This window comes from Thermobia domestica, chromosome 16, assembly GCF_964235325.1.
Source record: "Thermobia domestica chromosome 16, izTheDome1.hap1.1, whole genome shotgun sequence".
In the NCBI taxonomy this organism is placed as follows: domain Eukaryota; kingdom Metazoa; phylum Arthropoda; class Insecta; order Zygentoma; family Lepismatidae; genus Thermobia; species Thermobia domestica.
The window spans coordinates 24,411,231-24,555,409 of record NC_137469.1 but is presented as its reverse complement, the minus strand read 5'-3'; the positions used below and the strand labels follow the sequence as shown (position 1 = coordinate 24,555,409).

Sequence of the window (144,179 nt, the reverse complement as noted above, 5' to 3'; positions counted from 1 at the left end):
TAAAATTTTGAAGTCTGTGTGTTGAAAGTTGTAAGAGAAATCGTGAATTTTTTTGAAAGGTAAAAAATACATATTATATGAAGACTGTACTGCCATCTATCGGCAAAGCTTGTCCCTTTAAACCAACCTTAAGTGACGTTAAATGAAGTAAATAACGTTACACTTTTAGGCTTTGGAAAGTGACGCCATTCGCTACGCCACTGTTTCTCTTATAGTCTCGCTCCTGAAAAGGAAAGTGAATATATGCTTTAGAGAATCAAACTGTAGGCCATATTGAAGTTTATATAAAAGCAATCATAATTTACTTAAAATTATTACACAAGAAATGTTAAAATGCAATAAATTCTAGTAAAGTATATTGAACCATGCAGATAATTTTTTATTAAATAATTTATTATGCCGTTCGCAAAACAAATATATTTAAGCTCAAAATGTTTGGAGTACAAGTTACATCATGAATACTAAAAGACTTCCGCGTTATTAGTTATGGTATTTTATTATACAGCATGTATATATAAATGTACAAATGTGAGTCATAAGCAACTTGCAATTGAAAAATTACTTAATATTCAACGATCATAGCCTATATTGCACTTTGTAATTCTACTCATAAGTAATATATTTTTGTGACGTCACAAGTCACGGAGAACTATACTCAGGGCCGGCTCTGGCATATGAGCAACACGTGCATTTACACGGGGCGGTAAAATCTGTCATAATTAGTATATATTATTTAAAATAAATATTTCTTGTTAGAAACAGACTTCATGATGATCGTAGTTAAATTTACTAAGCTGATCTTCTATTTGGATACTACATTTATAAATCATCTTTAGGAAATCATAGTATTAGTCTAAGTTCGCATGGACAGTGCTAAAGCAAATGGTCAGCATGAATTACTTGATTGTCATCAAATACAAGAACTCTATTCTAGAACAATAGCTAATACATGTTCCATTTACTTAGTTCTCAGAGTTTTGATATGAAAACTAGTCTTGTCTTCGTTACAAACAAGTTCTTTTTATCAATGAAGGTGGAAACAAGTTTTTTTTTTTTAATTTAACGGATGAAGAAGGAAAATCAAGAAACAAAAATAAAAAAGCAGGTTGCACTGGAATTGCAAACTGATATATTGAGATGGAAGCTCGACGTTGAATTCTATAAAAAGGATTATCATCTTTTCTCTGCAGGTGTGTTTGCTTTATCTTTCACTAACATTAATAGATTATTATTTGAAGGGAAGAAAACAGACACAACGAGATTGTAGTGTTTAGGTCTTTCTGAGTGTGAGTACTCTTTCTCTCCCCTTCGTTGTTCATTATGGGGTAGCATACTTAAAATCATGGCTTTTAAGATTAGTTCTTTCTGGGGAAAGGGTGTGGCATTTTTTGGAATTGCACGGGGCGGCAAAATGCCTAGAACCGGCCCTGATGATACTCAAGTACATTGTTTCTTCGCATGAGTAGTCCAATATATGGTAAGTCAGAACATAATTTCGAACACCCTCGTTGCTAATTGATTAGTACACACGCCTTTGTCTTGGGAGACCTGGGTTCAATACCCGGTGGGAGCCCATATGGTTCGGATTCTGTGTTAAGCTGTAAATCCACATCTCAGCCTCACTGCTGAAAGGGACGATAAACTAAATATCAAATCAAATCAAATCAAAAACATAGTTTCCAATTTTCATCTTCACGATCTCTTGGGGGATGCCGTGACGCAATAGTAGATATCTCATATCTAGTGCTGGAGGGGGATTATGGTTCGATTTCAAGTGGTGAGTTTGTGGTGGAGAACATCGTATAGTTGAGTTTTCGTAGGTTCCCTTGTTTCCTCCCACATTCACATTCTATAAGTTACTTCACAATCAATCACTTTCACTAATTATACTTCTTCATTAGCTTAAAGATCATAGTTAACTAGATTAGAATTTAGTGTTCCCTTCAGCACCGAGGTTATATAAGACGTGGACATACAGCTGAACATGAGATTCAAACAACATAAGCCCCAACTGGAAATGGAAACAGGGTCTCTCACACTGAAGGCGCATACTCCAATCATATAGCTATAATTATAGCTATACCTAAGACGTTCCTATTCTATCTCCTTGCTGCACTGAGCAGGAGGCATTACCTACCTTCGCGCTGCACTAGGCAGGAGACATCTCACTTCCACGCTGCACTGGGCAAGAAGTTCCTTTCCCATCTTCGCGCTGGACTAGATAGGAGATTCCTAACCGTCAACCTCAAGATCTCCGCGGTGCTTCGGGCAGGAGCTCGAACCTCATAAAAAGAAACAATTGTTTAAAAATACCTACTTATTTGTAGCATAGTATACAAAAAAAAAAGTATAAAACTTTTAATAATAAAGGCTAACAAAATAAAATGTGTAACGTCTCTACCATACATTACAAGAGAGAGAGAACCTGTTTTTGGAAAACTAAATTGATTCCAAAAAAGTGCTTCTCGCTATTTCTTATCATGTTTGCTTTATGTTAATCAATACTGAAACCGGATGTTGGAGTAGATTTCTACCACTTCCGGTTTTAGTTCATAGTTAAGAATGGAGATGAGAAATGTATTCTTGGAAAGCTAAATCCTTTGTAGGAAACCGCTTTTTGCTACCGATTAAAAGTTTTTACTCCATAGTGATTAACGTTAAAACCGGAAATGGTTAATTTTTTACCACTTCCGGTCTGAAAACTACCTCCAACAACGAACTGGATTCCCAACGTTTGATCCTCTATGTTCTGACAATTGTTGATAATGATCCATCAAGAATTTCTTCCTAATGGACTGACACAAGCAGGCCCGTGTCCACGGGGGATCTATAGGGGGCTTGGCCCCCTAAACTTTTACTGTCCCCCTTAAATGTTCACGATAGGCTTGCAAATAAAGTATAATATACTGATGAACTATAATATAATTGAATCGGGCCCCCCTAACTTCTACAGGCCTCCCTACGTTTTTGGTCTGGCTACCGGCCTGGACACAAGGACAGATAGGATTTGTTTCGTGATGGGACGGATATAGGAGCAGATAAGATTTTTTTTCTTGTCGGACGGATATACGAACAAATAGAATTTGTCTCCTGGTCGAACGGATATACGGACAGAGGATTTGTGTCCTGATCGGATGGACAATCGAACAGATAAAATTTGTCTCCTGGTCAGACGGACACACGGACAGATAGAATTTGTCTCTGGGTTGGACTGATACACGGAGAGATGGGATTTGCTCCTTGTCGGACGGATACATGGACAAATAGAATTTGTCTCCTGGGCGGACAGATGGGACTTGTTTCCTGCTCGGACGGGCAAACGGACAGATAAAATTTGTCTCCTGGTCAGACGGACACACGGACAGATAGAATTTGTCTCTGGGTTGGACTGATACACGGAGAGATAGGATTTGCTCCTTGTCGGACGGATACATGGACAAATAGAATTTGTCTCCTGGTCAGACGGACACACTGACAGATAGGATTTGTCCCCTGATCGGACTTATATATGGACGGACAAGACAAATATACGGTGGATTTGTGGTAAACCAGAATAGGTACCAATGGCACTAGCCGCTAGACCTACCATGAGAACTAATTGTAATGTAACTTAAGGTATATATACAACACAATAACCCAGAGAGAATTAGCAATTACAACACACCCTGTATATAATTACAACTTGTGTGTGTGTGTTCGGAAAGGAATAAGATATGTAAAAATAATTTAATCCATCATTATTACGCTTTCACTGTAACAGTTAATATTTTTAAGTTTTTCAATATTCAGTGAAGAAAAATTGCCAAAAAGAAGTTCCTTCAGGAGTACTGCATAATTATTATAAAACAATAAATTATTACTTATGTTTAATTACTGACGAACTTTGTTATAATCTGTACAAGATATACTGCAATTAAATAGTAAACAAACAAGCTAGATTATATTTAGTGCAGTAGTTTTTCTTCTTCTTTTTTTATTAAATATATTTTTTTCTAATATATAACATTTTCACTTTCTGTACCGTTACACAAGCAGTTTGGTTGCGTAAGTGTAAAAATAGAAGAACAGAACTTTGGTTTTTAAAGCTAAAACAGGTGGAACAACTTGTGCACTACTTTGATGAATGAACTTCAGCAAAAATGTAACTGAAGTTTTTAGTGCTAAAGTTCTCAGTAGAACAAAATAATTTTATCTTGAAAATTTTATATTTTCCTAATATTTTTGGTCGATACATGCAAACAGTAAGAGAAATTACATTTTCTTGGCACAGAATAGTGACAATCATATGTGTCATATAGGACACATTGGAAGTCCACCAATAAAAAGTGAGAAGTGATGTTCTGGTAGTGATCTGTTCCCTTGCCGCTCAACTACGTACGTCAATGTGTATTACACACTTAATACATCTATGCTATACAAGAACAATATCTAATACCAAAAACATGGTCATATGTTAATGAAGCCCAAGTAAAGAGATTGAAAACATGAGATATCTTTAGATTATAAATATAATCATCTTTTGTAGCGATTGCTTTCATAGTGTCGTATACAACACATGATAAAACAAAAGGTCTGCATTTACCCCCCTCCCCACAATAGAAGATCAAAATAATCAGCTGCGTATTTATCCCTAAGGCTTTAATAAGATAAATCAACATGTCTTACAAAAAATAAAGCACGAAAGAAAGAGAATTAGAATAATTACGTAATCTTGTCATTTTTCGGATTCTGCGATATTTTCTTCCCTCCAAAAACACTACCTACAGCCAATGGAAAGCGTTATTCAAACGTCAAGTTTCTATCAAACGCAGGGCCCACTCTGGAGAAGGAAGAGAAGCAAACTTTGCGTGTTGTATGCAAGGGCGCCGATTTCTCTGTAAATTTGAGGGGGGAGGGGCATTCAGATGCAGAAGGTATATTTATGAAGATTTTAAGAAAAATTGCACTCAGATTATGCCAAATATTGTGAGTAAATTGGATTATGCAGTTATTATTTGGAATCCATATTATAAAGAACATATACATGATATAGAACATAAGGGGGCGCGGTGGCTCAGCGGTAGAGCGTTCACCTCCGGTGCTTGGGGTCCCTGGTTCGATCCCAGCTCGCGCTGTGTAGACCTTGTGGTGGACAAACACCGTGCTCGTGGGTTTTCTCGGGGTTCTCCCGTTTCCTCCCACCTTCTTCATTCCACCATTTCACTCATTTCTTATTATCACCGTCTCCATTAGCCTAACCGGCATAATCGTTGGACGTTAAACTTAAAAATTTCATTTCCTTTCATATAGAACATATAAAAAATAAATTTTTAAGGTTTCTGTACTACAAGGTTAATAATAGATATTGTCCATATTATTTATCCAATACTATACTCAAAGAATACTTTAGACTAACTTCACTCAGAGTTCGCCGATCAGTACTGTCCTTGATTTTTCTGAAAAAAAAAAAAAAATATTCAACTTCTTTACTCTCTCAGGTTTCTTCTATATGTACCAGGCCTTAGGCCTAGATACGATCTCTTCTTTTGTGTTTCATTTTCAAGTACTACTCAGCACAGAAATTCATCGATTGTTAGAACTTTAAAACTGTATAATTTAGTGTCGAAATATTGTGATATATTTTTTGATACTGAATCACATTTTCATGCAAAAATTAAACAATTATGTATGGATTTGGAGCTCTCTGGCTTAATGTTTGGAAAGGAATTTTGCTCGTAATGTATACACTCAAAAAATAATAACATTAACTAAAACACTATTGGCATGTCCTTTTATTGAATTGAAATTAATATTTGTGAATTGAAACTGAAATAATGAATTCAAATTAATATTTGTAGTGCATTTCTAATACATGTACAAGTTGCAGGAAAGTGCTTATACTTACACTAGCAGCGTTCACCCCGCTTCGCTGCGGTCACCCCGGAACGCAATAAACTTTGTTACTTAGATAATTTTTACTTTTTCGCTTTCAAGTGATATGATAAAAACCATAGAAGATTGCAGTAAATCTTAACATTATATCGCCTGTCATTTATGTTAACCCGCCCCGCTTCGCTGCGGTCATCCCGGTGCTGGCATATTGTAAAAGTGTCTGTAAAAATAAGCAAATCAATTAAAAAATTTTAAACAGAAGATTCAAGCTATTTTCCGCTGTATATCGCCTGTCATTTATGTTAACCCGCCGAGTGACACGGTCATGCGGGTTGCATATAAATACGTTTATTTTTACCTATGATGAACTAATAACAAAGGATTTGTACGTTATGGACACTTGAATGGTCAATTATCTCAAGACACTGGTAATTAAAAATTAAAGTGATATGATAAAAACCATCTAGGGTCCAAATCCTAATAACCCCCCAAAAATGAAAGAAATTGGTTCAGCCGTATTAGCGTGATGAGCGGACAAAGGATTTTGTACGTTCTCTTTTATATATATAGATTTATTTTTTGTTTGTTTTATCTTTATTTTATTTTTATTTTGTATTTATTTATCTTGTCTCGTTTTGTCTGTAGCTTGCTTATTTTTTTACTTTACTTTCTTTTCTATTTTATTTTAGAATGATAATATGGTATTAAAATATTATGTTAATAAGGCTATTGTAGGATTGTAATCCTGTATGCCTTTTACAAATAAATAAATAAATAATAGGGGGCCTACGTGAGCTTTGGGGGGGCGGGCCCCCTTAGCCTCCCAAGATCGACGCCCTTGCTGCCATGTTGTTGCTCTATCAAGACAAATAATGCCAATTTTATACAACACACGGCGTCCGAAGAAGATAAGTGTGTTTATACTGGCGTGAGATTAGCAAGTTTGGGGCCGCGGGTGGCTCAGTGGTAGAGTTCTCACCTCTAAAAGGAGGGGATTCTTGTTTGATCTCAGGTCATGTGAGTTTGTGGCGTACAACTGATATTCGTGATTTTGTTTAAAGGGATTTTATAATTTCGTCCTTCATTCTCATTCCACCAATTCTTTCAAAATCATTTACTTCCATTCAGGGGCACACCCAGAAATTTTTTGTTGTGAGGGTTCCAATAGTACATAAGTCATTTCGTCTATATAGTATTAAACTGAACAGAACTATATATATATATATATATATATATATATATATATATATATATATATATATATATATATATATATATATAGATAGATAGATAGATAGATAGATAGAGAGAGAGAGAGAGAGAGAGAGAGAGAGAGATACAGGGTGGTAGGTAACTCCACCGACAAACTTTGGGAGGTGATTCCTTATATGAAACGAAAGAAAAAGTTTTGATAAACATAGGTCGAAAAACGTCTCCTTTCAGAGTTATGAACTGCCGAAAATTCGAAAAATCATGTTTCGAAACGCCCTGCCTTAGAAACTATAGGACCTATCCCAAGCGGTTTAAGAAATTACACAGAAACTAGTATGCGATCTATCTAAATATCTATATTTTAACATCCTCCGTTATCGGCGAAACGAACGCGCCATTAGTACTTAAAGTAGTATCCCTATACCTCAATTTCCTTTTTACACTTCGTTTCGCCGATAACGGACCACGGTAGAACATGGATATTTAGATAGAGCGCATATTAGTTCCTTTGTAATTCCTTAAACCGCTTCGGATCGGTCCTGTAGTTTCTAAGGCAGAGCGTTTCAAAACGTGAATTTTCGCCGGCTCATAACTCTGAAAGGAGACGTTTTTCGTCCCATGTTTATTAGAACTTTTTTCTTTCATTTCATATAAGGAATTACCTCCCAAAGTTTGTCGGTGGAGTTACCTACCACCCTGTATATATATATATATATATATATATATATATATATATATATATATATATATATATATATATATATATATATATATTAGAAAGAGTACAAATGAAGTGTAAGATCAAATTTTCATACTATATCCATCAGAGCTTGTTGGGTTCCAATGATGTGAACAGACTTTGGGGGAAATGGCTGAAATTCAACTCAAATGTAGAAGAGACTATGTACACTCATGTCCAAAATTATTGTCGCATGTCTATAAATATGTTGTTGTAGGAATATCATTTGATAACGAATTCGCCCTGTATTTCTTATAATGTTAGTATGTGTACAATCAGCAAATACATACTGTATATGTGGCAAATTTCATGTCAAAAGAGCAGTAAATAAGAATAACAAAACGAAAATAAAACTTTCTTGTCCATTTAGCAACATTTTGTTTTACTCGTTCTAATTTTCGTATTTATATTTCTTTTCCTATGAAATTTACCACAAATATACATTTCCCTATTATACATATAGTATCAGTATTAAAAGTACCCTACAAAATCATTATCAAATTATATTCTTACAAGAAGACAGTTATAAATATGCGACAATAATTTTTGACATCAGTGTACAATCTATATTACAAAAGCTAATTGTCCTAAAATAGATGGAGCATAGTCAAAAAAAAAAAGAAGAAGAAGAAGAAGAAGAAGGAAACATTAAGATTAATGTCAACGGAAAATCAATGGAAAACAAATAATTCCTCCACTTATCTCAAAAACCAAAAGAAGAGAGATGGCTGAAATTTAAATATAGAGCTTAAATATATATATATATATATATATATATATATATACACATATACGTATATATATATATATATATATACGTAGATTCAGGGTTGCAAATAAGCAACAAAATTTTACTAGCCCAAGAAAAAAAACTACTAGCCCACATCCTACAATAGAAATCATTTACTTACCTTCGGCATAATATTAAATATTCGCCCGCAACGATGAAGCATTCGCCCTGGGCGAGTGGGCAAGTGGTTATTTGCATCCCTGGTCTAAAAGCACGAAATATTAACATTAACGTCAATGCAAAATCAATCAAAAAATGAAGTCGTCCACATAGACTATATCAGAACTATAATAAGGAGATGGCTAATTGAAATCTTATTGTAAAGACATAATGAAGAGCTTACAAACGACGTATACTAGTATGTAAGGCAAATATGGGCAGAGCATTGTCAAAAGTCAAGTTGTTTGAGTAAAATCAATAATAATGATAAAGTATATACATTACCCAGGGCAGACCCCACGCAGAGTTTACGTGCTTGAAATATCTCACGCCTGAATTTGGAATCTCCAGACTCGGTTTAGCACGTGACTTGACTTTTGACCTGATCACGTGACACAATCTGATCACGTACACTGATAGGTCGTTTCCCTGTTATACAATTATAGTTTTGTTGACAAACTGTACAAATGTATGGTGGGTTAGGAAGTTTTTGGGGGGTGGGCACCAAGTGGATCACCTGTGGGTGTGACCCCTCCTTCCATTACTAAATCGTCTCCTTCAGATTGAAGGGCATAACTGAGAGACGTTAAACTTAAATAATTAATTTTAATTTTATCACTAATACTCAGTGGTGGCTGGTACTATATGTTGCATGGTTGTGCAACCGGATATTTTTTTAATACTAAAGATATTTTTAAGTATTAAAGTAGTGTATCAGTAAAAAAATAAATCTTTGCTCTTGAGCGCAAAACAGTATTGATGCATTTCTAAAAAAAAATAATTTAAAAAAAAATTGAAGAAAGAGAGTGATTTACATTTCCAGTGGCAGTGAGCGTTGCCACTGGAAGCAGTAACATCGAGCATATGGTAACGAGCTCCTATCTCTTAAGATGAGGAAGTGGATTTATTCCTGTGTCGTTGCTATTCTCCCGTATTGTTCGCTTCCAGTTGCACCTTTTTCTGCCACTGGTATATAGTCAGCTTCTGTAATAGTTACGAATTCCTCCGCTTGGCAGCGCTTGACTTAATTGATAGGTTGAGTGAGATATAGACGCTTGGAAGAAAGAAGTTAGTCACCAAACAGAAACTCGCAAAGAACAAATACGCGTCTGGTGGTAGCAGGGGCGGATCCAAGCTGAATATTTGGGGGAGGGCAGTCGTTCGAAGTCAATAGATTTTATTTTACATTTGTAAAACAAAGGTAAACTTTATTTTTTATTCTTGGGGTAGATTTTATTTTTAAAATAAAAAAATATCCTATTCTGGTGGGAAGGAGGACGATCGAGACTCGAAGAAGAGAATGTCTTACCACTGGTCTAATTCCAGGCTGTGAGTCACTCGTGCACATGATCCCGTGTTCAATTTCCGGCGAAGAGCATAAAAAATTAATCTCAAATTATTCACTTTCAATAGTCATCTGTCTTCTTTAGCCTAAATTGCTGGAATGTTAAACTATTATTTTTTTTTTCATTTTCGAAGGAAAAAATCTTATATTTTATGCTTCTTTATAATAGAACAGCAGACAAAAACACGTAGTTACTGAAAATGAACTCTTTGTTCCTTATATTCATACAAAGAAATGCTAACAAAATGCATATTGTCGGAGGAGAGAGGTGTTTATGTACTTTAAAGAAAATAAAGCGGAAAATATTTGCAGTAGCGATGCTTTCTATTCAGAAAAACTTGTCGAGCAGCATTTCAAATTTCAATGAAGTCATAGAAGAATTTGAAGCTCGAAAAGAACGAAGAAAGACCTTCCATTCTAAAATAATGCATAGTTTACTTAATTAAATAATTTTGTTTAATTGTGTGCATGCATATATGAAATTTTCTTGCTTTTTTCCTTCTTTTTGGGTTAACGATATCATTCATGGCTTACAGCACATGCTATATATTCGATTTATCTCTTGTTCAATAACATAACGTAGAAATTTTTGTGTATAAATAGTGTATAAACGTACACTGATAGTGGTTGTTTGAAAAAAAAGGAAATAACTTATATATTAAATCAATACTAGAGAATACACTTTAATCAATAAATATACAAATAGAGCTTATAAGGACTTTCCTCTTCATATTTCCTGAATATTTTTTGGATAAGACTCAAGAATTCTGGGGGAGGGGAACACTTGCGCGTAACTACATACCTTTGATATTGCAACATTGCAACCGGTACTTCTACACACCACGAACTGCTACTACTAATACTATGTATAGAATAAAGAGTCTCTAAAAAAAAATAATAATAATAAGTTGAGGAATTATACTCTTACAATAAGCTTTTGCAGCTCCAAACACACACACACAGACAGATACTACGTTTTAAGAAAAACGGAAGTAATTTACCATTAATTTTTCTCAGTGCTTTTTTCTGAGGGAGGGGGAGTACTTTTGCATGCATTTGTTATTAACTTGTAGAAATCTTCCATACTTTTAACGTATTCTCCGATATGCTCTTGTAATCTCTATTAGTATTGTTCACGAGACAAAAAATGATATTTCCTTGTCTCAAATCGTAAATTTTCTACAAGTCTCGTCTCATTCTTCCCCCCCCCCAAGAAAAAAGGTTTTCCCTTCTTGTTTTTGACACGTTTCCCAATTTCCCTTGTAATACATTCTTTGAAACGTTCAGATATCAAATTTTCGGAGGAAAAAACAACTGTAATTTTTATTTCTCTCATACTTCAAAACCGATTGTCTGAGATCTGGTGAATTTGAAGGCCATACAGTACTATATCTATCAGCCAACACGTAAATAAAACATAAGATTCAGAAATGACTCTCACATCCAACTAATTGTGAGAAAATAAGATAGACTTTCGGGTTAAAGCTAGAGAGAACATTAATTATTCCTGTGTGCATGCACACTAAGAACGAAAGTGTATTTTAGTAAACTAACTAACTCTGTGGCCTATGGAACCCGGAGGTTCAGTGCCGCGTTCACAAAAGCTCTCCACTGACTTCTATCCTTAGCTAATTGGATCCAGTTTCTACTTTGTATTCCTATCTCTGCGAGATCCATCTTAATATTATCCTCCCATCTGCGCCTAGGTCTTCCTAATGGTCGTTTTCCTATGGGTCTACCAGTCAAGACTTTGAAAGCGTTTCTACTTTCTTCCATTCTAGCTACATGACCTGCCCACCTAAGCCTCCTAGACTTGACGACCCTAACAATGTTGGGTAAACCGTATAAACTATGTAGTTCCTCGTTATGAAGCTTCCGCCATTCCCCATTCTCGTTCCTCTTGGGTCCGAATATTCTTCTCAGGATCCTGTTCTCAAATACTTTCAGTCTATGTTCTTCCCTCAGAGTAAGCGACCATGTTTCGCAACCATACAGAACAACAGGCATGATTATCGTTTTATATATTTTAAGCTTCAAATTCTTCGACAGAATTCGCGACGACAAGAGATTTTGAACCGAATAGTAACACGAATTCCCTGCTTTTACTCGACATTTAATTTCTTCGTGAATATGATTTTCGTCTGTTAATATTGATCCTAAATATTTGAAAGTATCCACTTTATCAAAAGTATTATTTAATATTTTAACGCATCCACAATTTGCCGTATTACGGTCCCGACGCACTTCCATGTATTTAGTTTTCTCTGCATTTACTTGTAAACCCATGTCCCTGCAAGCGTTTAATAATATCTCTGCATTTATTTCTACTGTTCTCCTATCATCCCCTATTAAATTTACATCATCAGCATATGCCATAACCTGGTGAATGCCGTTCAACTCTAGGCCCTGGTTGCTATCTTTGATTTTCCTTATGGCGTATTCCAGCACAAAGTTAAATAATAATGGCGACAACGCATCTCCTTGTTTCAGGCCATTTTCGACGTGGAAGCTCGTGGACAAAAATTTTCCTACCCGGACTTTACTTTGGGATTCACTTAAACATATCTTAATTAATCTAATTAGCTTTCTCGGTATTCCAAGCTCTGTAAGAACGTTGTATAATGTTTCTCTCCTAACCGAGTCGTAAGCCTTTCTAAAATCAATAAATAGTTGATGTACCGGGGTATTGTATTCCCACTTCTTTTCGAGTATTTGGCGAATGGTAAATATTTGGTCGATAGTTGATCGATTTCGTCTAAATCCGCATTGATAATCTCCAATAATTTCATCTGCGTATGGGGTCAATCTTGCTAACAGAATATTTGAAAGGATTTTATAGGATGTTGACAGAAGAGAAATGCCTCGATAATTATTACAGTCAGTTTTGTCGCCTTTCTTGTGAATTGGAACAATGATTGACTCTTTCCACTCTTGTGGCAATTCTTCCTTGTTCCAGATAAGGAGAATGAGTTTGTGTATCTTGTTCCACAATTTTTCGCCTCCAGCTAAAATTAACTCAGCCGGAATTTCACCTACACCCGGAGATTTGTGTTTCTTTAATTTCTTTATAGCGGCTTCCACTTCTATTCGATTGGGTTCTGGAATATACGGTTCTGCGGTGTGTATCTCCTTTTCTCCACGCACATTAGTTTTTGGCTGCGTGTTCAGCAAATCGTCAAAGAAATCTTTCCATCTATTTAAGAGGCTATCCGTATCAGTGAGAACTGTTCCGTCAGATTTCTTTAATATATAAGCGCGAGGTTGATAGCCTTTCTTAAATTCGCTGATCCCCTTATACATGTCTCGAATATTTTTATTTTTACTATTATCTTCAAGTTCCTTAATTTTAGCTTTCAAAAAATCCCGTTTCTTTGTTCTAAAAGTTTTGGAAGTTTCCCGCCTGATATCTGCGAAATTTTGTGTAGTTGTTTCATTCGGATTTTGTAGCCACCGTAATTTTGCCTGTTTTCTCTTCTCTACTAGTTTAATGCATTCTTGGTCGAACCATGGTTTGTTCCTACGTATTTCTGCGTGTCCCAATTTTTCTATTGCTGAACTTTTAATGCTATCTCTAATTTCAATCCAGGTATCCTCAACACTAGTGCACTCCGAGTCTTCTAAAACCGAGAATCTATTCGAAACTTCAATCTGGTATTCCTCTCTTACCTTGCTCTCTTCTAATTTCTTTAAATTAAATCTCTCCGTTTTCGGATTACATTTATTCAACGATAATCTCTCCCGTATTATCGCTGCTACCAGGTAGTGATCAGTGTCACAATCAGCCCCTCTAAACGACCGGACGTCAATTATGCTAGATTGTCTTCTTCTATCTACTAAAACGTGATCAATTTGATTATGTGTTTTTCCGTCTGGTGATGTCCAAGTGTATTTATGAACGTCGCGATGTGGGAATTTTGTACTCTTCACGATTAGGTTTTTGGATGTTGCAAAGTTCACGAGTCTAACACCGTTGTCATTACTTTCCTTATGCAAACTTTCGTTCCCTATAATCGGTTTGAAAATATCCTCTCGTCCTACCTTCGCATTGAAATCCCCTAATAGAATCTTCATGTGGTATCGCGGGAGTTGGTCAAATATCCGTTCAACTTCTTCGTAAAAACTATCTTTTATATCGTCACCCTTATCTTCAGTTGGAGCATGTACATTTAAAACAATAATATCACACCACTGTCCCTTAAGAGTAATAAAAGAAAGTCTGTCAGTAACAAATTCAACCCGTTTAATTGCTGGTAATATTCGTTTGTGAACGAAAAACCCTGTTCCTAACTGGTGATTTTTATTTCCTTCCCCGTAAAAGAACGTAAAATTTCCGGAATTCTCAGATCCATTTCCTTCCCACCTAACTTCCTGAACTCCTACTAAGTCCATCCTGTATTTCTCTAACTCACTAGTTACAGATTTTAACGCGCCTGCCCTATAAAGACTTCTAATATTCCATGTTCCAAATCTCATGTCCATTTTCTTTTGCTGATGTCGTGCCAAGTTATCAGTCCTTGTCCGAGGCTTTTGTGAATGTTTCTGAACAAGTACCTTTTTTTTACAGGATGAGGGTGTTAGCCTTACCCAAACCCCCAAGCTGGAGGACCACTCCTAGTCGTCTGTCCGCGACTGCTTATTCAGTATATTCGCAGCTAACCTCTATATCTAGAGGCCTTCTCCTCGATCCGCAACCTGAGGACGCGCCATGCCGTGGTGACAGGAACCCACGTTACGTATTTTAGTAATTATATTAAATACCAGTACTGCCAATGTTCCACATGTGTAGTTACCTATAAAATTCAATTAAATCAGTAGTTTTGAAAAGGTCATGAGGCAAAAAATGACAATTTTGCTTCAGGCCAACTTTTTTATTTATTTATTTATTTTTATAACACCAATTCCTCACAACAGGTTGATCATTTCGTACAATGACAAGACAACTCTACATTCTCAAACAGAGGCCGATCATTTCATATCTATGAGAATTTTCAATAATTCCGCGGTGACTCAGTGGTAGAGCGTTCACCTCTGGTGCTTGGGGTCTCGGGTTCAAACCCTGCTCCCGCCAAGTGAACTTTGTGGTGGACAAACACCGTGTGCGTGGGTTTTCTAGGGGTTCTCCCGTTTCCTCCCACTTTCTTCATTCCACCATTTCATTCATCTCTCATAATCACCGTCTCCTTTAGCCTAACCGGCATAACCGTGGGACGTAAAACTTAAAGATTTCATTTCATTTCCCTTAGATCGGCCATGAACTTTGTGTAGTATGCTTGTCATTTAACTGTAGGTCTACGTCTTCTAAAACTGCAGTGACTAAAACTGATGTTAAAGTTTGTACCAATCAATCAATCTTTGATCCAGATTTCACAATCCTTAGTTCGAACCAGAGACTCTTTGCATCAGAAGTGAGCATTGTATAGTAAACTATCGTATTCTTATTTCCTACTATTGAACATTGTATCTTGAAAATGATTTCTCGTAATATTCAGCCTACAAGATTTTTTCTTTTCTTTAGATTAAAGAAATTTGTATCAGGAGAGGTAAGGGCACAAGAGATGCAATTAAATTATTAAGGGTGATCGTGAAAGGTTTATAGAAAAAGGGAAAGAAGTGTATGTGGTATTTATAGGTCTTAAAAGGCATTTGACAGCATGAATTGGGAATTGTTGTTGGAAGTTCTTAAGAAGGTTGGGCTTGAATGGGAAGATCGAAGACTCATAAGAAACTTATATATGAACCAACAAGTAAGTATTAGAATAAGAAAGTATATAATAGAGGAAAGTGCAATTGGAAGGAGAGTTACAGGGATGCTGCCTCTCGCCTACATCATTTAATATCTATCTAGAGGAAATAGTAAAAAAAAATAAAAGCCTACAAAATGAAGACGACATTTCAGTAGGAGGTAGAATAATTAGGTGCATACGGTTCGCAGATGATATGGCGCTTGTTGCAGAATCTGAAGAGAAAATCAATAAGATGTTTGGAAACTTGAGGAAGGACTTCATCAGGCGGGCTTCCCAACTTACCAAACCAAACTCATACAGAGTTACCTAACCGGGAGAAGATTCAGAGTCTCACACCTGGGACACACATCTGACTCCAGATCGATTGGAGCAGGGGTGCCGCAGGGGTCGTGCTTATCGCCACTGTTGTACTCACTCTACACAGCTGATATACCAACCACACACTCCACAATGGTGGCCACCTATGCGGATGACACGGCGATTTTTGCTAGCAATCACAACCATCGCTACGCAGAAGTCGCCATGCAACGTCACATCAATCAGCTGGAGGAGTGGACACGCCGCTGTAAAACTAAGATAAACCCCACAAAGACAACACTTGTGAATTTCACGAGGAAAACAAAGAAGAAGACCTACAGGCTCACCTGGTCAGGCACACCGCTTACTCTCCAGAATGAAGCAAAAGACCTGGGAGTAACCCTGGACTACAAACTTACGTTCGCCAGACACATCTCCAACACCGCCGACAGAGCAGCTCAAAAAGTCCGATGGCTACTACCAATTCTCCTGAGCCCGCAGTTCGAACTCAACACCAGAAGGAACATCTACTCCACCTTCATCAGACCGACGCTACTGTATGCACACCCCGCATGGGAGCATGCGGCTGCAATTCACCATCGAACTCTCCAGACAATCCAAAACCGAGCAGCAAGGGCTATTACGGGTCACTCACGAGACACACGTATAGCCCAAATCCACGAAGACCTGGAGCTACCACTACTCAGTGAAACAAGAGGCATTCTATCCAGATGAGTCTGGCAAGCAGTAGAACAGCACGACAACCAGCTAGTGGCAAACATAGGCACTAGAGACCTGCGACGACGAGTCTACAGAATGCCGCGCCCGCCGTAAAACAACAAAACTAATAAGAAAAGAGAGCCAGCGACAGTTGCGGTTCTTCAAAGATAATACGAGTGAAATTAAAAGTCAATAAAAACAATTCAAAACAGATGGAAGGCAAGGGCATATGCCCGGAACTTCGTTCACTCAAAACCGCCACTACAAACGAAACGAAACGGAAGGACTGTGAAGAATATGGGTTGAAAATAAATGTAAGAAAGACGAAAACCATGGTGATTGGAACGAAGCTGTCGGTGTCTAATATAGAAGCAGAAGGGAAGAAAATAGTACAGCTGACTAGTTTTCGATATTTAGGAAATATTATTAGCAATATGAAGTGTGAACGTGAAATAATAGCAAGGATAGGAATGGCGAAAGAAGCGTTTAGGAGGAAGAAAATACTATTTTGAGGGATCTTGGATAAACAGTTGAGAAAAAAACTCACAAAATGCTTCGTGTAGAATATTGTTCTGTATAGGTCGGAAACATGGACATTAGGCAAAATGATGAAAAACAACTCGAAGCTTTCGAAACGTGGGTGTGAACAAGAATGGCGAGAATTAGCTGAGTCGAGCGGAAAACAAACGAGAGGGTCTTAGAAGTGGTGGGGGAGAAAATAATGAATTTAGACATTTTTAAGTAAAGGTGGAGAAAGTGGTTAGGACATTGGTTTAGAAGGAACTGCATCATGAGAGACGTGGTAGAGAATATGGTAGCAGGAAAGAGAGGGAGAGGGAGAAGGAGATTACAAGTTATGTAGGATATCAAAACAGAAAATGGTACGCGAAAACGTAGCGATTACCGAAAGACCGGGGAGCATGGGAGCTTATCAGTTGCAGAAACTGACATATCAATACTAACATAATATCTGTGATGACGGTGATTACAAATAACAGGTTGTAAAGTCAAAGTATTTCTGTAATATAAAACAATCCGACATAAAGGATAGTTTGGAAGGATTTTAGTGTCCTTTTCAGTAGCAAGGCTATATCAGACCTGAACTTATAGCTAAAAGTAGGATCCGAACTACATGAGCTCCGCCGGGAATCGAACGCGAGACTTCCATGCCAAAGGTGTGTACGCTAAACGCTTAGCCACAAGGAAGCTCTTCATATCAAGGAATCTGAGATAACATCGCATTTGCAATTACAAATTGCTGTTAACATAAAAGCGTCTTTAGAAGCAGAAACTAGTTAGGAAAGTTTTAGGAAAAAGGAATTGTTGTACAACTTCTGGTATTGCCTCACTCTTAGAAGTATTTTGAACCTTGTTTTGTTTGTTCGGAGGCTTTCAAAACACTTCTTCCTTTCACATCATATGTCCTTAGCCTTCATTCGGTTTCGAAATGTAATGATATCTCATAAATGTAGGGCGGGAAATAACCGTGTCGTACGCAGATAATATAAGATACACACATACAAATAGATAGGTCAGTAATTCAGGACATTGTACGCATAAAAAAGTGTATTGGAATAAACAATTTGATATTTATTCTTCATTTCCTTAATGATGAAGATTCAAATGGTGTGTTTCGATCGTTTTGGGAAGTCAGTATCAAAAATTTTGAACACATTTAAAAAAAATAATCAAGAAACGACAATGAATCAATGCGTTAAAATGTCACTGAGTACTTTGCTAATGCGTCATGCGGTTACTTATTCTTACGTTTCACAACGTGAGAGAAAGTAAGTAGTTTGTCTTTAATTAATTCTTCAGCTGGGACTACTAGTTTGTGTAATGATTCATTTATTAATGACCTGAGTTGCTGCTTTGACCGTTTTTTAATTACTGGTTACTGAATAACTTTAAGATCAGGATCTCTGAGAACAAGATGAGGAAAAAAGTAATATTCAAATCATGAAGGAGGAAAGATCCCGGTTATCAACATGCATTTATGTCAACAAACACCACTGACACGTTCAAAAGCAAACGTTAAGGTCCCGATCAGGACGAAATTAAATACCGCTAATTTTACAGTAATTATGTGATATCTTCAAATAGATAAAAGATAATCGAAAAGTGGAACAAGAGCTTGCTAGACAATATTATTTTAAATGAGATACCGTTATCACGACTCACTTATCTGCTTTCGATTTCCAGCTATTTAGAAAATCGGCATTTATTTTCGTGTTTCTAAATAGATACAAACGGAAAGTAAACTATGTGACTCGTGATAACGGTACTTCATGCAAAATAATATTGCCTACCGCGCTCTTGTTCCATATTTCGATTATCTTTTATCTATTTCAAGATATCACATAATTACTGTAAAATTAGCGGTATTTTAGTTTCACAGTGATTAGGCCTCTTAAGATGAGACAAAAAGAAATTTAACCTACGCCCGCCAAGGTTTTGAAAGAAATCGTAGTTTCTTACGTTGGGGACACTAGTGACATCCCTAATTATCACAGAGTCATGATTGATACATTGTTGGAAAGCTATAGAACACAAATTCCAACAAAATAACATTTTTGCAATTCTCGCCCTTTACGTAGAAGAGTAATAAACAAAAGTTCTAAAAATATGAAAAAAAAAAAATAGAATTTCGGGGGCCCTGGCAACCCTTGCAGTCACCCTGCCGACAAAATGATGCTAACGTGTAGGCGACACATTTTTGACAATAATGAGAAAAACGCTAGTCATTGTTGCAATACAAAGCAAGGTAAAAATTCAGTTCGAAATTCTTACAAAAACGCCCTGTATATCATTTGCAAAGAGCTCTTGTAGACCTGGTGATCACCCTAATTATCACATCTTATTATATGCACATTATTTTTGCTGCACACATCATGTACTGCAACAAGAATTATGCTTCTAGACCAATTCATGAAAAATATCTTGTCTTATATGGAACCGTCTTAAAAATGAATGTAATTTTCGTTAAAAAAAAAAAAAAAAAAAAGACTCAAAAGATTGGCCAACTTTGCCCCCATTCCTACATCCCTTATAAGCAACAAGTATACACATACAGAGTATTATCATGTAGTAGACTACGTCATTGTTTCACGGAGCGACTCAAAAACAGATGCAAAAAAACAAGAAAACACGAACTTTACCCTCCCCCTCCGCCATGGTACCGTCCGCAAATATAAAATACATATAGTTAGGAAGCTTCATCCTTCAGGAATACATTCATACCAAAAGTATCTTTCTAGCTTAATTAGCAGCTGAGCTATTGAGGTTTAAACCTTTAACGTAGCAGTTGCGTCAATGGGAGTTTAAAAGTTAGTAGTACAATCTTGTCGTTTCCTCTAGTACTTGAAAATTTTTTTTTAAGAACTAGAAGAAAAAGTGGGGACTTTGTCCTTCTAGGCTCCACTTCTCGTAGAATTGACTTGACTTGACTTGATTTTGAGTTTAACGTCCCGTTCAGCAACGAGGCTATATGAGACGTGGACCTACTGATTAACATGGACTCCGAACCACTTGAGCTCCCGCCGGGAATCGAACCCCACATGTCTCCCGCGCCAAGCCACGAAGGAGCTCTCTCGCAGAATTGAAAATTCCTACTTTTGTAGGTTTCAAAGAGAGCTACCCTCACGAGATAACATGAAATCTAATACATTAAACTGATTGTGTTGGTGATGGAATCATATCGGTTCGGCTCATCCGTTTGAAATGAGTTTTGGAAAATAATATGCATAATCTACTTGGAACTGGGTTTTTAATCGTGTCAGTTTGATTAAAATGCGTGATGCAAACCCTTCCGGCTTCGCTACATGATCAGAAAGGCGTAGCAACTTTTTCAGGCCAGCTATCCTGAGTAGTGGTGGACACAAAAAACGGTTGTTCGGTATTCGGTTTTTAGGAAAACCGAAACCGGTTTTTGAAAATTTTCAAAAATCCGGTTCCAAGTTTTTCCAAAGTTCGTTCTATTTCTGACCAGAATAGTGTTTCGTTTTTCTCGGGAAACCGAATCCGTTTCCACAGAAATAGTTTTATTGTGTTTTCCTAAGGTTTTCACCGAAACCAGTTTTGGTGAAAACCGATTCAGTTTTGAAGAAAACCAAAACAGATTTCGATAAAAAACGAACCGGTTTGTGGAGAAAACCGAAATGACGTTTTTTCGGGTTTCGTTTTTTCTAGAAACCGGTTTCCGGTTTTTATTTAAAAACCGGTTTTGCCCATCAATATTCCTGAGTAAGGATTCCCTAATTTTCCTCATTTACACCAGGTAAATGCCAGGATGATACCTAACAATTGTCCCAGGCCGCTTCCTTCTTTTCACATTCCTTTCTTGTTCTCCAATCTCCCCAGGGATTGTGACCGCCGAGAGACGTCATACTTCATATGTGTGACGGGCTAACATGGCCAATGGCCATAAATGCCGCAAGCCCAGAAATTTAATTCTTAATCCTAATCCTAGTGACGGGCTAATATGGCCATAAATGCCGCAAGCCCAGAAATTTAATTCTTAATCCTAATCCTAGTGACGGGCTAATATGGCCATAAATGCCGCAAGCCCAGAAATATAATTCTTAATCCTAATCCTAGTGACGGGCTAACATGGCCATAAATGCCGAAAGCCCAGAAATTTAATTCTTAATCCTAATCTTATTGACGGGCTAACATGGCCATAAATGCCGAAAGCCCAGAAATTTAATTCTTAATCCTAATCTTATTGACGGGCTAACATGGCCATAAATGCCGAAAGCCCAGAGATTTAATTCTTAATCCTAATCTTAGTGACGGGCTAACATGGCCATAAATGCCGAAATCCCAGAAATATAATTCTTAATCCTACTAATTCTTGATTAAAATGCGTATCTAAAGATGGGGAGCGTAAGGGGTTCATAGCCTGTGGAAACCACGGTTTCCGCTTATGTCCCGGAAACTCAGACATCCTGTGGGATATTTCTGGGCTGTTTGCTGAATAATCACAGGATGATATTTAGGAATCCAAATATTTTTCCGTGACAAGCACATCCCATTGAAATCCAAGGAAAATTTAGTGGATATTTTCATACTCTTTTTGTTCGTCAAGCTTCGCTTTTGTAAAGTCTGCTTTCACAGCACCTTAGTCCCATTCTAGGACGAGGAGACCATTAGGGTGGCCAGAACAAGTCATGGAAAATGCTCTTTTTACACTTCCACGTAGTGACAAGGAAATATGCCGATCATCTCGATAGAGCTAAGCCTGTCGCCGCATGGGGCTAGCTAGCACATTTCTATGCCATGGATTGAAAATTGCATAGGTCTGAGTATGCATACCGGGGATTCTTTCCCGTATATTTTCGTACCCATCAGAGGGAGGATGATGGCCTGCTCTTACTTTTTGGAGGAGGAAATTGGTCCAGCAGAACCAATAGCCTATAGATGCGATCTCTTGTTCGGAGCTGGGATGCGTAGTTATGCAGAATACAGCTCTTTGTTGGATTTTCCCTTGAGGGTTCACCTGAACGCGAAGATAAGTTAGTTACTGGATTCCTTGATAAATCCCAAGTTGGTCTCCCTGGAGCTTACATCATCTTGTCCTTAGATGGATCTAGAGGCTGTATATTTGATGAGCGGTCCAGGATGAGTTCTGTGCCAGGGGCCTCTCTTAGACTGCCGCTCTTGTTCAATAGAGCAGCTGAGAATGGTCATCGGCGCGGCTGAGAATGGACGCTCTTTGGACAAGATTTATCTCATGCGGGCTGGGAACCAGCTGACTTGTCAGGTAACTCAACTATCTACATGCTGTCTCACTTTCCCTTCCCGCCCACCGACAGATGTCCATTCTCAGAGAGACTCTCAGATACGTGTACTCTGTATTACCATGGTGCGCTGGCTGCCCCTTGCGGCGTTGGATGGTGTCCATCGATGTTTTTTCGGGGAACTAATGTACGAGGGCTTGGGAGTAGGAGTTAGAACCACTTACACCAGACAAAGAGTATGCAGAACAGCAACTTCCAGTATGTGTATTTGCAATCAGTTTGGATCGTTTGTACAGTGAAATCCTCTGTATGTGCCTTACAACTTCGTCTGGTTTATACATCAAGAAAAAACAGATCATCTGTCCAACCATCGACCGCTGCCGGAGAGAGTTGGTGTTTCAACAGAATCCTCCATCTTCTACTACGAATGAAACTTCTGAATATTGCTGTGCTGTATCTGAATGCACGAGAGCCTTTTGTCCATTAAGACTGGTCTGGATGTACACGTTCGTTGTGCGTTCCAGGAAGAGGCTAATAGGATAATCCAGAGACATCAGATATGGAGCGGCTGATGGCCCATGAGGAGGTTCGCCTAATCTGGGATCGATGTTGATTCCTTAACCAAGATTTGGTGGAAGTCATCACGACAGGTTGTTCGATTTCATCAAGAGCTATCGCCAGTCACATGCCTACTAGGGCAATGTACGCGAGATGCTCTCTATGGTCCCCGAGGGAGCCTGTACTAAGTTGGATGCGGAGTCCCCCTTCTCGGTTTCCTGGTACGAGAGTATTTTTGAAGTTGTAGAGGAACCTATTTGGAGCTTCGGAATTGCGAGAGCGCGGCATACGATAATTCTACAATTAAGAATAAAGTGAAAACATAAAGAGAGGAAACGATGAGGTATAAGATGATACTAGTTACACACTTTTAATTTTACAGAATTTATTTCAAGATTATCGAGATGAGACCGAGACGAGAACGAGAGAAGCAACTGTTGATCCACACAAGAGCAAGACGACGATTTTCTACTCAAGACGAGATCAAGACTGAGACTACTATTTTTGTCAGCTGAGACGGGACCTCTCGTACGAAATCTCGTCTTGTCTCAGTTCCATCCTCTTTCTTCTTTAAGAAAGGAATTTTCAATAAAGTAAAAACATTATTTTAATTGGAAGTTTAAGTGTTGAGTTTTACTGATATAAGTATCGAATCCAATAGTTTTCCGGGTCGCTGAGATGAACAGTGACACTTCCGATCCCATTCAAATCCAAATTCAGCCCCACAACTTAAGGGAGTGGATGGGAGATTTATAAAAATAATCAAAAATGACCAATATTAGTGCATAATCCATAGTTTTCGGGGTCGCTAAGATGAATAGTGACACTTCCGATCCTATTCAAATCCAAATTCAGCCCCACAACTTAAGGGAGTGGATGGGAGATTTATAAAAATAATCAAAAATGGCCAATATTAGTGCATAATCCATAGTTTTCGGGGTCGCTAAGATGAATAGTGACACTTCCAAATTCAGCCCCGCAACTTGAGTGGAAAGGCGAGGGGTGGAGATATTAAAAAAATAATTGAAAATAAAAAATATCGGATAGCGCTTCAGTAATAATAAAAAGGAACTGACTAACGGAACATATTTAACCCAGCGAAGTGGTAATTTACACTAGTAATAGTTAAAAGAAACAGGATATGTATTTCCAAAAATCCTTATCCCTTAGTTTTGTGGCAAAATGATTTTTCTGTTAAAAATTCACATTTTTACCCTTAGTAGTATGGCTTTTGTGAAGACAATATATAATGCTATAAATATAGATAAAGAAGTTACAACAATGTAAAATCATTTGTACTTTATTCTTTCTTTTTCTTTTCTTTTCTTTTTTTCTTTTTTTAGAGTACAGTCCTAAAGTTTAAACATATTTATTAAGGAAATGACAAAGATTTCAGAAAATGAAAAAAAAAAAAATAGTACAAATTATAAACACAGAAAAGAGTTCATGCTCATGTGGTAAAAAATTAAAGAAACAATAAAATTGGATAATACAGTGATATATATTTGCAGTAATTTAACTGAAAATGTCTGTAGAGAGCGATCGGATTGGTGAAGAAACGAATTAAATGCCTTTCACAAAAGAAGAAGATGTTGAAAGTAGTAGTACAAAAGAGGAAGAGAAAGTGTTGGCTGATGATTAAGTTGAAAAGAATAGCTTAAAGAAGGGAAACAAAATGTTTGGAAAAATAAGGGTAGGAAGAAAGAACTTGGAGGAAGCGAAAGTATTAACATAACAAAATAGTATGAATAGGAGCAATTTTTAAATATAAGAATCGTTTCTGAGAACCATATACATGTTTCATAAGTATTTCCTTTCATAGTTCTTTCTCATATTCTTCTTTCCTTATTACCTAAGGTTATACGCAAGGTGGAACCTTACAAGAAGCATCTATTTGATTAGCTGTTTCAAAAAAAAAAAAAAAAAAAAAAAAAAGCTGCATTTTGAGACATTATGGCTAACGCACATGCAGCGGTGTATTTAGGGGACTATCGGGCTCAATCCCCCACCCAAAAAATGTTAGTTTTTCGTATTTTACGTACAACAATAATCCTTACCATTTCTAAGAATTTCATTGACTTTCCATTTTCTTATGCTCTTTGTTCAGAAATAATACTGTATATATTTTTTTTTTTTTTTAATTTCGTTGCATGTAAGAGCTGTGTTATTTTTTCTTTCTTTCGTCCATTCTGCTCTTCTGTTTCTTTTTCTTAGCTGTTACTTTGTCGATCTCCAACAGCCGCTGTCTGCAATAGTTACGATTGGCCCCGGCTTAGTGGTTTCTATTTACATTATATAATATGAGACTTTTTATGCACAGTGGTTCTAATCACACTGAAGACTCATTTGATTCAATGCAATTAGAAACACGCGGCATTTGAGCAACAGCCATGGGCGGAGTTAATGGGACGCATGAGGAAGCATTGCCCCCCAACTTTTTGACAAAAAATAAAAATGCTACCTATAAGATGACCACCTACCAAGACCTCCGAGACCGACCAAAAGATCTGCCCCCCAGCAGACAATTCCTAGCTCCGCCTTCGGCAACAGATGACTCAACTGCGTAGAAAAAATGAAATGAAATCTTTTAAGTTTTACGTCCCACCATTGTGTCAGCTAGGCTAAAGGAGATAGTGTTGATAAAAAATGAAGAAAATGGTGGAATTAAGTAAGTGGGAGGAAACGGGAGAACTCCGAGAAAACCCATGCGCACGTTTTTCTTTCAAACAGAAAGTTCACTAGGCGCGAACTGGGGTCGAACCAAGGACAACTGAATAGATAGAAGAGGCGACAAAGGCACTAGCAGATCCGGGGCGGTCAAGCAACCGCAATCGCAACCGGAAGGATAAATGGACCCTGCAGGAGCCTTTGGATTCGATTTACTTTATAATGGTTCGAAATCCCACGTTAAATATAGCTCTAGTCTTCATCCGATTGAGAGAATCCAACAAGAGAAGTAATAAATTAATATCGTATGATGATTTCCGAATGATGCGATGTTGATTATGTCAACTCATTTCATCCACATTGACTGATTGATGTCTTTTTGATATCTAGTTAAATGTTCCTGCTATCTCAAAATGAATTTACATTAGATTTAAAATTAACATTAATTTATCTATATCAAATTTGGATTATTGAATATACAATGAGCACCCATACATTAAGCGAAATTAAAAAAAAAAAACTTCCAATTCCGTGATTAAGAGTCTTCATCCCGGCGAAATTAAAATACCGCTAATTTTACAGTAATTATGTGATATCTTCAAATAGATAAAAGATAATTGAAATGTGGAACAAGACCGCCCTAGACAATAATATTTTACATGAGAAACCGTTATCACGACTCACTTATCTGCTTTCGATTTCGAGCCATTTTGAAAATCGGCATTTATTTTCGCGTTTCTAAACAGCTGAAAACGGAAAGCCACTAGGTGACTTGTGATAACGGTACCTCACGCAAAATAATATTGTCTACGGCGCTCTTGTTCCATATTTCAATTATCTTTTATCTATTTGAACATATCACATAATTACTGTAAAATTAGCGGTATTTAAATTTCACCGGGATGAACACTTAACATTAGCGTAGTATGACAACACATAAAAAAATGTATAAGTGTCTTATTAGTGCCTGTTTGAACCGATTAGATGCACTTTCTATCCGGCTAACTGACGGATGACAAGTACATGAAGTGTGAAATCTTGGTACGAAACTATTGATTACCCGCCATGATAATGTACTTCAGGAGATTGTTGTCTCATACTGCAGTAGCAACCAAATTCTCACAGTAATCTTTGCTCTTGATGTTTTGTTGTTTTGCTAAAAGCAAATGCGAGACATTTGGCAAAATAAACACACAACTCCCTCATTTTCAGGTCCTTGGTTCAAATTCTCTGTTTATCTGAAAGTGATTGCGTACCCTGTAGGTTACGAACGAACTCTCTCCCAAATTGAATATTCTGTACTTCGAATTTGCCATTATCAATCAAATTTACCCAACTTCCCGTTCACTTTTACCATTCCCTTCCAAATTTACTATTGTGCACTTCAAATTTATCATTTTCTCCCTAAAATTTATCTTTCTCTGTCCCCAAATTTACTATTCTCCAGTTTCATTCTACGTACCATTTTCAATGAAAAATTATGATCTAGGAAATAATTTTATGGGCGCAAGTTGCGCCCTAAAACTCGTCTGTGAACCCTCCTGCGTTGGGGTTTACATTGGTAATTGAGTTGTTCGGCAAAGCGGCCAATTACAGCGTAAGGCCAACTTTGACAACTGATTTGATTGGCAAATGATCGGCAAAGTGGACAATAACAACATAAGGCCAACGTTAGCAATTAAGATGATTGGCAAATGCTCGGCAAACCGGCCAATTATAACGTAAGGTTAACGTTGGCAACTAAGTTGGTTGGCAAATGATCGGCAAAGCGGGCAATATTAACGTAGGGCCAACGTTGGCAACTGAGTTGTTTGGCAAATGATTGGCAAAGCGGGCAACATTAACGTAGGGCCAACGTTGGCAACTGAGTTGGTTGGCAAATGATCAGCAAAGTGTTCAATTACAACGTATGGTCAATCTTAGCAGTTAATTAGTTTAACGTTTCCCACCATTGATCCTACTGTCTTTCTTGTTACAAAAGACAATTCACACAGAGATGACATTGACAAAAAGGTAAATAGAAAAAACAAAAATTTTTCGACACATGATAATTTGTTTGTTTGTGTATGAGTAATCACACGCAACAAATATTTACGTAGTATATGTTAAGCGACACATTCAGCATTGTCATCGTACTTATATCGTTAACTAAACAATAAGAGGGGCATCTACATATGATCTTTTGAGCTTAAAACGTTACATAACGTAAAGAAATGATGCCTTTGAAACGAAAAAGAAAAAAAAAGACAGTCAGAAGAAACCAATGTTTTAAGAAGCTTAGTAAGAAAAGAGAAAGTAAGTATATAGCCTATAAGATGTGTTATCGTAACAAGTGAGTTTTTTCTTATATAAAACTAAACCTACACACACACAAACACACACATACACGAGGCCAAAACAAGGCTAAATGAAAACATACCATATATTCAAAATGGAATCACGTGTGCAAAACTTACCCTAAGGGTCTGTGTGTCACTTTGCACCTTGGTCATGTATCTAAAAAGGTCTGGAGGGAAAGAGTATTTTAGTTCGTTGAGAGCTGTTAAGTTAGTATCTACTAGTAAACGCGTAGAATACAGATTCAATTACAGTTAGTTCTCTAAATAGATCAACAGTTCACATTCACAATGAGATACTCTTGGATATTTGTTGTTGTTTCTACAATAGTGTTGGTTCAATCCGATCTATTTGTGTCAGCTTTAAACCATGAAGGACACTCTGGTAAGTATTGACGCCTTTTTATAGTAACTTCACAGTAATTTTGCCACAAAACTTAAATTTATTACAAACAGTTTTGTATTTTCTTTCTTTAGAATTACATAGCAACTAAATTCATGTTGATAACTACGGAAAAATTAGACACTGTATAAATTGCTTAATGACATTCTGGTATCTGGAATATATAGGGTAAATAATAAATACATCTTACTTTCAACCCTTTCTCGGGTTTTAAATATTATTAGGAGGCAGCCATATTAGCTAAGTCCTTTATTTCATTATTTTTTGTGATATGATGGAATTACTCTAAGACCCTTCTTGTGTTATTTCGTTATATTATTTGTAATTTCTTATGTTCAAAAATAATCCTTGAAAGCAAGAATAAATCAGATAACACTCAAATTCTTCAGGTAACAATAGTAACTTCGTTATTATCTAGGACGACATTGTTATTATACTATGTTTTCAATCAGCACTAAGATTTTACTTTTGTATGGAGAAAGTGCTCAGTTACTAAGTAAAACAAGAGGCCGTTAGAGTTACATAATATCGGACACTGGGCATTATGTCATGAATAGTTACATACATTTTAATTAGGACGCTAGACTCTATTGCAATTGAAGTTAAATATTAACGCTAATTTTAAGAACATTACCCGCTTTTACGTCGTGTACGAAGTCCAGACTCCGATTCCAGATTTGGGCTGAAGAAGATTTTTCCCCCATCAACCGATCGTATAGTGAAAAAATAATAACCAATTAATTGATCTGTATTTTATAAGTTCAGTCAACAACTATACTCACTATATATACAAGGAAGGAGCTCATCTGTGGTTAAACGGTTAGCGTACGCGCCTTTGGCGTGGAAGACGCGAGTTCGATTCCCGGCGGGAGCTCAAGTGGTTCGGATTCCACGTTAATCAGTAAGTCTGCTGCTGAAAGGCACATTAAACTAAAAAACAACTCACCTAAACTCTATACGAGGACGGGACTTACAAAAAGAAGTGGAATTTGAACCACTACGTAGTATTTTCGATACTCTCTCACCGGGCCAGCGTCCAGTGCACAAAAAGACACGCACACTAAACAATAGAGCCAGAAAGAAATCTGCTTGAATCAAGAATAATGAACTTCAAGATAAAAAAAAAAATCTGAAATTCTGTACAGATCACACTGATTACCTAAGTATCTTAGGATCTAGGCCAGGGTTTCTCAACCCTGGGGATCACGAAGATAGGTGGAAGGGATAAATATAGTTAGAATATAATACCGGAAAATATTTTTATATATTATTTTGAATTTTGATCTGATAGGCATATCTTTATTTTTATTCATACTGTTAAGAACAACAAAAACAAAAATAAAATCTACTAAACATTTTCAACAGGTGCAGAGTTGTTTAAAATTCAACTTAAATGAAAGATGTACGATATGAAACTAACGAGAACTGCATATTGAAATACCAGAATATTACAAATTCAACATATTGAAATACAATTAAAATTGAAAGCTAATGAGATACCTGAACATGTTATGATTACACTAGTGCAGCAATGTCCGGTTCAATCTTCGTGATGCACATTATCAAGTAATTTGAACGATAACCAATTTCTTGTCATTGTTTTAATGGTTACCATGCAAGAAAAACCACTCAGGTCAATGGTATTCATTTCGAAACAATATGACGGATAGGTTTCAATATTTGTAATATGAATGAATTGACCATAATTGGTTTAAATCTATTCGCTTTTATGGAAGTCACTGTATCCACTATATACAAGAAATGGATTCTACCATTATAGAAATAGATGCATATCGTTAGATCTCCGCAATAGACATATTAAAAATTCCACACAAGCTTATTACAAACCAGCAATTATAAGGGGGTAGCTGGCAAGAGGATGTGATAAAAGGGGGTCGTGATAAGAATAAGATTGAGGAACACTGATCTAGGCAATCGAAACCAATCACGATATTGCTTTGGGCTATCAAGATTTTTTCCCCACTTCATGACGTATGCTTATCTAAGATGTTGAATTATGTATCGTGTAGGTGATTCAAAATCAGTGACAACGTTAGAGTAGGCAAGGGGTAGACGAACCCCAGGAAGTATCGTCTGGCCCTCAACTGCTCCGGCAGATATGCTGTATTCCAATGTAGGTCGAGTAATATAAAACTATTATTTTGGATACAATAAAAATAGTTGCCCGTCAAAAATGTTTCTAGCCTCCGATTGCTCCTGTCGTTAAAGAGTCTTCAACCCGGCGAAATTAAAATACCGCTAATTTTACAGCTATTATGTGATATCTTCAAATAGATAAAAGATAATCGAAATGTGGAACAAGAGCGCCCTAGACAATATTATTTTACATGAGATACCGTTATCACGACTCACTTATCTGCTTTCGATTTCGAGCCATTTTGAAAATCGGCATTTATTTTCGCGTTTCTAAACAGCTGAAAACGGAAAGCCACTAGGTGACTTGTGATAACGGTACCTCACGCAAAATAATATTGTCTAGGGCGCTTTTGTTCCATATTTCAATTATGTTTTATCTATTTGAAGATACTGTAAAATTAGCGGTATTTTAATTTCGCCGGGATGAAGACTTAAGAAATTAATGCTGGCGGTGTCCTTGTTCAAAATTGCAAAACATTTTCTATCTCTCATGCACCAGACCCGTGGCAAGAACTCTTAAAGACAGAAAGACACGGACGAAATAACTTTTGGGGAGGCAAACTTGAGTATCAGTAGCGATTTCTCCATGGAACACTCGGAGCAGGCTGTTTCCTTCCTTTAGTGTATCTCCAAGGAAAAGAAGTCCAATCATTGTTTGTTCTGCAAGAGTGCAACGCCGTTCAACATTCAGTTGCTGTCGGTAGTACGAGGTATGTTTTCTTCAAATAAACCCGAGCAGACACGAATATAGCGAGGAAACCAGAGGAAGCTGTGCGTTTGACCAATTCCATTCGGCATGGTGTTCATATATTTCAGTTGATTTATGTAATTTTAATTTGCTAAGGAATGAAGGAATTTATTTGATCATTCTTTTGTATAACGTTGTATGTGATATAGTATCACTTTTAGATTTTAAAGAAGCTGGAAGGCTTAGATGTTATCAACTTGTCCATATTTATTGATGAAATATGAACAAATTCGGATGAACTGTTGACAAAATATTCTGAATAAAATTTACTCCCAGAGTAAACTACAGTTTGTGCCAAGAGAAAACTACTTTATCAGAAAATACGAAAATACTAAATTATAGTGTTAATGAAATATATGAAGTATGAAGTAAATCGTCGTTTTTTTTTTTTTTTCTTCCGAATATCGTACAGAAAAAAATCACATTCTAGAATAAATTATATCTTGTAGATATCTTATAGATTTTGGATCATTTTGGACTACATATTTTCGATTTTTTTGTCGACGTAGATGGTTTATATCACATTAGAGGGTAATTAATTAAATTTTTATTTCTGAAATATGAACAAAACCACCTTCGATATATTCAGACAATCTTTCTGAAATACACTCACTCACAAGAGTAAAATTATGCGTTGTGGGTCTTTGAATGACAAAGATCTTACACCACACTCTGGTTTTATTTATAAAATTTTATTTTTGGTGATTTACTTAGGTAACGCCAATGAAAATGTATAAGCATACCGAATTTCAAGTTTTTCTTCTAATTCCAAGTACCTAGAACATAAGATTATAGATCTAAAATAACGTCCATTTAAATAACATGGGGAATTTGTTCAAATCCCATTTAGACCACCCAAAAAATTAAAAATATTCACTTTTTGGCAATTTTCCTGCGGGTCAGTCCAAGAAGGCTACAATCATACCAAATTTAATCCTTGTAGCCCTACAGGAAGTGCCTAAACATTTTGGAGTGTTGAAGATGTCTCATATAAATAGCATAGGAAAGATTTTTTTTAGTTCGCCATAAAACCACTCTAAAGTTGGAAACTTAATTTTTGGAGAATCACTTAGGTAATGTTAACGAAAACATTTACGCGTAAGCATACAGAATTTCAAATTTTTATTCGAATTAGAAGTACCTAAAACATGATGTTATAGATTTAAAAAAAAAGCCCATTTAAATAACATAGGAAATATCTTCATCCCCCCTTTAGACACCCTAAAAATTAAAAATATTCGCTTTTGGAAATTTTTCTGTGGGTTACTCCCAAAAAAGGTTCAATCATCCCAAATTTCAACTTTCTACGTCAACCGAAAGTTCCCGTTATTTTATGTCAGTGGGTTTATGAGTTCATGTAATTTTATATATAGTTGAGATATATATTTATGAAATATGAATAAAATGGCCTTAGATAATTGTGAAAACTAATTTTAAAAATACTCCAAGAGTAACGTACCCGTTGTGAATTTTTCAGAAGAAATTACTTTTGCCGTGTTGTAGGCCTGTTAAAGAAATATTTATATATGAAATACACACGAAATCGCCTGAGTCGTTTTAGAGACAATTGTCCTCAAAGAACCTACCCCCAAAGTAAAGAATCCGTTTTGTGTTTCACCTAGGAAAACTACTTTTACAGTTGGACCTCGATAACTCGAACACCTTGACAACTCCAATTTTTTCACTTTCCCTTGAACTTTCCATACCATTGAATGTTAAAATAACCTCTGTAACTCGAATGTTTAAAAATTATAACCTCGATAAGTCGACTTTTAAGGGTTGCATAATCATACTTAAAAACCTCTTTAACTCGAACTTTCATATGTGCAAACCTCTAAGAGTCGAAGTTTATATTTGTAAGTCGAATTTTTCTTGATACGACTTCGATAATTCGAAGCTTTTACGTAATTATCATTGTTGCTAATGTTTACTGTAATTGTGTTTTACGCATGTCTAGCATTTTCATTTTATTAATCATCTTATTTAATTTAAAGAACTTTCGCAACTTAGAGTTCTAGAAGTTGAATGAATAAAACTTCGAGTTATAGAGGTTGAAAGGATAAAATTTCGAGATATAGAAGTTGAACGAATAGAACTTGGATTTATAAAAATTGAACGAATAAAAATTCGAGTTATAGAGGTTGAAAGAATAAAAATTCGAGATATAGAGGTTGAACAAATAACACTTCGAGCTATAGAGTTATATAGAAAATATAGTCACTTTTCATGAGGAACGCGGTATCTCGAATTTTTGTTGTGGCCATCTTGATTACTCGAAAAACTCGATAACTAGAATTTTTAATTTATTCGTTCAATTTCGAATTATCAAAGTTCAACTATACCATATTATAGGGATGATAGTGGTATATTCATTCTTTTTAAATATAAACAAAATCGCTGGAGTCATTTTTGAGAAAATATAAAATTTCGATTTCCAGTCTGTAGTAAATTACCCTTATTTTGGGCGGTAGAAAGACATTTCAGGGGAAAAATCGCTTACGAGTAAAATCGAAAGTTTAAGATTCGATCTGCACTCGTCGAACGGTATGGCTTCTAGGCGCGTGTAGATACATCGAGATGAACGAATGAATAGATCGACCCACACATATCTCCAAAAATAACTTTACGGCATGGAATGACCATGAAGCGTTTAAATTCGTTAAAGCTCGAATTCGATTATTTCCAATCATCTTTTCTATAGTTGCTTGAAAGTAAAAAATACACGGAAATAAAATCTATATACATAAAAATGAAAGTGACTATGCTTGTGACTTCATAATTCCTGAACCACCCGACCGATCTCGATCAAATTTTCGATGTAGTTGAGATTCGGGCCTGGAATGTTTTTTTATGATTTCATTTTGATGGTACAACGTAGGAAGGGGAAGGGGAGAGATTTTTAAAAATAGTCGAAAATGACCAATATTAGTGTCGAATCCATAGTTTTCGGGGTCGCTGAGATGAACAGTGACACTTCTGATGTCGTTTGAATCCAAATTCACCCGTTTTTGTCCAAAATGAACGTATTCTCCCCAAGTGCCCAAGTTTCATCCCAGATTACAACAAGTGGACATCGTGAAATACAAAACACCGTGTGCGTGGGTTTTATCGGGATTTTCCCGTTTTCCCATTTTCTTCCTTCCGCTATTATCATAAACTAATAATCACCGTCTCCCCTGGTCTCGTGGGACGTTAGGCTACAAAACAACAACAACGCTATGTTGGAAAAAATATAGAATCTATTGTATTTGAGTTATTAATCCCATTTTTAACTGCTATTTCCTAAACGTTTATCCAGACACTCAAAAGAACATCCTGTATGGGGCACAGTGGCTCATTGGTAAAGCGCTTACCTCTTGCACGTGGGGTTCCTGATTCAATCCCCGGCCGAGTAACTTTGTAGTAGAGAACATCGTGTCTGTGGGTTTTATCAGGATATTCCCGTTTCCTCCCACTTTCTCATTCCACCAATTTTTCCATCTTCATTCGTTTGCCTTAATCATCCGTCTCCCATAGACTAAAGACTCCTATCTTCAGGCGGAATTCGTGTGTTTCGGCACTTGTTTTTAAATCCTTTCTCACATCGATCGTTTCTAAATCCGTGTGTGTTTCGCTCCGTTCCGCATACTACGATTACCGTTATTGAATTCCACTCGCTACATCGTATCTATGATATTATTAAAAGATTACCAAGAAACTTGTGTAAAAATTTTGCTGAGAAAACGTGTAATTCACTCTTATCTATAACTCTGTTTTCTCCATTTCCTTATTTCGTATTTTCTTAAAGTGATTAATCATTATCATCATCACCATCACCATAGGTATTCTGCCATTGGACTATTTAAGATTTTCTAATTTCCCTCGCTGTAACATGGTACGTACATTCCATGTCTGTGCCTTAAGCCTTTTGGTCCTGTTTGTCTTGCCTTTTCTACCTATCTTCCGGCTGGTACGGTGGTTCAGTAGTTGAGCGGTTGTCTCTGGTGCGTGTGTCCGTGGTTCCATCCTCGGCTAAGTTAGTTTCTGGTGGACAATGTCATATCCGTGAGTTCCCTCGGTGTACTCCCGTTTCCTCCCACTTTCTCATTCCATCATCATTCACTTGCCGTAATCATCGTCTCAGTTTGCCTAACGAGTATAATCGTGGGACGTTAAACCGAAAGATGTAAGATATATCTATCTATCTTCCCCGCATTATTATATTCTCGTAATTCCAAAGATATCTCTCTTCCGGAGATCCGAATCGTGGGATATTTTACCTCCGGAACTACATTTTGACCTGCGAAAGACATTGTTCATATGTCCTCTTTCTGCTATCAGCATACTAGGTAAAAATAGAGTGGTGGTTTCCCGTTGACTTCCATCCTGCAATATCCCAGCTATGAAAGTCACTCTAACCACGTCTGAAACTAAAGTCCAAGTTACCGTACCAATCACTATGAGGGCCACGGTGGCTCTGTGGTCCTTGGCTGGATCTACCTCTGGTGCACCGGGTCCTTGGTTGGATCGCAGCTCGCACCAAGTGAACTTTGTGGTGGACAAACACCGTGTGCGTAGGTTTTCTCGGGGTTCTCCAGTTTCCTCCCACTTTCTTCATATCACCATTTAATTTATTTCTCATCATTACCGTCTCCTTCAGCTTAGGCGGTATAACGTGGGACGAAAAACTTGAGATGCCATTTTTCTGCAATCACTATGATTTCCACCAACTTGGTTACTGGAGAACTGCTGCCTTCTCCCAGAACACTATTCGTGTGGCTACTCCATTTAGACCACCAATTCGGTAGGGGTGACAATTTTGGTGGTGAAGTATCGCCGACATAGCTCTAAATTTTACTGTAATCCTCCTCACCTGACACGTCTTGGTAAAGGTGGTATTTATCAGAAAACATTAAAATGAATATAAGATAAAGCATCTCCTACAAATGTCTAAATTTTACTTTTTGTATTATGAAACACATAATGGCACATTGTGGTCTGGGGGATTAGCAACGAAAATCTAGAGAGAGCAGGTTCCCTTTGGCTGCGAGCTTGCAATATAATGTCACGAAGTTTAAAAATAAAGAGAAATTGTGCTGCAGGAATGCTATAATACAACATTGTTTACAGTTTTTGATGACATATTTCAGTCTCCTACATTCAACAACTTTGCGAGAAGAAAGCTTTCAATGAATGGGCCGAGGAAAAGCAACGTAGCTCCTGGTTCTGTCTCTTTTGCCGAATGAAATCTTTAAGTTTTACGTCCCACGGCTATGCCGATCAGGCTAAAGAAGACGGTGAAGATGAGAAATGAATGAAATGGTGGAATGAAGAAAGTGGGAGGAAACGGGAGAACCCCAAGAAAACCCACAAGCACGGTGTTTGTCCACCACAAAGTCCACACGGCGAGAGCTGGGATCGAACCAGGGACCCCAATCACCGGAGGTGAACGCTCTACCACCGAGCCACCGCGCTACCCTCTTTCGCCGAATGACCTGAGTTACGAAATTATTATACACGTAGGCAGTCGGGCAAATAAGGCGAAACCGGAATTCCAGTTTCGCCGAATCCTGTTTGACCGAAAACTAGTTAAAAAGCAATTTGCATACAGAAAGAGATTTTCCCCACCTAAGTCTTCATTTTCTTATGGTTAATTTGTGCAATGTTGCCAATTTTCATGGAAAGCAATGTATATTGTTTTCGACCTTTCACTCCACTTAGATGTTGTTAAGTACTTTTTTTTTTTTTTTGTTTCAAGAAATTTCTAAATTAAGTGTGCTACTTTACGATTCTAACCTCTTATTAGACTAACTTTCAAATAGAAGCATATAAATAAAATTTTAAGTTTGTTTTTCATTTTCTTGACATCCCCATCCTCAAGAATATGCAAACTTATTGCAAACATTTGAGTGATGAAATCAACAAATAGTTGGCCGCGTTTGGCGAAAAAGAATATGTTGTTTCATGAAGACAATGCATCAGCTCACATATCAGCTCACATGCTCAGTTATTGCGATGGCCAAAATCAATTAGTTAAAGTTCGGATTTCTTCCTTACGCACTCTATTCGCCGTATTTAGCTCCATTGGATTATTTTATTTACTTGAGAAAATGGCTCGGTGGTAAAAGATTTGTCAACAATGAAGAAATGGACTCTACGGTTAATAGTTATTTTGAGGAGCTTGACGAAACGGAGTATCGAAGCTATTGAACATCGAGGAAAATGTATTAAGTTAAAAAAAGGTCATGTTGAAAAATAAAGGTAGTTTTTGTTTTCCCAAATTCTTTGTGTTTTATTTGTTACGTCGGGAACTTTTCTGACTTCACACGTATCATCTGTTAGTGTTTGTATAGGAAAAAACACACATTCAGTTTGTTTCTGGTAATACTGCTACATTTGTTGTACTAGTTTCGAATATATATATATATATATATATATATATATATATATATATATATATATATATATATATATATTTGTTATCTTCATTATGCTAATCGTATTTCAATGAAACTTTGCACAAGCATTTAGCCCAGGATACGTCATATTTTCCGAGACACATCTCGCTTAAGTAAATGAACTAGGGACTTTTGGGAGAACAAAATCTTTTTTGGGAAAAACGCCAGGTATATTCCCCGAACTTCCCCGCAATTTATACGAGGTGCATCCGGAAAGTAACTTCTGAGTGGTCACTATGCGTGAAGTAGTGGGGGTCAGCGTTACCATCTTTGCACAGACGTGCACAGCTGTGGAAGAATGAAGGTTTCCTAATCACTAGTTCCACTTTTATAGCGTGTCAAAATTTATGTTCTAATAGAAAACTCCGCCAAGTGCGAGGTGCGAGCTGTTATATGTTTTCTTACGGCAAAACAATATTCGGCAGCAGCTATTCGTCGCGAAGTTTGCGTCGTGTATGTATTTCTCAAACACAACGCAGAACATTTCTGAAACACAATGCAGAACATTTCTCAAACACAATGCAGAACATTTCTCAAACACAATGCAGAACATTTCTCAAACACAATGCAGAACATTTCTCAAACACAATGCAGAACATTTCTCAAACACAATGCAGAACATTTCTCAAACACAATGCAGAACATTTCTCAAACACAACGCAGAACATTTCTGAAACACAATGCAGAACATTTCTCAAACACAATGCAGAACATTTCTCAAACACAATGCAGAACATTTCTCAAACACAATGCAGAACATTTCTCAAACACAATGCAGAACATTTCTCAAAGTTTAAAGGTACACAAGTCATTTAATAATATATACTCTAATAATGATTTCATGTTAAATGTTGTTAATATCATATCTTTCGTGACGCGGAAGGATTCTGATAGCTTCTAGATGATAATGATGATAATGATCATCATCATCATAGGTATTCTGCCATTATTGGGAGGACACTTGCCTCAGCTGAGGAGGTTGCATGCTCCACGGTCTTCAGGTACGAGCCTCTTCGTCTTCACGTAGCCTTTTCTGTTTTAATATCGTTCATTAATTGTAGTCTCCTTTGCCCTCTCTCTCTTTCCTGCCACTATACCCTCTAGCACGTCTCTCACTATACTGTCCATTCTTAGCCATTGTCCCAACCAGTTATTCTTCCTCTTCTTTATATTTAAAACTTTTTTCCTCCCCACCATTTCTACCACCTTCTCATTCGTTTTCCGCTCAACCCACTAATTCTCTCCATTCTTCTCCACACCTACATTTCCAAGCTTCCAGTAGTTTTTCATCATTTCTGCGTAATGTCCATGTTTCTGCCCAATACAGTACAATAGCCTACTCTACACTAAGCATTTCATGAGTCATTTTCTGAACTTTTTATGCAAGGTTCCACAAAATAGTTTTTTCTTCCTCCTAAATGTTTCTTTCGCCATTCCTATCCTTGCTTTTATTTCACTTCATACTTCATATCATCACTAATAATACTACCTAGGTGTCGAAAACTAGTCATCTGTTCTATTTTGTGCACTCTCACTTATACAATTGACCTTCTAGAAGATATTAAGAAAAAAACAGGGTATACGACACGAGACTTGCACATAATTTACGAGACGAGACAAAAAGTTTATTTCTCGTCTCGTCTCGTCTCATAAACAACACTGAAACTAATTATAGTAAGAGCTGCAGTTTCCTAAGTGAAAGTCTACAAAGGGGCCGCGGTGATTCAGTGGTAGAGCGTTCACCTCTGGTGCTTGGGGACCCGCGTTCGACCCCAGCCCCCACCGACCCCAGGACAAACACTGTGTGTGGGGTTTCTCGGGGTTCTCCTGTTTCCTCCCACTTTCTTCATTCCACAATTTTATTCATTTCTCATCACCACCGTCTCCTTTAGCCTGGCCGGCATAACCGTGGGACGTAAAACTCAAAGATTTCATTTCATTTGAAAGTCTACAATGTCCTTTAAAAATACAATTATTTCACAAAGGTTAACCCACCATAATTGCAAACACTGGGATTTTTTAAAGAGAAGATACAGCTTCCTATGTCTCTTCCCGGGACTGAGGGACTACAGTTGATATAAAAGAACTTCAGAGGAAAGTCTTGTTGGTAGTCACATGGTTGAAAATAACAATTGTATTCCTGCTGGCTAAGGAAAGAAAACATGTGTAATTTTCTAATACATGTTTACAAGAACTAGAACTGTACAATACATTCTTGTTTTAGTGTGAGGGGGCCGCGGTGGCTCAATGGTAGAGCGTTCACCTCTGGTGCTTGGGGTTCCGGGTTCGATCCCAGCCCTCGCCAAGTGAACTTTGTGGTGGACAAACACCGTGTGCGTGGGTTTTCTCGGGGTTCTCCCGTTTCCTCCCACTTTCTTCATTCCACCATTTCATTCATTTCTCATAATCACCGTCTCCTTTAGCCTAACCGGCATAACCGTGGGACGTAAAACTCAAAGATTTCATTTCATTTCAGTTCATTTGTTTTGGTGTGTAGCGACATGGCTTCCCTTAAAGAGTATCCACTCGTCCTTTTGATATAGATATATCATGTACCATTCATACATTCGAACAGATGTTGTGCTCACTAATATATAACCATACTCTCAGTTCTTTCATAAGTGACGTAATTAGTTACTTACAAAATGAATACAAAAAAAGAAATAATGTATTGGGTTGATTACCTAAGAATCACTTACAAAAGGAAAAACAACATAACCCGTTTAAATAATAAGAAGAATTATTTAGGAAAAAAAGGTAAGAAACTAGTCACATGTTGGCCTTGACGAAACACGACGCATGAGTATCATTTGAAGCGACCGAGAGGTCACGAAAAGAAACTTGACCATTACCAAATACTTTTAACAACACGTCCTACTTTCTCCCACGTGAAGAAATTGCAAATACTTCCAAGAAAGAAACGCGTGACAGATGTGGATTGAATTTGCTTTTAAATTTTTATATAGTGCACGTTTGTTGAAAAGCAAATGTTCTTTCTACAATAAATGTGAATCCTTCCACAATTACTACATACAACCTGCTAGGAGAACGGAATATGAAAGAAATACGTATGTGTAGCATAGCAAAAGATATCTACTGTACGTAATTTCGATGCCTCACTGGTTCCACTCTCATCTCGAGACATACAGTCTCATAGTATAAAGTTTAAGGACAATGAAAATATTCACGGGATTTTCCTTGAATTTCAATGGGATGTGTCTGTCACAGTATAAACTTAAAGGATAATGGACAAATCCACGGGATTTCCGTTCAATTTCAAATGGGATGTGCCTATCATAGTATAAACTTTAAGGATAATGGGAAAATATACGGAATTTTCCTTGAATTTCAATGGGATGTGTTTGTCACAGTATAAACCTTAAGGAAAATGGACATATTTACGGGATTTCCGTTCAATTTCAAATGGGATGTGCCTATCATAGTATAAACTTTAAGGATAATGGGAAAATATTCACGGGATTTTCCTTGAATTTCAATGGGATGTGTCTGTCACAGTATAAACTTAAAGGATAATGGACAAATCCACGGGATTTCCGTTCAATTTCAAATGGGATGTGTCTATCATAGTATAAACTTTAAGGATAATGGAAAAATATACGGAATTTTCCTTGAATTTCAATGGGATGTGTTTGTCACAGTATAAACCTTAAGGAAAATGGACATATTTACGGGATTTCCGTTCAATTTCAAATGGGATGTGCCTATCATAGTATAAACTTTAAGGATAATGGGAAAATATACGGAATTTTCCTTGAATTTCAATGGGATGTGTTTGTCACAGTATAAACCTTAAGGATAATGGACATGTTTACGGGATTTCCGTTCAATTTCAAATGGGATGTGTCTATCATAGTATAAACTTTAAGGATAATGGAAAAATATACGGAATTTTCCTTGAATTTCAATGGGATGTGTTTGTCACAGTATAAACCTTAAGGAAAATGGACATATTTACGGGATTTCCGTTCAATTTCAAATGGAATGTGCCTATCATAGTATAAACTTTAAGGATAATGGGAAAATATACGGAATTTTCCTTGAATTTCAATGGGATGTGTTTGTCACAGTATAAACCTTAAGGATAATGGACATATTTATGGGATTTCCTTTGAATTTCAATGGGATGTGTTTGTCACAATATAACCTTTATACATAATAGAAATGTTCACGGGATTTACTTTGAATTTCAAATGAATATGCCAGTCACAGTATAAACTTTAAGGATAATGGAAATACCCACGGGATTTCCGTTCAATTTCAAATGGGATGTGCCTATCATAGTATAAACTTTAAGGATAATGGAAATATATACGGAATTTTCCTTGAATTTCAATGGGATGTGTTTGTCACAGTATAAACCTTAAGGAAAATGGACATATTTACGGGATTTCCGTTCAATTTCAAATGGGATGTGCCTATCATAGTATAAACTTTAAGGATAATGGGAAAATATACGGAATTTTCCTTGAATTTCAATGAGATGTGTCTGTCACAGTATAAACTTAAAGGATAATGGACAAATCCACGGGATTTCCGTTCAATTTCAAATGGGATGTGTCTATCATAGTATAAACTTTAAGGATAATGGAAAAATATACGGAATTTTCCTTGAATTTCAATGGGATGTGTTTGTCACAGTATAAACCTTAAGGAAAATGGACATATTTACGGGATTTCCGTTCAATTTCAAATGGGATGTGCCTATCATAGTATAAACTTTAAGGATAATGGGAAAATATACGGAATTTTCCTTGAATTTCAATGGGATGTGTTTGTCACAGTATAAACCTTAAGGATAATGGACATGTTTACGGGATTTCCGTTCAATTTCAAATGGGATGTGCCTATCATAGTATAAACTTTAAGGATAATGGAAAAATATACGGAATTTTCCTTGAATTTCAATGGGATGTGTTTGTCACAGTATAAACCTTAAGGAAAATGGACATATTTACGGGATTTCCGTTCAATTTCAAATGGGATGTGCCTATCATAGTATAAACTTTAAGGATAATGGGAAAATATACGGAATTTTCCTTGAATTTCAATGGGATGTGTTTGTCACAGTATAAACCTTAAGGATAATGGACATATTTATGGGATTTCCTTTGAATTTCAATGGGATGTGTTTGTCACAATATAACCTTTATACATAATAGAAATGTTCACGGGATTTACTTTGAATTTCAAATGAATATGCCAGTCACAGTATAAACTTTAAGGATAATGGAAATACCCACGGGATTTCCGTTCAATTTCAAATGGGATGTGCCTATCATAGTATAAACTTTAAGGATAATGGAAATATATACGGAATTTTCCTTGAATTTCAATGGGATGTGTTTGTCACAGTATAAACCTTAAGGATAATGGACATATTTACGGGATTTCCGTTCAATTTCAAATGGGATGTGCCTATCACAGTATAAACTTTAAGGATAATGGAAATATATACGGGATTTTCCTTGAATTTCAATGTGATGTGTTTGTCGCAGTACAAACCTTAAGGATAATGGACATATTTACGGGATTTCCTTTGAATTTCAATGAGATGTGTTTGTCACAATATAACCTTTATGCATAATAGAAATGTTCACGGGATTTACTTTGAATTTCAAATGAATATGCCAGTCACAGTATAAACTTTAAGGATAATGGAAATACCCACGGCATTTCTCTTAAATTTCAACGGAATTTGGCAAGTATATAGCGCAGGATATGTAGTACTTTCCGAGATATGTCTCACTTTCAATTTTAAAGAAATGTGCCAGTCACAGTATAAACTTTAAGGATAATGGAAATATATACGGGATTTTCCTTGAATTTCAATTGGATGTGTTTGTCACAGTATAAACTTTATGGGTAATGCAAATATCTACGCGATTGTTTTTTTTTTTATTGAATTTCAATTTGATGTGCTTGTTAGCATAAGTTTTAAGAATAATAGAAATATTCACGGGATTTCCGTTGAATTTAAGTGGGATGTACCTGTCACAGTATAAACTTTAAGGATAATAGAGATATTTACGGGATTCTCCTTGAATTTGAATGAGATGTGCCTGTCACAGTGTAAACTTTAATTATAATAGAAATATCCACGAAATTTCCTTTGGGGGTAAACATTCAGTCAATCATCGAAGATCAACCTTCTCATTTTAGGCCGTTGTTCGCCAGATTTATCTTGCATGTTACTTTTTGATCATAAAGAAAGATTACCGTGTTCAAAAGAATGATGGAGTGATTTAATCTTTCTGCTGAATCGGGACCGGATATGCTATGATTACATGAGACTGTAGAACATTTCTATTCAACGAGAAAATATGAATCATGATTCTCATGCACGAGTTACGAAGGATACAAACCAAGTGACAAATTCCACGAGTTCAGAGATACGGTGAAAAATTCTTTGTGTATTTGGGTAGACATTACGAGCAAGTAAGTGAAAGTGAGATTAAAAACTGAATGCGAAGAAACATTATTTTTTTTTAAAGAGCGCTAATATATAAAAATTTTTGGTTTTCAATTGCTAGCGAATAGGAAAATACGTACTAATAAGTTTAATTTAATTAGGGGTTAAGTGCTGTATTGTCGGATCAATTTTCGCAAAATTTACCAGATGATTGAATTTATTTTGGATTATGAGAAAGAGTGAGTGAAAGTGAGGTGAGGGGAATAGCTGAAGGTGGTTGTTGTTGTAGGCTGCTTTTGATGTTGTAAGCGGCACTATATGTGGAGGCCGAAGGAACTATTTGGCGGAGAGGTTCACTTGTTATGATTTAGTGGTGAGAAAAGCAGTGTTGACATGTAGCATATATGTCAAGATTGTGACATATCGTGCTTGAGTTTTATGAAATTCTACAAAAATAACGAAATGAAATGAAATCTTTAACTTTTACGTCCACGGATATGCCGGTTAGACTAAAGGAGACGGTGATGATGAGAGATGAGTGAAAATGGTGGAATGAAGAAAGTGGGAGGAAACGGGAGAATCCCGAGAAAACCCACGAGCACGGTGCTTGTCCACCACAAAGTTCACACGGCGCGAGCTGGGATCAAATCAGGGATCACAAGCACCGGAGGTGAACGCTCTACCACTGAGCTACCGCGCTCCCCTACAATAATAACGAACCTTAGTTGTTGAAATTATGTGGAAGACACGGTATACTTTTTTCAGTTGTGTTATTAGTATGAAACCAGCCAAAACTCACCTGTTTTCAATACCCTCGCTCACGAGCATACCCACCTGCTCCCACCTTCTCCCTTCGAGACCGCGTGGGCTCTCCAGCTTCGCCCCGTCCTGTTTCGGTTAGATAGCATTCGTGGTCTTAGTGGCCACCTAGCACAGGGTGGTTTGTTTTTTGCACTGTAGTTTTAATGCCTTACAATTGGGCACCGTATTTATACGCAAGTAGTCCAAATTGTAAAATTTTATATTCCAAATTGTAAAATTTTACATGCCTTTGTTTTGAAGGTAACTGACTTGTAGGCATAACTAAACCTAACCTAGCCTATTGTAACGCCACCCAACGTAATGTAATATAATTTAACTAAATGTAAGCAAATGGCAGTACACTTCGGTACATTTTTCAAATTATTTTCGTGTGCTCCGGTTATATTGTTAAATACAGGCCCACAAATTTTCAAACTTAAAAAAAAAAATATATTACTTTATTGGGGAATAGTGCTACTACACTATGGTAACTAAGAACATGATTTCGGGAAGTTTGTATCTATCAGGGGCGGATTCAGGGGTCCGATCGGAGCGATAGCCCCCACAGAAAGGGAGACTTTCTTATTTTATATAGAAATAAAACCCATCCCAGAGTTTGGAGCTCTTACAAGTAGCTCTAGGTAGCAGTATTACAACCCACCGCCCACCCCAAACGTTCGTCCTGGATCCGCCCCCTGATATCTATACAATAGTACCACGACCTTTCGGTCAGTAGGGCAATTGCACTGGCAGCCCCAGGTAGCACAAGTTCATGGAGCTCCATATTATAGGAGGAAAGAGTTATGCTCTTCAGGATCTAACTCAATCTTGTATTCAAAATACTTGGCTTTACCGGTAATTTACATATTGGTAGGCCTTCATATACCGGAATTCAATCATACACCACTATAACGCTCGGGCACAAAATTTGTTTTAGTTTCTTTAGATGTAACTGGAAATGAATGTGGGCATATGCTAAACAAATTAGATCAAGTACTGCTTCTGTGACACATGTTACGCACCCCGGCCACCATCTTAGATTCGCCATATTTTATTCAACTTTCGATGATTCAAATGAGAATAAATGCAAGTGATACATCAAATTCATGTACAATTTTGTCGGAAATCCGTTGGTGTAGTGAGTTTCACCGTAGCTTGTACCGTCTGCAAGGTATTGCATGTTAAATGTCAGCTACTTCTATGAAAGTAATGCCGGTCCTAGGTTCGATACTTAATCGTTCCTGTTCGGGAAAGCCATTTATGATTGGAGTTTGTTTACGTAACGAAAGCCAGATATAATGATATTGGGATTCGAACCTTGGATCCCTCTTGAAGTCTTCCTTAACATCATTCATTTGTCAAAGACTGATAGATCCAATAAGGAACTGGTAAGTAAACAAATATTCTCACTCCTACGGTCCTAGGATTCGAGCGTTAAACATCAGAGGCATAAACCGTTTACCCACCATCGCTGTTGCGTCAGCTCCAAGATATGCTGATCGCTGCCTGTAAGAGAATACAAAGTGGGACAGCAATGCATGATCTACGCCAGATGGATAGTGAGAGACGAAAGTAATGTTTGAACTTCTCTGTTAATGGGTACCTTACCTTCTGATAAACACTTTATGCCGCATACACTTTAACTTATACACATTGAAGTTCTAAAAGGAAATATGACTTATTAAACACATTTGGTTAGCACTATCATCATTTCATGAATAATAACAAGAATTTTAAAGTAGCACTATATTATCACTCATTTTCACTGTATTGATTACATATAAATCAAAAATAATAACATTTGCAAATTGTGGATAATATTTTACTCAATGATGTATTGGCCCAAAGAATTCGGAACGACACGAACCGCGCACGACAATTTCGGCAGACGTAACGGTGAACACCCATACACGTTCATAATAAAATTTCGTTTGCATTGCTACTTGAAGATAACAGCTCGATGGTTTCGGCGACTATGCCGTATACAATTCACTGGTCCACTATTTCATAAGGATGAGTTTTGCATCATCTTCTATAAGTTTCCTCATACAAAGAAGTCAACTACAACTGGTGAAGAAGACGATGCTCTCCTTGACATTGCGACTTGTGAATTAGAGTAGTTAGACACTGAAACTTTACGTATGTCTATACTTTAAGTGGTCAAAGACTAGGTACCCTGTGCTTCACATGGTGGCTAGGAAAACACACACACTTCTCTTCACGCCTCACATAGTTGCCAGTTCACAGCGCAAGAATACACTGACTAAGTTAAAATATAGTTCGTAGAAAATATCAAGTTTTTACTTCATAATATTGCTAATAACGTATAATGAATGGTTCATAGGTTAATAGAAATCACATTGAAAACACTGATTGTTCGAATAAGTTGTATAATCGACGATTATTGATAGACTTCACATTGTCACGTAAAACTCTGTCATCGTCATGAGAGTTCACTGCGTGGGCGTTTCTTTCGAGGGTAGCAAAATTTTTCTTCTTAATATGGACTGACGGGAGGAAGTAAGACTGTCTGGAAAAGTGAGGTACCTTTTGGGAGAGAAATTCCTGAGCTTTGTTCTCCTTCAACTGTTGATTAGTCGCATTTCATTTCCAAGAATTGATGTTGGAATAATACGAGGGTTGGTTTAAAAATTCATGCCAATCCATACCGTTACACTTCATAAATATTGAACCAAATAGAAAGTTATGCAAGAACCCGTGTGTGTACGTAATCTTTTACGTGATTTGTCGTTGACGAAATATTCTCTGAACGTTCATACATACAGACACTCAGACATCAATATGGAAATGATAGATCTTCACCCAAACCTGGTAGTATCTGGATTTACATTAGGTGTTTTGACCGTATTACAACACTTTCTTGTTATAGTATAACATGGAAGTAATAACAATCATTTACAGAAATGTAATAAGATTATGACACCAATGTTGTAAAGATTTTTTTTATACCTACAGTATTTTTCCAATTAGAAATTATTTTGATTTGTCAACATCAAAAACGTAAGCGTAACTGATATTTCTCTGCAATGTCTATTCGCGAAGTGCCTGGAGGGATTTAACATGCAGTACTTTCCAAACTATACAAGCTACGGCAAAATTCACTGCACCAGTAAATTTTCGAGAAAATAGTACATGAATTTCATGTATCACTTGCACCTATTCCCATTTGAATAACCGAAAATGGAATCCAATATGGCAAATCCAAGATGGCGGCCAGGGTGGGTAATATGTGTCACAGAAGCAGTACTGACCCAATTTGTTTTGCATATGCCCACATTCATATCCAGTTACATATAAAAAAACTAAAACAAATTTTATGCCCGAGTGTTATAGTAGTGTATCATTTAGTTCTGGGTATATGAAGGTCCATAAATATGCAAATTACCGGTATGGGTCGCTAAAATTAGTACAATACACATTGGGCCGCGGAGAACTTCGCATTTGAATCAATTTTACACGAATCCAGGGGACACTTCGCGAATGTGCCTTGTTAGATAACGCTAACAAAAACATACAAACATTCCGAATTTCAAGTTTTTATTCTAATTCCAAGTACCTAAAGTATGAGATTATAAGTTTAAAAAAATTACCAATTTAAATTACATAGGAAATTTCTCCATCGCCTCTATAGACTTTCTAAAAATTAAAAATATTAACTTTCGGCAATTTTTCTGTTGGTTAGTTCCAGAAAACTACAATCACGTCAAATTTTAACTTTCCACTTCAATCAGAAGTAAACTTTTATGTTATGTCAGTTCATTTAGTTTTATACATGGTTAGATTGATTAATATGTATTTCTCAAACACAGAGGGAGTGAAACTTCACCCCTTGCCTCCCGAAATGACACCCTCATAGTGGGATATTGCTATCACTGATACGAAATCAAAGTTGGTGCAAAATATTTATGCTGGCTATGGAATTCTCATGTCATTGGCCTAGCAATTTACTTTCGTTCCAGGCGGCGAAAATAGATGGCGTACCTCATTTCCTTTAAAAACAATATACTTAATAGTTTATACGTTAGGTTAAGTTAATTTGACGTTAAAGTAATGAATATTTGTTTTATTGTTCAAATAAAGCAATTTAAAATAAATATATTGCCATTGCATTTCAAGTTTTTGTCTAATAGGCTATATAAAATAATAATCACACCTGAACATTACGTAAATTTTCTGTAAAGAGAATGTGTTAAGTTTTGTCTACATATTTTTGTAAACAGCACTGGAGTTTTCACACTGGGCTATTTGTACTGTATATTCTATATTATTTTAGATGCTGTTATATTTGTAAGGAAGCATAGTTGCTGACGACGGAAATATCCGAGTGATCGCCCTCCCCCAGGCATGTAGCCAAGGGGTGGGTCCGGGGGGTCCGGACCCCCCTTCCCCTTCGAATCAACAAATGAAAAATATTAAGGAAGGATGACACAAAAAGAAGCGAGAAAAAGATGAATCAGCGTCAAAAATATAAAGCTACAGCAAGCGTTTGGTTAGCCTTACGCTTTCTTAGGAGGAGTTTTGTGTGCAGGGAGCGAAATCAAGTTGAAAATGGATATTAGTGTAACGAAGCATTCCGAATTCCGTCTATCTCCATGCTAATCTTATGGACTACAAATGACAATCGATAAACATGTTCGATCAGATAGATTCTCAGGTAGAACTTAAAAAATGCCCAATATCACCAATAATGTGAACCATTTTGAATTTCACGGCAACACTAATCCATTTTATAGGACATCTTTACTGTCAAAAGAGATCTCGTTGCTGTCCTTGACGGCATTAAACAAAGATAAGAAAAAGTAGAAAGAAGACAAGAAGAACCGAGTTCGAATGACCTCCGAAGACTATATCTTTTTCAATACTTCTTTATATTCTTTTACTCAATATTTTTTCATAGTTTTAAAAATTAAAATACTTACTAATAAATCCTCATTTTATTGTTCTAACAAACCAATAAGGGTATGTTGCCAGTAAAATAGTTTAGATTGATCGATCCCCTGGTGTGATAACTACAGTATTTTTTCACGGACCCCCTCTATCATGAAATCCTGCTAAGTGCCTGTCTCCCCGCTGGTCTTACTGGCTAGCACGTACGCCTCTGGTGTATGGGGTTCCGGATTCGATTCCCGGCTTTGTGATTTTAACTGTCCTCAATGTTTTTGTGTTCGTGTCCCTGTCGTTCTAGGAGATTGGAAAAGTCAGTTAAACGAAAAAATGAAAATGAAATGAAATCTTTTAAGTTTTACGTCCAACGGTTTTGCCGGCTAGGCTAAAGGAGACGGTGATGATGAGAAATGAATGTAAAATGAAAAAAGTAGGAGGAAACGGGAAAACCCCGAGAAAACCCACGCATGTGGTGTTTGTTTACCACAAGGTTCACTTGGCGGGGGATGGGATCGAACCCGGGACCCCAAGCACCAGAGGTGAACGCTCTACTACTGAGCCACCGCGGCCCCCTCAGTTAAACGAGTAAAGCAAGTAAAATAGTAATAAGTAGTTCAAGTAAGTTACTGAGACACGTTCGGTGAGTCATTTAACTTTTTTTTAAAAAAAAGCGTTCGACTTCGAATCACGAGACGTATCATCCGTGGGTTCGAATCCCACTGAAGGTCATGAGAGTTTTTTTAACTATCTTCGATATTCTGTGTTTATGTTCCTGTATAATCTGATAGTCATAAAAATATTGATTTGATTTTAAAATCCCCTGCAGCAGCGAAGCTATATGAGATGTGGACCTACAGTTTAATGTGGAATCCAAACCACATGTACTCCCGCCGGGAGTCTTCTACCGCCACGCTGATCACTTAACCACGAGAGAGATCTCAGAAAAATATCTAGAAACTACTAGTCTAGGCATAACTTGACAAAAGTTCTCTCCTCTTCGTGTTTATGGGCAAATCATGTAACAATTTGGCATCCAATATTTTTGGAATATATACCCATCACTGATCACAAAAATGCCGGATGCCAGAAAAAATATCTCACGGGAGGGAAGTAGGGAGGAGAAAGCCGAAAATTTATCCGTTTCTATTATTCACTATATCTCCGTAACCGTTGGAGCTAAAGCATCCGAACTTCTTTTATTTTGTTTGCCTAATTGTTTTCTATAATTTGGTTTCAGTGCATTTTTGAGCTAGATATAATTGTTTTCTTGTTATTTTCATTTTTACTCAGTATTGGTTGCGCGTGAGGTCAGTTTTTTAGCCACAGATTCTTTACAAGATCAATTTCGAAAAAATTGTTTCCTCTGAAAGTTTTTCGTCATTTTATGCTCTTTAAAAAATGTGTGCTTATATTAGTGTAGATCTAATAGTGTCTGAGTTATAAGCGACTTTATTGTGTCGCGTACGAAACTGATCACGGCTAGCGATCCAAGAGTTACCTTCCCAGAAACGGTAGATATTAGTAGCTGATATATAAAAAATCTTATCTGCCAGCAAGTATATAATCCTGATGCTTAACTCTGTCTTTAATCTAATTAAAAATATCCATTTGTAATATCAATTGAGGTTCTTTTCGGAAAATAATCCTTGTCAAAACTCAAAATTTCTCTGGAAAATGAAAAGAGAGCTTTCTCAAGTACACACTATGTGAAACTCTGCAAATCTGTCTCTTTATACGTGTCTCTGATACCTTCTAAGACATGCACAAACATGCAGCTTCCAAGTTATTTTTCTGAAAAAATATTGTTTTCACAAGGGCTGTTTTACTACAAGTCCTTCGATTATACACTACATTGGTACCGAACGAAATAGAGCAGGAACCAAATTTCAAAATTGCCTTCAAGAGAGAATCATGAATAATTTGCCATCAACCTTTTATATATACATTTCCATCTTTCCCTCTTAATACTTACTGTAAAGGCACTAAAAAAGGCATAAAATAAGATATGCCTAACATATTTTATAAATGATCAGTTTTTAAACTGTTAAATCTTATTTTCAGAAGAAGCGTTTGCCTATTATAAATATTGTGTACAGTTGCTATAATACAATAAATCTATGATAAGAAGCGTAATAGAAGGAAACCATATGCTTAAGAAATTTCTACAAAAGAGAACAAATTATTTGATTTTTAGAGTTAGTTCTCAATAATGTTATGCTACTGATATCTCGAAAAAGAAAGAAATTTGTAATGTCTTTAATTCATCTGGGACAATTACACATTGGGGTGCATAAGAAACTGCAATTCTTACGTTTGCATTTTAAACTCACACACTCAAGTTTCTGACAGCTACACATGGTAATCTCTTATCAAGCCTTGGGAATATCTTCGAATGTTTTCAAAACTGGCTTCAGAATTTGGTCCTCTAAGTACCATCCGGAGTCTTCTGGCCTTGGTAGATCGATCTCACACTTATCAGCGTTACCGAAATTTCTGTTTGGTAATGGGAAATCTTTATATGTTGTTTCAGAGCATCACTAATTGGAGGTGATCTCTCCAGGCTGCATTTTCTTAAAAGTAGGAGAAAAATAAAATGAAATTTTTGAGTTTTACGTCCCACGGTTATGCCGGCTAGGCTAAAGGAGACGGTGATGATGAGTAATGAATGAAATGGTGGAATGAAGAAAGTGGGAGGAAACGGGAGAACCCCGAGAAAACCGACGCACACGGTGTTTGTCCACCACAAAGTTCACTTGGCGGGAGCAGGGTTTGAACCCGAGGTGAACGCTCTACCACTGAGCCACCGCGGCCCCTGTTAAAAGTAGGAGAATTCTATGTTCTTGTTTGATATAATGTTTCATCACAGCTGACTTCTCGATGTAACCCTATTTATACACTCTTATATGATTTCTTTTATCGTTCCTTGAATGTTTCGCCAAGTTTATTCCGTAAAAAAAAAAAAAAAAAAAATCATAGTAGTGATCTATTTTTAATTTTATGACCTCTAAATATTTTATATCTTAAGGAGTGTAGTAATTATCATGTTTGGACGGTAATAAGCCTATATGCAAACAACTGGATGAAAGAAATTTACAAGTTTCGGAGGAAATACCTTTATTGGTTGTTGAAGATTGAATAGCAATCTTCCAGGTTGACTGGCCAACATTTATTAGCGGAACTACGGGCTGCTTTGGGAGACTAAACCACCTTCAATCTTATCCAAGCTGAGATGAATTACTTTATATCCCCAAATGCAATGTGCAGGACATTCCGAACAGTACGCCTATCGACCCTACAGAGTGTCGATCGCACGCAGTTTCGGTCCTATGCCGTTTCCTTTGTATGATGGTTTTTTCTATATATCTTCTAGAAAATGATTTTTACTTAATATTTCGTGATTATAAGATTATCATTACCATAGGTATTGGCAGGTCACTTGCCGCAACTGACAAGTTTCCATGCTCCACGGTCCTCCGCTAACTTCTTCGTCTTCAAGTACGATTTTCCTCCATTAATTGTAGAATCCTTCGCCTCCTTCTTCTCTTTCCTGTCACCATACCCTCTACACTTCCCTCATGATACAGTTTCTGCTCAGCCAATGTCCCATAAGATAATGTTTTTTTATTATTGCTATTATTTCGATCGTATGCAGGCAACTGCTTTTGATCTTATGCCGTTTTCGTTTTACGCTGTTTCGACGCTGTTTAGGTTCTACAGTGTTTCAGTCATCCCGTTTCGGTCATATGCATGTAACCCTTTAGAAATTACTTAATGCAGGCTAAACACGGGTGAAGATCGTTCCTTTTCTTTCCTTGATTCACATAAAGTATCACGTGTCATAATCCATCACACTTCAATTATTATTATAGCTCATTATAAGTGACTATGTTTGTGACTTGATAACTCTTGAATCACCCAACCGATCTCGATTAAATTTTCAACATAATGAGCTTCGGGCCAGGGAATGTTTTCATTTCACTTTGGCGATACAACGTAAGGGAGGGGGGATTTAAAAATGACTGAAGATAGTAGATTATAAGCAAGATGTTGACTGTCAAAATTTTGATGGATGAACAAAGAAACCGGATGTTTTGAGAGGTGTAAACAAAAGAGAACAAAAGAGAATGGTTGTAGTAGGGGGAGGGGGATACAATATGAGACGATAGAAAAACATATGGTTTGGAGGTGGGGTGGTGATGAGAAGGTGTATAGAATTCTTTGACGGCATGTAAACAAAAGGATAAAAGAGAAATGAAGCATACAACATGTTTAAAGAATACAAAAAGGATAATAGAGGATAAAAAGAAATCAAGCATACAACGCTATGCAGGTGTATGTTTTTAAAAAGAATAATTGGTGAGAAGGATAAAAGAGAAATGAAGCATACAACATGTTTAAAGAAATACAAAAAGGATAATAGAGGATAAAAGAAATCAAGCATACAACGCTATGCAGGTGTATGTTTTTAAAAAGAATAATTGGTGAGAAGGATAAAAGAGAAATGAACCATACAATGCTATACACTTGTTTGTGTTTAAAAGATTTTGTAGGGTTGGTGTGGGAAAAGGCTTGTTGCGAAAGATGAATTGTAAATAAGAAAGAAAGAAAGAATAGTACCAGATGTTGATACCGTTGGAAGATAATATGTAAACGATGGTTTTGCAGTTGGGATGTTTTTGAAAAAATAATAATAATTTAAAGAAAAAATGTTAGAACCTTGCAGCCGATGGCGGAAACGCGGCGCGGCGCGGCGCGGGGCGGGCGCGGGAAGGTGCGCGGAGGCGTGCGCGACCGGAAAACACCCGCGTGTGCGGACGCGACAACGACTAAAGATGAAATGAGAGTATATTGAAAAAAAAAGAAAAAAGTATTAACATTGAGTTTATTCATGTGAACATATGAATAAAAGAAAATAAATGATGATGTTTATCCACACATTGAATTTTCGAAGAAAAGAAAACGTGAGGAACATATGAAAAGAATTTTTTTGGGGGGGGGGAGAATTTTTTTGTAAAGATTTGTTTTCTTTCTTGTAAATGGGTAGTATGATTTGTTTTGGTGGTGGTTGGTATGAAAAAAAAATATTAATTTTGTCCTTGAACGGGATATGAGAGTTGTGGTATGGTTAGAATCCCATTTTTGTTTGACGTATTCGTTTAAATACTGAGTGTTAGTAAATTGTTGTATGTATTAGCTGCTATGGCTCACGTACGTCAGCTAGTTTTTGAGGAGGACGAAGACACTTTACTGTGTCCACCATCACAAGCGAGAAAGAGGATGAAGTCAGGACATAGCGATTTACCGAGGAAACAGTTAAAGCACAGACCGGATTCCCCGGACTGTGTTGAAGTTGTGTATTTATCGTCATCTTCGGATGATGATGAAACCCATTTGGAAGAAGAGCGCCAAACTCCATCTCCATCGTTATTAATGAGTATAAGTATGCAGTTAAAGCAGAGACCAAACTCCACGGATGATGTTGAAGTTGTGTATTTGTCGTCATCTTCGGATGATGAAACTGATTTGGAAGAAGAGTGCCAAACTCCAACACCAACACTTTCGCCGTCACCAGTTTTTTCCCCAGCGTTATTATCGAGAACACGAAGATTTTGTAGAACGGATTGCACATGTGAAAACGTGAAAGTGGACCCAAAGTGTATTTTAAAATCAATTAAAGACTGGGAAACAAGTAAAATTTTAATCTGTGAGGCTTGTTCTGAAGGGGTTGACAACCAAAATGGAGACGAGTGTTTATTCATGTCCGAAGATGAACTGGTTGAAAGGGCAGTGCGCAATTTAATTGAAATAGACATTGATGAACTATTTTATACATATGCAAATTCACACATTATCGGAATATGTACTCAAGAGATTTTTTATGATACATATTACGAACTAATTGAAGAACGGGACAATCAATTTTTAACCGAAGTGGTTGAAATTTTTCAAAATAAGGACAGACAGAAAGCATATTCCAAGTAAGTGTTTAGTTTTTACCAATGTTAAAATAAAGTAAACTAAACATTCATGAATTGTGTATATAGTTTTAACAGAAAGTAAGATGTGATTGTGTAATTACTTTGAACTACAGGAAGAAGAAAAAAAGTGATTATGATTAATCATGAACTTGTGTTTTAGTTAAGATATTAGTGAAGTTTATACTTTTGTTTAAACAATATTTCTTGTGAACATTGCGTGTTGAAAACTTTATACGAAAAGGGTATGAATATTGAATTTGTTGATCCATGTTTTTATTGGAATGTAATCGTGAAATTCCAACATGTGATATTGAATTTATTATTTGTGAATTTTGTTTAACTTTATACACTACATTTGCATTGTTTAATTATTTCATTTGTAGAACACAATTTATTTGGGTTAAAAACAAATTGAATTAAATATATTTTTTTCAATAACTAATATTATTAATTTGCAAAATAAAGAACGTGTAGTATGAACAAAGATCATGTTTCATAACAATAACTATTACAATGTGTTTGTTGTAATTGCAATTGTTGTAAATGTATAATAAATTGAAAAAAAAAATAGAATCAAATAAACTTTTCATAATACTAAAAAAAAAAGTGTTGTGTTTTCTTTCATAAAAAATAACAATGAAATAAATAGAAAAAAAAACTTTACGAAGGAAAATGTTGGAAAGTGATACTTGTATTATAGTTATATTCTTTTGCATTTATTATTTGATGAATAGTATTATTTTACATGCTTGCGTTATGTTAATTTTTCGTTATACACTTTAAGAAACTATTTTAAACTTGAATAAAAATAATCTTGAAGAGAAAATCAACTAAGTATTACAACTTGAAATATAAAATTTTTTGTGCTTTAGAGAATATAACATGAAATGGTAACACATGTAGGGAAAACAAACAAACCTTCGGTATTATTTGTTACTTGTTGAGTTTATTTTGTTGTTAGAAGATACGTTTTTTTTTGCATTAGCAAAAGTATGAATTGCGTATGCAAGAAATCGCTTAACATTAATTGTATTACGTTCGCTTTAATTAATTAATTAATTGGATACCAAACAATTTTTTTCTCTGCAATAACGGTTTGAAAGATAATAATATACATAACTGTATCTTAAAAAAAAAGTAAACATGTGTCGGACTTGGAAGCTTTTAGTATTTTATCAGAATACGCTACGTACAAGGAAATTTTGAAAATATATATGAAATCACATAATATTCATAGTAAGAAGAATTATATTCTTATTCAACATATTTTTAACAAACATTATGAAAACGTTCTATTTCATTTGATATTATCCAATTCTGATTTTCCAAAACAGATATTTTTTACATGGCATGAATATGATTGGAGAAAAAATATTGCTAACTTTTGTAGGACGCATGCGCATTCGTTGAAAGTTTTGTGCGCTTGCGCATTTGTTTATATATTTCTAAGAAGCATGTTTAAGTAAAACAGTTTTTGCAAAGATGTGTAGTAAGCGTGTATTTGCTTCCGAGTATATTTCTCCAAGAGAACAGGAAATTAAATCTGCTAATATACATAAAGTTACTTATCTAGATGATGATATTTCTGAAGAAGAAGATAAACTGAAAATATTATTATTACGTAAGGAAAAAAATATTGATTCGTTTAGAAGATTTTATAGATATGATGATGAAATTCGATTTGAAAAAGTGTATCCTAATTCACATATTGAAATTCCTGAATTAGATATTGTGAACTGTAAGTGCAATCGATTTAACATAAGTAAATTATGCATAAAAGAACTTTTTGAAAATTATCAACTGAATGAACCATTACTTTGCTTTGCATGCGCAATAAGGATACCAGATGAAAGACTTCATTCATGTACACTAGCGTGTGATAATAGTTTGAAACGTGCTGTGTGGGAATTTGTCATTAAGAAGAAAACGCGTGACATTGTATTTGAACTTTATTGCAAGAAACATTGCTTAAACAGTACTTATAGAAAAAATAAAACGTTTTTAAACAGATTCAATTTATCATACGAAGACCTCTCGTTTTGTGATTCTTATATTTTACACTTAGTGGAACTGTTTTTAAAGAAGGATAAGAATGCATATAGAAAATAAAATTTGCATGTACAATTGTACTTCTTTTAATGTAAATGAACATTGTGTGTTTGAATGTATTTCAAAATGGAACCCACAACGTCGAGTTTTGTGTCACGGATGTTTTCAAAATCGTAGTGTTTTCGATGAACATGAATGCGTTACGTTAGACTATGATATGTTATGTTATAATGCATGGCGTGCTATGGTGAATATACAGACTTTTGATGATTTATATGAAGAATTTCTATCAATGCATAGTGATATTGAAATTGATAAATGGTCATTTAATTATGCGCTATATAATATTTTATTAAACAGAAAATATATTGAGTTAATTTTAGAATTACTCCTTGAGAAGGATTTCTTTTATAATTTTTAATTTTGTACATGTACAAAAAAAAAAAGGTATAAATTGTATTTACAATTTTTATATTGCCCATTGAATTTATTAATTATGATTTCTTTTGCGTTTATTGAAAAATATTATATAACATTGTATATGATATACCTTTTTGTATGATTCATATTTAACTTTTTTTATATATTTATAAACATGATTTTTAAAATTTTATATGATATGGAAAACATTCTTTTGTAAATAAAATATTATTCGTTAAAAGTATTTCTTATTCTTTACATATTTTAAAATATTTTTTTGTTTTCACTTTTCAAAAGCTACTCAGATACATTTAAGTTCATACTCAAACAGTTTGAAAAAAAGAAAATAGCAATATTACGAAATGTGTTAATTATATTCCATGAACGCTATGAAAAACTTATTATTAGTATTGTTTGGACATCACACAGAAAATCATAAGTGTATTTAAAATGCACAATGTATGAATAGTATCACAATGTTTGTAATAATAATATTATTATTAAACTCGAATGCTTTGATTGTTATAGACTGTTTTCTAGGAATGATTGCTTTACCAATCATAAAACAGTATTTGTTTGCGAAAAGAGTTTATACGCTCACATAAGATTTAAAAATGATTTCGGCTAATACATGTTATACACATGTAAACGTTGGGTATTTTTATTTCGTTGAACGGTTACCATGTAGATATCTTTTTCTGATGTAAAATGAACAAGAACATCAGCTTATTTGTATTTACAAGTGTAAGGACATGCTTTGTATGTGGAGATAAAAACGGATTCCGTCTGTCTACAACATTGATGGACTCGACCAATGTTTAAAAAAATCATTCTACTTTTACATAATGGCAGTAATTATGCTATGTAATTTTATGTTAAAACTTTAATAATGAACCATCATTTTACACCTGAAGTAATAATGTCAGGGCAAAAAATTAATGAACGATAAAAGATTTACTTCCATGACATGTAGTTGTATATGGGAGTTAAATTATGTAAATTAACTAAGACGTTAGGTCTTTTTGCAAAAGGGAGATTTTTATATTTTGTTTAATACATTATATAGGCAAAGTTCCTGAGCTAATCATAATTTACGGAGCACCGAAGATCGAAACCAACTTATTGCGTGGTACGAAAAAAAAAACGTGCTGCAAGTGCGGAGGTCTCCAAAAGGAAATGATGTTATTAAATTTTCAAACTTAATTGTAGACAAAACAATTTGTAGTTAATGATTTATTATAACAACAACTTTTGCTAGTTTGACAATACTCAGGTATTGTACCTCCCAGAGAAATTATTTCACCCTTTGGGTTCGACCAACGTGATCATCAAAACCTAAAGGTAATGTACTAATGGTAATGAAATCCATCATTCTGAAAACGGATTGGAAAAACGATTTGGTAGGAAAACAAATACAGTTTACGAATTTCATGGATGACGGGTACTTTAAGTGTTATCCTACAATGCAACACGTATCCTTGAATTTTACGTCTAAGCAATGTACATCACTACAAGAGCGGTATGAGCATTAAAATAGGATTTCTCGAAAAAAAAAATTAAATGTTAATGTTGTTGAAATGTGAATGGGACCATCTGGTAAGAAACGACAAAAAAAATTCAGTAAATTATTTAATCACACTGTTTTGATCTTGTTGATCACCTGATACCTAAGGCATGGTGTACCATCAAAGAGTTTGTTGCATATTATGATGTAACATCGTTATACCCCTGGGTAATGGTACGTAAGCCATTGCCTATAGGTAAACCAAAAATATACAAGGGGCCAGACTTTCCACAACTGAAAAGTATTTATGGATTAGTCAAATGAATCATCTTACCTCCAAAAGACTTATATTTTCAATTTTACCATATACTTGTAATGGACGGTTTATGTTTGGGTTATGCCGTTCGTGTATGGAACATTTGCATACACTGCGATTCCAAACGTGTCATTACTAGTAACCCTTGATCTACATGTAGTTTTACAGCTTGCATACAAGATTTTGCAAAATTTTGGAATTCAAATTATCCAATTAGTTTGTTTAAAGATTATGTGAATTCATTTTTAAAAATGAAACAGGAGTCTTCAGGGTGGTGTAGAAACTAAAAATGACAAGGAAAAATATATTGCAGACTAATATTAACATGAATGCATTCACTTAACGGAAAATAACATTCAATCGAACCCCGGTTTGTTAAATCGTTATATGGGGACAGCTAACAGATTTCTTGCAATTTGTAAGTGCAGAAAAATTTTTAAGTTACCCTTAGGCGTTACAATGTGAGGTACAAACTGTATTACCCAATGAAAAATTTTCAAATGTTACCCTTGCAACATTTTATCACAAGACCATAATTTTATGAACTATTTACTATTGCATGAACATCTTATTTTTCACGGATCGCTTGCTAAGCAAGGTCCTTATTTTTATTGGATCGTTTGCTGTGCAAACTCGTTAACTTTTGTTGGATCGCTTGCTAAGCAAGCTCCTTATTTATTTAACATCTCGTATTATTAACAGATTCGTTTTCTACGAAAACTCCTAAGAGCAATGTTTGATTGTGAGCCTATAAATAATTTGTTTCCTTTGGAATTTTAGTTGGATCGTTTGTTACTCAAACTCCTTATTTATTTAACATCTCGTAATATTCATTGGATCGCTTGCTAAGCAAGCTCCGAGGAACTGTGTTCCGAAAAATACTAAAATGTGTAAGCATACCAATGATGTTTCGAACTGATAAAATTATTTATTCTATCGTAATTAATTAATTACTCGAACATTTCATGTAAGCCTACAAATAATTCCGAAAATATTAATAAATTAGTTGCAAGAGCAACTTATTTTTACGGTTCGCTTGCTAAGCAAGCTCCTTATTTATACTCAAAATCAACATAGCAAGCATAGAAAGATAAGAAAAAAAAACAAATTATCAAAGAGAACACTGAAATCATACTAAGGATATTCAAAAATTATACAGAAAATCAACATAGCAAGCATAGAAAGATACGAAAAACCAGAAAATGAAAACAGTGAAGACATACATCTATACTAAGGATATTCAAAGGAAGCACAGAAAGATACGAAAAACCAGAAATGAACCATACATTTGTACTAAACATACTCAAAGACTATACTGCAAATCAGCAAAGGAAGCACAGAAAGATATGAAAAACCAGAATCGTGAAGGCATACATTTGTACTATGGATATTCAAAGAGTATACTATAAATTAGCATAGCAAGCACAGAAAGATAGGAAAAAAAAAACAAAAGAGAACAATCAAGACATGCATGTGTACCTCAATACTATACTGCAAATCAATATACCAAGTCCAGAAAAAAAAATATGAAAAAGCGGTAAAAATTTTATGTTCTGCCTAATGTTTGTGTTTACCAAAATGTCCAGTAGGAAATGTTTACATTTATTAACTGTTATCTATTACCTAATCCGTTCACCATGCACCCTTATATAGCATATACTAAATGCTAGCCGTCATACATATACTGTATATCATTAATGCATGGAAAACACATTAAAATCCAACCGCCATGTTTGTTTCTTTAAACAACGCCATCTGTACACATAACATTGACATTAGTGTGTATAAGACTGTGCCTGTGTGTACATGTACCATACCAACTTACCGAGTGTTGTTTGTTTTTATAACCGGCAATACCCCGCGCAGTTTCCGGCCGGCAATATTTTACGCGCCCCGCGTCGCGAAACCTTTTTCCGGGCGCAAATACCGCGCGGCGCGCACCGGTCGCGGTAAAAAACGCGCGGCGCGTACCGATCGCGGTAAAAAATGCGCAAAAAAGGTATTTATTTTAGTAATATCATTCATTTTACCTATTCATATAAAAATATATCCTTTAATAAACATATTTCCAAAGTTTGAAAAAAATCGACGCCATATTGTTTATGTAAATTCATTAATTTTTTAATTTAAAGTTACATTGTTCTAATCTGTATAGTAGTGTTCATTAGGTCGTAACGATTAAGAAAATATCTTTCTTTACTTTCTACGACCATTAGTTTGGCCAAAAAAGCGAAAAAATAAAAAACTATACTTTTGAAACACCCTGTATAAAATCGAAAAAAATAAAAAGTGTTCAAATGTATCATGTAGGGTGTCTTTCTATATAGATTTTCACCTGATAAATCGATTTCTGTTGTCCATTTTATCCTACGATCAACCGTTTAGGAGTTACACTCATTTAAAATTATTTTCAATTTACATTGTTCTAATCTGTATAGTCGTGTTCCTTAGGTCCTAACGATTACGAAAATACCTTTCTTTTCTTTTTACGACCAATAGTTTGGCGTAAAAACCCAAAAATGTAATGTGCCACCCCTTAAAAAAACGAGCCGCCACTGTTAGCCCGCCAAAAAATTGTTCAAGTTTATCATGTAAGATGTCTTTCTATATAGATTTTGACCTGACAAATCGATTTCTGTAGTCCATTTTGTGCTACGATCAATGGTTTAGGAGCTACGCCCATTTAAAATTATTTTCAAGTTACATTGTTTTAACTGAACTTGTAGTGTTCCTTAGGTCCTATCCTTCAAGAAAATACTTTTCTTTTGTTTCTACGACCAATAGTTTAGTGTAAAACGTAATACCAGTCCACCCCCTTCCCTTGTAAGAATTTTAAAAAAATTAAAATTGATCAAGTTTATCATGTAGGGTGTCTTTCTATATAGATTTTGACCTGACAAATCCGTTTCTGTACTCCGTTTTGTCCTATGATAATTAGTTAACTATTTATGATCATTTAAAGTTATTATACGGAAAAATCTTAGTCTTTTACCATCAGCGCCATCTATATAGTTATAATTGTTAGTACTATACATGCTTTTGTGCGGTTAACACCGAATCTTTTCGGTCTACTATTATTTGTAGAAACGGGAATGCCTCATTCGTTTACCGAGAAAAATATTTTGTCATTTCCCGCCATATTTAATTTTCGCACATTGATATTCAGATGTTTCCTGAAACGACATTTGGTAAGTCCAACTTTATAAGAATTATAGAGAACAATATATATATAAATAAATGAAGACAAATGTCTATCAATAAATGTTTATGCATATATCCTGTACTTGAAATTCTAATCATATATCTTATTTTTAGTTCGTAGTAGTAATATCATTTGTACATTTAAATATGTATATTTTAAAGTATTATGTGTCCTGTTCATACATTTCAGGGTTTTATACTAAAAGTAAATTTTCAGTTTTGAAATCTTTTTTTTACCCGTAGACATCATTTTGACCTCTATAGGTATATCTAATTATTGCACTACTAGTACAATTTACCTCCTTCATATCAGTCTGATGAATAAGTAATTTTACATACATATCTTTGGATAGCAACAATATGAGCTAACTGTTGTGTTTTTTTCAAGAGAACACTTGTAAAATATTCTAATGTTACACCATGAGCACACAAGCCTAATGATAGTTACTTTTATCTCTGTCTCTCTCCATCTAACATACATTTTTTTCTGTTTCTCTCTCTCTCTCTGTGTATGTTTCTTTGTTTGTTCTATATGAATATCTAATCATTATTTTACTTTCTTATTTACATTGAATGCTCCCTAAAATTTCAAAAGCTCTATCTGAAATTCATTTGTGTCCCTAATGAAACTCAATTTAATATGGACATCTCATTTATCTGTAGGGCATCTAAAAATTTATTTTGGTTTAATCCCTGATACCTTTTCACACATTTGGAAACAACAGATACGATTTAAAACTTCAAATTCCATGACAGACAATAAGAAATTTCTCTTTGATGTATGGTTGCAATGAAAGAGTGTTTATTTCTATTAGTTAAGGTTCATTATAGCACTATGGTGACCCTATGATGATTTGGGCCATCTTTGAATTTTTTCACAGCAATGAGTCAGTGATACACTGTTTACGTTCACTCTGTAATAAAATATTTCTTTATGATTTACAAGCCCTCCATTTAAAATTATTTTAAAGTTACATTGTACTACAGCTTTGGTAGAACTTTCAGCTTTGATGATGTTTGCTCAGTGTCAAAGCGCTCATTTTTCTATTCCTACACACCAATCAAATATGTCATGACAAATCGTATGTTTGGATTATGTTTATAAATTGTAATAAACAAAACACTATGGTGTTCTCCTCTTTCTTCTTCATTCCATCATTTTATGAGAGCAACGTCTCTCATTTACCCTACCAAGCATAATTGTGGGACGTAAAACTTATGATTTCATTGTAGTTTTACTGTTTCAGGTCCAGGATTCGATCCCGACCCCCCACCAATCATGATATACGTAAACTTCCTCCCACTTTCTTTATTCCACCATTTCATGAGAGCAACGTCTCTCCTTTACGCTAGCCAACATAATCGTGGGACGTAAAACTCAAGATTTCGTTTCCTCCCACTTTGTTAGCTTTCTGTGTACAGCGAAGCACTATAAAAGATTCATTTGTCTTAATTATCAGTTTTCCTTAGCTTATAATGCATAATTGTTGGACGTTAAACTATTTTATTTTCTTTGAAAAGCATGCAGTAGAAACACGTCTCAGAGGAAGGAAATGTAAGATCGATTCTTTTAACCTATCGTATCTTTTATTCTATCGTTTGTTACTCAAACTCCGAGGTTGAACACCTCATGGTACCTCAAAATGTAGGTCCACGTCTCATAGTATCGTGGTGCTGAAAGGGATGCTACGCTACACTCTAATTTATTAGTCATTATTTTTTCTATGTGTGCGCTCATATTTAAACGACTTTAAAAAGAGCTCCTCCATCGCTAAGCCGTTAGCGTGGGAAACCGGGGTTCATTTCCCGGCAAAACGGTTTGAATTCCATGACAATAACTAGGTCTTCGTCTCGCTGCTCCAAAGGATGGTAAGTTTCTCAATGACACCCCCAACTCATAGAATAGATATCTAATATATACATTTACATAGTTATTATTTTTGAAAAAACAGCTCCACTCTGTGGATCAACTTGTACTAATCAAAATTTTTATTTTTGCAACACGAAGATTATGGCTTTTTTCTTTTCATTATTCATATCTCTTCGTGTTCTTTTAACAATAACAAATAGAGCTTATTTTTCTAATAAGACAGCTTATGTTCCATTTGCTTTTTTATACATCAAGCTATCTCTAAAAACCAGTGTAATTTTTTCGTGTTGAATGCTAAATTTCAGAGCCCTAATCTTATAAGTTCCCCTACTCAGACTAATTTTTTAAGAAATGTTCACTTTCCTTTTCGTCAAAAAGAATGAATGACCCATTCATATATATATATATATATATATATATATATATATATATATATATATATATATATATATATATATATATATATATATACTTACAAAGTTCTCAAAACCTTGTCCACCCCACACTCTCCGTTGGCCATTATGCAGGGTGTGAAGTAAAAGTCCAGGTAGAAATCAGTGTTGCATCTATTTCTTGAATTCTTTCATAGTTGAAACATGTATATATTTCTTGTTAGCTGGGAGAATAGGCAGAACGAAAATCTTTCTCATTTTGCTGGAACCCAAGTGAGTGGGGGAATGGCGGAAATTTTACCAAGTCTGACAAGAACAACTTGTGCGTACGCTCTCTCTCTTTCTTTGTAAAAGAACATGAAGGATTAAATAAGCATGAAAACCTGTTTCAAACTTATCCCAAAAGATATTTCCAATAACAGTCATTTTTTATTTATTTATTTATTTAAAAAGAAAGAAATAGATTATACTTTTACGTAAGATGATCATTTGTTATCCAAATTCTACAATTTTTCATCGCCTTTAAAATGATATTCATTTTAGTTGATAAATCATAATCCTATCTTATGTCTGAATTCAATTTTTCAGTATTAAGCTTCTAATCGAAATCACTGTGTCTTGTTTTACATATCATTAACTGGACATTTAATGTATATTAGCACACAATTCTCTGTGTTGAGTTACCTATAATTCGACTTAGGTTTCATATGTATGCAAATCAAAACAGCAATAATAATAATAATAATAATAATAATAATAATAATAATAATAATAATAATAATAATAATAATAATAATAATAATAATTTTGGAATGACTTCAACGGTTCAAATTCTGTTAGCTGTAAGGCAATATGTTATGTAATTCAATCATTATAATTGGTCCTCCTGTTCTTCTGCGTATGTCTGTTGATTCTATTACAGGATTTTCAAAATTACTTACCTTTAAGATCTGTTAGAGTCTGTAAATAAAAATATTTTCTTTTCTCTTAATGTCTGTGTCAGACAAACTAATTTTACATTGTACATTGTAACTGATTCATGATCAGAGAATAATAATAATAATAATAATAATAATAATAATAATAATAATAATAATGTGAATATTATAAATATAAGTTCATGTCTCAAAATACCAATGCTCTTGCTAAAAAATCACAATGTGAATAAAAAAGGAGAAAAAAATACACTTTGCTTTTAATTTCTCGATACAACTTTAATTCTTTATATATATATATATATATATATATATATATATATATATATATATATATATATATATATATATATGAGTATGTTTTACATTTTTAAACTCTTCGTTTTTTTAATCGAAGGCGCTCCATGGCCTCGATTCTTTTCATGCTCATAATAATTCTTTTGGCCTCTTCGTCTTCCAATGGGAAGAGGTCCCACAAAGATTCTTCGTCTTGTTGTTGTTCCCTTTGTCGTTTTCTTTTCTCCCTCTCTGCTTCTTCATCTTGTTTCTTTTCTTCTAATTCTTTCCCTCTTTCTGTGTGTGTATCTTCTCTCTCTTCTGTTGTTTCTTCTTCTTCCTCATTTTCGATATCAATTAAAATACAGTCAATATCATCGAACATTTCAATGGTACTGATTGAACCGGCCATCCTATAGGGAAAAAAAAAGGAGAAAATTATTACTAATTGAAATTTTACAAGTCTATAGAATCTAAGTTAAGTATCCTTATGACTAAACAATTATTAAAATAAAGTAAATCCGATTCTCAACAATAGTATAATCTAAGATTTAATCCCGCCTAAAAATCAAAACACATTTTTTTTTCGTTTTCTTATATTATAAGCGAACTTTTTACAAATAGTAATAATGACATAATCGTTCACCTCTGGTGTTTAAGTTTAATCCCACTAGCGTCGTGTGGTATACAAACATTTTGCTCGTAGTCTTTGGCGTAGGAGACCCGTGTTCCATTCTGGCGGGAACGGTACGTATTCAACATAGGGTCACGTCTCGCTGTTCAAAGGGATGCTAAACTAAAAATCAACAATCATTTTGCTCGTGAATTTTTCAGCTTTCATGATTGCCATGGATAGCCTAAACTTAAAATATATATCCAGGGTTTATTTCTACAATATATATTAGCAATGCTGTAATATAAATCTAGTTCACACCTAACCAAATAGCGTATATGTCTTTCATACACTCGTCAACGAAAACGTATATGTTTTTCTAACTCGAATGAAACAATTTTAAAAATATCAAAGCTTATGTTGGAGTAATAATAATAATAAACATTTTATTTATAGTGTATTCAATTGATTTCTTTCTAGTGAATGTACTCCTTCAGATTAGATACCACAACAACGCACTGAAGCACATTGGGTTGCCTAGCACTTAGGGACTATGCAGATTTGAACCTTTTCTCTGCTTTTTTGTATGGTCAAACCTGATTAATTAGAATTACATTAATAAGAATTTGATTTTAACAGCCAGAATACAATAATAATATTTCCCATCGATAAAAAACTCCAATCTTCAGTATCCTAACCAAAATAAAATGATGTAATTTCTATTCTTTTCTGTAATCTAATTTCTCCATATATATATATATATATAATGCTCCCCCAACAAAAAAACTTCTAAGTGTGTCCGTCAGTCTATACCCTTTATTTCAATACTAAAAAATATAAATAATAATAATAATAATAATAATAATAGTTTAAGCTACATATGTATCAATAGTAGAAAATCGCTTTTACAAAAAAATCAAAGTATGTTCCAAAAAATAACCCAAACGTATGTCTAACCAACACTTCTATTTAAAACTTGACAATATCCCAGCATAGTACTTTTCAAGTCATATGTTTAAATAAATTACTTATTACTCTAACTAAATCATTATGTTAATAGAAGAACCAATTCTTCCAAAGAAATTTAGCAAAATTAATGTATTTTGAGTAAATTACTTAATGTATTCGATAAGGTTCTCGCCTTTTCTGTGAACGATCTCTTGTTCAAGTTCTGATATGTATATTCATTCATTCAATCAAAAATAATTCTTAAAACTTTTCATGGACCCCACCAAAAATTAATTTCTACATATATTAATAAAAATTTCGTAAATATATATATATATATATATATATATATATATATATATATATATATATATATATATATATATATATATAAAGTATTTCTCTTCAAGTTATATTTCACAAAGTTCGGCATTAACATCTCTCTCTAGCTATCAAATGTATATGTTTTTCGATACCCTACTATTTTACTGATAATCCATATCATGGACATAAATTTTCTAATGTTCCTCATACTTTTTAAAACTATTAAAAAAAAAAAATCTATATATGTCATATCATAACGAAAATTGGAAAAGATTTCATGAAGCTCTACTGGATAGGGTCCCAGGTTCAATCCTAGCTCGCACCACTTATTTAAACAGATTTAAATTATTTTATAAAATGTAGTAAGTTCCCCTATCCTATCTTTTCTCATATATTTAATCTAGCGTTTTTACTCATCTTAAAAGTTCTGACATAACACGTATAAGAGCTGTGCGCCCAAACTACGCTCACAATTACATACAAAAATAAATCCAATCATATACGTATGTACCCGAAGCTAATCGCTTATATATTTTCAAACTTCACACCGTTCTTTAGTCTGCTACAAATATATCAATTCCCATAAAACATGTCTTGCTACAACATTCCTACTCGTTTCTTGTAATATTCAAGAAAACAGAAATACTTTCTATGTAACACCATTGTTTCTAAGATCCCATATCTATTCTAATAAGACAAATATTTATAAAATTTTCCGTGTACGTGACAAATAAATCGCCAATATTAAACTTTGAACATCGACACCCGCAACATGCATATTCCACATCGTATCTTTTCCCTCGTTTACTAAAACAAACACTATACTTTACGAAATCTAATTTCCCTAACCCTATCCAACAATAACTTACGCTCAGTTATAATTGCAAGTTTGCGGTTTGTTCTGTATACTCGTTATTTATTAACCTCTCGTAATAAATTACTCGAACACTTTGTGTGAGCCTATAAATAATTCGTTTTCTACGAAAACTCCTAAGAGCAATCTTTGATTGTGATCCGTCAAATAAATAAATAATTCAATTTCTGTTGAAATCTCATCAGAACAGCAATGCTGTCATCCGTCAAATAAATATGATTGTAAACCAATAATTCAATTCTTGGTAGAAAGTTTCAATATACTCAGGTCCCCGTTTCATTTGGACTAGTTGTTAAACAAGCAAACAATTTTAAATTCCGTTTTAAAACCATGTTTCGCGTATCCCCTTTGCTCAAACCACTGCTACATTTGATAAATTTATATGTCGTTTCAACGATATTTATCTTCAAATGTCCATAAATTAACAAAACGAAACAAACATTCCAACTAAATGATTTGATCATCTGCATATTATTATTTTTATTGTGTTAATAAATTGATCGAAAGAGTAAATATTTCCTTACCTGATACTTTTTTCAATCTTCAGTGAAACAATGATGATAGTCCACCCAAACACTTGAAATAGTCCGTCGTGGAAATTAAACTAAAAAAAAAAAGAAACAATTTATTATTATATTTGAATAAAAATATTGAATAATAACAAAAGAAAATGTTACACTGTGATGCTAATATTCATATTTTGTACGCAATACTTTTCCTCTTAAAACTCAACTATCAATAATTCTCAGGTTAAAGTTATCATTTCGCAAAGATAAATTAAATCTCATCTTATTAAAATGAATAATTAACATTTTCTCGATAATATTACTAATATGTATATTTATCAATTTTCTCGATAATATAAATTAAATCTCATCTTATTAAAATGAATATTTATCATTTTCTCAATTTAGTTAAATCTCATCTTATTAAAATGAATATTAAACATTTTAACAAGGCAAACAGAGTTTTATTTCCATGTGTGTATATATATATATATATATATATATATATATATATATATAATTAAGGAAAAACAGAAATCAACGTACCTTTAAATATAAGTAACGGTGAGAAAAATTTCTTATCAAACTGCAGCACACGAATAAATGGGTAACTTCAAATATCAGCACTCACAAGTAAAATACTCCACTTCTTTAAACCTTGTTTATATATATATATATATATATATATATATATATATATATAACATAACCACGCTAACTTCGAGGACAAATTAGCTTCTTCTTCTTCTCTTCTTTTTTTTTTCTTCTTAAAATCGTCTCAAAATTAAGTACAAAAATATCGTGTTTACCTTCTGCAAATAAGCATACCTGTTCCTTTAAAACACAGTAATTGTTAAATACCATCCAACTGCGCACAATAAAAGAAAAAAAATATCATCTGATACCTTTTCCTCTAAATCCATACCAGTGTCAAACCAAACAGAAAACCTAATTTTTCTCTAAATACATTACCGCACACATGAGTAAACAAAGGTCTTCCTTCGTTCACAACAACGAAATTCACAGTTGCAATCTGTTATTGGGAGGGTCAACAGGATACGTTGGTTGTAAACACCACCTGTCTATACCAACCGTTCACAAGCTTGGATTTTTTTTTTCAAGTAAGTTTTCATTTTAGAACCTGTACAAAAAATATCTCTATACCTTACATCATTGATACAACATTTAGCTATCATGCATGAGATCCATACTTCGATTCCCGATAACAAACAACATTCACTCCATGATTTTCGTTGCCTATACATAATTGAGACCACGTAGCATAATCGCTAACGCTCTTGCCTTCGGTGCAAGCGGTCATTGCTTCAATTCCCAGTGGGGCACTCGGTCTAAAAAGTGTAATCGTTAACGCTCTTGACATCGGTGCGAGCGGTGTCTGATTCAATTCCTGGTGGTGCATTCGGTCCAAAAAGTGTAATCGCTAACGCTCTTGACGTTGGTGCAAGCGGTCCCTGGTTCGATTCCAGCTCCCGCCAATTAAACTTCGTGCTGGACATAATCCATATGCGTTAGTTTTTCTTAAGGTTATCCCATTTTCATAATACCACCATATCATGCATCTCATCATTATTGTGTGTACTCGTGTATAATTCACAGGTTCGATTCCCGGTGGTGACAACACTCGATCGAAAAGGTGTAAAATCTTTCTCATAATAGTTGTCCTAATAGAGGGTTTTTTTTTTCTCATTCACACCATGTAAATGCCTGGGGTATTACCTAACTTATAGGTCCCAAACCGTTTCCCCAAATCCTTTTGTCCTTCCCTTTCCCCCCGGGAATTGTGTTTTCACCGAGGAGTCCTCAAACGTTCACGTACAGGTTTCACGCAATCTATTCTTACATATGTTAATGAAACTAATTATCTCTCTTGTTTCACAAATCTATGATTAGTCATTATCCATTCGGGTTTGTTTATCTTTTCATAGGATAAACTTCTTATACAATAAAATTCATTTTCATTTATGTAACTCTAATATAAAGGTTCCATGTTTCGTTTTGCTAGCATATAATTTGTATTCCACTCACAACATTTAAAAATCGCTATGGGTTTACCTTCATAACAAACAAAATACATTCACTCCGTTCAGCTACAATACGTTAGTTCGATTCCGGGCTTCGTCAATATAGTTTATTCATATTCTCTTTTTTTCTAGATTAATTTAATAATAACTAAATGCAACATTACAATTTACATTGAAGTTCTCCATAACCATACGTTTTTAAACACGGAAATTCCCCCAACCTCTCTTCCCTTATTTTTTTTTTCAAGTTAAAGCACTGTGGGCGGGGTAATCTACAGCTGCTACAACAAGTCGGTTCCCATGGTCAAGTTACCAAAACTTTTACAATAACAACAACATATTAAAAAAGCATAAAAGAAAAAAAGAATTGTCTCTTCTAAAAGTAGAAAAAATATAGCATGCATTCATTCATATTTTGCCTCTCATTCATGTAAACACGGGTAGTCTATTTTTTTCTCATGGTTTTTCAACACACACACACAGACACACACATATATATATATATATATATATATATATATATATATACAGAATCAATAGGGCTTTTCAACATAATAGAGGGATTCTTATTCTTAGAACAGATACACATAACAGTTCATTCACATTTGCCTTCTGATTCACGTAAACAGGATGCAGGGTAGTCTGTTTTTTTTTTCTCATGATTTTTCAACACATATATATATATATATATATATATATATATATATATATATATATATATATATATATATATATTCTCTTGGGTCTTGCAAACACAAGATCTATTTTCATGCATCATTACGTGTTTCTATAGGTTAATATATAATTGGAACTCTCTTAGAGCCAAAACATCTCATACATGCTTCACTAAACAGCAATTATCAATCACACAAAGTATAAAGGTTCTCTTTCTCCCTATATCTCTCTCTCACTCTCTCTCTCTCTCTCTCCCTCTCATATTACACTCAATTTTTCAATACACCATCCCCTCCTGGAACTCTCTTAGAGCCAAAACATCTCATACATGCTTCACTAAACAGTAATTATCAATCACACAAAGTATAAAGGTTCTCTTTCTCTCTCTCTCTCATATTATACTCATCTTCCCATTGAATTTTTTGTCCACCTGGGGTTGTTTTTCACCTCAAATTACATTATATTACCGGAAGTATTCCCCCCCCTCCCGCCTCTATAGCGCATCAGATCATTATATACAATACAGCTGTGTTTATCTAGCCTCAACCTCACCCCTCCAAACTCTATTTACTCATATACTCTTCATTGTTCATCCATCAAAATTTTGACAGTCAACATCTTGCTTATAATCTACTGAAGATGACCGATTTTAGTGTCGAATTCATAGTTTTCGGGGTCGCTGAGAGGAACAGTGACACTCCAGATGCCGTTTAAATCAAATTCAGCTCCACAACTTCGTGGAGGAGGGATATATATATAGAGTATATATATATATATATATATATATATATATATATATATATATATATATATATATATATATATATACAAATGATCGAAAATGACATATATTAGTGTCGAGTTCATAGTTTTCGTGGTCACTGAGATGAAGAGTGACATTTCCGATGCCGTTTAACTCCAAATTCAGCCCACAATAGTAATATTTAGTTTTTACTGTTATTTTTACCAAACACATGACATTAGGAGTTATACATTAAAAGTTTTTATTTCAACCCAGCGAAGCGGGTAGTCAACGTAGTATACAGGGTGTCTCAAAAGTCCCCTGACATAGGGGAACTCTGTTATTATCCGTGTTACAACAAAATATAAGAGGGGAAACCATCTCCAAATATGATGTTTTCAATCTAAGGTGAAAAAAAATTTCGGGCCGTTTGGGCTGTACACTCTTTATGAGCCCACTGTTAGATTAAAATGCAACGTTGCCATTACTCTGGAGTCATAACATAAAGTAAATGGGGGCATGTTTGAAAAGGGGGCTGGCCATAGACACGTTAGCGTAGAAGACAGTCACTTCATTCACTTATGTTGTGTTTCCAGGTAAATGGTAAATTGCATTTTCATTTAACATTGGACGCATAAAGAGTGTACAGCAAATGGCTCGTCTGATTTTAAAAAAATCCTTCACTTTAGATTGAAAACATCATATTCAGAGACGGTTTTCCCTCTTACATTTTGTTGTAACTTTGATAATAACAGTTACCCTATGTCAGGGGACTTTTGAGACACCCTGTATAATAATTTTCCTTTGACAGCAGTTCGTCTCAACTAGCCACTGTTTCCATAAGGACTAATTTCCCTCAGCACGAAAAAGTAGTCAGTTCTCATACGATTTGTTAGTAATATCCTACACCACTTTGTCCTGCTTTGATGTAAAACTTGCGTTTCGCACCTCACGTTGATATCCAAGAAGCGGCCTGCTCCTTCTATCAAAAGAGCTTTCAAGACCTGCTTATTATTCAAACGTGAATAGGCTTAAAAAAAAAAAAAAAAAAAAAGAAAGCAAATTACGTTATATGCTCATTTATGTTATGTAATTCTTCAGTCTTCAAATATATAAATTATTTTCTTCATAACACTTGATTAGTAATATACAGTTATGAAATGTTACGAACAAAATGATTTTATGTAAAATAATATAGCTACATAAATGGTGATAAGTATTGCCCCAAACTCCATGTCAAACAATGTAAAATTGTACTTCATTTATTTCTTTTTGCAAAATTTAGTTTTTAAAAGATCATACAAAGTGTTTTTTTATAAAACGTTCATGTCCTTTGGCTAAAACAATACATACAATATGCGCTTGTTTGTTACTGTGTTTTAAAGGTCTCCGTAGAGTGGAAGAGAAAAGGTTCAAGACATGTTCAGATCAAAAATTAGAAACAACTTTTCCCTTATGTTCACAAGGAGAAAAGATTTTCCCCGAGGAAATGGAATACAGTTTCCTCTTAAGAAATAGAATGCGCTTGAATTCGTGATATTTATTTCGGGCTCATTTGCATTTATATAAAGGTAACCAAGAAAATTCTGTCGTTTTTTCACCCACCACCTTCGAACATCGATATGTCACCTAAGACGTACCTGGAAGATAAAACAGTCCCCATTAGCATCGACGACCTTCTGCTAACATTCTGGAAGACCATGGATTCCATCGTGGTAGAACTTAGTGGGCCGCGAAGCGAAGAAGGCATCAAGTGCATTTTGCACCTCTACTAGGGATTTGAACTGGCGTCCTCGAAGGTGATTGTCCAAGGAATGGAACAGGTTATAATCGGACAGTGAATTTCCGGGGAATATGGCGGATGCGATAGTGTTTTCTCATCCAAGGCGTAGAATGGTGTCCCGGGTCATCCTTGCCACGTGGGGCTTACCGTTATCCTGTAACAGAAGGACCCCTTTGCGATTCAGAAGTGCTGGCTCCAGAAGTTTTTAGTTTTTCTTGAACATGGCTCGACTGCTGACAGAACACAGTTGCATTGATACTCTGACCAGCTGGTAGCAGTTCCTGATACACGATGCCGCGAGCAGTTCACCGAACACTTCTTCTGGTGCAGTGCCGGTTTCAGCTATTTTGCAACCGGTTCATGGGATGTTAACCAATGATGATGGCGCTGTGGAGCTTCGTACAGGAACCACTTCTCATCACATGTCAATACCCTGTCCAGGAATTTCTCCTTCCTCAGACGAGACAGCAAAGAAACATAGGTGTCTGCTCGCTTTGCGTTCTGGCCCGGAGTCAAATCATGTGGGACTCATAGACGCAACTTGTAGCGTTTTCCAAGTTGATTGAGGTGCTGCCGAATGGTTTCTCCACTCACATTGAATTGCAGTCCCAATTCCTCACATATCTAGCCACTATTCGCCTCAATTGCTGCCTAAAGATCTTCATTTTGTACTTGAGTTGTTCTTCCGGCAAGTGGTGCGTCTTCGAGTGTTTCGTCACCGTCCTTAAATTTGTTAAACCACCGCCGCACTATTCCCGTATTCATGACACCCTCACCAAAGGCCTGGCATATCTTCCGCGCTGCTGCAGCAGCGTTTGACTCCAGTTTGAACTGGTACAGCATACATGCCCTTATGACACTCTGTGGAGGTCCCGTGTTTACTCTGTCCTTATGCACGTTCCCGATGGAACTGAACTGCCACAACCAGGTAGCATTTTGGATATACCCACATCAACAACTGACCTTCGCCTTATCTCCATTCACATTCAACTCAAGTTGAAAGAGCCAATTGAACACATACCTCCACAAAAATCGACAGAATTTTCTTAGTTACCTTTATATTTAAATAAATTACACACAATAATAATAATAATAATAATAATAATAATAATAATAATAATAATAATAATAATAATGATAATAATAATAATAATAATAATTTACGTTTTGTGATGCTTGTTCATCCTAAGATACCCTTGGGTCCCCCCTCGGGCATGAAGTCGACGGCCATTACAACGAAGGCTTCAACCTCTTTTGACTGTTCTCACACTTTATTTTAACGCTCTTCACATTACAGCACACAAATCACATTCTTTATTATAATATAAATCATAATACACAAGACTATATAAACTATAATGTTAATATAATTCCAAAAGTGTAAAGTTGTTATGTGTATAATATTATGTAAACATCTTCTAAATGGTATGGAGCATTTATGGTGCCATTGACTGGTACAATCTTTCACAAAATTCATTTTATGATTAAAGACGAATTATATATATATATATATATATATATATATATATATATATATATACTAGCAGCGTTCACCCCGCTTCGCTGCGGTCACCCCGGAACGCAATAAACTTTGTTACTTAGATAATTTTTACTTTTTCGCTTTCAAGTGATATGATAAAAACCATAGAAGATTGCAGTAAATCTTAACATTATATCGCCTGTCATTTATGTTAACCCGCCCCGCTTCGCTGCGGTCATCCCGGTGCTGGCATATTGTAAAAGTGTCTGTAAAAATAAGCAAATCAATTAAAAAATTTTAAACAGAAGATTCAAGCTATTTTCCGCTGTATATCGCCTGTCATTTATGTTAACCCGCCGAGTGACACGGTCATGCGGGTTGCATATAAATACGTTTATTTTTACCTATGATGAACTAATAACAAAGGATTTGTACGTTATGGACACTTGAATGGTCAATTATCTCAAGACACTGGTAATTAAAAATTAAAGTGATATGATAAAAACCATCTAGGGTCCAAATCCTAATAACCCCCCAAAAATGAAAGAAATTGGTTCAGCCGTATTAGCGTGATGAGCGGACAAAGGATTTTGTACGTTCTCTTTTATATATATAAGAAGATAGATATAGATAGATAGATAGATAGATAGATATAGATATAGATATAATGAAATCTTTCAGTTTAACATCCCACGATCATGTCCGTTAGGCTAAGGGATCGAGCTCCCTCGTGGCTAAGCGGTTAGTATACGAGCTTTTTGGGGTGGGAAACCCGTGTTCGATTCCCAGCAGGAGTTCATGTGGTTCGGATTCCACGTTAATCAGTAGGTCCTCTCTCATATAGCCTCGCTGCTGAAAGAGACATTAAACTCAAAGTCAACTCAACTCAGCTAAGGGAGACGATAATTAAGGCAAGTGAATGATAATGGAAGAATTGGTGGAATGAGAAAGTAGGAGGCGACTGGAGTACCCCATTGGTTCCTCCTGAATAGCTACATCCATGTATTTATCTTTGGAGTGATTTCTCGAAGGGCTATCAAGAAAATGCCATAGAATGCGAATGCAAATATAAAACAGTATCACATTCTCTATGTGTAATTATTAGTACATGCGTTTTATATTGTTATTTAAAAAATGGCTTCTCTATTGATATATATGTCTTTTATGCCAATCATATATGTTTACAAAACAACCTATACCCTGTGAATATTATAGGACCACATATTGCTTCTAACCATTAACAAAATGTGAGGTCTATCTTATATATTATATTATTATTTGGTATTCTGCTTTTCGGCAGGTCCTGGGACTAATGAGGATTTTTTTTTTTCAATTTTAAATTGGGGCCTGGAAATGTTTCTTCCACTTTTGTCCATGTTCAGTTTCCTCTTTTAATCCCCAATATTTTCTTCTATTTTTCAAATCATTGATCAGCTGTGTTCTTCTTCTTCCTATTCCTCGCTTCCCTTCCATCTTTCCTTCTATGACGGTGTGAGAAAGACAATTTCTTCTCAAGATGTGTCCAATCCAATTGGCCTTTCTACGAAGAATGGTGGCTAGAAGTGTCTTCTTTTCTCCTATCCGTTTTAAAACATCTTCGTTTGTTGTTCTTGCTGTCAATATTATCTTCTCCATCTTCCTCCAACATCACATTTCAATGTCTCCAAATATTTCTTCTCTAACTTAGCATTTGACCAACTTCTTCTTAAGTTCAATATTGAGCCTGCTAGTTAAGAGTGATCTTTTCTTGTTGAATGCTTCTTTAGCTATGGCAATTCTTGACCTGATCTTTTTGGTGCAGTAAGCGTCTCTCGTCAAAATACTTCCCAGATACTTGAAATTATCGACCTCTTCAAATTCTCTTTGGTCTACTCTGGTCTGTAAGGGCGTGTTTCCACGGGATATTCTCATGACTTTCGACTTTTCGATGTTAATTTCCATTTGATACAGTTTTCCAGTTTCAACTATTTTGTCAATCATCTGTAGTCCTTCTTCGGTTTTAGCTATTATAACCGTATCATTTGCATACCTTATCTTGTTAATGAACTGCCTTCCAATCTTTAAATCTTCAATTTCCATTAATGCTTCCTTCATTAAACATTCACTGTAAATGTTGAATAATTGGGGCGACAAACTACATCCTTGTCTGACTCCTCTTCCAATCTCCACACTATTGGTTTCTCCTTCATTCAAGCGCAACTTCACTCGTTGTCCTGTGTACAGGTTTTGAATGAGTCGTCGATCTCTCCAGTTGACTCTGATTTCTTTAAGTATTTTCAGAAGTTTCGTCCAATTGACTCGGTCGAAAGCTTTTTGTCAGTCTATGAAGCACAAACACAACTCTTCCTTTACATCAAGAATTATTTCTGATATAATTCTCATCAATCCAATAGCATCTCTGGTGCCTTTTTCTTTCCGGAATCCAAGTTGATCTTCTTCTAACCTCTCATCTATCTTGCTTTTCAGCCGCCTGTTCAGTATGCGTGCAATGATCTTTCCAGCGTGGGAAATCAGGCTAATGGTTCTGTGATCGCTGCACTTCTCTCCTTGATTTTTCTTGGGCAATGTAATCATTGTAACATCAAGAAAATCCTTTGGCTATTCTCCACTCAGGTAGATCTTGTTATTAAGTGAGGTCAGTACTTTCATTGCATTGTCTCCTAATTCCTTGAGCAAATCTACTGGTATGTCGTCGTCTCCAGTGGCCTTTCTTCTTCGCATGTCTTTGATTCCTTGTACTACTTCACTTTTCAATATACTGGGTCCTTTTTCATCATCATCTACCTCTTCCTCTTCTTCGATCACAATATCTTTGGGGTGGTTCTTCTGATCATACAGATCTTTCATGTGTTTCTCTCAAATTCTAAGGGTTCTTTGATGGTCGGTGGTTACATTACCTTGTTGATCTTCAATGTCAAACGTTCGTATACTTTTGTTAGCTTTCCTTCCTAATTCTTGTGCTTTCTGATACATCAGATCATATCTACCGCGCTGTTGAAGATGCATTATTTTTTCACATATCTGCTCCATGTACATTTCTTTGGCTTTGTCCGTTTCTTTTCTCAATTCATTATTCAGCCTTCTGTATTCATTGATGTCCGTGTTTTTTGCCCTTCTGCGTTCCTCCATCTTCTTAAGCATTACTTCAGTTATCCATGGTTTTCTCGGTGCTCTTTCCATCCTAGCAATGTTATTATGGAGTGTGTCAAGTAGAATCTGTTTAACTTTTCCCCAACTATTCTCTATATTGTCAACCACATCGCCCATTGTACAGAATTTTCTTCAATATCTTCTTTCACATCATCGTCGATATTTCTTAGTCTCTCCAAGTTCCATTTTCGATTTCTCCTCCCATTTTTCTTGATCGACTTTAACCAGGTTTGCACTTCCGCCACTAGAAGATTGTGATCCGAATTAATGTCCGCACCTGGTAGTGTCTTCACGTCTCGTACACTACTCCTGAAACGTTGGTTTACAAGAATGTAATATATTTGGCACTGTTTCTTATTTCCTGGACTTTTCCACGTGTACAGCTTGGTTTTTCTTTTCTTAAACCACGTGTTCATCAGCACCAGATCATGTTGCCTGCAGAAATCGATAAGCATTTGATCTCGTTCGTTTCTTCTACCTAGTCCAAATGGTTCAACTACCTTATTCGCAGTTCGTTCTCCTACTATGCTGTTGAAGTCTCCCATTACTACGGCGTTGACCTTACCTCTTCCTTCCTGATGCAATATGTCACTGATCTGATCATACATTACTTCTACTTCATTATCATCATGGTCGGTAGTTGGCATATACACTTGTGTTATCACAATATCCACTGGTTTTGCATGTAGTTTTACAAACATCAAGCAGTCACTTTAGTATAGCACTTTGGTTACACTTCTTGCTACTTCGTTTTTCATAGCTATCGCGACACCATTCTCGGCCTTATCGTTACCCGAATAGTATATTCTGTAATTTCCCGATACTATCTCATCTTTCCCTGGCCATCTCACTTCACTCAAGCCCACTATGTCCACTTTACATTTGTCCATTTCCACTTTTATATTTTCAAGTTTTCCCTCATGTCGTAGAGTTCGTACGTTCCAGGTTCCCATGCTGAAATGTAAGTTATTATTTTCTCTTCTGATGATTCTTCCCGGAGTAGTCCCCACCCAGAGATCCGAACAGGGAACTATTTTGCCTCCGGAATTTTTTACCTCAGGAAGAACCATCATTATATGTATTATCCTCCTTCGTCCCTTCTGGGAAAAAGATAATGTGTTAGTATTCCCATTTCCTTTCCACATCTCCATGCCGTTGACCATCTAGCGGTTCATCCGCATTTTAGGACAGTTTCCCCTCCTAAGGACAAGAAGGTGCCCTGGCCTCCAAACACTCATCCGCCCTCCGAGAAGGCCATTGGCACTTGGTAGAAGCTGACTCCTTGTCTCGGGAGTCGGTCGGTCCCAACCTACGTTAGCCGCCAAAGATGTTGCCCGCTTTCTCCCGCGAGGAGGTGTAGGTTGGGATTTTCCTTTCGTTTAGGATGAGACCCGAAGGCTTTTCTCAAACCTCTCCGGTACTTTTAGAAAGCATCTTATATAATGGTTTCCAAACTGGAAATCATGATCAATAAGTACTACGAAACATAGGTAACCCGATTTCCAGTAATGAAGCCGCCTCTTCTGTAACTTTATCTGTTCGAAGAAAAAAGGTAAGTTTGGGCTTCTTCTGAAATAGCCTGTGTAATAGCATTAGAGTTGCCAACCTCGGATTACAAATTTATCGATTTTCGTCTGTAAAATGGTCGTTCATTATAAAAGAATTATCGTGTTTTCGCTATGCACGTGACTATCGTATACACAAGGATAATACTACTAATAATAGCACTAACACATAACAAACCTGTCTAGTAATCTTTAGTTTAGAATTCCAAATCGGGGTTACTGCTCTCATCATTTTTTTTCAAAATCCTTATTAACATTACCAGTGACGTATTTAGGAGGCTTCCGGGGTTAAGCCCCCCCGAAATCTTACTTACTATAGTAAAGTATATGAAATATCTTGCAGAATTTTCACATTTTCAGGCAAAGCCTTCCCCCTCCCGAAAGTTACCAAAGCTCCCCCGAAACAAAATCGTAAATACGCCACTGAACATTACACTGAACAACAACAATCTTCTCACTCTCTCGTAAACGTAATTGAATTTAAGGAATGAATGCAGGGTTGCCGTTTGCTATTTATATATTAATTCCCAAATTGTTATTGATTTATTTTAGCGGAAATGACTGTTAAAAACCTCAGTATGTGTGTTTTATAATTATTTAATGCACATCTATAATTTATTGGCACATTCAAAAACTGGTAAAAAGTGTATGTTCTGAAATTATCGTATAGTCACCTATTACAGCACGGGCATTATCGTATATATGCAAGGGCGCCCATCAGGGGGGACAAGGAGGGGAAGCTTGCCCCCCCCCGAGAGGAAATTCTACTTCAGAATATCGAAAATCCAATAGAATTTTTACATTAGTTACAGAAAAATTTGAAACTATTTTTGAAACGTCGCTTATATTTGCCCCCCTTGGAAACCACAACATGGGCGCCCTTATATATATATATAGCATTTAGGCTTAAATTGTCGTATATTAAGTTATCATATGGTTGGCATTCTCTATTTCTTGGTTGACTGTGAGCTTGCTAGATAGCGAAACTAGTAGAATAGTAATTACAAACAAACAATACACGGAGATACACCGAATGCAAGAGACACATTTCACTTGTCGTTTTATATTAGTTTTCAAGTCCTTGCGTCTGCGGCATTTGTACCGCCTTCTAAGAAAAATATAACCCTGATTCCAGTGCGCTGAATTAGATTCCCAGAAAACGTGTTTACTTGAAATTTACATTTTTCTTATTGAATTTCCAGTGTTTCGTGATATCGAGTGGCAATAATTTCAAAAAACGCAAGAAGTGAGTGAAAATGCCGCCAAGCGAGCGCAACGTCGATATACACGCAAGTGTCCAAAGGTTAAGCAATGTAACAAACATTTTAGAAATGATCCCAAAAAATGCATCAAATGATGTGATCTTCATCAATGATTAGTTTTTGGATCAGGGGCAACAAAATGTTTGAACGACCATTAAATCGAATTTTCATTTTCATTTTTTTTTTTTTTAACGGAATGAGCACGTCATACTGAGTTAGTGATAGTTTGGGTTTGGCTACACTATATGTAGGTCTCCAGATAAGGCGTACAAGAACATTTTTGATTTAAATATATTGGAGTTTTTGGATCAGGGGCCACAAAATTTTTATACGGCTCCTAAATCGAGTTTTCGTTCTTTTTTTTTTTTTTTTTTTTTTTTACGGAATAAGCACATCATACCAGGCCCGTATCCAAGAGGGTCTAGGGGGCCGGGCCCCCCTAAAATTTTCACGGTAGTATTGCTATCATGTGGTTGGATCGGACTCCCCTAACTTCAGCCCCCCCTACATTTTTGGGCTGGCTACCGGCCTGCATCATGCTGAGTTAAGTGATAGTTTGGATTTGGCCACACTATATGTAGTTCTCCAGATAAGGCGTACAAGAACATTTTTGATCTAAATATATTGGAGTTTTTGGATCAGGGGCCACAAAATTTTTATACGGCTCCTAAATCGAGTTTTCGTTTTTTTTTTTTTTTTTTTTTTTACGGAATAAGCACATCATACCAGGCCCGTATCCAAGAGGGTCTAGGGGGCCGGGCCCCCCTAAAATTTTCACGGTAGTATTGCAAATGAACTATCATGTGGTTGGATCGGACTCCCCTAACTTCAGCCCCTCCTACATTTTTGGGCTGGCTACCGGCCTGCATCATGCTGAGTTAAGTGATAGTTTGGGTTTGGCTACACTATATGTAGTTCTCCACATAAAGTGTACAAGAAAATCTTTGATTTTAATATATTGTGGATCAGGGGTCACAAAATTGTTAAACGGCTCCTAAATCGAGTTTTCGTTTTCTTTTCTTTTCTTTTTTTTTTTTTTTTAAATACGGAATAAGCACATCATACTGAGTTAAGTGATAGTTTGGGTTTAGCTACACTATGTGTAGTTCTCCAGATATAAGGTATACAAGAAAATTTTTGATTGAAATCTTTTCATCCGAAAACTGCAAATTTCCAATTAAATATTTCTTTCTTGAAAATACTGGTAGTTTATAAATAACATATTTGTTTTATAATTTCAGCTAATCATGTTACGAAGAAGGCATTAAAAATATCAGATTTTTATGAAGAACAGTCGCCGCAGCACTCAGAGCACATAATTTCAATACGATCAACGCACAACAGAAAACTCAGACGTGGAAGAACCAAACCAGTATGCCAAGGTAAGAAAATTATTTTAACTAGTCTGTGCAAAATCCGTAATGAAACTGACTGTCTCTTAGTAATTCTATGTTAAAAGAAGTGCTTGTTTTGGTGAGAAGTAGAAAGCTGAAAATTGCGCATACATACGAGGGTAGATTTTTTTTTTAATTCCCATATATTACACTTTGATGTGCAGGTGACAAGATTACAAACTAGTTTCTTTATTCACAAATGTTGTCTGATATGGCAGTGTTCTCAAAGATACTGTTTTTACGTGAAAATTCTTGCACGAGCATTGACGTCAAATATATGGCAGTGTTCTCAGAGATACTGTTTTTACGTCAAAATTCTTGCACGAGCATTGACGTCAAATATATGGCAGTGTTCTCAGAGATACTGTTTTTACGTGAAAATTCTTGCACGAGCATTGACGTCAAATATATGGCAGTGTTCTCAGAGATACTGTTTTTACGTGAAAATTCTTGCACGAGCATTGACGTCAAATATATGGCAGTGTTCTCAGAGATACTGTTTTTACGTGAAAATTCTTGCACGAGCATTGACGTCAAATATATGGCAGTGTTCTCAGAGATACTGCTTTTACGTGAAATTTCTTGTATGAACATAAATGTTTCAAGAACCCAAAATAGTTAGGGTTGCTAGTCTTATGTTTGGCTCGTATGTTTTACATTTTCCCGGAACGTTTTAAGTTAAACGTTTTTACTTTCTTTCCGTAAAACATTTCTTCCATTTTGCACACTTTCAATTGATTTGTATTATATAGGGTGATTTTTTTAAAAAAACTCACGGATTTCATTTGGGTCTAGAGTGTCTAACTAAAGTCCGATTTTCATGCGGTTTGTGGCAAATGATCAAGGAAGGATGGAAGGTTTATGAGACTATATTTACTTGTATAAATTCATCCGGGGTAATATCAGCCACGTCTCAAGAAAAACACCAAAAATTCACCAGTCTACTTTACAATAGGAATGAGGTGCGGTGCGGTATGGAGATTTGAGTTTTCTCCGTTTAATGTCAACCTCGCCAAGGTCATTTAAGAAACAAGAAACTGGGCCGTTGTATTGGGAATTGTGCTGTACAGTTCTGTGCTACTGTGTGGGTATGATCAGGACACAGTGAGAATAGTGTACTCTATGGAGTAACATGAGTTTATCGTTAAAAGTTTTTGGGAAACGGAATCTATTGTTGCTACGCAAAGGGCATTTAGAAACAAATTTGTCTCAAATTCTGCCCCAGACAGGAACATAATATGGTCGCTAGTGAATAAATTGGAAGAAACAGGATTGCTTTCACGTAGGCAGGTATTGTGCGGTGCCTTAGGTCATCCAAGAAATATCTCCGTCACGTCGTTTGTCGTAAGAAACCGGCTATAGCTATTCGATATATGATTTATGGGTGTTACCACTAACACTTACTTTGTATTCTCACTAACATGTAATTTGTATTCTGCAATTCCGCTGCAAAAATCCAGAACCTCATTCCAATTTAAGGTGTACTGGCAAATATTTACTGTTTTTCTTGATGCATGATCGATATTATGCCGGATGAATTTAAACCAGTAAACATAGTCTCATAAATCTACTATTCTTCTTCAATCATATGCCATAAACCGCATGAAAATCGGAGTTCAGTTAGAAATTCTAGACCCAAATGAAATCCGTGAATTTTAAAACAATCACCCTGTATAAGTTAGTGCGAAGAAAGTTAACTAGAAGAACGGATTTCTCACACATTACTAACAACGGAACCCACTCTCAACATCGTCTCGATGATATCGCAGTTTCGACCGATCGTGATATAGTGATATCAGGAGCAGAAGCTACTGTGAACTACGGTAATAAAAGCAGAATATACTGATGTCAGCAACAGAAACTACTGTGAACTAATAAAAGCAGAAAATACTGGTGTCAGGAACATAAGTTTCTGTAAACTAATAAAAGCAGAATATACTGGCGTCAGGAACAGAAGCTACTGTGAACTACTAAAAGTAGAAGATACTTATGTCAGGAACAGAAGCTACTGTGAACTAATAAAAGCAGAATATACTGGTGTCAGGAACAAAAGCTATTGCGAACTAATAAAAGTAGAATATACTGATGTCAGGAACAGAAGCTACTATGAACTAATAAAAGCAGAATATACTGGTGTCAGGAACAGAAGTTTCTGTGAACTAATAAAACAGAAGACAAGTGATTGAAAATTACGATATGACATGCAAGGTTTTTGAGCATATAAAGAAGAATGTGAGATTGTTCGATTTGATTTTAGTTTAGTATCCCTTTCAGCAGCGAAGCTGTATGAGACGTGAACCTACAACTTAACGTGGGATTCGAACATAAGCTTCCACCGGTCTTCCACGCCAAATGCGCGTATGTTAATAGTTTTGCCACGAGCGAGTCTTTATTAAAATACAATTATAAAGGTAACAAAAATTTATGTAATATACTTAGTTGGTTTTGAGCTTCACATTCCTTTCAGTGCCAAGATTATATGAAATGAGGGCCTACAGCTTGACGTGGGATCCGAAACACATGAGCTTCCACCGGGAATTATAGTCTAATATACTTCTCTTGTGTTTTACGTGTTGTAATTATTTTTAACGAACTGCCTGAGCCTTCAACTAAAACTACTCTACGTTAATATGTGAAACCACATACGAGTTAGTTATGTATAACTTCTGAATATCATATATATCTCCATTTTTAACCCCTAAAAGTAGTCAAATCTTCCTATTTTTTCTCTGAAAATTGTGGCAACCCCACAAAAAAAGTATAAGTTGAATCTAATCAAATTTATGCGCGAGAGCAGTTATGTAGATACTTTGAATACTTTGATGTTAAACATATAAAACTGTTTAACACGGAATCAATCATTAAAGTACCCACATGACTAGTTCTTTAATTGTTCCACATGAGAACAGAAGAGTATTACAGAATATTAAAACAAAAAACATGAACATTAATAGATTTATAGTGTAAGCGTTTTCTTCCCTATAAAATTTCAGTACTAGACTATTTTTTTTTTTTTTTTTTTTTTTTTGTTCAGGATCGGATCGAATTTGTTTGTGTGGTAATCTTCCCTTCGTTTTAGTTTCCTCCTCAAAATAAGTGTTGCTTATGAGATGCTAAATTTATCGTCTTGTCTCGATTTTCATCTCAAAAACGAGACAAGAAGTATATTTTTAAATTCGAGGCAAGGCGAGAAAAATGATATTTTTTTTAAAAAAATCTTGCTTTCGAGACGAGGGCACGAGACATTTCTCGAGTCTCGTCTGAGCTCCTTCGGGGCTAAGCGGTTAGCATACGCAACTTTGGGTTCGATTCCCGGCGGAAGCTCATGTGGTTCCGATTCCACGTTAATCAATAGGTCCCTCGCTGCTGAAAGGGCCGTTAAATTCAAAATCAATTTAACTCAACTTGAGTCTCGTGGACAAACAACTTTACCTAAGACTTAGATCTCAAGCTTTGTTTCAGTATCACATTTCATAATATAATTACTATAAATGAATAAATTGATTGTACATACACAATGAAGAGAATTTATAAACGTTTAAAGATACGTAGGTCATTATACAATATACTCCGAAAATAAATATTGTTAAAATGTTGTTATATCAGACCCTTCGTGAATCTCTCGTGAAGCGTATATATATACATACTTTGATAACTTCTAGATAAAATTAAAAAATAAATCAAGGAATAAATATTATAGATACATTTACAAAATGAAAAGAAAAAAAATTGATATGAGACGAAAAAGAGGGGTCTTCGAGAATCGAGACATGGCAAAAATGTACGTGACGAGACGAAATAATTTTATTGACTTCATTAACTAACGAGGAAATCTTATTGACTCCATTAACCAACGAAAAATCTTATTCATTCCATTAACCAACGAAAAAATCTTATTCACTCCATTAACCAACGAAAATTTCTTATTGACTCCATTAACCAACGAAAATTTTTTATTCACCCCATTAACCAACGAAAATTTCTTATTGACTTCATTAACCAACGAAAAAATCTTATTGACTCCATTAACCAACGAGAAACTCTTATTGACTCCATTAACCAACGAAAAAATCGTATTGACTCCATTAACAAACTCAGCCGAGATAATCGCTCTAGCTACAAATTGCAACAGAAACAATTTTTTAAAAAATCGCTTTCGTTCAAAAGTTATCCTGCGAAGTAACGGACAAACGTACGAACATTCCACGATTAAAGTCACCGTCACTCATAAAAATATTAACGGATCTAGTCCGTTAATGAACTCGACCGAGATTATCATTCTAACTACCTACTAGAAAAAAGCAGATCTTAAACTTTTGCTTTCGTCTGACACTTATCGTGCGAAGTAACGGACGAACGTAAAAAAATGAAACCTAAGTTTTACGTCCAACGGTTATAGTAAAGGAGACGGTGATGATGAGAGATGAGTGAAATGGTGGAATGAAGAAAGTGAGAGGAAAGGTGAGAACCCCGAGAAAACCCACGAGCACGGTGTTTGTCCACCACAAAGTCCACACGGCGCGAGCTGGGATTGAACCAGGGACCCCAAGCACCGGAAGTTAACGCTCTACCACCGCGCCAGTGTTCTCTATCGGTCTTACCAAGCGCAGAACTATCTATTGAGGTCGATTTGACTGCACATAGGTCCTTCAGGTTGACAGCCAACATAGACTTCCGTTGTTTTTTTGTATACTGTTTTGGCATCAGCAAGAGTGAAGATTTGAACCTCATGAAAACTGATAGCTACCATTAAACTCAGCGACCTCGAAAAATATGAATTCAACACTAATATTTGTCGTTTTCGATTACTTTACAATCTCGTCCTCTTCCTGGGGACTGGGGTATCATCTTGAATTCTATTAAAACTGTCACTATTCATCTCAGCGATCCTCAAAAACTGTGAATTCAACTCTAATATAGTCGTTTTCGATGAGCGGGGGAGGGGCGGCAAATTTTGTGCGGAGGCGGCAAATTATTTAGAGCATAGGAGCGCACAATATAAATACTGGGCTGAGTAGTTGCCTAATATTATTGTAAATGTGTCTGAATAATATAGTATATTGCTTTTTAATTCCGTAAAGGAAACGAAACATACGTAATTCTTCAAATATGCTTTATACCTTACAACATATGGTAAGGATTGACGAGATTGGTGTGGTGTTTTTGCATAGCAATGACTTTTAGGTTGAGCAGTAATCGTTCATTATATATGAAAGTGAATAGTAACTGAATATTATTAGCAGGTGTAAACTACCGTATTTACTTAAATATACGGTACTGAAAGTAGAGGTTTGGACAGGATCGGGCCGAGCCCGCGGGTCCCTATCGGGCCTACAAATCATATATCATTTCGGGCCCAGGCCGTAAATTTTTAAATATACAACCGTATTTCTCGGGCCTTTTCGGACCTAACTTTGTAAATATACTGTACAACGATATATATTGCACTGTTCTTTCTGGAGAACTTTTAAAGCACAACTTCAAAATTATACGGTACCTCTAATTGCCGGAAATAAAAAATACAATTTTGGGTTAATTATTAAATTTCTGTAATTCCGGCTTATTTCGGGATCATTTGATTATAACACGAGCTCAAGCCGGGCTCGGTCTTAGATGATAAAACATATTTCGGACTCGGGTCGGGCCTCACATTGTAAATTCACAGGCCGGACCGGGCCCGGGCTGAAAATTCCGGCCCGTGCAGACCTCTAACTGAAAGTGCGCCTTTTTCAAAAGTTCTAGCCTTAGATTTTTGGAGGGCGTTATAATCACGTAATTGGTGTTGTTGCTTTTTTTCCCCTTAGGATTTCCTTTGCTGTTGATATTTTTAAGTTTATTTTTAAGATATATGTATACATAGGTTACAGTAACAATAACCTTATAACAACGTAAGAACCAGTAGACCTATACAAAAATTACGGTTAAGCAAGGCCGAGAGACATTGACACTTGTATTATTCATAGATACTGTATATGATGAGCTGTATGCTGTACTATTACAAAAAATAAGCAATATAACCGTACAATTACAGATAATGTTTATGTTTAATCTGATGAACAAAAAAAAAAAAATACGGGGAGTGATCAGAAAGTAAGGTTACATAGCCTGCAGTGAAGCGTGTATATATTATTTCATACAACCTATACAGCCAACAGATAGTACACATATTAGGTTATTTTTCGGCATAGTCTCCATATCGGTTCAGAAAGGCTTACTTGTCGCATCGTGGAGTGAGTTTGAAGATTCTCTCCTGGTAAAAGTCCTGTCCTTGCGACTTCAGCCACGTTATCACGAAGTGTTTCACCTTCTCGTCTGAAGCAAAGCGACGGTCTCCTAAGTGCTCCTTCAAGTGCGGGAACAAGTGAAAGTCGCTTGAGAACGAGGTCCGGGCTATAGGGAGGATAGTCGATAATGTCACAGTGAAACTGCTTCTTCAACGGCTGCCCACTGCGTTTCTTGTCGATGACGTTTTCTCTACCTTCTGCAAACTTTAGACACCTTTCTGCGACATGCTTACAAGACATTATAGTCTCTCCGTAAATCTCGACCAGTTGCCGTTGAATTTTAGCCGCGGTTACATGCCCACAGAAATCGAATAACTGAGCAGACCTATTATCGAGACCAGTTATCCAAATGAGTCACCATTGTATTTACCAAGGATGTTATAAAGTAGAGGATCTGCCCATACAACAAAATCGTGAAACCATACGTCACAGCTTCGCCACACCTACTCTGCCCACTCCGCGCCACTAATGTTTCGAGCCAACAATCATGGCAGAAACGAGAGTAGCCAATCAGACGTGTCGGTTCAGACGATGCTCGGTTGTTTTCTTGGCTTCACTGAGTTCATATGATGAAGATACGTATGGGCAGATCCTATATTTTATAACATCATTGGTATTTAAAGTGTATTCCATCAATAGATGTGCAGTTCGGCAAATTGTTTGAACTTCCCCTGCTGGATTTTACAACAGTATCCCTTCCTCCCTCCAACCCTCTTTTGACCGCATGTGCGGGGTTGCAATGTCTGATCACCTTGCTGCATGTTATTTACAAGTTCATTCGCTGAACTTTGCTCCCAGGGTCTCCACATCTTGTTACAATCGAATATAATATAGAGTATATATATAAGAAAACTATATATGTTGAACAGCAATCTTCTAAACACTGACTGAAAGGACAGCGGTTGGAACTGTGGCAACTAAGCACTCCACGTGGACCTGACGAGCGGTTGTCAAATGCAGGAAATGAGGGTTCTGGTTGGCCATTTAGTTATCGGGGGTGTTTTCCACAAGTTATCGCGGACGATGACTTATTTATGGCACTAGCCCCCACACATAGAAGGCGGCATCCTTTATATACAAACTGCACATGTATTCATGGAATAGAGAATACTTGCAACTAAGGCCGTAGGTGGCTGGTGGCTGAAACTCTGCACAGTTGCCTTCCCCGTTTATTAAAATTACCGCACACTCTTCATTCCTCTATTTGACGGAGGAAAACTCCAGAAATATCGGTCTTGTAACCTTAATTTCCGAGTCTCCCTCGTAATAGTCGGAAGGAGGGAGTGCCCCGCATGTGCGCACATATTACAGGGTGTCTCAAAAATCCCCTGACATAGGATAACTCTGTTATTATCAGAGTTACAACAAAATGTAAGAGGAAAAACCATCTCCAAACATAATGTTTTCAATCTAAAGTGAAGGATTTTTTTTTTATTGGGCGAGCAGGTTAAGTGTACATTCTTTATCCGCCCAAATGTTAAATGAAAATGCAACGTTGCAATTTACCTGACCCATAACACAACTGAATGAAATTACTGTCTTTTACGCTTCATGTCGATGGCCAGCTCCTATTTCAAACACATTCCCTTTCACCATCTCCTACAAAATTTATCCACCTCCCGGTAAATGGCAATCTTGCATTTTCATTTAAAAAAAAAGATCCTTCACTTTAGATTGAAAACATATTTGGAGATGGTTTTTCCTCTTACATTTTATTGTAACTCTGATAATAACAGTTACCCTATGTCAGGGGACTTTTGAGACACTATATATATGTCTTTGATACTGCAACCACTGCTTTTACAAGAAACCTAACCACCACTAATAGTAGATAAAACTTTTCTTTAATAACTTTTTTTTTTCCTTCTTATCTAGGAAACTTGCCATGTGTTCCTGTTCCTACTCGTCGGCAGGAAACAGTGCGAGCACTGTTTTTCCTCTTCACGAAAAAGAATCCAGAGCGAGGTCAGCCTCTAGTTGTAGACTCTGATATGCTCCTGAGATCTAATTATGACCCAAAGAAACCGACAAAAATCATCATTCATGGTATAAGGGAAACCAGTAACAGAAAAAGGCCTTCAGAAAACAAAAATATATTCTTAGCTAAGGTGAGTTAAATTTCTATTAGTATTATTATTATTACTAAAATTAATTAAATATACTTAATGACTAGGAATGCAATGTATATACCCGATTGCAATGAAATGAGCTGAGCGAGCTTAAACTACGTAATCAGGAAGCGTTTTTTGGTGATTATTCCTCGATGGTACATCGGATTTTTGATTTCGACCTATGTTGTCACTCAGCACGACATACTCTATCAGCGTCCTAAGTTTGGTTGAGATCGGCCAAACGGTCTAGGAGTAAGCGTTTTTCGGTGATTATTCCTCGATGGTACATCGGATTTTTGATTTCGACCTATGTTGTCACTCAGCACGACATACTCTATCAGCGTGCTAAGTTTGGTTGAGATCGGCCAAACGGTCTAGGAGTAAGCGTTTTTCGGTGATTATTCCTCGATGGTACATCGGATTTTTGATTTCGACCTATGTTGTCACTCAGCACGACATACTCTATCAGCGTGCTAAGTTTGGTTGAGATCGGCCAAACGGTCTAGGAGGAAGCGTTTTTCGGTGATTATTCCTCGATGGTACATCGGATTTTTGATTTCGACCTATGTTGTCACTCAGCACGACATACTCTATCAGCGTGCTAAGTTTGGTTGAGATCGGCCAAACGGTCTAGGAGTAAGCGTTTTTCGGTGATTATTCCTCGATGGTACATCGGATTTTTGATTTCGACCTATGTTGTCACTCAGCACGACATACTCTATCAGCGTGCTAAGTTTGGTTGAGATCGGCCAAACGGTCTAGGAGGAAGCGTTTTTCGGTGATTATTCCTCGATGGTACATCGGATTTTTGATTTCGACCTATGTTGTCACTCAGCACGACATACTCTATCAGCGTGCTAAGTTTGGTTGAGATCGGCCAAACGGTCTAGGAGGAGTTCGCGGACATCCAAACGGCTAACCCTAGTATAAGAGCTTCGCTTCGCTCAACTCAATTAGTTAATTATAAAATTCAATACAATTTTTGAGACTCGATAACCTCAAACGCATTGTGTACATTTTAAGGCTAAATTTAGCCTCAAATGATTCAACGTTCAAGCATTTATCCTTTCGGAAGGATGATGCAGTAGTCCCGCTAGTAGGACAGAAACATCGTGACCACAAGTACGGAAGTAATATGTTACATTATACATCAGTATAATATATTATGGTCCGTGATTATTTTGGACACTCTGTATATAAGTTTATATTTTGTTATGAAAAGTAGAAAATTTGGAAAACATCTAGAAATGGCACATGATATATATATATATATAGCAGTTTGAGTATCGAAAGCAAGATATTAGTCCAGGCGTAAAGCGCTCATAGAAATTTGGGGCTGCAGTGCTGATAACCAGGCGAGATGACCTACGTAATTACTGGGCATTCAAAAAGACTATATTGTGGACCAGAAGTTTTGTAATGAGACTTCATGTGGTTCATTTAAGGTTGCGTTATAACTTTAAACGGTGGCGGATATTAGCTTCCAGTAGCCAGTATCCTTATATTATTCATACATTGTTTCTGTTTGCGTGTTACCCTGGAAAAATTAAAGAAATTGCACCTTGTTAGTTCTTTCTCAATGACTCTATATGCATTTGTAAAAAGTACATTTATTCTATGATTGCTCCGACATCTAACAACCCAGACAGAGACAGACAAACACAATAAATCATAATGCTTTTTTTCCAAATCAGGAAGATATAAATATCTATTAATAAAATTTGCTATTTTATCCATGATAGCGCAAAATAACTAAGAAGCATCAAGATCCATTAACGGCCATGATACACAACACCTGCAATCCGCATGCTAGCGACATCTAATGCTTCATGTAGAACATAAAATAAGAATAAATAATAATTAAGAGTACAGACTTTTGTTTTATTGTGTACAAGATGCCTCAAAACTTTTTTTAACATCTCACGGTTGTTGGCATTGGCTTATTAAACCAAACACCTTGGGGAAGGGGCTCTTTATCTGTTGTGGCCAGACCAGGCCCGTATCCACTGGAGGCTAGGGGCCGCCCCCCCCCCTAAATTTTCATTGGCCCCACTAAACTTTTCACGGTAGGCTTGCAAATCAACTATAGTATGGTTGGGTCGGGCCCCTCTATATTTTTGGGCTCTCTACCGGACTGGGCCACACGTGGAATGTGTTCTCCGAAATTTCCCCCAAAACAAAAGATAAAACGGATTCAAGAAAAGAGGGTAAAAGATATAATTGCTACGGAATTTTCATCACAATGCCCCCCCCCCCCCCGAAAAAGTATTCTGTCTGCAGGCCTGGTCGTGGCTATGTTTTACTAAATATTCCGCTAGAAAAAATATCAGGTTAAAAATTTCTTACACTGAGAAAAATCCGTTCTCCGTACAGCAGTATATTGTACAAATATACGGTATCCTCTTGCTTACTACAAAAATCAGTACGGAGCATACGTTATCCGTATCCTACGTAGGTATTGCCTTGCATGTTACATCATGCTGTTTCAGGATGTCTGACATCTAACAGTTTTCCGTATATCACATGCATATACTTATGTTACATTCCTCAGCTATATGTTATATCCGTCCATTTGTATATGAGATCCTGCCCGCCTATATTGTTTCATACGGAAAGTACGTATAGATGGAACACTTACACACATCTATTCACATAAGAATTTGCAACTCGTATTGACACTTTGTTTTCAATATTTGAAGTACTCATGTCAAGTTGGGATTTTCATGAGAATTTATATAAATGAAATGAAATGCTTAGTTTGTCGTTCTACGTTTATGCACCGACGCTAAGAGAGGCAGAATTTATATAAATGTCCATTTTCTTTAGAGAATTCATATAGTTAGCAAGTGTAAATGATATCCTTTGTTTCGTTATTCTAAATCATGTAAGATTTTAAACTGCAGAATTAAACCTCTACTTGTACATAAAGATATAATTTTGCGTTAATTATTAAGTTTCTGTAATTCGGGGTTATTTAGGGTTCATTTGATTATCACCTGAAAGAAAAAGCATATTCGGATTCGGTTCGGGTCTCACATTATAAATTCACGGGCCGGCCCGAACCCGTGCAGACCTCTACTGCACCGTCCCATCTGAGGTCGAATTAACCGCACGAGCATCGTTCCTGTGGCCTCGAAATGTAATACCACAAGGAATACCCTTACTTCTAAGGAATATATCACATTCTCCAACATTAATTTCAGTTTGTCGCGATTTTAGATTATATGTTGTCTTCTCGACTAATTGATTTGATTCTTGACTGATTTCACTGGTTCCCGGTAGTTTTTCAGAAACACTTTTCCGATCTCAACATCGTTAATGCGATATTATGCCTTGTTGTGATTTCTAAAATACCGTAGGAACCAAGCAGCTTAGGAAATTTCTTCAAAGATTTAGTCACAAGAATTTGGAGAGGCATACGTTTCTTCGATAGCCCCCCAACCAAACCTATTGCAAAAAGTGAGCAACATTTACAAAAAAAAGTCTCATTTGCTTATGGAAAAGAACCAACCATGGATACTTTTCCATATGTTCTGACCTCAAGTAACATCGTCCTTCTTTCTGAGATTTATCTGATATTATGACTCGAGTTATCGTTAGCGTAAACGCGGCACCCTGAACGAAGACTAAAAAATTTTTAAGTAGTATTTAGAGAATTAACCCTCTTTTAAAATAATTTAAGAACAATCCGAAACTTTTGTTCGTGTGGCAGTAAGCTACAAACGACAGTGTGTGTAATTATAATGTTTTCGAGGGCTCTTGGAGGGGGGCAATGGCCCCCTCACCCCTCCCTTTAATCTGTCCCTGGCTGTTAGAAACAGAAGAGGTGGAAAATTTAGCACGTTCTTTTTTCGTAGTCTCGTGCCAAAACTTCGTCAACCTATATACTACTGTATACGCAACACGTACATTTGCACGGGGGCGGCAAAGTCTGTCACAACTATATTATTTAAAATAAATATTTCTTGATGAAAAGATACTTCATGATGATGGTAATTAAAGTTACTAAGCTGACGTTCTATTTGAATACTATATTCATAAATCATATTTAGGTCCCATTAGTTTAACATGACGTAGACAGTGCTAAAGCAAATGGTCAAACAAATCCCAGCATGAATTGCTTAATTGTTGTCAAATACAAGAACTCAATTCTTGAACAGTAGCAAACATCTGTTTCATTTAGTTACTGTAGTTATCACAGTTTGGATATGAAAACTAGTCTTGTCTTTGTCACAAACAAGTTCCTTATTACTGAAGGTGGAAACAAGTTTTTTTAACACATATAGAAGGAAAATCAAGAAATAAATATAAAAGAGTTAATTGCACTGTAATTGCAAACTGATATATTGAGATTGAAGCTCGATATTGATTTCTATAAAAAGGATTACCATCTTTCAGGTGTATTTGCTTGATCTTTCACTAACATAATAGATTATTATTTAGAGAAGAAACAGACACAACGAGATTGCAATTGTAGTGTTTAGTCCTTTCTGAGTGCGAATGCCCTTTCTGTCCGCTTCGTTGTTCATGATGGTGTGGCATACTTAAAATCGTGGCGGGGGGCGCGGTGGCTCAGTAGTAGAGCGTTCACCTCTGGTGCTTGGGGTCCCGGGTTCGATCCCAGCCCCCGCCAAGTGAACTTTGTGGTGGACAAACACCGTGCTCATGGGTTTTCTCGGGGTTCTTCCGTTTCCTCCCACTTTCTTCATTTCACTCATCTGTCATTATCATCGTCTCCTTTAGCCTAACCGGCATAACCGTGGGACGTAAAACTTAAAGATTTCATTTTTTTTAAATCGTGGCTTTTTAAGATTTTTTTTTTTTTTTTTTTTTTTGAGAAAGGACAGGTGCCAATGATGCCATTGCACGCGACGACAAATTGCCTAGAGTCGGCCGTGCGTCAACCCAACACACTCCAACTATTTTAAACTTGAATCAATGACCGACCATACATATAAGTTTATTAGTTCAATAGAACAACACAAGTTATCAGAGCTGACATCTATTAATATTTAAAAAAAAGATCTTTGCTTCATGGCAACGCTCCCTAGATGGCAGGAGCTACTCAATCACGCTGACCCTACAAGCTGAAGAATTCAAACGTCATACGTTGAATCTCCTTACGCCTTTGCTTTATCGTTGTACAGTCAGAGACAAAAGTTCTTTCCGTTTGATCAAATTAGTTTAGTAAATGACTTTCTCAAGGAAAGGACAATTTGAGCAGGGCCGTGCCGTGGGGGGCGAGCGGGGCGACGGCCCCGGGCGCCGAAGTAAGGGGATGAAAAATTCGGGAGAAAAAAGGAAAAGATAGGAAAAATTGCTTGGAATATATGTATGGGGCGCCGTCGTATACTCTCGCCCCGGGCGCTAATTTTCCACGGCACGGCAGGCCCGTAGCCAGCCCAAAAACTTAGGGGGGCGGCTGAAGTTAGGGGAGCCCGATCCAACCATATGATAGTTCATCACCATATTATAGTTCTTTTGCAAGCCTACTGTAAAACTTTTAGGGGGCCAGCAAAAATTTTTGGGGAGCCGGCCCGCCTAGACCCCCCTGGATACGGGCCTGCGGCACGGCCCTGAATTTGAGTACAGTTTTCAGTAAATTAAAAAGAATGTAATTTTCTGTACTTTCAGGCTTGAAACTCGGTGAAACTGTGTACGTTCCATCGTTACTTCCAAAATAAATTTTAACAAACGGAAATAACTTTTGTCGCTGATTGTACAAGTAAATTGTGGATTTTACAGAAACGTTCTGACCAGTAGTGTAATGTTCGTATTGCGTAAGATAGTTGATAGAGCTTTGGGCCTTTTAGGAAAGGCTGTAGGGGATGATTGTTTATAAGGTGATTTTTTCAGTAAAATGATTTTTTTTTTTTTACTTTTTAAAAGTGAATCATTGTACAGAGGAGGGTTATTTGTTGTACGTTAATGAGCTTTACGTTGGAGAATGGTTATCAGGAGGATTAAGACAGTCTCTTGGTAGTCACAATTTGTCTAAAATTCAATAGAAAAGCTGACCTAAACAACTAAATGTAAGTAGAAGGCATACCATAATCTTATGAATCTGTTTCATTAATAGAATCGTCTATAATAGTTGAATTCGGAATGAAACAATTTTTAAAAAATAACCTTGTTGTTTTTCTCAGAGTGATTGCAACGTAATTCTAGTCGACTGGAGAAGAGGAGCTAAAACTTTGTATCCACGGGCAGTTGTCAATTCTCAAGTTGTTGGTGCTCAATTAACAAGATTGATTGAACAAATGATTGGGACTGGTGCTGATCCTAAAGACTTCCATATAGTGGGTTTCAGTCTGGGTGCGCACATTGCTGGATATGCTGGCGACGCTCTTGCCAAGAAAGGAATGAAACTTGGACATATCACAGGTATCATTTCTTTTTTCTTTAGGAAAAAATAATAATTTTTTTGTTTTAGTAAAATGTAGAATCTCCATTTAATGTATAAACATGTGTCTATTTTGGTGTTTTTCAAACAAGATAATACAACGATCGTTGTAACTATCTGATTCTGTTCAAATGTAACGTTCCTTAATATTCTGAATAAGATAAAAGTCCTGGAGCATTTACCACTTTTGAAAAGATTAGATACGTGCCTAATTTCATATTATTTTTATCAGTAATTTTTAAATCAATGTTTTATCTGTACTTTTATTTGTGCTTTTCTCTTCTCAGTATTTATATAAGCTTTTCTTCAGTATTTTAACACTGTAGCAGACCATTCGTTGTGTCTCATCTGAAGAGAATTGTATGCTCTCAAACTTTCAATAATTATCAATGATTTAACCTTGGCTGAATCTTACGTATATAGAGGAAACCCCCATCAACAAACAGTGTTGTTTATGTCTCATCTGAAGGGGATTGTATGCTCTCAAACTTTCAATAATTAACAATGCTTAAACTTAGCTGAATCTCACGTATGTAGACGCAAACATATATCAACAAACAGTGTTGTTTATGTCTCATCTGAAGGGGACTATATGCTCTCAAACTTTCAGTAATTAACAATGCTTAACCTTGGCTGAATCTCACGTATATAGAGGCAAACACACATCAACAAACAGTGTTGTTTATGTCTCATCTGAAGGGGATTGTATGCTCTCAAACTTTCAATAATTAACAATGCTTAACCTTAGCTCAATCTCACGTATGTAGACGCAATCATATATAAAAAAAACAGCGTTGTTTATGTCTCATCTGAAGGGGATTGTATGTTCTCAAACTTTCAATAATTAACAATGCTTAAACTTGGCTGAATCTCACGTATGTAGACGCAAACATATATCAACAAACAGTGTTGTTTATGTCTCATCTGAAGGGGATTATATGCTCTCAAACTTTCAGTAATTAACAATGCTTAACCTTAGCTCAATCTCACGTATATAGACGCAATCATATATAAAAAAAACAGCGTTGTTTATGTCTCATCTGAAGGGGATTGTATGTTCTCAAACTTTCAATAATTAACAATGCTTAAACTTGGCTGAATCTCACGTATGTAGACGCAAACATATATCAACAAACAGTGTTGTTTATGTCTCATCTGAAGGGGATTATATGCTCTCAAACTTTCAGTAATTAACAATGCTTAACCTTAGCTCAATCTCACGTATGTAGACGCAATCATATATAAAAAAAACAGCGTTGTTTATGTCTCATCTGAAGGGGATTGTATGTTCTCAAACTTTCAATAATTAACAATGCTTAAACTTGGCTGAATCTCACGTATGTAGACGCAAACATATATCAACAAACAGTGTTGTTTATGTCTCATCTGAAGGGGATTGTATGCTCTCAAACTTTCAATAATTATCAATGATTTAACCTTGGCTGAATCTTACGTATATAGAGGAAACCCCCATCAACAAACAGTGTTGTTTATGTCTCATCTGAAGGGGATTGTATGCTCTCAAACTTTCAATAATTAACAATGCTTAACCTTAGCTCAATCTCACGTATGTAGACGCAATCATATATAAAAAAAACAGCGTTGTTTATGTCTCATCTGAAGGGGATTGTATGTTCTCAAACTTTCAATAATTAACAATGCTTAAACTTGGCTGAATCTCACGTATGTAGACGCAAACATATATCAACAAACAGTGTTGTTTATGTCTCATCTGAAGGGGATTATATGCTCTCAAACTTTCAGTAATTAACAATGCTTAACCTTGGCTGAATCTCATGTATACTAGATGAAAAACACATATACCTCCCTAGAATGCTTTCGAATCACTCAATCTCACACAACCTTTATCAATCGACCGGTCTCAAATAGTATCATCAATTCCTTACCATCATTAGCCTGGTAGAAACTCAAAGAGCCGCTTCAATATCCTTGAAAATCACGTAATTAGCATAGGATGAGAATCAATCTGGATCTTTTGATTTCTATCTAGTGTTGCTCACAAGACGAAAATTACCTTTTTTAAATTCAAGACGGAACGATAAACTTCAAGAGTCTAGTGGACAATATGAGTCCATCCAGGTTTCGCCGTTTCCTCCCATTTTGTCATTCCACCAATTCTTTCATCATCATTCACTTGCTTTAATGGTCATCTACCGTGCCTTAAATTGTGGTGGACACTGTATTCGTGATATTCCTCAGGGTTTTCCCGTTTCCTTCCACTCTCTTCAATCCACCATTTCATTCATTTCTCATCATCACCGTGTCCTTTAGCGTAGCCGGCATAAGCGTGGGACGTTAAACTTAAAGATTTCAATTCATTTTCCCTTACCTTAAAGAACATAATTGTGGGACGTTAAACGTCAGAGATGCTCTCTCTTGTTTGTCAGTTTACATATGAGAGACAGTCCACTGTGTCCCACTCTCATGCCAGACACACTCCTCTGTGTGCCATTTTACATGTGAGAGAGTCCTCTGTGTGCCACTCTCATGCCAGACACACTCCTCTGAGTGTCATTTTACATGTAAGAGAGTCCTCTGTATGCCACTCCCATGCCAGACACACTCCTCTGTGTGCAATTTTACATGTGAGAGAGTCCTTTGTGTGCCACTCTCATGCCAGACACACTCCTCTGAGTGTCATTTTACATGTAAGAGAGTCCTCTGTATGCCATTCTCATGCCAGACACACTCCTCTGTGTGCAATTTTACATGTGAGAGAGTCCTCTGTGTGCCACTCTCATGCCAGACACACTCCTCTGAGTGTCATTTTACATGTAAGAGAGTCCTCTGTATGCCATTCTCATGCCAGACACACTCCTCTGTGTGCCATTTTACATGTGAGAGAGTCCTCTGTATGCCACTCTCATGCCAGACACACTCCTCTGTGTGCCATTTTACATGTGAGAGAGTCCTCTGTATGCCACTCTCATGCCATACACACTCCTCTGTGTGCCATTTTACATGTGAGAGATACTCCGTAGTGTGCAACTTTACGTGTCAGACATACTCCATTGTGTGCTAATTTACACATCGGAGATATTCTCTTAGGTGCCATTTTACATGTCAGAGGCGCTCTGTTGTGTGCTTTTTACATCTCAGAGACACTCTGTTGTGTACCTTTTACATGCCAAGAAACACTTTCTGTACGCTGTTTTACAATATTGTGTTTTTATAAGTAGATATTCAGTTTTAACTTCCTTGTTGTTAGTCGCAAAGGTAAGAGTTTTTCTACCGAACAGTAGCACCTTATTTGTTACAATTGTGTCTAAATAATTAAGTCCATATATTTGCTTAGCCAACGAAAACTAAAAACAAGGTACATGCTATCCGTTTTAAAATCCTCTACTGAATAATGTTGATCTAAAAACCCGGGGTATCTCTCCCGAAGTTACCTTACGTATACTTATATTTTAAACCAAACCATCTTTTCTTTCCAACAGGTCTTGATCCAGCAGGACTCTTCTTCGAAGGAGCAAACATTCCCGAGGGAATAGGACTGGATAAAAATGATGCAGATTTTGTGGACATAATTCACACAGACGGTGGTCCAATCACAGCAGGAGCTGTAGCTATTAGTCAACCAGTGGGTCATGTTGATTACTTCCCTAATGGTGGCCTGGGACAGAAGAACTGCCTCAATCTACCTGACATCTTAGACGGAGCTACTACACTAAGTATGGACCAAACTTTAATATTTTTGCATAAATACTGATTTCATTGTAAGATATCTTATTTTTAGTAGGAAAGATTATTTCATTGGAAATTGAACATGATGGTTAAAACGTAAGGTATCTTATTTTTAGTAGGAAAGGTTATTTCATTGGAAGCTGAACAAGAGGGTTAAAACATAATATATTATTAGCAGGAAGGGTTATTTCATTGGAAATTGAACATGATGGTTAAAATGTAAGGTATCTTATTTTTAGTAGGAAAGGTTATTTCATTGGAAACTGAACAAGAGGGTTAAAACATAATATATTTTTAGTAGGAAGGGTTATTTCATTGGAAATTGAACATGATGGTTAAAATGTAAGGTATCTTATTTTTAGTAGGAAAGGTTATTTCATTGGAAACTGAACAAGAGGGTTAAAACATAATATATTATTAGTAGGAAGGGTTATTTCATTGGAAATTGAACATGATGGTTAAAATGTAAGGTATCTTATTTTTAGTAGGAAAGGTTATTTCATTGGAAACTGAACAAGAGGGTTAAAACATAATATATTTTTAGTAGGAAGGGTTATTTCATTGGAAATTGAACATGATGGTTAAAATGTAAGGTATCTTATTTTTAGTAGGAAAGGTTATTTCATTGGAAACTGAACAAGAGGGTTAAAACATAATATATTATTAGCAGGAAGGGTTATTTCATTGGAAATTGAACATGATGGTTAAAATGTAAGGTATCTTATTTTTAGTAGGAAAGGTTATTTCATTGGAAACTGAACAAGAGGGTTAAAACATAATATATTTTTAGTAGGAAGGGTTATTTCATTGGAAATTGAACATGATGGTTAAAATGTAAGGTATCTTATTTTTAGTAGGAAAGGTTATTTCATTGGAAACTGAACAAGAGGGTTAAAACATAATATATTTTTAGTAGGAAGGGTTATTTCATTGGAAATTGAACATGATGGTTAAAATGTAAGGTATCTTATTTTTAGTAGGAAAGGTTATTTCATTGGAAACTGAACAAGAGGGTTAAAACATAATATATTTTTAGTAGGAAGGGTTATTTCATTGGAAATTGAACATGATGGTTAAAATGTAAGGTATCTTATTTTTAGTAGGAAAGGTTATTTCATTGGAAACTGAACAAGAGGGTTAAAACATAATATATTATTAGTAGGAAGGGTTATTTCATTGGAAATTGAACATGATGGTTAAAATGAGGCGTATAGTTTCTAAATCCGCCATCTCCTTCATAAACGGTTTCGAGAAAAACAGGAAAAACTGATAACTCAGAGATTATGTGAGATAAAATTTTCTGTTTAGAAATACTTTACTGCTTTCTGGACATTCATTATAACTATCAAATGACAAAAATCTCTCTCATCTCATTTCTCGGTTATTGCAGAAAGCAGTTTGGAGATGGCGGATTTTGAAAACAACTTTTGGAGATGGAGGACTTTGAATCAAACGTACCTAAGTAATTTTTGGGGTTTATTTGCTTCCAAGTCATTACTATTATAATTTCTGATAACTATTTCAGAACAGAGCAGTAGATGGAGATAAACTGAATCTAAACGACGATATTAACTTGTTGGGTGACATTATAATGTGCACAAACAAGGAAAAAAGAAATGAAGCTATAATCATAGTACGTTAGCTACATTTACAGGTCAAGTTCCGAAGTTCCCAGCCCGTTTAGAAATATCGTCTCCTAACATAACATAAGCTTACTTAACCTCACCTCACTAACCTAATCTAACCCATTGGGACCTAACCTAACCTAACATAGCCTGACATAACAGGATGGGAACTTCGGAATAAATGCCACCTTTACCAACAAGAAAAGGATTGAAAGTGATCTTTACACTGTTTTCCGATATAGTTCTCATCAGAATCATGTTCGAAACACTGGCATTCAGCCTAATCCTCATCTACACTTTCTTCTGTTGAAGCAGTCAGTCTCTTTTCAGCATCAACATAAATGGCTAAGTTTGAATTAGCACGCCAATTCTCCCCGAAGTGTTTCGTTAGGAGTTGAACAACATCTTGCAACTTTTTTTTTCATTAACGTCGGTCTTCAATTCATAGCATAGAATAGAATAGAATCGATATGATGGGGTTTACAAACACACTGCTGAGTGTAGATGGCGGCTTTTGAAGAAACCCTGAACTTTAAAGCAGTAACATAGCCTGACATAACAGGATGGGAACTTCGGAATAAATGCCACCTTTACCAACAAGAAAAGGATTGAAAGTGATCTTTACACTGTTTTCAGATATAGTTCTCATCAGAATCATGTTCGAAACACTGACATTCAGCCTAATCCTCATCTACACTTTCTTCTGTTGAAGCAGTCAGTCTCTTTTCAGCATCAACATAAATGGTTAAGTTTGAATTAGCACGCCAATTCTCCCCGAAGTGTTTCGTTAGGAGTTGAACAACATCTTGCAACTTTTTTTTTTCATTAACGTCGGTCTTCAATTCATAGCATAGAATAGAATAGAATCGATATGATGGGGTTTACAAACACACTGCTGAGTGTAGATGGCGGCTTTTGAAGAAACCCTGAACTTTAAAGCAGTAATTGAGGGTGGAGGTGGCGACATTTAAAACAACTCTTTTCACCATCATGTAGGGCATGGAAAGGAATACCAGTAAATGTACTTACCTCATTTTTTTTGAAAATTGGAGATGGCGGATTTAGAAACTATACGCCTCAAATGTAAGGTATCTTATTTTTAGTAGGAAAGGTTATTTCATTGGAAACTGAACAAGAGGGTTAAAACATAATATATTTTTAGTAGGAAGGGTTATTTCATTGGAAATTGAACATGATGGTTAAAATGTAAGGTATCTTATTTTTAGTGGGAAAGGTTATTTCATTGGGAATTGAACATAAGGATTAAAATGTAAAGTATCTTATTTTTAGTAGGAAAGTTTTTTTTTTTTTCGTTGGAAATCGAACATGAGATCATATTCATATTAGGAGATACAAATTATCTAGCTAAAACAGACCGAATTAATTAATTATTTTAACTTGTTAAATTTAACCTTTTGGTTGAATGGAGCTTAGCGGGTCTTTTGAAAATCGAGACTGCATAAACTAAATTCCTAGCGCAGCAGCACTTAGGGGACAAGGGCCAGAGCCTACGGATCGTGGCACTCATGCCTTTGGAATGATGTGTGGTCACCACCACATCGTTTCTTCTCCCCGTCAATACTGGTTTCTTAGGTCGGAGTCCGCTTCTTTCTCTCAAATAGCTCCTGCATTGTCCTCACGCCGCTAAACGGATGCCACAAGGCCAGCACTAGCTGTAAGTATAAACAGACACCCATCTTTTCTCTGCTCAGATGCTGTTGACTCTCTGTTGACCATTGTTTGGCTTTGCTGATCTTACGAGAAGTGCCTTACAAGACTGTATTTCAAATGGGATCTGAGTGAAGTATCCCGCACCAGTAATCGAATCGGATACCAGCACACGAGCTACCCACTCGGCCTCGAAGCAGCACTTCCAATTTAACCCGTAAAAGCTAGTGGAATATCCCTCTTCGTTAGGAATTGAACTTGTAAACAAGAGCACCAATGACGGACATGCTAATTTTTTAGTTAATTAGAAACTTTCTTTATTTATTGGAGAAAGCTTTAGCAGAAGTAATTAATGCACTGCTGGTTCTCATTCTAAGTCCGCTTCCACACACATGAATTTTGTTTGTAAACTGGATGTGAATAAAAAACCGCACATGTCTACGCCCGCACAGCTTTGTAACAAGTTTGTTGTGTATGTGGCATTCAATATTATGCAAATAAATGTTGACCTGAATAACAACGGGAAAAACTTGGAGTAATTTCTTACTAGAGTCACTAGTGTCGCCAATGAGATGAGAAATGTATGGATAAAAGAAGTGCATTTTCAAAACTGAGTCGGCACGAGAAACGTCGTACTTTTGCTATCGTTTTCCAGACGAGATCGAGAAATTTCTCGAGTGACGCCTCGTCTCTAATAGGCGTAACAGGACTTTTCTACACCTAAAAGCTGAGTCATTTCTTTTATTAAAGTGACTCCCCAATTTTCCTCACAACGCTGGGTAGACGCCGAAAATTGGAAAGTGCCGGCCGGGAATCGAATCAAGGACCACGCGGATGTGAGTTCATCGTTCTAACCACTGAACTTCGATTATCTATATTATTCTTTGGATTCCTCTTAATGTTTCAATAACGCACTTTTCTTCATAACATACCGCCTTTTGAGCATCCGTGATCTCACTACATAATTAACCAGTTGAGAATGCTCCAAGAGCATTGCCAGAACGAAGAATGGAGAGACGGAGCGGGAAGGATATGAGATTGCTCTTACATGTAAAACTAAATCTTTGTACTCACACCTTCTCCTTTTCGCAAAAATTCGCAAAATGTAATATCTCTATTACTTACGGTTCCGGAGATAAGGCTCCTTAAATCTCCCAAAATTGGAACTTTTTGGCCAATATCTGAGGAACGGTGGCCAGTTAGCCAGTGACCACTGGTCACTATTTAGTACCAAAATGTTCACCATTCTCTTAGATATCCATCAATACCAATATCATCTCTCTATGACTTTCATGGTTCCTGAGACATGGCTCCTTAAATCTTCCGAAATTCGAACTTTTTGGCCAATATCTGAGGAACGATGGCCAGTTAGCCAGTGACCACTGGTTACTATTTGGTACCAGCATGTTCACCATCCTCTTAGATATCCATCAATACCTATATCATCTCTCTATGACTTTTACGGTTCCTGAGATATGGCTCCTTAAATCTCCCGAAATTCGAACTTTTTAGTCAATATCTGAGGAACGATGGCCAGTTAGCCAGTGACCACTGGTTACTATTTAGTACCAACATGTTCACCATCCTCTTAGATATCCATCAATACCTATATCATCTCTCTATGACTTTCATGGTTCCTGAGACATGGCTCCTTAAATCTTCCGAAATTCGAACTTTTTGGCCAATATCTGAGGAACGATGGCCAGTTAGCCAGTGACCACTGGTTACTATTTGGTACCAGCATGTTCACCATCCTCTTAGATATCCATCAATACCTATATCATCTCTCTATGACTTTTACGGTTCCTGAGATATGGCTCCTTAAATCTCCCGAAATTCGAACTTTTTAGTCAATATCTGAGGAACGATGGCCAGTTAGCCAGTGACCACTGGTTACTATTTAGTACCAACATGTTCACCATCCTCTTAGATATCCATCAATACCTATATCATCTCTCTATGACTTTCATGGTTCCTGAGACATGGCTCCTTAAATCTTCCGAAATTCGAACTTTTTGGCCAATATCTGAGGAACGATGGCCAGTTAGCCAATGGCCACCGGTTTCTATTTGATACTAAAATCTTCACCACCCTGTTAGATATTGACCAACACCAACATGATCTCTCTATGACTTACGGTTCCCGAGATATGGCTCCTTAAATCTCCCAAAATCGGAGCTGTTTTTTTCCAATGTCTCGAGTACTGTAAGTCATAGAGAGATGATGATGGTGTTAATCAATATCTAACAGGATATTAAACATTTTAATACCGATATTAACTGACGGATACTGGCCAAACCAGTGGCCAGTTGGACAGTAACCACCCGTTACTATTTGGTATCAAAATGTTCGCCATCTTCTTAGATATTTGATCAACACCTATACTATCTTCCTATAACTTACGGTCTCCGACATATGGCTCCTTAAATCTCCCGAAATCGGTCATTTTTGGCCAATATCTCGGGAATGGTAAGAGTGACGCGAAAAATTCCATCAGTTCGTCAGATAGTTTTTGATGCTATATCGAATGGAGGGCTCAAAATCGAAAAAAAAAAAATGAAAATAACAGACAGACAAACAGACACACAGACATAGAGAATTTAGGAACGAACCGTTGAAAATGGTACAAAAATGATATCACTACATAATTAAAAATGGTACAAAAATGATATCACTACAAAATTAAAAATGGTACAAAAATGATATCACTACATAATTAAAAATGGTACAAAAATATCACTACATAATTAAAAATGGTACAAAAATGATATCACTACATAATTAAAAATGGTACAAAAATGATATCACTACATAATTAAAAATGGTACAAAAATGATATCACTACATAATTAAAAATGGTACAAAAATGATATCACTACATAATTAAAAATGGTACAAAAATGATATCACTACATAATTAAAAATGGTACAAAAATGATATCACTACATAATTAAAAATGGTACAAAAATGATATCACTACATAATTAAAAATGGTACAAAAATGATATCACTACATAATTAAAAATGGTACAAAAATGATATCACTACATAATTAAAAATGGTACAAAAATGATATCACTACATAATTAAAAATGGTACAAAAATGATATCACTACATAATTAAAAATGGTACAAAAATGATATCACTACATAATTAAAAATGGTACAAAAATGATATCACTACATAATTAAAAATGGTACAAAAATGATATCACTACATAATTAAAAATGGTACAAAAATGATATCACTACATAATTAAAAATGGTACAAAAATGATATCACTACATAATTAAAAATGGTACAAAAATATAGGTTACTTTTAAAGACCGTACCAAAATAGCTTTGATGATAGTGTAAACCTGCAAACATAGTACGTATGATCCTCTGATGTTATACCCAACTCTATAATTCAACTGATTACATTTATGTATTTTTATGCCTTTTTCTTTTAAATTACAGATCGCATGGTCAATTCTTATTGTAGTCACACGCAAGCGTGGGATTTGTATTTGGAAGCGTTGACTGGAAAGTGTAAGTTTGTTGCTTTCCCATGTCCCGGCTTGACAAACTTCGACAAAGATTTTGTTCATGGAGATTGCTTCTCGTGCGAAAATGATACATGTGGAATCATTGCCAGTGAGGAGAAGCCAGGAAACGGTTCATTATATTTAACTACAAGAACCGGTAAATCATTGTGTGGTAAGTACTATGATTTGATGTCGTAATACTTTATTATACTTACAGTATGTTGGAGAATTTGCTCAAAATTATGTTTATGCAATTTTGCTTTTATTTGTTGATTATACATTAAAATAGCATGTATATAAAAAAAAGTAGCTAAATTTGTTTAACATTGATGAGTCACTGAACTTCCAACTTCCAAGGATGTAACAAGGCAATGAACTGTCCTCGACTGCGATTTTTCTATTCTCACTTTTAGTTATATAGCACATTGTTCAAATAATAACAATAATATTACTACTTTAACAATGACATCATCATCATCTTACAGACAAATTAGTTTCAGAAAAGCATTGCACTTTAAAATAAAAATTTTGTGTCGTGAATGACTTTTTTTTTTTTCATCTATACAAATAAAAATGAAAGTGAGTATGTTTGTGATTTAATAACTCTGAAACCAACCGACCGATCTCGATCATATTTTCAACATAGATGAGTTTCGAGTCTGGTATGCTTTTATTATTACTGTATTATTATTTCACTTTGACGGTGCAACCTAGGGAAGGAGAGGGATATAAATGATTGAAAATGCCCGATATTAGTGTCAAATCCACAGTTTTCGGGGTCGCTGAAATGAACAGTGAAACTTCTGATGCTGTTCAAATTCAGTCCCCAATAGCAAGGGCGCCAATGTTGTGGTTTGCAAGGGGGGTGGGCAAGTATAAGCGACGTTTCAAAATAATATAGTTTCAAATTTTGCTGTAACTAATGTAAAAATTCAATTGGGTTTTCGATATTTCCAATAGGGATGCGCATGAGACAAGATTTGTGGCTGTCTCGTCCCGAAAATGTGCTGTAAAAGTGATGTCTCGACTCGAAAAATGTATATTTTTCTATTGGAAGAGCCGTGTCTCGACTCGAATTTTGTCAGGAAAATCCTGTCTCGACTCGTCTCGTGCGCATCCCTAATTTCCAAGTACAATTTCCTCTAGGAGGGGCGAGTGCTCCACCTTGCCCCCCTTATGGCCGCCCTTGCCCATTAGTATTCCTAAGAGGGAATGGTAACATATAAAAATAATTCGAAATGACCGATATTAGTGTCGAATCCATAGTTTCTGGGGTTCCTATGTTGATTAATAACAGTTTTGGTGACCTTTATGTCCAAAATGAAACGTACGCGTAGAGCGGGTATTCTCCTAGTATGAAATAAAAGAGAATCCATGCCACGTCCAAAAGTGACATTACGGATCACGGTGATTTAGTGGTAAAGCGCTCGTCTCTGGTGCGCGGAGTCCCTGGTTCAATTCCCGCTTGCGACAAGTGAATCTTATGGTGGGCAAACATTATGTGCATGGATTGTATCAGAATTTTCCTATTTCCTCCCAGATTCTTCATTCCATCCCTTCATTCATTCCCATTTTCACCGTTTCCTTTAGTCTCGGTACATAATTCATATAAATAAACTAATAAATAAATTAATATAACTAATGGTGCTATGTATTATGGAAGCGAGCGAAAAATTTATATCTAAACAGAAGAAGCCGTATAAAAAGAATGTGATTGGATAACTGATCAACGCCAAGGCCACACTGTTTAAATTAGAAACTTGAAAGTTTTACAGGTCACAAGATTTATGAGTTGAGTTGATTTTGAGTTAAACGTCCCTTTTCAGCAGCGAGGCTATATGAGACGTGACCTACTGATTAACGTGGAATCTGAACCACATGAGCTCCCGCCGGGAATCGAACCCGGGTATCCCGCTCCAAAGGCGCATACGCTAACCGCTTAGTCACAGAGGAGCTCTCACAAGATTTATGATCTAAGGCTAAAGAAGGAAATGAAGTTAATAATTGTTATAATACAATCTCCATATCACGAAACTCCTTAAGGGGGCAGACTACTGAATATTTTTGGAAAACTAATAATTTTTCTTTTGCCCGTTTTTCGTAAGTGGAAAGAGGTAATAAAATGTAACTTACCACAGTAATAGATAATGCTATTTTACACCCGAAAATACGGATCGAAAGAATTTTCAGTGTTGCCATCCATAGAAATAACAGTGTGACCAGAATTTGAATTACTCAAAAATCTAGGTAAAGACAGCGACTAGAAAAATAAACTCAACGGTAATTGATGACTTATCATGCTGTCTATCCTTCTTGTTTACTACTTTTTAAATAATATTTCTATTTATTTTATAAACCTTACATAAATTCTTACAAAATAAATAAGTCATTACAAAATAAATAGAAACATTATTTAAAAAGTAGTAAACAAGAAGGATAGACAGCATGATAAGTCATCAATTACCGTTGAATTCATTTTTCTAGTCGCTGCCTTTACCTAGATTTTTGAGTAATTCAAATTCTGGTCACACTGTAATTTCTATGGATGGCAACACTGAAAATTCTTCCGATTTGTATTTTCAGGTGTAGAATAACATTATCTATTATTGTGGTAAGTTACATTTTATTACCTCTTTCCATTTACGAGAAACGGGCAAAAGAAAAATTATTAGTTTTTCAAAAATATTTAGTAGTCTGCAGCCTTAAGGAAAGAGACATTAAATTTTGTATTTGGACTTTTCGTTTAAAACAACTGAACCCATGTTTTAAGTGCTTTTAATATTTGACCTAGAAAAGAAGAGGAAGGGGATTGAAACTCGAATTGGAAGGTGTTAAATGCATCGCAATTATTACTACGTACTATACTGTAAGATGAACATATCTCTGAATTTCTTGAAGTAACACAAGCAATCAACGGCGACGACTTTCCAAAATTTATGTCGGTGCATATCAATGCCGGGTCGTATTAGTCTATCTGTTTTCAGGGAAGTCTCGATGTTTGATTAATTTATTTTGGATCACTGTCATTAAGGCCTGTGCTGTGATAAAGTAAAATATACCGGTAATATAAGAATAAGTTTGGGCTGCCCTCGCTCTGTCGGTAACACGGTTAACTTAAACGCAAGAAAAACGGATTCAAATCTGGGTCCAAACGAAAAATCTTGGTTTGTGGGTGCAGGAGTACCAGAGCACCCAGGTAGTCGGCGTGCATGGAAGCAATTTGCCATTTGGACTTCGGATTTTAAATAATACGCGTAGAGCACTTGTTTCAGCATTTTTTTGATTATGTGACCTAGAAGAGGGGAAAAATGGGATTGATTGAGGCTGTCTTGTCTTGAAATGGTGTCGTTAGAGTCATGCCTTGTCTCATGTTCTTTTTCTCTTCTTCTTCTTCTTTGTCTCCGCCTTTCCCATTTAAATAGGGTCGGCGTTCCCTTCTTTAACTCTTATCCTCCACTCTCCTCTACCCTGGGCGGCCCCTATATTCCACTCCCTGTAACTCAAATTATTTTGTAGTTTGTCCTTTCATCTCAATTTGGATCTTCCCCTCTTCCTTTCATCTGGTACCAAGGACGCCGATTTCTCTGTAAATTTGGGGGGCCCATTCAGATGCAAAAGGCATGAGGAATTTAAGACAAATTACATTCAAATTATGCCAAATATTGCATATTCTTAAATACAATAAGGGGGCCCGGACTCCCTAGGCCCCAGGATCGGCGCCCTTGCCTGGTACTTCTAACTTTCTAATACTCTCTCTCACATGGTCTTTGTTTCTTTGTTCTACATGTTCAAGCCATCTCAACCTCCAGTCTTGAAAACTTTTTAGTCAAGGGTACCACCTTAACAATACCTCTTAACCGTTTCTTCTGGTCTCCTACCTCTGTAAGTGACCATGCTACTATCTTACCATTCTCATCTCTGCCACTTCCATCTTCTTTTCCTGGCCATTATGGTTGCTCACATTTCACTACTGTACACTCAGTGACAAAAGTTCTTTCCGTTTGGTAAAATTTATTTTTTTGAATAACGGTGGTATGACTAGAGCGTACAACGGTAATATGGCTGGAATATACATTCTTTTGTAATTTTCTGAAAACTGTACTCAAATTTTGTCCTTATATTCTGAAGTTATTTACGAAACTAATTTCATCAAACGGAAATAACTCTTGTGGCTGACTGTACATGATAACTGGTCTTACTACCGTTTTATATATACACGGCCTTTTAACCAACAACTTACTTTTTGACTTGTCTCGTGTCTCGTCAAGAAACTTCTGTCTCGTCTGCTCTCGTCTTGTGAACAACCATATCTTACACATGGCAGGGGCGGATCCAGGACGGACTTCTGGGGGGGATCGGTGGGTTGTAATATTGCTACTTAGAGCCACTTTTAAGAGTCCTTATCACTGCGAAATTAAAATACCGCTAATTTTATAGTAATTCTGTGATATCTTCAAATAGACGTAATATAATCGAAATGTGGAACAAGAGCGCCCTAGATAATATTATTTTGCATGAGCTACCGTTATCACGAGTCACCTAATAGCTTTCCGTTTGCAGCCATGTAGAAACGCGAAAATAAATGCCGGGTTTCTAAGTGGCTGGAAATCGAAAGTAGATAAGTGAGTGGTGATAACGGTATCTCATGTAAAATAATATTGTCTAGGGAGGTCTTGTTCCACTTTTTGATTATCTTTTATCTATTTGAGGATATTACAGAATTACTATAAAATTAGTAGTATTTTAATTTCGCCGTGATGGGGCCTCTTAAGAGCTCCAAACTCTGGGATGGGTTTTATTTATATATAAAATAAGAAAGTTTACTCTTCTGGGGGTAGGGCGATTACCCCCCCCCCCGGTGGGGTGCTGACTGCCACGGGTGCTGACTGCCACAGCCAATTATTGGTGCTGATTGCCACGACTGGCGCTAATTGCCAATATCAAGGTGCTGACTGCCACGATGGCGTGCTGACTGCCACGAGCCTGAGAGAAAGTTGCTAGGCGTAACATTACCGGACGCCAAGAAGCATGAAAGAAACTAGATCCTTAGGATCGTGTTGTTCAGACCAACACCTAACAAAGGTAAACAGGTCTCTGTATGTACACTCATGTCCAAAATTATTGTCACACGATTATAAATATGTTGTTCTAGTAATAAAATTTGATAACGAATTCGCCCGGTATTTCTTATAATGTTAGTATGTGTATAATCAGCAAAGACATGTATGTGGTAAATTTCATGTCAAAAGAGCAGTAAATAAGAACAATAAAACGAAAATAAAATTTTCTTGTCCATTTAGTTACATTTTATTTTACTCATTATGATTTTCGTATTTATAATTCTTTTCCTATGAAATTTATCACAAATATAAATTTCCTGATTATACACATAATATAAGTTTTAAAAGTACTCTGCAAAATTATCAAATAATATTCTTACAAGAAGATAGTTATAGATATGCGACAATAATTTTGGACATGAGTGTACTTTTAGTTTTGTCAGGGAGCGGTGCGTACAAAATTGGTACGATTTATGTATTCTCACTTGAACTCCCTATGTCAGAATGAACTGTGTACAGCTGCGCAAATTGTTTCGAGCAGCTCTTGAAAGTTCTATCAAAAAAGCACTGCTGGCTGTACCTCACAAGGGAAGTTCAGGAAAAAGCACTCGCCTGCAGAGAAACTAAGCATGCCATTTGAAGTCCCAATTTATGCTGATTATAAGAAGCTAATAAAATTCCTGTACGGTTGAGAACGGTTCGAGATATTTAACTTGGAAGTTTATATGAGAAAATGAGGATATGCGCATTTATACGCGTTAAGTACAACATAATTAGTAACGAATATTGACATACGAATTGAAAGCTATCAGAAGTAACAGAAAAAAAGTGTTTCGCAATAACTAACGGGTTTGTTAGATACAATTGGTCATTACATTGTTCACAATAATCATAGGTTAGAGATGAAAATTGATCACTGTTGTTCTTCTGTTTTATGAATGAATGACGCAGGCCAAATACTCCCTTGCACCATGAACATTTTATATGTGCAATTGTGTTGCATCCGGCAAGAGAACAGTTCGCAGAACTAAAGCAAAAAGCAAATTCGACAAGTGATTCAAAAGTTATAGGCCTATAATTTGTTCGTAACCTGCCTTGCAGAACGCAAACTGAAACAATCCTATGCAGTGGCGTAGGGAAGGGGGGCGGAGGGGCCGTGCCTCCCCAAAGAGGTCCTACAATGTACTTTAGTACTTTGATGTTTGTAATTTTTTATATATTTTTATGTTTATAAATTTTTGGGTTTGTAATTTTTCTATATGTACCTATAACAGCACTTGCCCCCCCCCCCCCAAACACATCCTGGCTACGCTGCTGATCCTATGTATCGCGGTGATCGGAAGTGATTCGTATGGTCACGAACTTTATTTGATTGTTTCGTTGGTACATTATAACGTCCAGATGAAGAAGATTCATACTATGTACAAATCTCCTGCTATAATCTTTGATTGATCGGAATCAAAACACATCAAATGGTTGCACAAATCGTGTGCAATTCTTTGGTATCTTCTCAACCATTAGGTCTTTGCCATCCGTCATACAACTTGTAATGGACAATTTGTCTGTGAATGGACCCCAGTGATCAAGCAATAGCAATTTCAAACCATCAGGCTTCGCCATGGGTGAGAATACTTAACGTATTGAAACGTGCATCCACTCATTTTCTCATATAAATTTCCAAGCTGAATATCTCGAACAGTTCTCAACGTACAGGAGTTTTATTACCTGTTGTAATCAGCATGAATTGGTCCTTCAAATGACATACCTATTTCTCTGCAGGCGAGTGCTTCTCCCAAACTTCCCTTGTCAGCTGGCTTCAGACCATCATATCCATTAAATAATACAATAAAACAATTAATATAAACAATGAAATGTGCAAATTGTACATATAACAGAAAAGACAATCCCTTTATAAACATCCAAGTGTATGTCGTTCCACTTAGTGAGCAACTTTGTAACTTACAGGATGCCACATAGATTTGCTGTGATGATTACTAAATTAATCCCTACTAAATTAATTAATAATCATAAATTTAGTATGAGGGATTAATTCCTCTCTTTCCAAATACACTTCCTCCCAGGCTCGTGGCAGTCAGCACGCCATCGTGGCAGTCAGCACCTTCATATCTGCAATCAGCGACAGTCGTGGCAGTCAGCACCAATAATTGGCTGTGGCAGTCAGCACCCGTGGCAGTCAGCACCTATCCCCCCCCCCATGGATCCACTCCTGACACACGGATAAGAACACGCAAGACAGAGTTACTTTGCACTTTATGTATAACTTTGCATAAGATATAAAAAGAGTTGTACAGCCCTCTGTCGGTAGAACCACGAACTGTAAAGAGAAAGTTTCAACTGCCATCGTAAGATAGAACATCTAACTGTATTTTGACTATAAAGTTGGCGGTTTGCATCAGTTCTAATTAGCCGGAGGGTTTATTCTTGTGGGTATGGAAAACAGTCATTGTAAAAGCCGACAAAATTGGGAAGATATCACCTACAATAATTTCTGTCAAAGTTAAGTCAGTTTCGTGCAATACTACTGTGTATAATCGAACTTTGAAGCAATTAGTTGAAATGGAAGTGTGAAACGTTTTAAAGCCATAAAATATTAAAAACTGGGAAAAAGGCGGTTTCAGCCTCTAATCGAGGTTACTTTGCACCGTTCCAAACTAACCCCTTAGATAGGAAATTATTACTGCTGGTGCCTCCTGCCTTCCAATTTTAGGTAAATTTCCTATTTAGGTAGATGCCGGAATGGATTTCTTGTTGGAAAATAAATTAGGAACAGTGGTAGATCAACAAAAATAGTTTGAGAGGCTTCGAGCAGATTTTTTTTTTTTTTTTTTTTACAAATCATTATACTTTGGGGGAGGGGGGGCTTTGAAGCTTATACGCATAGGAATGACTAACATTAGATTTTTTAGAAAAGAAATCATGTAGTTTGGTTGAGCCTGAAACCCCAAAGCCCATAAATCTTCCATTAATTATGGTTAGGATGATATTCCTGGACATAAAGAGCAACCAAGGCAAATCAGTTCACGTTTTTTTTTTTTTTTTCTGTTCCTGAGTTAGCATTTTTGTGGAACATATGGTAAACCATCAGAATGTGGTTTCTGTTCCGGTACCAGAAGATACGTAGATAATTTTCTTTACACATATCGATAATTCATTACCGATACCGGTACCATCATTCTAATATCAATATTTGTAGACTGCATGCAGTTTTGTGTAGGAAGTGAAATGAATAAATAGTGATAAGGAAACATTACAGAGGCACATTGTGTTCGTATGTTTAACATACTTTTTGCATGTGGTTCAAAGCATAGGCGTAAATAGCACCCCCGCAACCTCCGCGGCGTGAGGAGGGGGGCGCACGAGCTCCAGGGATTGAAAATATATAGAAAGTAGGGCGAAAATATACAGAAAGTAGGGGCGCATAACTAATGGTTGCGGGGGGCGCTGAAGCTTCAAGTAACGCCACTGGTGCAAAGTATCCTTACCTATGGGGTTACTTTGCATCAAAGTTTATATTTAAATAACCATGGTCATCCTTAATGTTTACTAGTGTACTTGCACGAATGTTTCCCTATTATCCGCCTTATGCAGAGTCGTTCTGATGCGTGATTAGTGTCATACTAAAGAGTTCGACTAACATATGTTCCCTGCAGTAGTCAGGCCTTTAGTATGACGTTAATCATACTTAAAATGTTTCTGCATCGGCCATATATGTTTAAAATGCAGTGTTCTAAATGGTTACGTTTGTAAGTTACATGCGATTTTCTTTAAAATTCCTTGAATCTGGTGCAAAGTAAACCCGCTTTACGGTATTAATTCGTTGCTATTTTAAACGTTTTGAAGATTTTGTAATTTAAAACTAGGCTTAAATACTTTATTACATTTCTGTACATATGTATTACGTAAATTATTAATTGTAAAGGCACGATATTATCTTTTTCATTTTTAATTTTAGGTGAACAGATAAGAGCAGCTATTGAGATCTCTGACAAAACAATTATCACAAGAGGAGAACTTAAACTGTTATTGGACGTGAGCGGAAGATTTGCTAAATTCGATATGAATGCTGAGTAAGTACTCTGACATCTGAAAACAGTACGTTTTAAATAAGAGCCAGTCAAAAGAAGTTGGTAGAAAGGTAGAAGTGTACTTATATGCCAATGGTTTTCATTAATGGTAGAAATAACGATGCCTTTGCAAAAGAATTCGACTAAACATTTACTCTATTAGGATATCAGGCTCGAGATTCCTTTGACGAAGTTTTATTATTATTATTATTATTATTATTATTATTATTATTATTATTATTATTATTATTATTATTATTATTATTATTATTATTATTATTATTATTATTATTATTATTTCTTTTGATGATCGTGACCAAGAGCGCCGATTTCTCCGTAAATTGGGGGGGGGGAGATGCAGAAGGTATATATATGAGGATTTTAAGACAAATTGCATTCAAATCATGCCAAATATTGTATATTCAAAAATACAATAGGTGGCCCACATGAGCTTTGGGGGGCCGGCCCCCAGCGGCCCCTAGGATCGGCGCCCTTGATCGTGACATTGAAGTCGATTCTGCACTCTGTCTTCTTCACTTCTTTGTCCGACTGAAAGTGGTTCTCTTTCCATTTATTCTTGAGACTTCCAAAACATAGAACTTGCGTGAGGACAAATCAGAACTGTTGAATGCATTGGACAGGACCACTAATATTAATGTTAGCTGTATGCGCTCTGGTCTTGTCGTGAAGGGAGAAACATATCTCGTGAGAAGAGTATACCTTTTTTGGTGGATCTTGATCTGTCACAGTGATGTAAAGGTAGAAATGGCCATTTTTACAAATCTGGGTTCTCTTGGGCTCACGCAGACTCAGGCAGAACTCCTCACTCATATCCTCGGAGATATGGTGGCTTACTGGTGATAGATCGCTTACCTCTCGTGAGTGGGATCCCTGACTCGATCCTCACCCAGTAACTTTGTACTGGGCAATATTGTGTTCGTGGATTTTCTCGGACTATTCTCATTTCTTCCCACATTCTCATTCTACCAATTTTTCCATCATCATTCATTTGCCTTAATCCTCCCTTAGCCTCACTGGCATTATCGTGGGGCTAATGCTCCCAGAATGAAATACACTGAAATATTTTATTTCATTTTTTCATTTTACTCGTTTTCTCGAGTTGGGACTCTCTATTTTAAATGAGACTTGTTTTGTTCCCTTAATCCCACTCACACTAACCTCTTTGGACTCGGGCTCGCTAAGGGATCGAACTCACTACCCTCAATGGGACTCGCGCTTGCTCGGACTCGGGTTCCGACTTGCTATTCCACTTACACGGTTCATGTTTCAAAGGGCTTGAGTTCAATTATGAGATCAATTCCGATTGAGCCGTTCTTATAACTTTAGATACCGTATATGTATCAGTCTTGATGAAGTATAGATGGACATTGGTGGACGGGCTTCTCTCTAACTATGGATGTACTTGAACCTGAACCCACAAAGTAGGGGTGATGTATATACGAGTATTTCCTGCAAGCTTGGTCAAGGTAAGATCAAAACCGGTTACCAAAATTGGGGAGGTCTTATGCATTCCGCTTGGGCAGCACTTTTCTCATTGGTATTAAAATATTTAAGCGCGTCCATAAAGTCCGTTCCAACCCCGAAAAATCTGAAACGGCGAGACAGATATGAAAACAGAAGAAAATGTATTTCACCATTTCAAAAGTACAACGTATCAAAGTAAAATAAATTGTCCCAGAGTATCCCGCAAGGTCCCAAACAGGGTCCGACTCATTTTTTCTTTTTCTTTTTCTTTTTTTTTTTAATGGAAAGGTGGGTCAGCTTGCATATTGTATGAAAGTTGGTGTTAAATGAAAGTGATAAATCAAGTCTCGACTCTCTACGATAAGCCTGTGCAAAATACTAGTGGGTCAAAATATCAACACAATCTTTATTTATTGCGAAGTTTATGTCCACAGATGTACCGAAGTGTTCTTGAATCGTTCTAGATTCCTTCTTGACTTTTGGTTCCATTCTATCACAATTTATAGTGTTTAACTTCAGCTTTAATATGTTAACTAAACAAAACATATCCTAGTTGATTGATCAAAGTGCATTTTAAGTAAAACCTGATTTAATTTTAAGTTTTAAATATTCACCACAAAGCACCAAAACAGTAATCGTCCTACAGGAAGACATAAATTACCTTATAGGCTGGTGTAAAATATATGACACTTGGAACTTAATAGCAAGAAATGTGACAGTATCAGGCCCGTAGCCAGTCCAAAAACTTAGAGGGGGCCCGGCTGAAGTTAGGGGGGCCCGATCCAACCATATGATAGTTCATCACCATATTATAGTTCTTATGCAAGCCTACTGTAAAATTTTTAGGGGGCCAGCCAAAATTTAGGGGGAGCGGCCCCCCCAGACCCCCCTGGATACGGGCCCGGACAGTATTACTACTACTCTGAAAAAGTCTCCTGTTCCCTCCACATACCATATCAATGATTCCACTATTACACACTCTGCTAGTCATAATGATCTTGGTGTCATCTTTGATTCGAAACTTACATTCTCTGACCACATCTCCTCAATACTTAAGAATTCAATGCACATGCTAGGACTTCTTTATCGATTTACTGGACTACGCACTGTAGCATCATTAGCAACTTTTTATAAAATTCTAATAGCGTCCAAGATTGAATACTGCTCTCCCATATGGGTCATGGCAGCACCTACACATCTCTCTAAACTTGATTTTTTTCTCAACTTCTTTATTTCTATAGTACATTTTCGTGTTCCCGCACTTCGAATATTATCTAAGGAGGAACTCTTGCGACATCGAGAGTACGCATAAGTAACTTTAACCTGAAATTTCTTCATAAGATAGTTAATGGAAACTTAAGATCAGAAACATTACTTCAGGAGCTATCCTTACGTGTCCCTCCCCTCATAATCCGAAATACCCACCTATTTAATCTTGCCCGCCCTATTTTGGCAATAATAAAGAGGTCGTCTTTTATAGAATAACGAAATGTTATAACCTTTCAACAACTGAGGTGGACATTTTTTTTTTTTCGAAATACCGGTGTTTGAAAGCAATTAAACGACTTTTGGTGAAATATTGTATGTGGGAATTTCTTCAATTACTAATTAAACAATACTTTGAGCTTCGAACAATTTCTCTTACATGGTCGATCACTTCAGATGTACGAACAGTTCTAGGTCTGCCTGGTGTATGCTTCTTCATTGCCTATATTGTCTCTTTAGTATTCCTTACCAAACAGATAATGATACGAACAAATGGTAGGGTTATCCTAATGTTTGTCTGGGTCTGTTATAGTCTTTTACAATGTCTCTGGAATTACCTAATGTCTGTCTGGGTCTGTTATAGTCCTTTACAATGTCTATGGAATTACCTAATGCCTGTCTGGGTCTGTTATAGTCCTTTACAATGTCTCTGGAATTACCTAATGCCTGTCTGGGTCTGTTATAGTCCTTTACAATGTCTCTGGAATTACCTAATGTCTGTCTGGGTCTGTTATAGTCCTTTACAATGTCTTTGGAATTACCTAATGTCTCTTATAGTCCTTTACAATGTCTCTGGAATTACCTAATGTCAGTGTGGGTCTGTTATAGTCTTTTACAATGTCTCTGGAATTGCCTAATGTCTGTCTGGGTCTATTATAGTCTTTTACAATGTCTATGGAATTACCTAATGTCTGTCTGGGTCTATTATAGTCCTTTACAATGTCTCTGGAACTACCTAATGTCTGTCTGGGTCTATTGTAGTCCTTTACAATGTCTCTGGAGTTACCTAATGTCTGTCTGGGTCTATTGTAGTCCTTTATAATGTCTCTGGAATTACCTAATGTCTGGGTCTATTATAGTCCTTTACAATGTCTATGGAATTACCTAATGTCTGTCTGGGTCTGCTATAGTCCTTTACAATGTCTCTGGAATTACCTAATGTCTGTCTGGGTCTGTTATAGTCCTTTACAATGTCTTCGCATTTAATTTCTCAGGTGTTCACCTTGGACATTTATTATATTGTGAAACATGCTAACTTAAATTTACGCGTTAATTAGTACTGCAAACTAAATATCCATATAATGCTATGTGTAGCGTTATACCTTTGAACTATTAATCTCCATGGTTGATTGCTAGCCTAAAGAGATAAAGGAAGAAAAGTTTTGTAGTAGAATTTCAATACACTGTGCTTCAAGAATAATTTGGACGGAAAAATTACGGAACGTGGAATGTGTCGGCAAGGAAATGAGTGTTCTTTGAATGGGCATGGCCTAGAGTTTCAGAAAGTCGCTGTTAGATGTCAGTCAAGGCGCCTTCTTAGTTTGCAGTGGATCAGAAGTAAGATGGCGATCCGCTCAACAGAAGGCATCTTGTGTACTGCAGTTTGCAAAGACTGAGTCAGTGATTTCGGTCCAGTGTACTTTTCGTTGGTACCTTGACATTGATCCGCCTACACCACATACCCTCTTTATCTCGTGATATAGAAGAAGTGAAGAACAGAATAACAGCCGCCATAACTGCTGTAAACGCAGATACATTGTGTAAAGTTTATGACGAATTTAGCCTCTCTAGATATTGTTCGTGCTGTTGCTGGAGAACACATAGAGCATTTGTAATAGCATAGCTAAAACTTGAAGAGCCTGTGTGCATTTTTCAATTTATCCCATTTTTGTAGTATGCTTTTATCAATATATATTTACTTATAAAATCAGGTTATTCTTTTTAAAACACCCTGTATATTGACCTTGATCATTTACGGAGATCCAGCTATTAGATTTTATTACAGAAAATAGATAAACAATCCAAAACTTAACCAAGTATTTTGAAATTGCGCGAAAACTTTGTTGGTATACACGGTACAAAGACAATATATCGACAAATTGGATAGGGCAATAGCAAACAAAAAACTCTTATGTACATAGGACGAAACGGCATCATTTTCACGTGGTAGATGTTGAAGTACCAGGCAAGGTGCTGATATAACCCAGAATGTCTCATAAGCACAGGACCATATTGCTGTATGGTCAAAAGATTACAAAAAGTTATACCCAACAAACGCAGTAACCTAAAAATGAGGTTCGTCAATTCTCGATTTGTCTGTAGGAATCTTTGTATCGCGAAGATCGATCTGTTCCCGTCTGTACGTCATTGAATTTGTCGGTTGTGACTTTCTGTGTAATCTTTTTACCCAACAGTGATATCTTCCTGTCTTCATGAGACACTCTGCCTTATATCAGTGTCTTTACTGGTATTTCAACGTCTATGACGTGAAAAGGGTATCACTTTCAACTTATGTTCATGGGACATTTTCCCCTTAGCTTCATGTTTATGGTACATTACTTCCTCCCAGGGCCGGATTTAGGGGGTGCAAAGGTGCACTCCCCTTAGTTGTAAATATAGACTATCTAAAATGAGAAATTAGCAATGAAAATAGCAATCCTTTCCGAAAATTTCTGCCATTATGTTTCCGTTTGGGGCTTTGAAAAAAGCAGTAGCTCAAGTCGATTTTCAAAAGGTTGAAGGAAAAGGATGCACCAAGCAAAACAATATAGCATTTGTCAAGTACGTAGCAAAACAGAAGGCAGGAGGAGAGAAGAACATTTTTTCCTCCATAACCGTTCCGACTCTCTTTAAAACACTTTCCTCCGTTCTATCGTTCTATGCATCAGTGTTGTGAGGGGTAAGGAATTGCCACATGTCACTTTAAAGAGTTTCAGTGTGATTGGTTATTTTGGTAGCTATTGGTGCACCCTCCCTCAGACAATCCTGGATCCGGCCATGATTCCACCAATTTGAAAGTGTATTATCTTATTACTCTGTATAAAACTAAGGTAAATTTTGATATTTTGATGTCTTGAAAGAAACTTCTGTACTATACCATTCAAATTCTCAAGTAACCCTACGAACCTATCTGCCGCATTTAGTACGTGAAGCCATCTCTAAAATTCCCTGAAATAATAGCTTATAATTGTAGATTATCAAAGTGTTAAATTACTAGTTTCCTAACGAAATCAGTTCGTAACACTAATTACCAATTAACTCTATAACCTATGGAACCCGGAGGTTTAATTTCGCTTTCACAAAAGCTCTCCGTTGACTTCTGTCCTTATCCAACTGGAGTTTCTACTTTGTACATATTATGTATGTATCTATTTCTACATGTTAAGAGTCGTCACTGCAGCGAAATTAAACTACCGCTAATTTTGGAGTTTTTCGGTACTATCTTCAAAACAAATAAAAATATTCGAAAAGCAGAAACGTAGTGAGCTAGACAATACAATTTTGCATGTGATACCTTTACCATAATTCACTTATCTGCTTTTGGTATTCCACTATTTACAGAACCCGCAAAAAAATTCTAAATCTATCTACATTTACAAATCGAAAGCAGATAGATGAGTTGTAATAACGGTATCACATGCAAAATCGTTTTATCTAGTTCGCTACGTTTCTGCTTTTCGAATATTTTTTTTTATTTGTTTTGCATATTACAGAAAAACTCCAAAATTAGCGGTAGTTTAATTTCGCTGTAGTGAAGACCCTTAATATGGATTTCTGCGAGATCCATCTTAATATTGTTTTCCCATTTATGCCTAGATCTTCCTAATGGACGTTTTCCGATTGGATTTCCAGTCACCCTCCTGAGCCTCCTCGACTTGATGACACTATCAAAGTTTGGTAAACGGTATAAATTACGCAATTCCTCGTTATGAAGTTTCGGCCATTTGCCCAGTCCCGTTCCTCTTGTGTCCGAATATTCGTTTCAGGATTCCCAAATACTTTCAGTCCATGGGCGCCCGCAGGATATTTTCCAAAGAGGGGAGGCAAGACACACACACACACACACAATTGTTAGAATGAAACCCAACAAAACAAAACTTCATTGCTATCAGCACCACGTCAGCAAAAGAAACAACAAAGAGCAAAATTGTTTTCAACTCAACTGACGGATACCATCATTCAAAATACTTAGCATTGCATGCAGCATCAGGATGAATATAATTATTACTGAAAAAATATGAAACATCACATGGGGTAGAGAAGTAGATTAAAATCTTAGGGATGTATTTGACTATTTTTTTACTCTAAATCATTTAGTAAATGTTGATTTTAAAAGTGTACTACTGTCACCAGAAAAGCCCATAAATGTTAACCTTTTTCGAAAATCCAGGGAGGGGCAATTGCCTTCTCTTGCCCCCCCCCTCTCTGTGGGCGCCCATGTTTCAGTCTACGTTCTTCTCTTAAAGTAAGCGACCACGTTTCGCAACCATAGAGTGCAACAGGCACTATTATAATTTTATATATTTTAAGCTTTAAATTCCTCGACCGAATTCGCGATGACAAAAGATTTTGAACTGAATAATAACACGAATTCCCTGCTTTCAGTCATTTAATTTCTTCGTGAATATGATTTTGGTTTGTTAGTATTGTTCCTAGATATTCGAAAGTATTCGCTTAATCGAAAGTATTATTTGATACTTTGACACATCCATAATTTGCAGTATTATGATCCCGGGAAAACTTCCATGTATTAAGTTTTTTCTGTATTTACTCCTAAATCCATGTCCCTGGAAGCGTTTATTAAGACCTTTGCATTTCTTTCTATTGTTCACCTACCATCTCGTATCAGATTTTCATCATCAGCATACGTCATAACTTAGTGAATATCATTCAACTCTAGGCCCCGGTTACTATCTTTGATTTTCCTTAAAGCGTATTCCAGGACAAAGTTGAACAATAATAATGCCCGCACTTTGTAGGATTAAACAAATACTTAATATGCAGGCACTTTGTATGATTTACAGTCCATTTGACTCAACTTGTCCCGTCTGACAGTTGCTTTCATGTTTTTCCCTTCCTGCACGTGGTCACAACAATCAGGGAAGAAGAACTGTTTCTATGGCAACAGCACGTTCAGCCAATTATAGTGGCTCATTTCTCTCGCTCTGCAATGGTAAACATTCTACCCTTTCCGTATGTTGCCATTTTGAATATAAACAAATGCACATTGTTTTAGTCGAATGTCAACTTGACTAGCGGACCTGCTGGTTATTGAGAAAATTGTTTTTAGTTCTCTTTTGCGCCACTTAATGTTATAAAAGTGAGATTTACTTGCAATGAATAATTTCATGTTTCAACACCAGACGCAAAAGCCGGCAACACAGCATTAAGCACCACGTGCATGCAGGTAGCTGTCAGAAGGGACAAGTAGTATCAAGTATAGTATAGAATAAAGCCTAACACAGAGTCCGAAATCTAAGGCTAATTCAGGGATAGTGTTGTGCACCAGGCGAGAGGTTTTCAAATTTGAGATGAGACTGCAAATCTTTCGAGTCTCGTGAGCTAGACTAGTTCACCAAGTCTTAGAACACAAGTCTAAGAACACAAGTCTAAGAACACAAGTCTAAGAACACAAGTCTTAGAACACAAGTCTAAGAGCACAAGTCTTAGAACACAAGTCTAAGAACACAAGTCCAAGAGCACAAGTCTAAGAACACAAGTCTTAGAACACAAGTCCAAGAGCACAAGTCTTAGAACACAAGTCTAAGAACACAAGTCTTAGAACACAAGTCTTAGAACACAAGTCTTAGAACACAAGTCTAAGAACACAAGTCTAAGAACACAAGTCTTAGAACACAAGTCTTAGAACACAAGTCTAAGAACACAAGTCCAAGAGCACAAGTCTAAGAACACAAGTCTTAGAACACAAGTCTAAGAACACAAGTCTTAGAACACAAGTCCAAGAGCACAAGTCTTAGAACACAAGTCTAAGAACACAAGTCTAAGAACACAAGTCTTAGAACACAAGTCTTAGAACACAAGTCTTAGAACACAAGTCTAAGAACACAAGTCTTAGAACACAAGTCTAAGAACACAAGTCTTAGAACACAAGTCTAAGAGCACAAGTCTTAGAACACAAGTCTTAGAACACAAGTCTAAGAACACAAGTCCAAGAGCACAAGTCTTAGAACACAAGTCTTAGAACACAAGTCTAAGAACACAAGTCTTAGAACACAAGTCTTAGAACTCAGACAGTTTTAGTGTTAAATGATTCATACTATGCAAACTACAAATTTATAAAAAGTGATTGTACGAAAATACCGGTACTGATGCATTTCAGATAACGAATTCTAATAAACCTGTACAAAATAACCAGAACTCTTATGGGATTCTTCACAATACCAGAACACTGTTAATACAGTGAAACCTCTCTAAAGCGGACAGGCGTGGGGAATCAAAAATTGTCCGCTTTAGAGAGGTGTCCGCCTAAGAGAGGTTTCAATAGCTTCTTACGTAAATTAATAAACAAGGTAATATGAAATGAGAAAAAATATTTTTGCATGAATCACGTAATTATGAATATCACCAAAATGTTACTATACCTGCATTATGTTGCGTCATCCAATTCCCTATGTTCGAGACACAACATGGGAATAAGATGTTATAGTTCTCTGCATTTTACAGTTATCGCTACTTACTACGTTCTCGGTGTGTTGCTTTAATTCGTAAGTTAATTGCAGTCCAGTAATGACTTTTTTGAAAAGACAATATGCGTATTTGTGGTCAAAAATACCAAACTTGTCTTCTGCTTGGTTAGAGATTCCACCCCGCGGGACAGTAGGATGATGTGTCATCCCAAAGAGTGGGCAACTGTCAATCAGTTTTGTTTCTGAAACAGGTTAGGTGGAAGTAGAATGCAAGCAAAAGACATAAGGGTGTTGTGGAACAGAGACCCTTCCTCATGGTTGCTGAACAGACAGTTGAGGAGGCAAAATGCCACACCCTCATGTTCTGTGTATTTTTACTGTATTTTTCAACTTGTTTTTAGATAAAGTGTCCGTAAAAGGAGGTAAATAATACTTAGACAAGAAAGACTGTCCGTGTCCGTACTAGAGAGTGTCCGTTTTAGAGAGGTTTGTCAATATGTTTTTTTTTCCTATTACAGTGTTTGGGGATACAAAATATGTCCGTTATGGGAGGTGTCCGCTTTATAGAGGTGTCCGTTAGTAGAGGTTTCACTGTATTACGTTACATTTGGACTACAAGGTGTCCTATTATGATTTTAATTTCCTTCTTTTTCAGTGTATCCGATGTGATTCGTGGAGGAGAGACTTTGTCAACGGTGATTGCCACGGAACCAGGTCTTTTGACCCCAACTGAGAATCAGAGCAAAGTGATGGCTAGTATCACGTATAAGCCCTATTTTACAATGAAACTCTTGGGACCAAATCATATTTATTTCAACACTGTCACTATTACTGATGAAACTGGAAATAGGTGAGTTTTGTTTTCTTTCTTTCTTTCTTTATGGTTATGTTAAAGCATACATTTACTTTTTTTTAATGTTTCGTTCAGGAATTTTATTTTTCGATTACAATTTGTCATTTCAGTTCAAATAGATATTTTACGAATGAATGATCGAAGAAAAACTTTACAAACCCTATTATGGCTTATGTATGAGACATAGCTGGTAGACCAACACCAGATTATACAGGTCACTCAACAATAATCTTCGATGTAACCACAGTTTTTGTTCAACCTCTTATTACAACGGCAGACAAAATTTTCTATACCATTTGCATAGAAATCCGAAATCTAGTTCTTGTAGCCAGCGTCAGGCAATGGTTTAGACAATGACATGCCAGATGATGGTAGCGAGCCATTTTTTGCTTTAGAGCAGGGAAATGGTGAAAGACTGGGCTAGGTCAGGACTGTAGAAGGGGTACTGTAGTCATTCGAAGCTTAATGTCAGTGGTTGAAGTACCCCATCAGGATTCTGCCGCCTATAGTCGGACAATTTGTCCATGCCGACCAGATGCCGCGGTCGGATATGCCGGCGCCGGACGCCGGCATCTTTCAGCGCGATTTTCGACCGCGACGAATAGTTGCCTTGGCGAGCGGTCGGCAAACAGCCGGAAATGAGCATTAAATGCGCCGGCACCGCCGTCGGAAAGTTGTCTTGCCGAGCAGTCGGCAAACAACCGTAAAGGCGCAGTAAATGCGCCGGCGCCGCCGTCGAAAAGAGGCCGGCATAAGGAGTCGGCAGAGGGTCGGAAAGAGGCCTTTCCGATTGTTTTGCCGGCTCTGACGGTCGGCAACAGTCGGCAAAGAGTCGGCAAAGGGAATTTTACTTGACAGATTTTCGACCGCTTGCCGCCTCGGCAAAAGGTCGGCAACTTTGAACAAGTAGATCGTCGTGCCGCCGCGGACGGGTGCCGGCTGCCTCCGGCGGCCCGCCACCGTCGACGGCGGCAATCCATCTTTCCGACCGCGACGTCCTGATGGGGTACTGGGTCTACGGCTGTGTCCAAGGTTGTCATGAACAATATTGGTCCGTCTTTCTTTAAAAGCACAACAACATTTCCCTGCATATTACTTTGAAATCTAGCCCTTCCCGTACATTTCTACAGTTTGCCTTTGAATGTCAGCAGGTGAATTGTTTTTAGCCCACAGGAACCTCATTACTGACCTTCTGCTCTTGATCAAGTATCGAGGCGAGTTATCATTTTTAATGTCTGCTTCTCGGGTATACATGATCAGAATCCAAAGTCTCCAAACTTGCACCAAGAGAGACATGCTGTTAATCTACATATAATTGAGGGGATGAGCGCAACAGTGGTTTAACCCACATTTTTAAAACTGGAGAAAAATCAAGTTAAGGGGGCAGACTACTAAATATTTTTGAAAGACTAATAATTTTTCTTTTGCCCATTTTTCGTAAGTGGAAAGAGGTAATAAAATGTTACTTACCACAATAATAGATAATGCTATTCTACACCCGAAAATACGGATCGAAAGAATTTTCAGTGTTGCCATCCATAGAAATAGCAGTGTAACCAGAATTTGAATTACTCAAAAATTTAGGTAAAGGCTGCGACTAGAAAAATAAACTCAACGGTAATTGATGACTTATCATGCTGTCTATCCTTTTTGTTTACTACTTTTTAAATAATATTTCTATTTATTTTATAAACCTTATATAAATTCTTACAAAATAAATAAGTCATTACAAAATAAATAGAAACATTATTTAAAAAGTAGTAAACAAGAAGGATAGACAGCATGATAAGTCATCAATTACCGTTGAATTCATTTTTCTAGTCGCTGCCTTTACCTAGATTTTTGAGTAATTCAAATTCTGGTCACACTGTAATTTCTATGGATGGCAACGCTGAAAATTCTTCCGATTTGTATTTTCAGGTGTAGAATAACATTATCTATTATTGTGGTAAGTTACATTTTATTACCTCTTTCTACTTACGAGAAACGGGCAAAAGAAAAATTATTAGGTTTTCAAAAATATTTAGTAGTCTGCAGCCTTAAACTTAAATACATGTGGTTTTTTGTACAATATACCAAAAGCAACCACAAGTGGTTGAATGTGTTACATTGTATATATATATATATATATATATATATATATATATATATATATATATAGTACAAAAAAAACACATGTGTTTAAGTTTAACTTGATTTTTCTCCATTTTTAAAAATGTTGGTTAGACCACTGTTACTCTCACTCCTCAATTGTTCGTTAAGTTATTGTGAATGACATAAAAGTTCTATGTTTTGTAATCTTTTCTCGATCATCCCTCGTAATTCCTTTGTTAAAAATCAGCTTTTTACAAGGTACATATAATTTTTTCTCAAACTACATTGTATATTTTTTGGCCGATAAATTATATTTTTTCCTGTAATTCTTTAACTGCTGAAACTAATATTTCTTGTGATAATAGGTGCTTTAAGTAGCTGTGTAAATTATAAGTGGATGGAAATTTTAAATTCTTAACCGACGTTGGTCAGTTCATTTGCGCTTTATCATTTAGGATTATTAAAGATGGCGTAGGGAAACGAGAAAATTTCAATGGACGTAAAGTGCACGAATAAACACAGATGAAGTGCAATTAAAGATGGAAATACATTACAGACTATGCTATTTAAATTGAGATTAACTATCGCACTTAAATGTGACTTTATTTCTCGACTACGACATCGGAATGATGTGTTCCATCTCAGCGTACAGAGAGCTCCTTACTGGCTAAGCAGTTAGCGTACGCCCGTTTTGCGTGGGAGACCCGGGTTTGATTCCTGGCGGGAGCTCATGTGGTTCGGATTCCACGTTAATTAGTAGGTCCCATCTCATATAGCCTCGCTGCTGAAAGAGACGTTAAACTTAAAATCAACTCAACTGAGCGTACAGAAACCTTTAGACTGCTTAGTATATCATGTTTCGAAGAATGCAGGTGATTTCTTCTGCTCCTTCGTGGCTAATCGGTTAGCGCACGCGCCTTTTGCGTGGGAAACCCGGGTTCGATTCCCGGCGGGAACTCATGTGGTTCGGATTCCACGTTAATCAGTAGGTTCCGTCTCATATAGCCTCGCTGCTGAAAGGGACGTTAAACTCAAAATCAACTCATTCTTCTTCAACCCTCCGTTTTAATTCAGCGATGGTTGCAGGACATGTGCCTTCCACTTTGTCTTGGAGATATCCTTACAGGAAAACGCTGTGTCTACTGAGCTCAGGAAATCTCGGAGGCATGGAGTATCATCATTCTTGTTAAATGATTTTAAAGTGAACACAGTTTGCACACAACTCCAATGTTCTGTTATTATTAAATGGCAAAGCCTTCTCCATGATGTCTCACCATTTCCGAACAAGTGCTGACGCTACATCAAAACTTTCCACTTCCCTGCAACTTATTTTTACTTACATTTCTTGAGTTTAGTTAGGAGTTAGCTATCTACTTGATTCTAGTTTCGCATCAGAACAGTTTGAATGTGCGATGCTAATCTATTTAAAAAATACTAATATCAAAGAAGTTACCTTGCGGACTTGGAGAAAATTACTGTAAGATTTGGAAGTTTCTGGCAGGGAAGTGACAGTAGGACAGTGTACTTAATTATTCTCACACTATATACAACTTTGATATTTTTTATCATTGGAAGGATTATTTTGAAGAAAATAATATCTGTTGAGACAAGTCATAGATTCCTAGATTCCTAGTGCCATCTGCCTCATATTTTCTACTAATCTGCTTTTGACCTGTATACGAATTTTGGAGAAGAACTGTTCTTTTCGATGTCACTTTTGAGATGTATACTAATTTTGGAGGACGTCGCCAAAGGCTGAAAGAACCTTCGCGAAATGTAAGCATCATCAACTTGGTACTTGGAAAAATCTATTAAATTAGGCATCAACTTTCTGAGGACCCATTACTTTGGTTCGATCGGGCAGGCGGGCGCATCAGCGACGGTGGCAGAGGTTTGATTTTTGCATCATTCCAGGTAATGTGAAATCTTATTGTCTCTCATCGAACTACTTTGGACGGTGAGTTATTTTTCTACAAATTTTTCGGATAGTTAGAATGTAAATAGAGTGCTGTTTATGAAAATTGCAACATCAAGGAGTAATTACAAGTAATCCGTCAAAATTTACAGGTTTTGTACGGCAAAAAATGACGTATGAATGATAACCAATCCGTAGGATGATGCATGCGCTGTTAAGCCAACGAATTCGGGTCGGTGGGAGAATACAAGGATATTTCCAAAAGTTTTCTGTCTTGTACCTCTGGTAGGTAATAATGTATCAGTTCCAACCGTTTACTTGCGTCAGTTCGTTGGAAGCAGTCATTTGAATCAGTATCTGTTCATTAGCTCGCCTACTGCATGGCAATACTCCAGAGCACATGGCTGTTATTGCCAAAGCTGAAGTGCTACGACTGGGCTGTACAGTGAGTACTGAATGTCTTCGAAACCAAAGTTTGTCGATGCTATCTTGGCCTGCGCAGTCGCCTGGCTTTCTATAGGCGACCTTATTTGTCATGGTTCTCCAGCAGACGGTATAGGTATCTTGTGAACTCAGATACAAGAGTGTGGCAGCTAATTTCTCAGGAACATATCCAATCAATGCCCTCTTCCATTCGATGCCGCAGCGTACAAAGGTTCTAATTTAAATATGTACAGTCTTACACTGAGAAAACATAATTCCAGATTTAGCGGGAATTCTTGGATAGCATGTTATCTGGTGGGAACACTATTCCGAGGCTAAAGTTTGGCGTTCTCGGACGGTGGTATCGATCGTATTAAGGGGTGAAATATTCATATTTAATGTGGTAACGGAGGTCAGCAAATGAAAGCAACAGGTTCTCTTAAATCTGGAGTTATTTTTCTCAGTGTAAAGGCTTTTCGTCATACTTCTGTATATTATATCTAAGACTTTTTAACAGTAGTGAAACTGTAATAATTTCTGTACAGCATTGTAACGAATCTGTGGTATGATTTTAATTTAAATCTCTGGTGTTGCAATTTTCGCAAGTAGCAGTGTACAACTTTGTGTGTGTGTGTGTGTGTGCGTGTGTTCGAATACTTTTGTCATGATTGCAGAGCAAGTAGTTTTCCTGTTATTTTTCAGAGATGATTCGGCTTTTGTACACTACTGTTTAAAATATATCGTACAGACAGATGTATTCGTTCTAGAAACATACCGAAAATGAACATCTCGTTTAGCTTTTACTATCGTTCTCCGCTTCAGTGCTATTTCTTAATTTGATTCCACCACGCATTATTTTTGGTTTAGTGTCCTTACTTTTCTTCTGATTTAACTTATTTTATTAATACTTTTATACTCTACTGGGATCCAGGCCGGTAGCCAGCCCAAAAATGTAGGGAAGGGGGGCGGTTGAAGTTACGGGGGGGCCCGATCCAACCATATTATAGTTCATAACCATATTATGGTTTATTTGCAAGCCTACCGTAAGAATTTTAGGGAGCAACACGCCCCCTAGACCCTCCTGGATACGGACCTGCAGGGATCTGTGGAACAACTTTAGGGGTTCATGGCATTACTTATATTTCATGATATATAAAAATGTATATAATATCATAGACTCCCTGTGCTTATAATATTATTAAACTAACCACTGCCATGACAGCCCTTATGGGCTTGAGCCGCTCCAACGCCATCTGTTACCAACCGCCTGAACTACGAACACATGGTCAGCGTGCTGCGTTGCCATGTATCTAACAATCGTATTAGAAGCTTCCTAGATAATGACCGTCTCGTCTTTTATTCACATGACTCCCCAGTTTGCCCCACAACGCTGGCTGGACGTCGAAAATTGGGAATTACCGACTGAGAATCAAACCTGGCAACACGTGGACGTAAGTCTCCTGTTCTTAATATTGCTACCTACATTATGAACTATTGTTACTACGCAGATACCAAAATTTAAAGGGTGGGATCCGTACCTTGCCTTCCAAATAAAAAAAAAGAGAGAGAGAGAGAGATTCGCGACTCTGAAGCAATTGAGAACGACTGCTCTATACTATTACACAAAAGAGTAAACGTGACTTGGTCATTAAAGATCAGCCCATTCTACTATAGCTATAGCTAGAAACGTGAAATTTGGACACGATAAGCCTTTTCTCACGAACGCAAGGAATAAGGATATAAGAGTTTTGTTGTTGTTGAAAACATATCCTATAGAAAAGAAATAAAGACCACAGGATGTTCAAATGTTTGGCCAAAAATAGAGTATCTCGCGAAACCCTGAAGTTACGAAGATTAAACTCAGCATATACGCTCGTTAAATAATTCAATACGTGTATTAGCATCTTCGAAAGGCTACAATTTAGAAATATATGTAATATTCAAACTACTTACCGTTTATTAAGAAAATCCCATGTGAGGATTCGCGTAAGTTAGAGATACGAAATTCGGTGTATAAACTCCTAAATATTTTTTTTTTTTTTAATATATAAGAATACGTGTTCCAGTGTTTTTGAGAATTTCGCTACCAATGGGAGAAACAAGGGTAATTTATTTAATATCTTGATGTTAGATTTTACTATTATATTAATAAATTCGTCAATCAGAGGATACGCTTAGATTGAAGATATGAAATGCGGTACATAAACTTTTAACAAAGAATAAATAAATACGTATTTCAGTGGTTTTAAGATGCGTAGATAACATACGCGGATACGCAGTTATTTTCGTTATATTTTAAGACCAGCGTTGCCAGATCTAGCATAATGATGCTAGATCTAGCATAATTTGCATGTCTTTAGCATCTAGCATCTTGCTTTTAGCATCCTGCCCGAATCTAGCATAATTTCAGCAAGTTTATCAAAAAGCCGTAAAACCTGGAGATGAGAAAGAAGTTCGTGGGAAGAAAAAGAACGGCAGAAATGTATCCTCTTCCATTGATTCATACAGTCGGTAAACCATACAGACAGTCTTATTTTCCGAAGTAAGTTAGAAACGGCTTTGGGCTTTTTTGTGTGTGTGGCTCCACCCAGGGTTTTCTAATCCTTTAACTGCCAGGCATGGGCGAAGCTATGGGGGCCATTCTCCCCCCAACTGTTTGACAACTTCACCATCTTTATTTCTGACTTCATGACCATCTTTATTCCTCAAATGAAAGGTCCGAGACCGACCAAAATTCTGGACCCCCCCTGCCACAGACAATTCCCAACTCTGCTTACGCTGCGAGGTAATTTTCTTTCAAAATATGTAAACAGACACTTTGCATTCATTTATACGATATATACGCCATTGAGTCTGGCAACGACTGCACTAGTTTAGTTGAGTTAAAGCTTTGGTGCGTGAAGTATTTAGTTCTATCCACGCATTCTTGCGCTCTGCGTATTTTAAGTTATGTTATCGTATGTCAACTTCCTTTTTTTTCTTTTAAAACTCCTGAATTAGTAATTATGAGGATCTAGCATAATTTGACCGAATTTAGCATAATTTCGATCAGGTTTTGAAATAATTCCGAGCTGTGAGTCTGGCAACGCTGTTTAAGACTTTATTCATATTTCAATAATTCAAAGAAAATTAAATTATTGTGACAGTTGAGCGGTCCCATGTTCAATTCCCGATGGGGGCACTTGGTCGAAGAAGTGTGAAAAGCTTTTTCAGCTCAGTCATTTTGAATGAGGTTTTCCTGGGTTTCCTTCGTTCACAGCAGGCAAATGCCGGGGTGGTACCTAACTTATAGATCCCAGGCCGCTTCCTTCCTTCCCTTTCCCCGGATGGTGTGCTCGCCGAAAGACGTCATCCTTCATATGTGACGGGACAAATGGCCATAGATGCCGAAAGTCCAGAAATCTAAATCCCAAATACCAAAATCCTATTGTGAAGTTTGCCTCTACTGAGCCAAATTAAGTTTTTCCCTCAATGTTTGTAACCTAAAAGTATTTAAAAAATTTGTCTGGAAATAAATCTGTGGGGGTATTTAATTTACAATCTTCGTTTATCTTACATTATTCTAATTTTCAAGCTGTATTATTTTGCGTTTGCAGAGATCTTATTAAACGCTTGCAGGGACATGGGTTTAGAAGTAAAGGCAGAGAAAACTAAATACATGGAAGTGCGTCGGAACCGTAATACAGCAAATTATAGATGCGTTAAAATATTAAATAATACTTTTGATAAAGTGGATAGTTTCAAATATCTAGGATCAATATTAACAGAGGAAAAACATATCCACGAAGAAATTAAATGTCGACTAAAAGCAGGGAATTCGTGTTACTATTCGGTTCAAAATCTCTTGTCGTCGCGAATCCTGTCGAGGAATTTGAAGCTTAAAATATACAAAATGATAATCATGCCTGTTGTTTTGTATGGTTGCGAAACATGGTCACTTACTCTGAGGGAAGAACATACACTGAAATATTTGAGAACAAGATCCTTAGACGAATATTCGGACCCAATATGAACGGGAATGGGGAATAGCGGAAACTTCATAACGAGGAACTACATAATTTATATGGTTTACCCAACATTGTTAGGGTCGTCAAGTCTAGGAGGCTTAGGTGGGCGGGTCATGTAGCTAGAATGGAAGAAAGTAGAAACGCTTTCAAAGTCTTGACTGGAAGACCAATCGGAAAACGACCATTAGGAAGACCTAGGCGCAGATGGGAGGACAATATTAAGATGGATCTCGCAGAGTTTGGAATATAAAGTAGAAACTGGATGCAGTTAGCTAAGGATAGACGTCAGTGGAGAGCTTTTGTGTACGCGGCATTGAACCTCCGGGTTAGTTAGTTAGTTATTATTTTGCGTTAGTATGTAAAGAATTAATCAGCCTTACGACCTGATTTAACATGCTTATCTTACGTATAATATTTTTCATATGAAACATATTGGGGAAGGCTGCCTAGCGTTAGTTTCAAACATTTCTGATTTTCTGTTACGCTTGTGAGAGCCGGCCCTAGGCAATTTGCCGCCTCGTAAAATGGCATCATTTACTCCCCGTTTCTCCGAAAAGAACAAATCTTAAAAAACAGGATTTTAAGTATGCTACCTCGTCATGAACAGCGAAGGGGAGGTGAAAGTGCACTCGCACTCGGAAAGGCCTAAACACTACAAATACAACCTCGTTGTGTCTGTTTCTTTCTTTAAATAATAATCTATTATGTTTGTAAAAGATAAAGCAAACACACCGGCAGAGCAAAGATTGTAATCTTTTTTATATAGACTTCAATATCGAGCTTCAATTTCAATATATCAGTTTGCAATTCCAGTGCAACTAGCTCTTTTATCTTCATTTCTTGATTTTCCTTCTACATCTGTTGATTCTTTTTAATGTTTCCATCTTCAATGATAAGGAACTTGTCTGTGACAAAGACCAGAATGGTTTTCATATCAAAATTGTGATAACTAGCTAAATGAAATAGATGTTAGTTACTGTTCGAGAATTGAGTTGTTGTATTTGACAACAATCAACATGCTGTTAGTTGTTTCACATTTGCTTTAGCACTGTCCTTTGACCTTAAACTAATGTGGCCTAAACATGATTTATGAATATAGTATTCAAATGGAAGGTCATCTTAGTAAATTTTAACTACAATAATCGTGAAATATGTTTCCAACAAGAAATATTCATTTTTAATGATAGAGCTATGACAGATTTTGCCGCACCTCGAAATTTGCTTCCGCATGCGAATGTATGTGTTGCACATATGGTAGAGCCGGTCCTGTGTATTATATTTAATTTCGTTTTTCGTATCTTGACAGAATTTTTAAAAATTCTTTCTCGTGCAATGATTATACATTATACTCTGGGCACAGGCGTACTCAGACCCTTGTGTTAGGGGGGTGGGGCAAATCAATAGCTGTACTCCTGCAGATATGCAACCACCTTGTAATCATTACTTTCTTTATAGTTTAATTTTTGTTTTCATTGGCCCTTAGGAAGCGATGATTACAGACGTCTTCCAGGGTCCGTTTTTCTGAAACATAACCCTTATTAGCTGAGAAAATTATTTTAAAAAATCGAAAATAATTGCAATGCCAAAACATTAGGTGGGGCAAGCGCCCCCACTTATCCCCACGTGCGCAGATCTATGACTCTGGGTCTTTCTGTGTTTTCCGGCACTATCCACATAAATTTCTACCTCTACTCTGCAAATTCTGTATTCTTACCTAAAAGAACATTCTAGAATAGGCGTATTCTCTTGCAATAACTACGGTAATTATTATTCTCTTGCGAAACCTGTTAATTACTGGTTACTCTTCTTTTATTTTGCAGTTGGTACTTCTGTGGAAACAACACATTTTTGGAAGATAAGCGTGGAACAAGTACAGACCGTCTAATACTGGAACTGGAACCAACACCATGTAGTCCCACTTCCACATCGTTATCAGACGAACTAGAAGAGACCTCTTGGTCGTCAATTCTTTCATTGTCATCATCATCATCATCATTATCAGATCTCCCAGTAGTAGAAAATAGTTCTGAAGAAACAACTGAAACAACAACAACGAAGGTCGTTGAAACAACAACAGTCCAATAGAAAGGACATTACATTAAACAATATTTAGATACGAACGTCATTTCCAACTGGGCAGTGGAATAACGCCACTTTTTCTGTCTCGGAGAAAAAGCAGGGAGAAGCAGTGAGGGCAATATACATTTTGGGAGTTTCGGGAGACATATATATATATAGCAGTGTTGGCAGTGTAGTAATTACAGATAAGAAACTCTGACGAAATTTGGACTAATGGGAGATTTTTGGTGCAGAAGAAGAAAAGTGTGTGGAGTTGAGAGCTTACAAGAATTCTGAAACACACAGAAACAAGTTCAGGGTCAAATATGTGGCACAGAAAGAAAATCATTCTAATATATTCTCTAATTAAAAGAGCCCATCACGGCGAAATTAAAATATGGCTAATTTTACAGTAATTATGTGATAATTATCTTCAAATAGACAAAAGATAATCAAAAAGTGGAACAAGAGCGCCCTAGACAATATTATTTTACATGGGATACAGTTATCATGACTCACTTATCTGCTTTCGATTTCCAGCCATTTAGAAAATCGGCATTTATTTTCGCGTTTTTAAATGACTGTAAACGGAAAGCTACTAGGTGACTCGTGATAACGGTAACTCATGGAAAATATTATTGTTTAGCGCGCTCTTGTTCCACATTTCGATAATCTGTTGTTTATTTGAAGATATCACACAATTAATGTAAAATTAGCGGCATTTTAATTTCGCAGTGATTAGGCCTCTTAAATTAAAGAAATGAGTTATCCAAAATGATTGTTTATTAACACAGTATATTAATTCCATTTTTTCAGTTTCTTTTTTTACTTCCTCCTCTAAAGTTGCCAAATATGATATGTGGCCAAGTTTTTCTTTCCTTTGGTTGTGATGTCAAAAGGTAGAACGACATCAGCGCCACTATTTCTCGGTATTCACAGAATCTAATTTGTTGCTGCGTAAAACTTCCCCCATCCCTCCCAGAGAACTCGAATTTCATCGGAGAATATAAGAAAAAGTAACCTCGTATGTTTTGTAATCTGTGGTACGAACAGTCAAGGATCTCACCTACAAAATCATAGACTTGTGTTGTACAGTCACGAACATAAATAAATGGAGGTTTGAGCCATAAGAAATAATGGCTCCAACGTCCATTTATTTATGTTCGTGACTGTACCTACTACCACTGCTGTGATAAGTTCAAGATGTCTCCGTACATCTGTCTTCCGTGAATGAGGGAAGCAAGTTGTGACGTTACAAAAGGCCCAGTTGGAAATGATTGTTCAAAAATCATCTTTATTATCAGGTGTCATAAATGAAAGACTTTTCTTTTTTAGAAAAAAAAATCAAAAAGGGAATGATTGTTAATTGTTGTGTTTATAGAGTTTATACATTGCAGTCTTTCTGTGCTATGTTTTTTTCATTTTGTATTTAATGTACTGAGATGATTCATCTTCAATAAACACATTACATCATACTTTTATTTATAATAAAAAAAAAAGTGTTATTTATTTCTCACTTATAACCTAATAAGTAAGTGTTAGAATATTGTAAGGCATGACGGAGGAATTCGGCATGTATCTGAGAGTGGAATTTCACAGCGATATTACGTTTCACAAACGTTAATATCTACTTAGAAGGGACATTAAGAAGCCTAATCACTGCGAAACTAAAATACCGCTAATTTTACAGTAATTATGTGATATCTTCAAATAGATAAAATATAATCGAAATGTGTAACAAGAGCGCCCTAGACAATATTATTTTACATGAGATATCGTTATCACGACTTACTTATCTGCTTTCGATTTCCAGTCATTTAGAAAATAGGCATTTATTTTTGTGTTGATAAATGGCTACAAACGGAAAGCTACTAGGTGACTCGTGTTAGCGGTACTTCATGCAAAATAGTATTATCTAGAGCGCTCTTGTTCCACATTTCGATTATCTTTTATCTATTTGAAGATATCACATAATTACTGTAAAATTAGCGGTATTTTAATTTCGCCGTGATGGAGCCTCTTAAAAACTATATACAAAGTAGGAGGTAGAAGCATTAGATTGGTACGATTTGAGGATAACACGGCTCTTGTTCCAGGTCTAAACACAGAACTAATATTTTCAACTTTACCATAGCCAGGGGTGCCCACAAGGGGGGGGGCTATGACGCAAACTGCGTCATTGAAATATTTGGAGGGGTTAAAATCTATATAAATATTTTTGATGAGGGGGGTAAAATTAATCGAAAAGAAGATTTTTTTCATGGAAGAACACCTACGGATAGACAATTGGGGGGGTGCGTCATAGACATAAGGGGGGGGCACCACTGCCATAGCACCAAAAAAACAGAAAAATCAGTGCATTATGTTTCTGCCTAGCCCTGATAGATGCCAGAACTTTACAATGTTTGGCTGGGTAGAGTCTAGTAGAAGTTTGGCTGGAAATTCATTGCTTATGCTTGACTTAATTTAATCCTAAACACAGAAGGTTACGGGAAAGAGTCAAAGAAAATATGCATAATATTGTATCAAAACCGAATGAGTTTTATATAAGTGCTGTTGCAACCGAACAGAAAGTTATATTTATTTAAATGGCACTACTTTAGATTATTATTATGTATTTCAAATCTACATATTAAAGGAACACTTACAGTAGCTATTCAGTGTTAGAAAGTAAGAACACTACACACTATCACAATCATCCGCAAACATGTAAATTTTACAGGTCTCTTACAACAGTAATTCCACAAATGAGACGGATGCGGTAATGCACATTAGAATCATATTCTCACGTCCAACCTCAAAATCACTTGTCTGACATAAACAGTACCGTGTCGTCGACAATCAGCGCCCAGGGCGAGAGTATACGACAGCGCCCCCGTACACATCAGTGAGATCGACAGAGCAACTGTGAAGCGCCACCATTGGCACGAAGCGTAAGAAAATTTTCAAAAATATACCCTGATATTCTTTGATTTTGAGCACTTTTTATTACATTTTTCCTTCTATTTTATATATGTGGACATGCATTTTCTGACCCTGGTCAAATTAAATTAGATTGAAAAATACTGCTGTTGATCTAAAATATTTCAAGTAATTTTTCCTCTGTCTTTTTTCTTTCCTTCTTTTCTTTTTTTTTATCCCCCCGAATTTTGCGCCCTCTTACACTGAGAAAAAAATTGTAGGTGGCGTACTTAAAAAGATAGGTTACATGCGTAATTCCTGTAGTTTTAGAACTTAACGTACAGCAGACGTTTAACTGAAAACGCATGTTTTATAATACTTTCTGTATAAGTGTTCCATCTATACGAACTTTCCTTATGAAATAATGTAGGCGGTCAGGATTTCACATACAAATAGATTTCACATACATAACATATAGCTGACGAAGGTAACATAAGTATATGCATGTGATATACGGGAAACTGTTAGATGTCAGACATTTTGCAACGGTATGATGTAACATCTAAGGGCAGTGCTTATGTAGCATACGGATAACGTATGCTCCATATTGATTTCTATAGTAAGCAAGAGGATACCGTATATTTGTACAATATACTGCTGTACGGAGAACGGATTTTTATCTGTGTACTGGGATGCCCGGGGCTGTCACCCTTCTCGCCCACCCCTACGGCACGACACTGCACATAAATCTGAAAAACCAAACCGAAACTATTGTTGTTACTATAATTGAATTATTATTCTTTTAACATTAATAATACAAATTATTGTAAGAAAAAAATCTGAAGACCTGAAGACGAGACATACAAACACATATTTAAAAAGATAAGTTTAAGAAAAAGAAATGAAAGCAACAACTATGTTATCAACTTCAAAAAAAAAAAAAAAAAATGTAATCAGAAATGGACGACATGTTTTATTATTATTGATTGATTGTTAAGAAGTCGATTACTACGTCAGCAACAAAGTATGCTGAAACAAAGTATTGTATATGTGCATAAATTTCAATCCTTCACTGTGATTATGTGCGTACCTGATATTACTTGCTCAAATAAGGACGATAACTTTAGCTTTTTCTCTCTCTATCTGAGAAAATTTTACATCTGACAACATTGCATTTTTTTTTCACAATCCTGTACTGTACATTATGACAGCTTGTCATCAGCAGCTTATCAGATAAAAAATGATAAAACCGGAAAAGTGTGCGCAATTGGATTGCAATCTTTGTGAAATACCATATTTTTCGCATTAAAAAAATGAACTTCCTCTTTCCCCTTTAGGTCTATGTATTTTAATGAAAGAGACATGATAAAAATCTCAGTTCAACGTAGGTAGTAATAACTAAATGAAAAAAAAAATCAAACGTTTCAACTATTTTCACGTTCTGCAATCACGGACAAAAAATCAATTTTATTTTTAGTTACAAATAGAATGTGCCTGAATGTTAAGAATATGTGAATATAATCGGATATGTAGGATAAATCGGACAACAATAGTTACAAAATCTGCTACTAGAGTATTTTTTTTTCATATAGAATGCATGATTAAATAAATGACATATTCTAAAATAATAATAATAATAATAATAATAATAATAATAATAATAATAATAATAATAATAATAATAATAATAATATATTTATT

General features: G+C 36.3%; 2 protein-coding genes across 2 annotated transcripts; one reads left to right on the top strand and one right to left on the bottom strand.

The window, feature by feature from the left end:
- Positions 1–28,262: 28,262 nt before the first annotated feature.
- Positions 28,263–141,066, top strand: LOC145672949 (inactive pancreatic lipase-related protein 1-like). The gene is made up of 9 exons (XM_081742199.1): positions 28,263–28,561; positions 84,204–84,344; positions 92,516–92,748; positions 98,898–99,135; positions 102,616–102,849; positions 109,617–109,856; positions 118,718–118,832; positions 128,883–129,077; positions 139,340–141,066. The coding sequence occupies exons 1-9, from the start codon at positions 28,468–28,470 to the stop codon at positions 139,602–139,604; spliced, it is 1,755 nt and encodes a 584-aa protein (XP_081598325.1). The 5' UTR covers positions 28,263–28,467; the 3' UTR covers positions 139,605–141,066.
- On the bottom strand, positions 67,093–70,920 carry LOC145672796 (uncharacterized). The gene is made up of 3 exons (XM_081741954.1): positions 70,810–70,920; positions 70,282–70,361; positions 67,093–67,411 (listed from the first exon to the last, which is right to left on the bottom strand). The coding sequence occupies exon 3, from the start codon at positions 67,408–67,410 to the stop codon at positions 67,093–67,095; it is 318 nt and encodes a 105-aa protein (XP_081598080.1). The 5' UTR covers position 67,411; positions 70,282–70,361; positions 70,810–70,920.
- Positions 141,067–144,179: the final 3,113 nt, after the last annotated feature.

Coding starts and splice junctions, on each gene's coding strand:
- LOC145672796 (XM_081741954.1), bottom strand. CDS start 67,410: ATGGCCGGTTCAATCAGTACCATTGAAATGTTCGATGATATTGACTGT.
- LOC145672949 (XM_081742199.1), top strand. CDS start 28,468: ATGAGATACTCTTGGATATTTGTTGTTGTTTCTACAATAGTGTTGGTT. Junction 102,850..109,616: donor AGACGGAGCTACTACACTAA/GTATGGACCAAA, acceptor TTTAAATTACAG/ATCGCATGGTCAATTCTTAT. Junction 109,857..118,717: donor AACCGGTAAATCATTGTGTG/GTAAGTACTATG, acceptor TTTTAATTTTAG/GTGAACAGATAAGAGCAGCT.